Source organism: Pseudophryne corroboree, chromosome 10, assembly GCF_028390025.1.
Source record: "Pseudophryne corroboree isolate aPseCor3 chromosome 10, aPseCor3.hap2, whole genome shotgun sequence".
NCBI classification, from domain to species: domain Eukaryota; kingdom Metazoa; phylum Chordata; class Amphibia; order Anura; family Myobatrachidae; genus Pseudophryne; species Pseudophryne corroboree.
This window is the reverse complement of record NC_086453.1, coordinates 246189310-246315051: the sequence shown is the minus strand read 5'-3', so window position 1 is coordinate 246315051 and position 125742 is coordinate 246189310. Positions and strand designations below refer to the sequence as shown.

At 41.1% G+C, this 125742-nt stretch overlaps 1 long non-coding RNA gene across 2 annotated transcripts; it reads left to right on the top strand.

The window, feature by feature from the left end:
* The first annotated feature begins 15748 nt into the window (after positions 1-15748).
* LOC134965470 (uncharacterized) lies at positions 15749-48555 on the top strand. 2 transcript variants are annotated; one of them, XR_010188384.1, is made up of 4 exons: positions 15749-15836; positions 17149-17294; positions 47815-47929; positions 48236-48555. It is a non-coding gene; the product is annotated as an uncharacterized LOC134965470 (long non-coding RNA). The 2 variants fall into 2 exon arrangements; XR_010188383.1 differs by having other exon boundaries at positions 47296-47929.
* Positions 48556-125742: the final 77187 nt, after the last annotated feature.

The window sequence follows — 125742 nt, the reverse complement described above, 5'->3', positions numbered from 1 at the left end:
ACCAACTCGTTCCTAGGCAGGCTACGCTTTGTATCACCGCTTTCCAGAATATGCACACAGCTGAAAACCTCTTACGTCAACTGAGGAAGATCATCGCAGAATGGCTTACCCCAATTGGACTCTCCTGGGGATTTGTGGCATCGGACAACGCCAGCAATATTGTGCGTGCATTACATGTGGGCAAATTCCAGCACGTCCCATGTTTTGCACATACCTTGAATTTGGTGGTGCAGAATTATTTAAAAAACGTCAGGGGCGTGCAAGAGATGCTGTCGGTGGCCCGAAGAATTGCGGGCCACTTTCGGCGTGCAGGCACCGCGTACAGAAGACTGGAGCACCACCAAAAAAACCTGAACCTGCCCTGCCATCATCTGAAGCAAGAGGTGGTAACGAGGTGGAATTCAACCCTCTATATGCTTCAGAGGATGGAGGAGCAGCAAAAGGCCATTCAAGCCTATACATCTGCCCACGATATAGGCAAAGGAGGTGGAATGCACCTGTCTCAAGCGCAGTGGAGAATGATTTCAACGTTGTGCAAGGTTCTGCTGCCCTTTGAACTTGCCACACGTGAAGTCAGTTCAGACACTGCCAGCCTGAGTCAGGTCATTCCCCTCATCAGGCTTTTGCAGAAGAAGCTGGAGGCATTGAAGGAGGAGCTAAAACAGAGCGATTCCGCTAGGCATGTGGGACTTGTGGATGGAGCCCTTCATTCGCTTAACCAGGATTCACGTGTGGTCAATCTGTTGAAATCAGAGCACTACATTTTGGCCACCGTGCTCGATCCTAGATTTAAAACCTACGTTGGATCTCTCTTTCCAGCAGACACAAGTCTGCAGGGGTTCAAAGAACTGCTGGTGAGAAAATTGTCAAGTCAAGCGGAACGCGACCTGTCAACATCTCCTCCTTCACATTCTCCCGCAACTGGGGGTGCGAGGAAAAGGCTACGAATTCCGAGCCCACCTGCTGGCGGTGATGCAGGGCAGTCTGGAGCGACTGCTGATGCTGACAACTGGTCCGGACTGAAGGACCTGCCAACGATTACTAACATGTCGTCTACTGTCACTGCATATGATTCTCTCACCATTGAAAGAATGGTGGAGGATAATATGAGTGACCGCATCCAAGTAGGCACGTCAGACAGTCCGTATGTTATGAACCACAGGTAGTGGTTCATTCCTATTTTATGTTTATAAAGTTGTCTTGCATGCCAGGATTTCCCGTTGCTCTGTTTTAGAATACTCTTGTCTGCTGCCGCTGGTGAGTCTGTGTAATTGCAGCTTGTTCCCATGTGTTCAGCCTCACCTGGCTGCTAATTGCATCTTGTCAGTTTAGAGTCATGCAACAGGGCAGCTGCTTGGGATTATTAATTAGGCCTCTCTGTTATATGCTGGCTGACTGCAATTCACAGATGCTGGTGATATTTCATGGTTTTCAGTCTGCTTGAAGTCTGACCTGGTTCCTGCCAGTCCCTGAGCTCCTGTATAGCAGTGTCTGACTAGCTGCTTCCTGTGTTGATTCCTGTGTCAGTCCCTGTGTCGATTCCTGTGTCTGATCCCGTGTCCTGCTGTGAGGCGTTCCTGCCCTGAGGTCCAGTGGCTTTGCCTATCCCTGGTCAAGTTCCTGGTTTCCTGGTGTCCACCGGTCTGTCGTTTGGGATTCTGCCTGTCCTCCAGTTCTGAGAGTGTGTGTCGGCATCATTGAGGGTTCCTGTCCGTTTGCCAGTATTCGTACCGGTTCCGTGAGTAGCGGCTCTGCCGCGTCCGTTGGCCTAGGCCGCTGTATTCCATTATTGTTTCTGTCCATGGTGTTTTGCAGAGGGTTCTGCTTATGCTGTCACCGCCGGTACACAAAGGTATTGTGTCGGCGTGTGATCAGCATTTCCTTTGTTGTTGTTTTCCTTTGGCGGTTTCTCCGCACATACTTTAGGTTTTTAGTTAGCTTGTACCCTCTGGCCTGTTTGCTTAGTTAGAGGGCCTCTTGTTATCATCCTGTCTCAGATTTCCCTTTGTCTCTCACTAAGACCGGGGGGCATCGGAGTTGGGCGGACATAATCCGCCCTTCAATCGCGGCTGCCAAGGGCTCAAGAAACCATAGTCTCGCAAGGGATTTCTGACAGCACGGGTGAGACAACAGAGTTAGGGCGCCAGGGGCTATTCCCTTTCCATTCCCCTTTCCCAGCGTTACGTCCTGGTGCTCTGGACTCACTTCATGAACATCTCCCTTGTTCTGAGCACCAGGAACCTAACATTATCACCAGCCATACCACAAAAAAGAAATAAAACTTTTTTTTTCTTTTTTGGCCCAGTCCAGAGTCTAGTCTAGAATCCAGTCCTGTCTAGAATTCAGTGTGCAGAATCCAATCCGGTGTTTATAATCCAGTCCTGTCTAGAATTCAGTGTTTAGAATCCAGTCCGGTGTTTAGAATCCAGTCCGGTGTTTAGAATCCAGTCCGGTGTTAGAATCCAGTCCGGTGTTTAGAATCCAGTCCGGTGTTTAGAATCCAGTCCGGTGTTTAAAAAAAAAAAAAAAAAAGTCTTGTTTTGTTTAGCAAAATTTAGTCCTGCCTTGTCTAGTCCTGCCTTGTCTTGTCCTGCCTTGTCTAGTCCAGCCTTGTCTAGTCCTGCCTTGTCTTGTCTAGTATTAAATCCTCCTATGTCTACTATGCAAGCCCTGCAGGCATCTCTCGCAGCCCTGAACTCTGTTTTCAGTGCTTTGAGACCAGAGCGACTAGAAGTTTTGCAGCAATCCCTAAAGCAACTGCAAAACCTTCTGACTAAAATCTTGCTCATCTTGCCAGAAGTCGTTGAGAGTACATCTATCTCTAAAGAGACTCTTGTTCACAGTATGGTGACAAGAGAATCCTCTGGTTTAATTGAAGAGAAAAGGTTTAAAAGTTTTCTGCGGCCCAGGCTCTCAGAAGAGGAGCGTCTGCATCGCAGAAACTTAAACTTATGCCTATATTGTGGGGGTTTAGGCCACTATCTGCAGACCTGTGAGTTGCGCAAGCCAAAGTGTGGTGACGAGTCTTGCCCTCTGGCCAAGTTGAGTCAGGATACAAGACCTACTCCTGTCTCTACTGTGGCAGAGGTACTTGTCACACAACCCACACTAAAAAACTCTCTGTCCTATAATTGGGGTCCTTGGGCAAGGGAGCCCCATTATAGATTTAGGAATCAAAAGAGAATGTTTCTCTCCTCTCTTGAGGTTCCTGTTGAAGCAGAGTTGCAAGCACCTGGAGTGGTGCCCGTTGCCCAGGTCCCTGGAGTGGTGCCCGTTGCCCAGGTTCCTGGAGTGGTGCCCGTTGCCCAGGTTCCTGGAGTGGTGCCCGTTGCCCAGGTTCCTGGAGTGGTGCCCGTTGCCCAGGTTCCTGGAGTGGTGCCCGATGCCCAGGTTCCTGGAGTGGTGCCCGATGCCCAGGGTCCTGGAGTGGTGCCAGTAGCCCAGGGTCCTGGAGTGGTGCCCGTAGCCCAGGGTCCTGGAGTGGTGCCCGTAGCCCAGGGTCCTGGAGTGGTGCCCGTAGCCCAGGGTCCTGGAGTGGTGCCCGTAGCTCAGGATCTTGGTGCGGTACCCGATGCCCAGAGTGCTGGTGCGGTACCCAATGCCCAGATTGCTGGTGCGGTACCCGATGCCCAGAGTGCTGGTGCGGTACCCGATGCCCAAGCTTATAGAGGGACATCAAATATTGTAGTTCAGGTGTCCATACCAGAAGGGGTCTCAGAAGCTGTTACCCCAGGTAGGGACTTGAAGAGCGCAACCCTAGAAAGGGTCTCTAAAACCATAGTTCTTGAAGGGAACTCGAGAAGCAAAACCCCAGAAGGGATCTTTGAAGTAATATCCCCAAGTTTGGTCTCGAGAGACGCAGCCCCAAAGAAGGGTCTAGAAGTCGCTTCCCCAGGAAAGAACTTAAGAAGCATAGCATTAGTGGAGGATCTGAACGTTATTGCTTCAGCAAAAGTCCCGGAAGTCATAGTCCCGGGAGAACTTTCGATAATTATTGACTCAGAGAGGGAGGCCGATGGCCCGATCCCAGTCAGGGAGGCCAACGGCCCGGTCCCAGTAAAAGAATCCGAGGTGCTGACCCCAGCGGGGTTCCCGGAGGCCACTGCCCCAGCGGGGTTCCCGGAGTCCACTGCCCCAGCGGGGTTCCCGGAGTCCACTGCCCCAGCGGGGTTCCCGGAGGCCACTGCCCCAGCAAGGTTCCCGGAGGCCACTGCCCCAGCGGGGTTCCCGGAGGCCACTGCCCCGGGTGGGGTTCAGAAAGTCACTGCCCCGGGTGGGGTTCAGAAAGTCACTGCCCCGGGTGGGGTTCAGAAAGTCTCAGCCCCAGGTGGGGATCAGAAAGCAACTGCCCCGGGTGGGGTTCAGAGAGTCTCAGCCTCGAGTAAGGTCAATAGTGACCAGGTCCTAGCAAAGCACTCCAGTCAGTCAGATGAGAAGGAAACAGATCCTGACTCTGATATCTCAACATCCATAACCTTTGATGGGGACTTAGCCCAATTTCTGGCGCTTTTCAAACACTATTACACTATTATGTTGTCTAGACCATTTCTGGGCATCACTTCAGAAAACCTTGGGCTCTATCTGATTTATTCTTTTAGAGGAGAGCCTTTTGAGTGGGCGACCAGCCTAATGAAAGCTGAAGATCCCATTCTCCAGGATCCCCTAGCATTCTGTGATGCAATTATTAAAAGATATGGTTCCAAAGAAATTGGTTCAGGTTCCTCTAAGTCACCCGTCTTGTCTGCTGAGAGTCCACCAAATACTGTAAACTCGGCACAAGAGTCCCAGCTCGTTGTTTTGACTGCAGGATGTGCTATTTTGACTTCTTCTTCTAAAAATAGTACTTTACCAGAAAGTTCAGCTCCCAAGGGTAAGAGACCTGTCTCTGATTTGAACGCAGCCTTGCTGGGTGGTACCATCAGTTCAGACAATGTTTGGGGAATTACCTTGGTCAGACCTAAAGAGCTTTGTAAAAAGAAGAAGAAGAAGAAAAATAAATAATTTTTGACTCTTGCCTTGATTAAAAAAAAAAGATTTTTTTTCCCCCTTGTCTTGTGTCCAGTGGCCACCATCAAGGGGAGGGCACTGTTACAAGTTGTTGCTACAGCTTGTTTTTTGTTTTTTTTTTTGTCTGTTAGACCAGTGTGTCAGGTTTTTTTTTTTTGTATCCCTTGTTCTGGATAGTCTGAATTTTGGGGTCTTTTGACCCCTCCTCAAGGGGGGGGTAATGTTATGAGCCACGGCTGTGGCTCATTCCTGTTTTGCATTTTTGTATTGTATTTTATGTTATACTTCTGTTTATGTTCCCCGTGGGTGTCATGGGGTGCTCGGAGCTCACCCTTAAGGAGGGGATACTGTTATGAACCACAGGTAGTGGTTCATTCCTATTTTATGTTTATAAAGTTGTCTTGCATGCCAGGATTTCCCGTTGCTCTGTTTTAGAATACTCTTGTCTGCTGCCGCTGGTGAGTCTGTGTAATTGCAGCTTGTTCCCATGTGTTCAGCCTCACCTGGCTGCTAATTGCATCTTGTCAGTTTAGAGTCATGCAACAGGGCAGCTGCATGGGATTATTAATTAGGCCTCTCTGTTATATGCTGGCTGACTGCAATTCACAGATGCTGGTGATATTTCTTGGTTTTCAGTCTGCTTGAAGTCTGACCTGGTTCCTGCCAGTCCCTGAGCTCCTGTATAGCAGTGTCTGACTAGCTGCTTCCTGTGTTGATTCCTGTGTCAGTCCCTGTGTCGATTCCTGTGTCTGATCCCGTGTCCAGCTGTGAGGCGTTCCTGCCCTGAGGTCCAGTGGCTTTGCCTATCCCTGGTCAAGTTCCTGGTTTCCTGGTGTCCACCGGTCTGTCGTTTGGGATTCTGCCTGTCCTCCAGTTCTGAGAGTGTGTGTCGGCATCATTGAGGGTTCCTGTCCGTTTGCCAGTATTCGTACCGGTTCCGTGAGTAGCGGCTCTGCCGCGTCCGTTGGCCTAGGCCGCTGTATTCCATTATTGTTTCTGTCCCTGGTGTTTTGCAGAGGGTTCTGCTTATGCTGTCACCGCCGGTACACAAAGGTATTGTGTCGGCGTGTGATCAGCATTTCCTTTGTTGTTGTTTTCCTTTGGCGGTTTCTCCGCACATACTTTAGGTTTTTAGTTAGCTTGTAGCCCCTGGCCTGTTTGCTTAGTTAGAGGGCCTCTTGTTATCATTCTGTCTCGGATTTCCCTTTGTCTCTCACTAAGACCGGGGGGCATCGGAGTTGGGCAGACATAATCCGCCCTTCAATCGCGGCTGCCAAGGGCTCAAGAAACCATAGTCTCGCAAGGGATTTCTGACAGCACGGGTGAGACAACAGAGTTAGGGCGCCAGGGGCTATTCCCTTTCAATTCCCCTTTCCCAGCGTTACGTCCTGGTGCTCTGGACTCACTTCATGAACATCTCCCTTGTTCTGAGCACCAGGAACCTAACACCGTACGTATACTGGCAGGGAAAAGAGGCAATTTGGAGGCCCTTGCACAAACTGGCTTTATTCTACCTAAGTTGCCCTCCCTCCAGTGTGTACTCCGAAAGAGTGTTTAGTGCCGCCGCTCACCTTGTCAGCAATCGGCGTACGAGGTTACTTCCAGAAAATGTGGAGAAGATGATGTTCATTAAAATGAATTATAATCAATTCCTCCATGGAGACATTCACCAGCAGCAATTGCCTCCAGAAAGTACACGGGGATGTGAGATGATGGATTCCAGTGGGGACGAATTAATAATCTGTGAGCAGGGGGATGTACACAGTGAAAGGGGTGATGAATCGGACGATGATGATGAGGTGGACATCTTGCCTCTGTAGAGCCAGTTTGTGCAAGGAGAGATTGCTTCTTTTTTGGTGGGGGTCCAAACCAACCAGTCATTTCAGTCACAGTCGTGTGGCAGACCCTGTCGCTGAAATGATGGGTTGGTTAAAGTGTGCATGTCCTGTTTATACAACATAAGGGTGGGTGGGAGGGCCCAAGGACAATTCCATCTTGCACATCTTTTTTCTTTCATTTTTCTTTGCGTCATGTGCTGTTTGGGGAGTATTTTTTGGAAGGGCCATCCTGCCTGACACTGCAGTGCCACTCCTAGATGGGCCAGGTGTTTGTGTCGGCCACTAGGGTCGCTTAGCTTACTCACACAGCTACCTCATTGCGCCTCTATTTTTTTCTTCTTTGCGTCATGTGCTGTTTGGGGAGTATTTTTTGGAAGGGCCATCCTGCCTGACACTGCAGTGCCACTCCTAGATGGGCCAGGTGTTTGTGTCGGCCACTAGGGTCGCTTAGCTTACTCACACAGCTACCTCATTGCGCCTTTTTTTTTCTTCTTTGCGTCATGTGCTGTTTGGGGAGTATTTTTTGGAAGGGCCATCCTGCCTGACACTGCAGTGCCACTCCTAGATGGGCCAGGTGTTTGTGTCGGCCACTAGGGTCGCTTAGCTTACTCACACAGCTACCTCATTGCGCCTCTTTTTTTTCTTCTTTGCGACATGTGCTGTTTGGGGAGTATTTTTTGGAAGTGCCATCCTGCGTGACACTGCAGTGCCACTCCTAGATGGGCCAGGTGTTTGTGTCGGCCACTAGGGTCGCTTAGCTTACTCACACAGCTACCTCATTGCGCCTCTTTTTTTTCTTCTTTGCGTCATGTGCTGTTTGGGGAGTATTTTTTGGAAGGGCCATCCTGCCTGACACTGCAGTGCCACTCCTAGATGGGCCAGGTGTTTGTGTCGGCCACTTGGGTCGCTTAGCTTAGCCATCCAGCGACCTCTGTGCAAATTTTAGGACTAAAAATAATATTGTGAGGTGTGAGGTGTTCAGAATAGAATGAAAATGAGTGTAAATTATGGTTATTGAGGTTAATAATACTATGGGATCAAAATGACCCCCAAATTCAATGATTTAAGCTGTTTTTTAGGGTTTTTTGAAAAAAACAGCCGAATCCAAAACACACCCGAATCCGACAAAAAAAATTCGGTGAGGTTTTGCCAAAACGCGTTCGAACCCAAAACACAGCCGCGGAACCGAACCCAAAACCAAAACACAAAACCCGAAAAATTTCCGGTGCACATCACTAATATATATATATATATATAGATATATATATATATATATATACACACATATACATGTGTGTGTTATACATGTGTGTGTATATGTATGTGTATATATATATATATATATATATATATATATACACATGCACACATACATATGCATACGTACACACCCATGGAAACTAGAGATGTGCGGCTGGCACTTTTCGTGTTTTGGTTTTGGTTCTAATTCCATTTTCGTGTTTTGGTTTTGGCTTGGTTTTGCCAAAACCACCCTTTCGTGTTTTGGTTTTGGTTTTGGTTCTGGATGATTTTTGGAAAAAAACATAAAAACAGCTAAAATCACAGAATTTGGGGGTAATTTTGCTCCTACGGTATTATTAACCTCAATAACATTCATTTCCACTCATTTCCAGTCTATTCTGAACACCTCACACCTCACAATATTGTTTTTAGGCCTAAAAGTTGCACAGAGGTGTCTGTATGACTAAGCTAAGCGACACAAGTGTGCGGCACAAACACCTGGCCCATCTAGGAGTGGCACTGCAGTTGCAGACAAGATGGCACTATTCAAAAACTAGTCCCCAAACAGCACATGATGCAAAGAAGAAAAAGCGACGCAATGAGGTAGCTGTATGACTATTCTAAGCGACACAAGTGTGCGGCACAAACACTTGGGCCATCTAGGAGTGGCACTGCAGTGGCAGACAGGATGGTAGATTTAAAAAATAGGCACCAAACAGCACATGATGCAAAGAAGAAAAAGAGGTGCAATGAGGTAGCTGGATGGCCAAGCTAAGCGACACAAGTGGCCGACACAAACACCTGGCCCATCTAGGAGTGGCACTGCAGTTACAGACAGAATGGCACTTAAAATAACTAGTCCCCAAACAGCACATGATGCAAAGAAGAAAAAGAGGTGCAAGATAGACTTGTCCTTGGGCCCTCCCACCCGCCCTTATATTGTTTAAACAGGACATACACACTTTAACAAACCCATAATTTCAGCTACATTGTCTGCCATACAACTGTGGCTGAAATGACTGGTTTGTTTTGGACCCCACCAAAAAAGAAGCAATCAATCTCTCCTTGCACAAACTGGCTCTACAGATGCAAGATGTCCACCTCATCATCATCCTCCGATTCCTCACCCCTTTCACAGTGTAAATCCTCCTCACTGAGTATTAATTTGTCCCCACTTGCAGGGGTTGTGCAAATGGTGGAAGGAGCCACCTCTTACCGTCCAGTGTTGGGAAGGTCAGGCATCGCAACCTCTGACACACTTGGACGCTCCTTGGGGATTTGTGATACCATCTCAGAGCACACAGTTCTTTTCTGTGCTCTTTCCAGCTTAACTATTTTCATTTTTCTAGCGGGAGGATGAGGGCTTCCATAGTCATGTGAAGTTGAACCACTAGCCATGAACATAGGCCAGGGCCTCAGCCGTTCCTTGCCACTCCGTGTGGTAAATGGCATATTGGCAAGTTTATGCTTCTCCTCCGACGATTTTAATTTTGATTTTTGAGCAATTTTTTTACTGATCTTTTGTGTTTTGGATTTTACATGCTCTGTACTATGACATTGGGCATCGGCCTTGGCAGACGACGTTGATGGCATTTCATCGTCTCGGCCATGACTAGTGGCAGCAGATTCAGCACGAGGTGGAAGTGGATCTTGATCTTTCCCTATTTTTTAAACCTCAACATTTTTGTTCTCCATATTTTAATGCGCACAACTAAAAGGCACCTCAGGTATACAATGGAGATGGATGAATAGTATACTTATGGATGACGAGTGACTGACGACACAGAGGTAGCTACAGCCGTGGACTACCGTACTGCGTCTGCTAGTATAGAGATGATAATTAATGATATAAAAATATATATATATAACTACTGTAGGTATATATAATATAATGACGGACCTGGTGGACACTGTCAGCAGACTGCTAAACTACTAGTATGAAGAAGATAGAAAAAAAAACCCCACCACAGGTAGGTATACAATTATGGACGAGCACTGACGACACAGAGGTAGCTACAGCCGTGGACTACCGTACTGCGTCTGCTAGTATAGAGATGATAATGCTTTAAAAAATATGTATATATCACTACTGCAGGTATATATAATATAATGACGGACCTACTGGACACTGTCAGCAGACTCCTAAACTACTAGTATGAAGAAGATAGAAAAAAAAACCCCACCACAGGTAGGTATACAATTATGGACGAGCACTGACGACACAGAGGTAGCTACAGCCGTGGACTACCGTACTGCGTCTGCTAGTATAGAGATGATAATGATATAAAAAATATATATATATCACTACTGCAGGTATATATAATATAATGACGGACCTGCTGGACACTGTCAGCAGACTCCTAAACTACTAGTATGAAGAAGATAGAAAAAAAAACCCCACCACAGGTAGGTATACAATTATGGACGAGCACTGACGACACAGAGGTAGCCACAGCCGTGGACTACCGTACTGCATCTGCTAATATAGAGATGATAGAGATGAACAAAAAAAATATAACACTACTGCAGGTAAATATTTATATAATATAATGAATGACGGACCTGCTGGACACTGTCAGCAGAATGCGTTTATAGAATAAAAAAAAAAAACACCACAGGAGTGTTTAACTTTTTCAGGCAGACAATATACTGGTGGTCACTGGTCAGTCACACTGGCAGCAAAAGTGTGCACTGTACTCCTGCTATAACTGCACCCCAGTCTCCCCCACAATTCAGCTGTGTGAGCAGTGAGCACTCAGCACAGTCAGATATACATAGATGATATTATCATGCAGCACACTGAGGCTGAGCACAGATATGGTATGTGACTGTGTATCGTTTTTTTTCAGGCAGAGAACGGATTATAAATAAAACTGGTGGTCACTGGTCACTATCAGCAAAACTCTGCACTGTACTGAGTACTCCTAATGCTCCCCAAGTAGTAAATCAAGTGTCTCTCTAATCTATTCTACACGGAGAGGACGCCAGCCACGTCCTCTCCCTATCAATCTCAATGCACGTGTGAAAATGGCGGCGACGCGCGGCTCCTTATATAGAATCCGAGTCTCGCGATAGAATCCGAGCCTCGCGAGAATTCGACAGCGGGATGATGACGTTCGGGCGCGCTCGGGTTAACCGAGCAAGGTGGGAAGATCCGAGTCTGCCTCGGACCCGTGTAAAAAGGCTGAAGTTCGGGGGGGTTCGGATTCCGAGGAACCGAACCCGCTCATCTCTAATGGAAACCCCCCTCACTAAATCCTGCGTTTGCCCCTGAGTCACCACTTTGCCTGGACAACATTGTTGTATTTATTTTTTACACTGTCAATAGCACTAAACAATACACACAAACATCCAACCGTTATTGTACTTCAGTAACCAACTTTATTCTGCAAAATGAAACAGCCAAACTGACCTTACCCACCTTTGAACATGACCTTGCACCTGCTCATAAACGACAGCTGATTGGTCCCCAGAGCGACGATTCCGATTGGCTTACTACAATCCGCTGTCTGACTGAAAGTAGCATAACTTTCCTTGTAATGCAAATATTTGACCTCTGTTTATTATGTTGAATTCAACATTAAATTTCCTTTCATTTGATATATGAATCATTGCAATGTGCAAAATGAAACAGTTTTTATAAGCATTCAAAATTGAAAAACAATCAAATTTCAAAGTGTCCGCAATTTTATCCACCTCTTGTAGTTTTTATTTGCTTTATATATTATATGTAATAATGAAATGTTTCATTCACAGTATACTTAAAAACGTTTATTGCTGAGTTTACACTATTGTTTTAATTGGGCAAAGAGCTATCTTTCCTATACGTCTATTTGGTTTTTTTTTGTTTTTTTTTGAAAATATGTTTTATTGGTTTTTATAATGAGAAAAACAGTTGCGTAAACAGTAAGCATAACATATGGATCGGTACAGAAAGCAAATAACACTGAGACATCAGCAAGTTATAATAACAGCCTGGTTCCTAGTGATCCGAGTCATAAGATAACGATAAAAAGAAATATAACGACAATATAGTTATCCTATACGTCTATTTGTATGTCAGGTTTATACTGAAGTTGACGCATGACCTATATAGAACCAAAAGACATCTGTCTATTTGTCAGTTGGTTTTCCTGTAACTTTTTGCACATATATTTATGAAAAATACAAGTATGTTGCAGAGGAGAAGGTTTTACAAGTAGTTTACAAGTAGTGGTTTACCAAACCAGCACATAATAAATATATTTATAAATTATATATTTACCACTGAAAAAAATGCAATGACAAAGTACTGTATAGCAGGCAGTTTATATTACGTATACAAAAAATGAAAAACATTTAAGGCACTACGAATCACCAAAAATATATCAACTGACAAATGCAAACTTCCATCAGGTCAATAAATATAGGGGGTGATTCAGATCGGATAGACTGCACATACGCATGCACCGTAATGCGCACGCGTGTCAGCAAACATCAACAGGCATCGCCTAACAGCGTCAGGCTGGCGTGAAAATTTCGATCGCACAGCCATTTGCAAGGTGATTGACAGGAAGAGCCCGTTTCTGGGTGGTAACTGGTCGTTTTCTGTGAGTGTCAGGGAAAATGCAGGCTTGCCCAATCACTTTCAGGGAGGGTGTGTGGTGTCAGCTTCTGCCCTGATCAGCCTCTTCTCATCGCACTGGTGGAGTAAGTCCTGGGCTGCGTACAGACTGCACACACTGGATTGTTTTCAGCTCAGCATCCACATGCGATCGCACACTTGCACAACGAATATACACTCCCCTTGGGCGGCGACTATCTGAATGCAGCACAACAAATTCAGCAGCGACCAGGTCTGAATCACCCTCTAAATCCTCTCAAATTGTTCCCTTTGTCTTTACCAAAAGTTATTCATTATACTGAAAACCATTGTTTTTCTGGAATCAATAGTCACAAATTTTACCCCCAAAAGAAGGAAAGTCTATATATAGTTTAGCAAGTCCAAAAATAATAACATTTTTAATTAATTTTACTTTTTAATTCATAAAAATTTGTCACACGAATTGGACTAATAAATATATTTAAATAATGTAATATTCAAAACTAGGATTATATAGTGTAAATGGAACCGCATCATGATGGCTTCTTAAACAGGTGTAAAGAAGCAAGTTCTTTTGGGAGGCTCCAGAATCTTCTCCTTCACCTCAAAGCCAAATGCAGGAGCTGTCACTGCTCCTAAAATGTAAGTAAAATAAACAGTGTTGATAATGAAACTTTTGGTCTACAATTTTTTAGAAACCACATATAGGTTTATTATAGACAGTTGCTAAAGAATTGACAAAACAATAATTTTGTTATATATTTTTTTTGTGTAGTTGTTAAGCGCCATTGAGGTTGTCTCTCTCTCTCTCTCTCTCTCTCTCTCTCTCTCTCTCTCTTTATGGTTAAGTGCTGCAATGTCTACATATATCTAAAACAATAACGGTACATTCTCTATTCTTTAAAGACCCCTGTATACTGTACAGTACTTCAGTGCAACAATACCACAATGTAATATGTTGAAAACATCATCTAACAAGTTTCAATGATTCTTTCTGGTCTGCAAATTTGTCTTTTGTGTCTCTCAAACACAGCCTGTGTTTTATCAGCCATGTTGGACCTTTAATGAGACATATATACTTTATGTTTGAGGAACACTCAGCTTTTGATAGTATTGTGTGTCAGATCAATTGTGGATCTATAGTGTTACACCAATGTGTGTGTGTGTGTGTGTGTGTGTGTGTGTGTGTGTGTGTGTATATATATATATACATATATATATATATATATATATATGTGTTAGAGATTGGGTTTAATTTAAAAATTAAAACGTTACTTAGTATTTCAAAAGATAAAAGACTGGTAAGTAGTGAGAATTATCAACTGACACAATGTATTTCTATTCTGATCCTCCATGCACTCATGTCTAGCACCGGTTATCGCACTGTGTGTGGTGTCTCATGCCACTGTGTTCTTCTGGGTTGCGGTTACATCACCATGCGGCAGTCAGACAGGCAGCATGAATTTTGTGTCCTTGATTGTCTGTCAAGTGTTCTTTCTGTGCTTTGTGGACCTAACAATTGTTGAAATTGTGTATACTAATTTTGCTTATGTGACATTGTTGCATTATATGTTCGAATAGAACTGCATTGTGTCAGTTGATATTTCTCATTACTTACAGTACTTGTTTTTTATCTTTAAAAATACCAAGTAAAAGTTTTAATTTTTAAATTAAACCCAATCTCTAACATTGTATACATTGCTGTAACACTATAGATCCACTATTGATCTGACACACAATACTGTCAAAAGCTGAGGGCTTTTCAAACCTAAAGTATATCTGTTTATACTGAATAGGAATGGTCAAGTATTTCCTGTTATAGCTGCTCTCACCACTGACCTAACTAAACATACTACTCAGTGCGCAGATAGGGTACTCCAAATAGTACCACATAGTTACTACTGTCATGAGACATGGTTTGTTCACTGATATCAAGATTATCCTACACATCAGATGAAAGATATTCTTCAGTTATGTTTTCTCCAAGATGATTAGGTTGAGGTCTTCATTTTTTCTGTTCAACACATGTAGTATAAGATTTTTGTGCTACTTGTGCTTACACAAATGCTTTTCTCATGGTCGCAGAGGAGGACTTGGTCTTCTTTCATGGAACAATTTTTTGTTTGTATGTCATCTTCTTGACATTCCTTACTCAGTCAGACTAATGTTGCATCATATGTTTTAAGCAGTTCATCATGGTTTGGAAGATTGCCTACTGTTTACCCCATCCTCGTCACCCTTGTCTGTGTGGCCCTCCCCTTTTAGAATGTAAGTTCTCATGAGTAAGGCCCTCTCCCGTCATGTGCATTTCCTTCTCTTATTTAAACTATAATCTTGTACTTGTCCAGCATTGTTTTGCACTGTAAATCACTGTTTTCTTGCCCTGTTCACTTGTTTATGTACTCTGTTAGGTGCTGCGGAACCATATAAATAAAGGATAATAATAATTATACTCCGTCCCATCAACATTTGTGTTGGAGAAAGTAGTGGGGCACTGCAGTATTATAAAAGAATTTTGTAGAAATCTTCTTTACCATCATGAGGCTCCTTTCACTAATCCATTTGACCGTGGAAAATTGCTATTTCACATAGTACGAACAAATTCCCAATCATCAGTGAATATGTAATAGCCTCCGAGTTCCGGTGATATGGGAATTGTGTGTGAGTCTGCCTGTTTTTTAAAGCAGTCGAGGCAATATAAAAGATCAATTGAGTATCGCCCTGCGATCACCCATCACATTACACAGGAGATCGCCATGTAAAGCAGCTAAACATGACCAAAGTGCTGGGCGCGATTGTGAAAAGTGCCATTTAGGCGCCCAAATGGGTCACTTTTGCGCATTTAAGCTTGCCACCCCCAGGTGGGTGAGCTAAAATGCAGATGCCGGCAGACATAGTGCCCAAACTGAGCTACAATTTTATAGCTCTGTTTAGGCCATCTAGTGGCTGCCAGAATATAACATTTGAATTCGGACCAATATAGTTGTCCACTACTAATCTAAGAGGAGATTGATGTTCTGAAAGTTGAAAATAAACTTTTCTAAGTAATTATACCTAGTAAATTTCTGACATCATATTTGTTGTTAGGACATTCCATAATAACTATGGCTGATAGTTTCCTTGGCTCAAGCTTCACACCTTGATCTGAGAACACAAGGCCCATAAAGGTTAGTGTTTTTATGCCAAATTTGTATGTCCTTTATAGAACCCCAGAAAAAATATAATCTATTATTGTTTTGTTTTTACACCCAGAATATGTTAAAAAATCATGTTTATTCTTTTGTGGCATCTTTCTGGAGCAGACAATAATCTGTATCTACCTTCTTGTATATTAAATGTACATGCCATAGGACACAGCTATGAGGTGGCTTCATCTATCCTCATTTGCAGGAATCCTGAAAATGTGTACAATTAACTGAACCATTTTGCACCCACATATTGTGACATGATTTCATCTCTGGTTGGTAGTTTGAAATGTTCCCTTTTAATGGCTTTGCTCATCAACTTTCATTTATCACACTCACGGCTTTTTGATTTTTTTCTCTTAATGCAAATGGCACTTTTGTACAGGGTGTATCATCTGTAGAACTTGTGTGTTTATGTTTATCTTATGCTTACAAGGCAGACAACCTTACCTTCAAGCACATCACTGTATTCTGTAAACTTTGATTTACACTCATCTTTTACTTCTGATGTCACCATAAAAACTTTCTTTATCAAGTTAAGCTTCTCACAGGAACTTGATCCTAAAATTGGTTACATGTCACTAGGCAAATACCATTCACTGGAATATTCTCTTCAGTATAGCCGGCAACTTTCACATTGGCAGGATGAATTTTAGGTTTTACACTAAAAGTCTGATAGCATTGAAAATATATTAATTTTACCAGCAGGGGTGTTTTAAGAGAGTGGGGGATCCGCATGCAGCTTCCGTCGCGGGCCCTCTCCTCTCCGGCAGCTATCAGACTCTGGCTTAAAGACACAGGTCTCCAGGAACATGGTGCCCAGTATACTTAGGTATACCTACCAACCCCATGACGGGATTCTAAGCATTGGGATGCCACAGTTGGTCTTCTGAGTGCTGGAATCATGACCACCGGCATTTGCTACTCAAAGTGATCAAACTGATTTCCTTCCTTCTGCTCACAAGTGAAAAGGATATCTTCCATATGTCACATTCTTTCTTGGTACAAAATACTCTCATTATCTGCACCACTTGCAGTAAAGTATGTGTTTAACCTTTGTTTAAATCTTTTGCAGCTTTCAGGTAGAGTAAGTTACCAGATATTTGCATGCCTGTTGCAGGAGACAGTTTATCCATGGTTGCTCGCAGTTTAATGTGACAAAAGCACTTGTTAGAGTTTTCACTCTGGGTATCACAGCTTTTCAGAATGTTGCAAGATCCCTGCAAACAGAGCAGTAGCAGTCCATGTAAACTTCTTCTGACACCATGTTTTTCTTGTTTATCTGTTCATACAGACTCTGAAGCATGGGAAACAACTTCAGTGCCTTTTCATTCAGCTATTACAAACTACACACACACACTGTAAACTAGACTACACCCACTTCCCAGCATTTCCCATGGTTCTATGGACAGCCATTGAAGATTTAGGCTTTCAGATCAAGTAAGTGAGAATCTACAAATATCTAATGTAATAACATCACAGAAAGCATTCCTTCTTTCCTAGCCTCTATGTTGAAAGCAGCATGTTAAGGTTTGCAGGGTACTGTATATGTTTGATCATGTTTTCTACAGAAATAGTTACTGCTTGATTTAGCTTTCTGTTCCTATGTAGCGTATCTGCTGACAACCTCAATTCTTTGTGCCCTTGACCACTGCTATATTATCAATATAATTTTTCAATTATTTCCAAACTGATGGCTTTTAGCAGTAGAATCTGACCTTTTGCACAATATGTGGCTTTCATTCATTAATGTGAAAATTCCCAGCACTTGTTTTTAAGGATGTTTTTGATGATGAACCCATGGTCATGGCGCTGTCTTATTTTAGCAATGTCACTTAACCTTTCTTATATTTTACATTTCTCAGCTGTGTAATTTGTGCTTCTAAAATTCCATTGGTGAGGGGAAAGCCGTTTTTGTAGACACCTGTCATATGTATATCTCCTGAATCTGGATCTAGTTGTGTTGCTGTTTCCTCTTCAGCATTACAGCTTGGTACACCTTTGCAACATGTTTCAGAAAACCTGTGCATTTTGCTATTTCATTTCAGAATATGTCAACAGAATCTGCAAAACTGAACATTTACAAAACACACAAAATGTTGCCCCAGGCTGAAAGAATGCCACAGATATCTAAATGATCCAAATGAGGAGTAGCTGAGGCTCATAAAAAGAAACAGGAGGTACTGTACAGATGTAGCCATGCTCATCCAGGCTGCGGCTCAGCTGCACAGCCACACGCACCATGCCGAGGTGTAGGTGCAACTTAGTATGCCGAGCTGTGGCTTAGTGTGCTGTCCATGTATTCCTATGGGTGCGCGTACTTAGATGCATCCTAGTCATGAGCACACTTACTGCACCTGGTGTGCGTGAAAATGGCAAACTGCAGGCTGGATGACATCTGTACCTTCAGCAGCATGAACAAGCAACATCTCTGTACCAACTCAGGAAAAAAGCATTGACCTTCCACTACAGCAATGTTTAGAATGCTAAAAAAAATTACTACGAAGTAGGGAGGAACAGCATCTGTCACAGCTGAGTAAAATGACATTGACAGTAAACATATTGGCAGTACCCATAACAGAAGTACATGAGAGGACCTTCCAGAGCATAATGGAGAAATTTATCAAAAACTGTAAGTAGAGAGGTTGCCCATAGCATAAAATCAGATTCTAGCTATATGTTATCTAGTGCAGCCTATAAAATGCTAACTATAATCTGATTGCATGGGCAACATCTTCACAACTATCTGACATAAAAAACAGTATAATAAATTAGGTCAGTGGTTACATCTCAGGGGGAGATGTACTAAAGCCTTGGAGAGTGATAAAGTGGAGTGAGATGAAGTACCATCCAATCAGCTCCTAACTGCCATGTTACAGGCAATGTTTGAAAAATGACAGTTATAAACTGATTGGTTGGTAGTTTATCTCTCTCCACTTTATCGCTTTCCAAGGCTTAGTACATCTGCCCCTCAGTCTTCAAGGTACCCTAACAGTTTAGGTTTTAAATATATCTATGCTAAAGCACAGGTGAAATAGTACCTCAGTCAGTTTGATTATATAATCTATGCACAAGTACAGGTATCCTTAAAATCTGGACTGCTAGGATCAGAGGCGTAGCTAGGGTTTTCGGAGCCCAGGGCAAGATGGAAAATGGTGCCCACCACCCCAAAAAAAAAACACACCAAAAGAAGCATGTGCGCGCGCCTAAGGTGTGCACGATGGAAAAATGGGCGTGACCACACACCAGAAGGGGTGTGGCCACTGAAAATGGCCCACAGTGCCAGTTACACTGCCCCACAGTGCCAGATACAATGCCCCACAGTGCCGGCTACATGCCCCACAGTGCCGGCTACATGCCCCACAGTGCCAGATACATGCCCCACAGTGCCAGTTACATTGCCCCACAGTGCCAGGTACATTGCCCCACAGTGCCAGATACATTGCCCCACAGTGCCAGTTACATGCCCCACAGTGCCAGTTACATGTCCCACAGTGCCAGATACATGCCCCACAGTGCCAGATACATGCCCCACAGTGCCAGATACATTGCCCCACAGTGCCAGATATATGCCCCACTGTGCAAGATACATGCCCTACTGTGCCAGTTACATGCCCCACTGTGCCAGATACATTGCCCCACTGTGCCAGATACATTGCCCCACAGTGCCAGTTACATGCCCCACAGTGCCAGTTATATGCCCCACAGTGCCAGATACATGCCCCACAGTGCCAGTTACATTTGCCCACAGTGCCAGATACATTGCCCCACAGTGTCAGTTACATTGCCCCACAGTGTCAGTTACATTGCCCCACAGTGCCAGTTACATGCCCCACAGTGCCAGATACATGCCCCACAGTGCCAGATACATGCCCCACAGTGCCAGTTACATTGCCCCACAGTGCCAGATACATGCCCCACTGTGCCAGATACATGCCCCACTGCGCCAGTTACATGCCCCACTGTGCCAGATACATGCCCCACTGTGCCAGATACATGTCCCACTGTGCCAGTTACATACCCCACTGTGCCAGATACATGTCCCACTGTGCTCCCCGGTCACTCACCGCTTGTGTTGATATGTGAGGGGAGGAGAGCGCAGCGCAGCGCCTCTCCTTCCCCTCACCTCTCCAGGTCTCCGGCGGCTGTGTGGCGCCGGTTCGCTAGCCAATCAGAGCTCGCGGACCGGCAGCCAATCAGGAGCCGGTCTGCAAGCTCTGATTGGCTAACGCTAGTGCTGGCAGCGGTCGTGAGGGGAGGGAGAAACGCTGCGCTCTCCTCCCCTCACATTTTGGCATGACGGGGGCGAGTGGGGCATGATGCCCTGGCCGCCGGCGGCACCCCCCTCTCCTGGGCCTGCCAAGGCGCCCAGGGCACGTGCCCCACTCACCCTACCCTAGTTACGCCTCTGGCTAGGATGCATAGTGGACCAAATTTGTGAAAACCTTGAATTAGGTGAATGAATTGTAAAAATGCTAATTTCTATTGAAATGTCATTACTGTAGTATATCTTAATAGTGGAGGCTATTTTTAGGCGTTGAAAACATATCTTAAAACAGTTGTCACAGAATTAGGGATTTTGAGAAAGTGCATGATGTGAACTAATTTTTTCACTGAGTTTATCTTGGGTTTTTAACAGTCCGTAAAAGTGCTATAAGGGTTAATAAACTAACTCTCCAGCTGTGGATGTAATATTGAAGTACTGAAAATCCATTCATTTGATGAAAACATCATAAGCTTCCAGCTTTTGAAGATTGATTGATTAAAATTATTTTATAGTGAATACATATTTTGCAATGTAAAAAACCATATCTATTCACATAAGTGAAGCTTATAATCTATATTCCCTACCACATGAACACTCACCGGGGTTCCCTGTTCAGGAGCCAATTAACCCACCAGTATTTTTTGGGGTATTGTGAGAGGAAACCTACCCAGTACAAGGAGATACACAAACTACACACAGGGTTTTGGTGTGAACTGAACCCAAGACCCAGGCCTGGCGCTACCCACTCAGCAAAGGGATGCAAAGCAGGTAGGCACCGGGTAGGAGAGGCGCTCTCCCTGCTCTGCATCTCTGTGCTGCGCCTGGCCTCCCTGCTGCTGCGACCAGCTACTGTGCCTGTCACACTAACAGGCAGTGATGCCGGCAGCATGATTAAGCCTCCTCCTTCCACTGACAGTGCCATGTCACAGCCCACGGCCCAACCTGAAAAAGGGGTGGGGCTACATGGCACCAAGGGGTGCAGCTACACGGGACCAGGCTGCAGAAGAGGACAGAAAGAAACTGCTACAAAGCCTGCCTGCCAGATGGTAAGTTGGGGGAGTGTGAGTGAGAAAGTGTATATATCTGTGTGTATGTGTATATCTGTGTGTGAGTATGTGTGTGTGTATCTGTGTGTATGTGTGTGTCTCTATATGTATGTGTGTGTATCTATGTGTATGTATGTGTGTGTATCTACAGTATGTGTGCGTGTATCTATGTGTATGTGTGTTTGTGTATCTATGTGTGTGTGTGTCTCTATGTGTATGTATGTGTGTGTATCTATGTGTATGTATGTGTGTGTATCTATGTATATGTATGTGTGTATGTATGTGTGTGTGTATCTATGTCTATGTCAGAGGCAGAACTTCCGCCGGTGCACCCGCTACATAGTACAGAGGCCCATAGCAATTAAGAGACCTGAAGCCGGCACCATTATTATGAGTCATCATTATAAGCTGCCGTTGCTGCATCACACTTCCTGTCTGTCTCGGTCTTAGTATAGATTGAGTCTGCTGCTGTGGAAAGATGAGGTCCACAGTCTGGCCAGACAGGAGAGGCGCCAATCCCCTCTCTTTCCCACTCCTCCCCTTTCCTCCCGAACCAGTCCGGCTCTTCCTATCTGAGGCTTGCTGTCACAAGGGAGGAAGGAGCCCTAAGAGTGGAGCGGGCGCTGAGGCCTTTGGAGGTAAGGAGTGACAGAGCCGGGAAGAGGTGGAGCAGGCACCTGCTGCAGCGAGCCCAGCGCCTGTCAGGCTTCTGGAGCAGTGGCTTCTCTGTGAGTAGCAGAAGCCGAAAGAGCAGTTGAAGCTGCCTCCACCCCCACCCCCCTTACCTACCACCGAGAGCATCCAGCCACATATAGAGCCAATGCAGAGAACAGGGTCAGGCTGGGACAGTAAAGTTTTCTCTAACCACCAATGACATCGCCGGAGGGTGGAGCCATAGAGGACAACTGTCGAGCTGGTTGCTGAAGCCATCACAGGTGTGTAGTTTACCGGTCACCCTCTCCCTGTCTCCCATTGCCTATAACTGTCACCAACTACCATGTACGGTACCTGTGACCCACTGCCTATACCTGTCACCCTCTCCCTGTCTCCCATTGCCTGTAACTGTCACCAACTACCATGTACTGTACCTGTCACCCATTGCCTACACCTGTCACCCTCTCCCTGGTTCCCATTGTCTATACCGGTCACCCTCTTCCTGTCACCCATTGTGTATACCTGTCACCCTCTCCCTGTCTACCATTGTCTATACCTGTAACCATAGCCCTGTCACCCGCACCCTCTCCCTGTTTCCTACTGCCTATGTCACTCTCTCCATCATCCACTGCCTCTCCCTGTCACCCTCTTTCTCACATTGGGTACGGCTGACCGGCGGCTGGGATCTCAACGGTCAGCATACCGATGTCGGGATCCTGGCCACCTGAATGGCGGCAGGGGGCGAGCATAACGAAGCCCTTTGTGGGCTCGGTGGCTCTATTCCCACTCTGTGGGTGTCATGGACACTCACGAGTAGGAATAGCCCTCTGCCCCCTGTCAGCATTCTGGTGGTCAGGATCCTGGCATCGGTATGCTGACTGCCAGGATCCTGACCGCCAGGATGGTAAACTACATCCCTCTTCCTCTTACCTTCTACCTGTCACCCACTGCTTGTCACCCACTGCCTATACCTGTCATTCCCTCCCCATCATCCTCTGCCTATCCCTGTCACCCGCTGCCAGTCCTTGTCACCCTCTCCCTATTTCCTACTGCCTATGTCACTCTTTCCATCAGCCACTGTCGTTCCTTGTCACCCACTCCCTATATCTGTGACCGCCTCCCCATAATTTTCTGCCTGTCCCTGTCACCTTATCCTCCTTTCCGTCACCAACTGCCTCTCCTGTCACAGATAGCCATGTGGCATATTGTGAACTTGGGATAGGATGGAAGAGGAGGGCTCAAAGTAAATTTTTGCACCTGGGCCCACCATTCACAAGTTCCACCACTGGTGTGTGTGTGTGTGTGTGTGTGTGTGTGTGTGTGTGTGTGTGTATATATATCTGTGTGTGTATCTATGTGTATGTATGTGTGTATATGGGGCATAATGTGTATAAGTGGCACTTCTGTGGGCATTATATGTAACCAGCACTACTACTTGGGACATTATGTGTATAAGCGGTGCTACTACAAGGGGTATTATGTGTATAAGCGGCACCACTACCGGAAACATTATGTGTATAAACAGCACTACTCTGCGTGGGGTAGAGAGAATAAGATTGTGCTACTATGTGGTGTAATTTGACATGGCTGTACTACTGTGCAGCCACGCCCCTTACTTGTGAGACCACAGCACTTTTTGACACACGCTGTCCCTTTGTAAAATATGGGAGGGCACAAATTAATAGTTTGCAGGGTGGTGCCGAACACCCTAGCACCGGCCTTGCCAAGACCTCAGTGCTCAGACCTAAAACTTTCATTTCCCATCTTTTTTTATTCCAAAAGTAGATATGCCTAATGTATTCTAATAATAAATTATTGTTTTTTTTCGTGAATTTGCTGGATCAATTATCTTAAGAATTCATCTGTGCCACTATGACATTTGATTCACAAATTACAAGCTTTAATTACTATGCCATGGCATTTGTCTGCTCTAGGGGGGTAATTCAGAGTTGATCGCAGCAGCAAATTTGGTAGCAGTTGGACAAAACCACATACACTGCAGGGGGGCAGATATAACATTTGCAGGGAGCTTTAGATTAGGGTAGGTTATTTTGTTTCTATGCAGGGTAAATACTGGCTGCTTTATTTTTACACTGCAATTTAGATTTCAGTTTGAACACACCGCACCTAAATCTAACTCTCTCTGCACATGTTATATCTGCCCCCCCCTGCAGTGCACATGGGTGGTCATTCCAAGTTAATCGTTCAGTGAAAAAAATGGCTAATCTGCGCATGCACCACAATGCGCACGCACGTCGTATGGGTACGAAGTCCATTGTGTTTTGCACTGGTTCTAGCGACGATTCCAATCGCACAGCCGAACGCAAGGAGATTGACAGAAAGAGGGCATTTATGGGTGTCAACTGACCGTTTTCTGGGAGTGGTAGGGAAAACACAGGCATGGCTGGGCGTTTGCTGGGTGGGTATCTGACGTAATTACCATGTTACTCATTGCAGCTATCATCGCACAGGATAAGTAACTACAGGGGTAGTCTTGTTTTGCACAAAATGTGTTTGCAGGCGCTCTGCTGCACAGGCGTTCGTACTCCTGCAAAGTGAAAATACACTCCCCCGTGGGCCGTGACTATGCATTTGCACGGCTGCTAAAAACTGCTAGTGAGCGATCAACTCGGAATGACCCCCATGGTTTTGCCCAACTGCTAACAAATTTGCTGCTGCGATCAACTCTGAATTAGGCCCTAAATCTGCTTTCAAAAATTATAATTGATTTTCTCTTTAGTCAAATGTGTATTTTTTAAAATGTGTTTATTGTGATTACATTTTATATTTTCATTAGTACATTGTTGAATGCTTATTCTAGCTTCACTAGAGCTGTGATTTAATTGTTGTGCTTTTTTACATTTTCATTGGAGCAATAACAAAACCTCCTTCATAGACGCAGTGAGTCATCAATACTCAGCACCAGTTGTCCGTCTGTTTTCCATTATTTATTTTCTGTTTCCTCTGTCAATACATTGGAATTTATTTGCATGTTTTAGGCAGTGAATTTGTAGATACCAGGCCATTAGATGATGTTAATACCCAATTGAAAAGAGTGAAGAGTCAGAGAGAGATATTTAGAGAATATATTAAAAGTAATAATAAGACATTAAAAGTAGAAATGAGACACTTGTTGTATTAAGTTAACTTGCAAAAATAATTGATAAAAAAAAATTGTCCCTAAGACTTTTTATGACATTTCCTTTTAGAGACAGTGAAGAAATGTTATCTTATTGGAATTGTACACCTGACAGTTGCACCATGTCACTCATGCTCATTACAGAGAACAACATCACTCTTCTAGAAGAAATATCAAGTTTTAACTCAAATTTATATAATTTGGAAAAACTCAAATCTTTCACTAAAATATATATTTCTAAATAAAAAAGTGATACTGATGACCATTTAGTCCATGACAGATCCATTAAGAGACTAAAAGTAGGACCCTCTTCCTCTAGTGGCTAAACTCATAAAATAAATATTTGTAAACACCCAAAACTGTTAAATCTAAAAATAAAAAAAGACTTGATTTTTCTGGACCATGAATCCAAATATTCAAGGAAAATCCTGTTACAATTTCTAGTTCAGACAAAAGTCTGCACAGATGGGAAGATTTTAAAACCCAAATTGACCATTAAAAAACATATTGCAGGATGTAATGAAGTCCGAGTTTGGCAGCCATGTGGGATGATGGATGAACTCAGATTGTTTTTTAAAGGTGCACTCATGTACAAGGCATGGTTTAGACTTGTACATGATTGCCCCTTTAAAAAAAAACAGGGCCAAAACTAGGATTTCTGCCACCCGGGGCAAGGCAGTAATTTGGCGCCCCCCACCCCACCAATAAAAAATAAAAATAAAAACATAAATAAATAAAATAATAAATAAAAATATGGAGTGCAGCTGACTATGTATTGCTATATATATATATATATATATATATATATATATATATATAGTCCTTGGTGTCCGGCACCCCTAAACAATGGTAGCAATGGCCCACGTGCCCTCTGTACTAAATAGTATATTGTGAGGTGTCACATCATATAAGCCAATATTACGAGGCTCGTAGCCCAAAGGGGCAAAGGAGAGGCTTTGGGCCCCGGAACATTGCTTGTTTGATGTGACACCTGACAATATACTTCTAACACTTCAAAAGCCCTGCCTGAGTGCCGATATATTTATATATCTATATGTGTATAATATATATTTAGAGGCGGCACTCAGAGACTTTTCAATATTAAACGTGAACAAGTTTAATGGTGCATCTACATTTCGGAGCCGTAGCCCCGTCCTCTCCGAAACGTAGATGCACCATTAAACTTGTTCACGTTTAGTATTGAAGTCTCTGAGTGCCGCCTCCATCCGCTTGCTACAATGCGGGCTATTGTGTCCATGAGGAAGGCACCGTGAGCACATCAGCATTTGCAGCCGAGGGCCTGCTGGAGTGCCGGATCATTCTGTATGTGTATATATATATATATATATATAGACATTATATATATATATATATATATATATAGACATTATATATATATATGCATATACATATATACACATACAGTATAATATATATACATATAGATACACATACTGTATATATAATATAAAATATATTTTATATATATATATATGTATATATATATAATATATTCAAATATATATATATATTAATCTGGGATACTGGTTTAAAAAAAATGTCACATGCCAGTGAGCCAGTCAGTGTATATTTATTAAGTCCCCCCTCAGTGCTGTGTACTCTGCAGCCAGCAGTGGTCCACAGCGTAGAGGTAGCTGCCCGCAGCACGCACCTACTTTTTTTGTGCACATGCAGCCAGGGTTTGATAGTTTAGCCGCGTCCGCCGGCGCCAGAGACTCCCGCCTCCAGCTCCGTGCTCTCTCTAGCCGGGTGCCTGCGCCCGCATGCCGGAAGCACAGCGAGCCGCGTCTAGTGCTGCTGGCTCCCTACAGCAGGTCAGTTGCTGTCGGGGAGCTAGCGGAAGCTATTCATACAGACGAACTGGGCTCATTAGTGCCCCCTACAGCCCAGCACCCGGGGCACGTGACCCCCTAGCCCCCCCTAGTTTTGGCCATGTACAGGCAGCCAGTGAAGAGAGTAAAGTATGGGTGTTATGTGGCTAGAACGGGGCTGGTTGGTTAACAGCCTGGCAGCTGTGTTTTGCACCAGCTGTAAGCGGTGCAATTCTTTTGCTGGGAGACCAAGGTAGAGGGCATTACAGTAGTCTAATCGAGATGATACAAATGCATGTATGACTTTTGGCATGTCATCTGAGGGAATTAAGTGCTTGATTCTGGCTATGTTCCTCAGGTGAAAGAATGAGGATTTGATTGTGGCTGATATCTGATGTTTAAGTTTCAAGCCACCATCCAGGACAATGCCAAGATTCCGCACACGATCACTGGTCTGTAATTCTGAATCCCCGAGTGTAATTCCAGTTGGTTGGCTATGCTGCAGTCCTGTCCTTTGATGTTGCTGTCGTATCATAAAGACCTCTGTTTTATCCGGGTTCAGTCGCAGCCAACTGGCGCTCATCCACTCCTGTAGCTCAGCTAGACAGCCATTTAGGGTTGCTATTGGGTTATCAGTGCCCGGAGCAAAGGACAAGTACAGTTGTGTATCATCTGCATAGCAGTGGTAGACAAGGCCATGGCGCCTGATTTTTTCACCCAATGGGAGCATGTATACTGCAAAAAGCATGGAGGATAGTATAGAACCTTGTGGGACACCACATGGCAATAGCAATGGTGGTGATGAGTATAATCCAGACGATACTCTGTGACCTGCCTGTGAGAAATTATTTGAACCATTTTAGGACTGTGCCATCCAGACCACAGAATTGTATCAGTCGCTCAATCAGAAGCCCATGGTCCACGGTATCAAATGCTGCCGAGAGATCCAGAAGGATTAATATTGAACAGTCACCTCTGTCTCTTGCCATCAGAAGATCATTTAACACACACACCAGGGCTGTTTCAGTGCTATGTCTTCTCCTGAATCCTGATTGGAATGGATCATAAATATCATGGGTTGTCAGGCCCCACATATACAACCTTCTCATGTCTTTGTGTAGCCTTGGTTTCCAAAATGTTTTGTAAATTGTGTTAAACTGTGTGCATGCTATTGCTGAGTGCTTGTCTTCACATATGTGGAGGCTTGTGCCAGGTATTTTGTGGGGTTGGGTATGGGATACCGGCTGTCAGGATTCCATGGTCAGAATACCAACACCGGCATCCCAACTGCCTGAAATCCCGATAGGAGTGCTTATGTAAACCTAACCCTAACCCTCCCAGTTGCAACCTAATCCTAATCCCTACAGTACCTGCAGCCTAACCCTAATCCCCCCCCAACTCTCCCATACTGCCAGGATCCAAACTACTGAGTGGCTCCTCAGATATCCCAGCATCACTTACTATGCAGCATTGCCATGTGTTGTATATGTATGTATGTTAGAGATGAGAAGGGTTCGGTTCTCTGAGAACCAAACCCCCCAAACTCCACTACCCGAGCTTGGATCTGAGTCCGGCTAGGGTTTTACCACCTGACTCAGCAACCAGAATGAGGCAAAATGTCATCATCCCGCTGTCAGATTCTCGTGGGTTTGGGATTTCATATAAGGAGCTGCGCATCACCGCTATTTTCACTCTGGCATTGGAGAGTGTAGCGAGAGGATGTATCTCCTTCCTCAGTGTCTGTGCAGGAGGGAAAAAGGGGTGATTCCAGTGCTGTCTTGTGCTGCTCAGTCCAGTATAGTGTCTTATGCTGCATCAGTCCAGTAACAGTGGTGGTGTCCTCTGCTGCCATATGTCCAGTGCTGCTGTATAAGTCTAGTCCAGTGGTGCTGTGTTGTGCTGCATCAGTCAAGTGGTGTTGTCTTGTGCTGCATCAGTCCAGTCACAGTGGTGGTGTCCTCTCCTGCTATATGTTCAGTGCTGCTGTATATGTCCAGTCCATTGCAGTGGTACTGTGTTGTCCTGCATCAGTACAGTAGTGGCGTCCCTATGCTGCTGTATAAGTCCAGTGGTAGTGCTGTATTTCCAGTGATACTGCCGAATATGTCCAGTGATACTGGTGTATAAGTCCAGTGATACAGTCATATAAATCAAGTGGTACTGGCGTATAAATCCAGTCCAGTGATACTGCCGATAAACTAAAGCTGTGCGCTCAGTGAATGTAGGTGTATGTGATTTTCAGCAGCGACTTGGAAATGGAATGCCAGTCCCTAACAGACACTAAGAAAAATAAAGAACCAAGTTGCGCTCAACAATCAAAATAAACAAACATTTATTATAAAAATGAATGCAACAATACTCCTGGGAGTGCCATTCAATTAAATCAATATAGCATAAAATTTAAAAGCTATATAAAAAATCTACAGCATCTAATCCCAAAAATGTTGTTGTAAATGAGGTACCAACAATAATTATGAACTGTTAATATAGACTGATAGGTCTATGTACCAATAAATGACCCACTTTGTCCATGAAAGTCCCAAAATATCCTTATTCCATATAGACCCGTAACAGTTCCGATGTTCCTGGTATAAATAGAGTCTTTAGAATATATTATACTCCTCAAATGGATACAATAATAACGGAAGAACTGTGTGTTAAAAGGCCAGAAAAGTGAAATGATGCTGACAGGGAGAGCCCAGAGTGATGTAGATGTTGCCAGCCGCTCCCTCCCACGCCAGCGAGGTGGAGCAGTGCCCGCACTCGCCGCCAGGCTGAGGTGGAATGCAGCCGTGCACCGGCTGTGAGACATCTGTGAATCCCAGGCGGCTGGATGTAACCTGTGCGGCACGATGTGACTACGCTCTTACCAGGAACGGCTGGACTGTCCTCTCACGGGCAGCTCAGAGGAGCCTCCCTGTGGAATACTTGGTGTTTAGAAGTGATAATGGTGGAGCCACAGGTGTGTTAAGCTGGCTATGTGCGGGGGCCAGCTGCGCTGTGTTCGGCAGAATGGAAGCTGGCCACGAACACAGAACTCCGACTTGGCCTCGCCGCAATTGGCCACCAGTGGGATCAGGCATCACCGGAGCCTCAGCACCTGGGATGTAAGCTGGGCAAAAGATGACTGTAATAGCAGCGGCCGTGATAAACCTGATCTCCTGTGTTGGCTCCACTGGGTCTGGCTTTTGATGGTTAGAACAAGGGTAATTCTAGAAAGGTGAACCTGTGTCCTTAACGCGTTTCAATGCCAGCAGGGCATCTTTTTCCAAAAGGCAGGTATAACAGGAAGTAGGTGTATCTGATACACAGATGAGACTAATTATAGCTCATTAGGTCAGAACAGTCTCAGTGGTTACATGTATTCATGGAACCGACATTTTTGCTATGCAGCAGGTATCATAATTAAAACACATACAGTGCAAAAAATAGATATAGCACATAGATACCTGTGCCCATACATAAGTATATGTATATATAAACATATACACGTACAAATAGATTATATCAGTATAAATAAATATTACTTAATACATCATATAATGATATCTATGAAATTAGCGATAGAACATGAGACTGGGAATGCAAATTTCCAAAAAAATGTAAGTTACTGTGATATACTGCTAGTATAAATATTAAGTATATACCTAATATGAGGAATTAACTATACTAATTTGCTATTTTATTTCCACTATAAATTGGCATCAGATCAATCAGAGTAGTAAAATATTTTCCCTACAGAAAGGGAATAAGTCTAAGGCTGTGTGATTTTCAAAAAAAGATAATTAGAGGATGCTATCTATATCAACATCCAATAATTCTAAAAAGCAAAAATGAAATAAGAAAAAAAAAAAGGTTGTAAAGAAATATATATGATAATATGTATACATAAATATACACATACATAATATAATGGTTCAACCTGTACCAAAAGTAGCCCCATAAAATAATAATAAGCAATTTCAACAGATACTAAGCATAAGGAGCCCTAATTTAAATATACATACAACATACCCTACAGGTGTGTATTTAATAATGATAACTGATCTAAATGAACTCCAAATCTATCGTTTCATTCAGACCCTGAGGATTAAGTGATTGTAACTTGAGGATCCAGGCCGCTTCTTGTCTACACAGGATTCTGAAGCGGTCATCTCTCCTGCTGGTAACTGAGACATGTTCCAGTCCTACAAGCTGGAGCCCCGCTGGATCCCCCCCATGCATTTCCAAAAAGTGACGTTGGACTCTGTGATTAGTGCATTTATTGAGAATATTCCTTCTATGTTCCATAAAATGGATTTTTAAAGGGCGAATTGTTCTGCCTACATAATATAGTTGGCACGGGCAGATTAGCAAATAGATAACATATTGTGTACTGCAATTAATAAACAAATCAATGGTATAGACTTTCTTGGATACCGTTGCACATAAATTTTTTATTTTATTCATAACAAATGAGCAAGTGATGCACCTAGCATGGTTGCACCTATAGAACCCCCGGACCTCTGGTCCAATCAATGTCCTTTGTATGCACTTAGAGACCTGTTTATTGGAGTGCCCTCCAAAAAAACTGGGGGCCAAGATATTTTTCAAATTCCTCGCTTTTTTGAAAACTAACAAAGGTGTCACAGTAAGATGTTCTTTAAGAATAGGGTCAGTGAATAATAGTCTATAATTTTTCTTAACGATGTTCCTGATTTTATTTGCAGCTACATTAAACTTGGATTTGAACACTAAGCCATATTTGTTATTTTTTGAATTATCATTGTTTATCATATCTCCATTATTGCTAATTCTTTTCCTGCCATTACTATACCCATAATTAATGCTCTTGGATGAATTAGTTTGTGTGGTATTTATATTAGCGGTAATACTCACAGTATCATCACACCCATAACTTTGTGTCTCCATCCTTACAGAAGGTACATCTCTATTGGAAATAAAGGTGTCTTTTCTGACTAACTTTGAGGCATATTCCAAAGTTTCATCAAGTACTATTTGGGGATATTTACAATTTTTGAATGTTTCTACCAGATTAGTTATCTGTTCTTGATATTTTACATCAGATGTACAGTTTCTCCTAATTCTATGTACTTGGCTCTTAGGGACATTATTAAGCCAACTCTTATTGTTATTACTGGAATATGGTATATAATTACATACATCAACTTCTTTCTTAAATGGAGACACCGTGACAATTTCCTCTACCACCTCCACCGTAACATCCAAAAAATTAATTTGTGAAGGATGGTGAGTGCAAGTGAAGGTTAAACCATGTGTATTATTATTAATATAATTTACAAAATCAGTGACAGAATCAGAATCCCCCTTCCAAACAAAAAATAGGTCGTCGATATAGCGACCATAGGGGACCAGGTTCGCGGCGTGGGCACCTCCCCAGATGTAGATGTTTTCAAAGTCGCCCATATAGATATATCCCAGTGATACTGCCGTATAAGTACAGTGATACTGCTGTATATGTCCAGTGGTACTGCCATATAATTCCAGTGATACTGCCGTATAAATCCAGTGGTACTGGCATATAAATCCAATGCAGTGAAACTGCCGTATATGTCCAGTGATACTGTCGTATAATTCCAGTGGTTCTGCCATATAAATCCACTGATACTGCCATATATGTCCAGTGATACTGCCGTATAAATCCAGTGGTTCTGCCATATAAATCCACTGATACTGCCATATATGTCCAGTTGTACTGCCATATAAATCCAGTGGTACTGGCATATAAATCCAGTCCAGTGAAACTGCTGTATAAGTCCAGTGATACTGCCATATCTGTCCAGTGGTACTGCCATATAATTCCAGTGATATTGCCGTATATGTCCAGTGGTACTGCCATATAATTCCAGTGGTACTGGCATATAAATTCAGTCCAGTGATACTGCTGTATAAGTACAGTGATACTGCCGTATATGTCCAGTGATACTGCCATATAATTCCAGTGATACTGCCATATATGTCCAATGGTATTGCCGTATAAATCCAGTGGTACTGGCGCATAAATCCAATGCAGTGATACTGCTGTATATGTCAAGTTGTACTGCCGTATAAATCCAGTGGTACTGGCACATAAATCCAGTCTAGTGAATCTGCTGTATAAGTCCAGTGATGCTGCCATATATGTCCAGTGGTACTGCCATATAAATCCAGTGATACTGCCATATCTGTGCAGTGGTACTGCCATATAATTCCAGTGACACTGCCGTATATGTCCAGTGGTACTGCCATATAAATCCAGTGGTACTGGCATATAAATCCAGTCCATTGATACTGCCACATATGTCTAGTGATACTGCTGAATATGTCCAGTGGTACTTCCATATAAATCCGGTGGTACTGGCATATAAATCCAGTCCAGTGATACTACCGTATAAATACAGTGATACTGCCATATATGTCCAGTGGTACTGGCATATAAGTCCAGTGAGACTGCCGTATAGATCCAGTCCAGTGTTACTGCCGTATAAATCCAATGATACTGCCATATAATTCCAGTGGTACTGGTGTATAAATTCAGTGATACTGCAGTAAAAATCCAGTCCAGTGGTACTGCCGTATAATTCCAGTGATACTGCCGTATATGTCCAGTGATACTGCCATATAATTCCAGCTGAACTGCCATATAAGTCCAGTGATACTGACGTATAATTTCAGTTGTACTGCCGTATAAGTCCAGTGATACTGTTGCATAATTCCAGTGGTACTGCTGTATAAATCCAATGATACTGCCATATAATTCCAGTGGTACTGCCGTATAAATCCAGTCCAGTTGTACTGCCATATAAGTACAGTCCAGTGGTGCTGCCATATAAGTTCAGTGGCACTGTCCTGTGCTGTATATTATTTCTCTGACGTCCTAGTGGATGCTGGGTACTCCGTAAGGACCATGGGGTATAGACGGGCTCCGCAGGAGACTGGGCACTCTTAGAAGAAAGATTAGGTACTATATCTGGTGTGCACTGGCTCCTCCCTCTATGCCCCTCCTCCAGACCTCAGTTAGTATCTGTGCCCGGCCAGAGCTGGATGCACCCTAGGGGCTCTCCTGAGCTTCCTAGAAAAGAAAGTATTTGTTAGGTTTTTTATTTTCAGTGAGATCAGCTGGCAACAGACTCACTGCTACGTGGGACTGAGGGGAGAGAAGCGAACCTACCTGCTTGCAGCTAGCTTGGGCTTCTAAGGCTACTGGACACCATTAGCTCCAGAGGGATCGAACACAGGCCCAGTCCTCGGTCGTCCGGTCCCGGAGCCGCTCCGCCGTCCCCCTTGCAGAGCCAGAAGAACGAAGAGAAGTTGAAAATCGGCGGCTGAAGACTCTGGTCTTCATTAAGGTAGCGCACAGCACTGCAGCTGTGCGCCATTGCTCCCTTAGCACACCACACACTCCGGTCACTGATGGGTGCAGGGCGCTGGGGGGGAAGGGGCCCTGGGCAGCAATTAGATTACCTTACTTGGCGAAAAGCACATAATACAGTCTGATAAACTGTATATGTGCATTAACCCCCGCCATTAAAGTACATAAAAGGACAGAAGCCCGCCGCTGAGGGGGCCGGGCCTTCTTCCTCAGCACACCGGCGCCATTTTCTCTTCACAGCTCAGCTGGAAGGAAGCTCCCCAGGCTCTCCCCTGCAGTATCCTGGTACACAAAGGGTAAAAAAGAGAGGGGGGGCACATAAATTTAGGCGCAAAACTGTGTATATAAGCTGCTATAGGGGAAAAATCACTCAGTATAGTGTACATCCCTGTATTATATAGCGCTGTGGTGTGTGCTGGCATACTCTCTCTCTGTCTCTCCAAAGGGCCTAGTGGGGGAACTGTCTTCAAATAGAGCATCCCCTGTGTGTGTGGTGTGTCGGTACGCGTGTGTCGACATGTCTGAGGTAAAAGGCTCCTCTAAGGAGGTGATAGAGCGGATATGTGTGTGGGAGGGTGTCTCCGTCGACAACGCCGACACCTGTTTGGATATGTGTAAGTGCTGAGGTAAAGTTATTGCACAAAAGGTTAGGGAACAGAAATGAAATCTACCCTGGTCTGTCCCTATGTCACAGAGTCCTTCAGAGTCTCTCTATGTTCACTATCCAAAATAACAAAGTATCGACACGGAGTTTAACTCCACTGTCGACTACGATAATGCAAAGTTACAGCCAAGAAGGCTAAAAGATATTCAATATATGATTATTGGAATAAAAGATGATTTGCATATCACTGATGACTCATCTGTCCCTGACACGAGAGTACACATGTTAAGGGGAAGAATGCTGAGGTAAATTTCCCTCCTCTCATGAGGAAAAAGAGCGGGAATCTCCAGACAAGAGATGGCAGCTTCCCACAAAAGAATTCTCAGGCTGTATCCTTTCCCCACTAGGGCCAGGATGTGTTGAGAATCTTCCCCTTGGGTGTCCTGTTTGCACTAGCTATTCTCAGGGATCCTGCAGATAGTGTGCACATTCTAGTATACTACCCAGACCGGCGATTGTGTCGGCATGGGTTTATAGCACTGTGGCAGCGTGGACAGATACCTTATCAGCAGAGATTGAGACCCTAGTATGCATATAAATATTTTAAGATGCTGTCTTAAGTGATAGATATATAATTATAAAGCATGCCCAAAGGGACATGAGTATACTGGGTCCTAGAGACAAAAGCTATGTCGATTTCTGCTTGACGTGTCCTGTAGAATATACATTGGACAGATGATGCCGACTTAAGAGGCATATGGAAGGCTGAGGATTGTGTGGAGAAAGGTTCTCGGGCCTGGTCTCCACAGCTATAGCTGGTAATTCTGATATTTTGCCTTATATTCCTGCACAGCCTAGGAAAGCACAACATTATTAAATGCAGCTTTTCGAATAAAGAAACAAGAAAGTCTGAGGTGCGTCCTTTCTTGTCAGAGCCGGGGGCAGAGGAAAGAAGCTGTACAACACAGCTAGTCCCCAGGAACAGAAGTCCTCCCCGGCCTCTACAAAAATCCACCGCATGTCGCTGGGGCTCCACAGGCGGAGCTAGGCCCGGTGGGGACACGCCTTCGTAAGTTCAGCCACAAGTGGGTTCACTCCCTGTTAGATCCCTGGGCAATAGAAATTGTATCGCAGGGATACAGGCTGGACTGTGAGAAGATGCCCCCTCACCGAGGACCCGGCGGGCTTCCCCCCAAGAGAGGGAGCTAGTGTTAACTGCAATTCATAAATTGTATCTTCAACAGGTGGTGGTCAAGGGTCCCCTCCTTCAACAAGAGGGTGTTATTATTTGACAAGAAATACAAAAGGGATTTTTCCCACACACTCTGCTGGCTGTTAGTAAGAAGAACTATATACTATGTAATAATAGGAAATTTAGAGCTCTTCGTTACATATGTTTTGCAAAAGATATGATAAGCCTCCAGGCCACTTCACGGCTGCTCTATTACTGGAGGTCCCTAACTAAGCATAGGTCCAGGGCTTGGACCCCACAAAGTCGGCTCAGGCCCGACCACCCCAGGGCAGCACACCATTGAAATACTAAAGTGTTAATATGTGTTAAGAAAGAAGCAGAAGCTATGGGTTAGAAAGTGCTACAAAAATAAGGGTGTTAATAAAATACTCAAAAGAGTAATATTAGTGAAAAAATAGGAGTGTTACATAAGTGCTAAATAAATAATATGGCATGCTACCCCAAGGTGGCCCAGCCCCACCAGACCCGGGGGGTACCACTCCCCAAACCCATACACAGCATAATAATAAAAACATCCACTATGGGTCATACAATTGCTTAATGTATGGCCACATGATAATGGCACATACAGAACATATCCAGATTGAGAGCTAGTTTACCTGGAGGCACCCCTGTATCCTCCAAATGGCACCACAGGACCCAGCATGCCCTCCTAATGCTGGCTCCATCTATGCCTCTCTGAACTGCAATAAATAGTGGAAAACTGCTCTAATCAAGCTGGTAACAATCCCCAGGTGCTGCGGGAGGGGGTTACTCTAGACAAGAAATACAAAAGGGATTTTTCCCACGCACTCTGCTGGCTGTTAGTAAGAAGAACTATATACTATGTAATAATAGGAAATTTAGAGCTCTTCGTTACATATGTTTTGCAAAAGATATGATAAGCATCCAGGCCACTTCACGGCTGCTCTATTACTGGAGGTCCCTAACTAAGCATAGGTCCAGGGCTTGGACCCCACAAAGTCGGCTCAGGCCCGACCACCCCAGGGCAGCACACCATTGAAATACTAAAGTGTTAATATGTGTTAAGAAAGAAGCAGAAGCTATGGGTTAGAAAGTGCTACAAAAATAAGGGTGTTAATAAAATTCTCAAAAGAGTAATATTAGTGAAAAAATAGGAGTGTTACATAAGTGCTAAAAAAATAATATGGCATGCTACCCCAAGGTGGCCCAGCCCCACCAGACCCGGGGGGTACCACTCCCCAAACCCATACACAGCATAATAATAAAAACATCCACTATGGGTCATACAATTGCTTAATGTATGGCCACATGATAATGGCACATACAGAACATATCCAGATTGAGAGCTAGTTTACCTGGAGGCACCCCTGTATCCTCCAAATGGCACCACAGGACCCAGCATGCCCTCCTAATGCTGGCTCCATCTATGCCTCTCTGAACTGCAATAAATAGTGGAAAACTGCTCTAATCAAGCTGGTAACAATCCCCAGGTGCTGCGGGAGGGGGTTACTCTAGACAAGAAATACAAAAGGGATTTTTCCCACGCACTCTGCTGGCTGTTAGTAAGAAGAACTATATACTATGTAATAATAGGAAATTTAGAGCTCTTCGTTACATATGTTTTGCAAAAGATATGATAAGCCTCCAGGCCACTTCACGGCTGCTCTATTACTGGAGGTCCCTAACTAAGCATAGGTCCAGGGCTTGGACCCCACAAAGTCGGCTCAGGCCCGACCACCCCAGGGCAGCACACCATTGAAATACTAAAGTGTTAATATGTGTTAAGAAAGAAGCAGAAGCTAAGGGTTAGAAAGTGCTACAAAAATAAGGGTGTTAATAAAATACTCAAAAGAGTAATATTAGTGAAAAAATAGGAGTGTTACATAAGTGCTAAATAAATAATATGGCATGCTACCCCAAGGTGGCCCAGCCCCACCAGACCCGGGGGGTTATTATTTGACCATGTTATAATCCCGAAACCAGACGGTTCGGTTAGACCCATATTGTATTAAAATCCCTGAACATATACCTGAAAAGGTTCAGGTTCAAGATGGAATCGCTAAGAGCGGTCATTGCAAGCCTGAAATGAATCGGGACATAAGGGATGCATACCTTCGTGTCCCCATTTATCCACCTCATCAGGCGTACCTCAGAATTGCGGTACGGGATTGTCATTACCAATTTCACCAAGGTAATGGCGGATATGATGGTGCTCCTGCGGAAGCAAGGTGTCACTATTATCACATACTTGGATGATCTCCTCATAAAAGCGAGATCAAGAGAGCAGTTGCTGGACATCGTATCACCTTCTCTGGAAGTGAAACGGCAACACGACTGGATTCTATATATTCCGAAGTCGCAGTTGGTTCCTACAGCTCATCTGCCTCGCCTAGGCATGATCCTAGACACAGACCAGAAGAGGGTTTATCTCCCGATAGAGAGAGCTCAGGAGCTCATGACACTGGTCAGGATTCCATTGAAAACCAAAACAGGTGTCAGTGCATCACTGCACTCGAGTCCTGGGAAGGATGATGGCATCATACGAGGCCATCCCCTTCGGCTGGTTCCATGCAAGGACAATGGAACTTCCTGGTCAAGTGGTCCGGATCACATCTTCAGATGCATTGGTTAATCACCCTATCCCCCAGGGCCAGGGTGTCTCTCCTGTGGTGGCTGCGGAGTGCTCACCTTCTCGAGGGCCGCAGATACGGCATTCAGGACTGGGTCCTGGTGACCACGGATGCAAGCCTCCTCGGGTGGGGGGCAGTTACACAGGGAAGAAAATTCCAAGGTTTGTGGTCAAGCCAACAGACTTGCCTTTACATCAATATCCTGGAATTATGGGCCATATACAACGCCCTAAGTCAAGCGGAGTTCCTGCTTCGCAACCAACCGGTTCTGATCCAGTCAGACCGCAGGGGCTCATGTAAACTGCCAGGGCGGCACAAGGAGCAGGGTGGCGAGGGTAGAAGCCACCAGAATTCTTCGCTGGGCGGAGAATCAAGTAAGCGCACTGTCAGCAGTGTTCATTCCGGGAGTGGACACGACCTCCACCCGGGAAAGTGGTGACTTCATCAGGAAGTCTTCACGCAGTTTTGCAAATTGATGGAAACTGCCTCAGGTGGACTACATGGCGTCCCACCTCAATAAAAGGATAAAAAAGGTTTTACGCTGGGTCAAGGGACTCTCAGGCGATAGCTGTGGTCGCACTAGTAACACCGTGGGTGTTCCAGTCGGTCTATATATTCCCTCCTCTTCCTCTCAGACCCAAGGGCTGAGAATTGTAATAAACGGAGGAGTGTGAACAATATTCTTTGCTCCGGATTGGCCAAGAAGGACTCGGTACCCGGAACTGCAATAAATGCTCTCAGAGGACCCATGGCCTCTGCCTCTCAGTCAGGACATGTTGCAACAGGGACCCTGTCTGATCCAAGACTTACCGCGGCTGCGTTGGACGGCATGGCGGTTGAACGCCGGATCCTAGCGGAAAAGGGCATTCCGGATGCAGTTATTCCTACGCTGATAAAGGCTAGGAAAGACGTGACAGCAAGACTTTTTCACTGTATATGGCGAAAATAGGTTGCTTGGTGTGTGGCCAGGAAGGCCCTACAGAGGAATTCCAGGGGGGTCGATTCCTGCACTTCCTACAGTCAGGAGTGACTATGGGCCTAAAATTAGGATCCATAAAGGCCAAGATTTCGTCCCTATCCCTTTTTCTCTCAAAGAGAACTGGCTTCACTGCCTGAAGTTCGGACGTTGTTACAGGGGTGCTGCATATTCAGCCCCTTTTGTGCCTCCAGTGGCACCTTGGGATCTTAACGTGTGTTGGATTCCTAAAATCCCACTGGTTTGAGCCACTTAAGACCGTGGAGCTAAAATATCTCACGTGGAAAGTGGTCATGCTTTTGGCCTTAGCTTGGACTAGGCGTGTGTCAGAATTGGCGGCTTTGTCATGTAAAAGCCCATATCTGATCTTCCATATGGAAAGGGCAGAATGGAGGACTCGTCCCCAATTTCTCCCTAAGGTGGTATCATCGTTTCAATTGAACCAACCTATTGTGGTGCCTGCGGCTACTAGGGACTTGGAGGATTCCAAGTTGCTGGACGTAGTCCGGGCCCTGAAACTTTATGTTTCCAGGACGGCTAGAGTCAGAAAAACTGACTCGCTATTTATCCTGCATGCACCCAACAAGCTGGGTGCTCCGGCTTCAAAGCAGACTATTGCTCGCTGGATCTGTAGCACGATTCAGCTTGCACATTCTGTGGCTGGACTGCCGCATCCTAAATTAGTAAAAGCCCATTCCACAAGGAAGGGGGCTCTTCTTGGGCGGCTGCCCGAGGGGTCTCGGCTTTACAACTTTGCCGAGCTGCTACTTGGTCGGGTTCAAACACTTTTGCAAAATTCTACAAGTTTGATACCCTGGCTGAGCAGGACCTTGAGTTTGCTCATTCGGTGCTGCAGAGTCATCCGCACTCTCCCGCCCGTTTGGGAGCTTTGGTATAATCCCCATGGTCCTTACGGAGTACCCAGCATCCACTAGGACGTCAGAGAAAATAAGAATTTACTCACCGGTAATTCTATTTCTCGTAGTCCGTAGTGGATGCTGGGCGCCCGTCCCAAGTGCGGACTCTCTGCAATACATGTATATAGTTATTGCTTAACTAAAGGGCTATTGTATGAGCCATCTGTTGAGAGAGGCTCAGTTATTGTTCATACTGTTAACTGGGTATAGTTATCACGAGTTGTACGGTGTGATTGGTGTGGCTGGTATGAGTCTTACCCTGGATTCCAAATCCTTTCCTAGTAATGTCAGCTCTTCCGGGCACAGTTTCCCTAACTGAGGTCTGGAGGAGGGGCATAGAGGGAGGAGCCAGTGCACACCAGATATAGTACCTAATCTTTCTTTTAAGAGTGCCCAGTCTCCTGCGGAGCCCGTCTATACCCCATGGTCCTTACGGAGTACCCAGCATCCACTACGGACTACGAGAAATAGAATTACCGGTGAGTAAATTCTTATTTTACTCCAAATAAAGGGGTTATTAATATTTAATCAAAATTATTTTTACAGGGTTTGCCCTGCGTGGTGTAGCGGTACACTCTCCTTTGCTGCATTTTGTTATTTAACTCCAGAAAATTAGAAGAGATCAAAAATTTGGAGGATAAAATAGAGAACGATCAAGAACCACTTCCTCCTACTGCTGCTGCTGCTGTTGTTGCTGCTGGGAGTCTATCGTCATTCCAGAGGGAAAGTCGGAAGATTACTTGTACTACTTCAACTAAGCAAATGATTGTCCAACAGTCCTTTGCGAGAGAGATTAAATATGACAGCATTCATCCTGTTGCAAAGCGAATATCTGAGGCCTTGATAGCTATGTTGGTGTTAGACATGCATCCAGTATCCACCATTAGTTCAGTGGGACTGCAGTGCCAACCCTAGATGGGATAGGTGTTTGTGCTGCTCACTTGTGTCACTTAGCGTAGTCATACAGCTACCTCATTGCACCTCTTTTCTTCTTTGCATGATGTGCTGTTTGGGGACTATTTTTTTTAAAGTGCCATCCTGTCTTCCACTGCAGTGCCACTCCTAGATGGGCCAGGTGTTTGTGCCGCACACTTGTGTCTCTTAGCTTAGTCATACAGCTACCTCATTGCACCTCTTTTACTTCTTTGCCTGTTGTGCTATTTGGGGACTATTTTTTTTTAAGTGCCATCCTGTCTGCCACTGCAGTGCGACTCCTAGATGGGCCAGGTGTTTGTGCCGTACACTTGTGTCGCTTAGCTTAGTCATACAGCCACCTTGGTGCAACCTTTTGGCCTAAAAACAATATTGTGAGGAGTTCAGAATAGACTGTAAATGAGTGAAAATGAATGTTATATAGGGTAATAATACCGGAGAATCAAAATTACCCCTAGATTCTGTGATTTTAGCTGTTTTTATGTTTTTTTTTTAAATCATCCAGATCCAAAATCAAAACCAAAACACGAAAGGGTGGTTTTGGCAAAACCAATCCAGATCCAAAACACAAGCATGGAACCAGAACCAAAACCAAAACACAAAACACGAAAAGTGCCCGCCTCACATCTCTAATGTATGTATATGTATATATAGTAATAGTACCCCATCTGAATAATTCAATTGTTATACATTCTTTATGCTTTGCTAATTGTATTGAGTCCATTAACATGCAGAGCTATCCATTTATCTGCATGACATAGGGAGCTGCGGTTGAACCGACCTAATTAGTTCCTCGCATTATGAAGACCTAACGCACTTCTTTAAAGGTAGCATCAGAATCACACAAAAGTCCATTTCATTTAGGTGGAATTGAAAATATGCAGATGTTCCCTGAAGGTTAGCATTAGCTGATCCACATGTTAGTGTTGGCTGTGACCAATAAATGATACCTGTGTTATTCTGCGAGCTTTATATGTGACATTCACTCTGTGCTAGCAGTGTAACTCAACTCACGCTTTCAGTCTAGGAAAGGTCTTTCAAAAAGATGCGACGCAGAATCAGGCCCTTTGAGGAGGGATCCCGCTCCTTAATAAACACCACACCCTCAACAGAGCTCGCCTACATTAGGGCTGCTTCCAGAAATTTCCCAGGCTGGTTTTCCATCCCAATCCGCTCCTGTATCTGCCCTACCTGCAGTGCACATGGTTTTGCCCAACTGCTAACAAATTTGCTGCTGCAATCAACTTTGAATAATCCCCAATGCGCAGAGCTATCACGTGATTTGTTTATTAAGAGACCTCTACACAAAACACGCGAACACCCACTAAGGCTTGAGGAGAAGATATTTTGTACTCGGTGCAGGAAGGTATTCTTCACTGTAAGGGCGATACGAATGTGGAATTCACTGCCAGAGAATGTTGTATTGTCGGACTCAGTCAATGCATTTAAAGATGGGTTAGATACATTTCCAACTGAAAAAGAGATCCAAGAATATAGCCTTTAACCAGTATTGAAAAGGGAATATAATATAATTCAGGTTGAACTCGATGGCCTACTGGTCTTTTTTCAACCTCACCAACTATGTTACTATGTTACTGCGCATGTACAACCAACCCCTCCACTTACACGTTGCTAATACGGATGATGTCGCAAGTACCCAATATTGTTCCTGCTACAAGAGGGCATGTTGTGGGCTTGTCCTAGGCATGTCTAAGATACAGTCTACGCTACTTAAACAACACAGGGCATGTCATGGGCATTACCATAGCAAAACCCGCTTACTCCTACCAAACAATCGCACACATTTGTGATATTTCTATAGTGCCTCCTTAGATGCGCAGACCAAGATACTAATGATGACTGCCCTACAAACCTGAGCACCATCGGTCATGATTGCAAACACACAAGCGCCTGTGTTAGTCTAAGTTCTTAATTAGATGATTTGGCCATTCCACTCTAGCACCTTCAAACATAAAAGGATGTTTAGAAGGTAATATCAGCAAACTTCCACTTAGCGGTGTGATGTGAGAAATATTTTAACTTTTTAAGCTTTCACATGGAAATTTCCATTTACAAACACACATTCAAATACAAGTTGAACACATTTTTCATTTGACCAGAACACATCCATGTTACTTACTTATCGTTCAAGTATTTTTAATTGTAAAATTTAGACACAATACATAGGGTTACATACGCAATCCTGGCAGATGCCAGGATCCTGACAGCTGGCATTGTATCTGCATCCCAATATACATATAATATTTGTAATGTATTATACAGTGTGTGCAAGCATTTTTTTTAAAAACATACAGCCATAGCCATACTCATCTTACTTCGATGCGGCATGTTGCATCACAGCATGCTGTATGGCATGCAAGGCTGTGTCTATTTGCATCCGGTGATTGCATCATTAATTACTTTAGGAATTCCTTTAGGAATTAATGGTGTGATCTTCGGTTATGAATAGTCGCAACCTGGCATGCCATGCAGCCAGCCATGTTACAGCATGCTGCATCGCAGCAAAGATAAGCAGGGCTACATCTGTATATACCTCAAAAGTAATTATATCTTTAACACACCATAACACATATACACTCTGCACCATAATTGTGTATCTGAGATGTCTTATCCAAAATAGCAAATAACAATCTGCAACACACACATTTTAAAACCAAATAATATATAAAAAAAATCTATTAGCCAGGTTTCCATTAACAACATTACTGACGTCCACAAATATGGGATAGGTGTTTTTTATAAAAAAATAATAATAATAAAATATGCCAGATGCATTTAGCACTTATGAGTATACTTTGCTGCAGATTCAGTAGATTTAGCTGCTGAATATTTGCTTCTTCTGCAAGTGTCCTGTCTATGACTAATGTCAGCATTTGTTGGGCTGTGGGCAAGCCGATTGGAGGTGATGACCAGGGTATTAGGTTGTGTTGGTGTAGTGGTCACAGTTCCCCTCAAACTTTTGAAGACAAAAGCTAATATTTGCCGCATTCAATGATAGTGGTCTAGTGACAATGGATGGCATTGACTTCCACCTGGAGCTGACTGCTATTCTCCTGTGAGTGAGTGATGGCAGCAAGTGAGTTTTTTATCTAAGTAAAAGATTCTGCAAGGTGCATTGACTCTGAATGAAACTCACACAATATCTCATCACTGATGGGTTGGGGAGGTATGATAGGCTGATTTTGTGTTAAAGTTTTTGCAGCATAATCATCCACATCCTCGGAGATTCCTAGGCAAGATCATTATGGTGCACAACTTTAATGGACATTTACATTTCATATTTTTGGTTGCAAAAACATTTTTTTAATCTTTATTACCAAAAACATTAACTCACGTGCTGCGGCAGTGGCGTTCATGGGATGAAGGAATTTTTTTTTTAGAATTCATAATGGCCACTCCTACAACCTCCTGCTCTTCAATACAGGACAAGGCTATTTCATCATAGGGGAATATTCTCTCATTTTTTGCTTCAGCCTGCATCTAAAGTCTCTCCACCTGGATATACAAATTATGTTTATAAATAACTAGAGGAAAATGTGTTCTATACCTAAGGGCCTAATTGTTAATTTTCTTTGTAAAAATATCAAAATATAAATAAACCAATGGCTTGAGGAAGTCTTATTATTTAAAAAATTTCAGACATTAGCATCTGCGGATATCACTCATTGTTCGGCATAAATGCTAAATGCTGAAATAGCAAAGCCTCTGTATCTGATTTTCACTGAGTCACTTAGATCAGGCATGGTTCCAAAGATTGGCATATAGCGGATGTAGTCCCAATATTTAAAAAGGGTATTAAACTTCATACTGGTAACTATAGACCAGTTAGTCTGACATCAATAGTGGGAAAATTATTGGAGAGTATACTAAGTATACAGGACTACTTGGAGAACTCCAATGCTATTAATAAGAATCAGCATGGTGTGTTAGAAATAGGTCATGTCAAACTAATTTGATTAACTTCTATGAGATAGTAAGCAAAAATATTGACCAGGGTAATGGAATAGATGTAGTTTATCTGGATTTTGCACAGTACCTCACAGGAGGCTGATTTTCAAATTAAGGGAGCTCGGAATAGGAGACACTATTTGTACATGGGTGAGTAATTGGCTTGATAACAGGGAACAGCAAATGGTGCTTAATTGGATGTTTTCCACCTTGGTTAAAGTAATCAGTGGAATAGCACAGGGTTCTGTGCTGGAGCCACTATTGTTTAATATATTTATTAATGGTTTAGGAGAAGGTCTAGAAAGCACAGTGTAAATTTTTGCAGATGATACTTAAATATGTAGGGTAATCAAGTCAGGTGTGGATGTGGAGTCTCTTCAGAACAATTTATTTAAACTGGACGTTTGGGCAATGAAATGGGGTATGAGGTTTAATGTGGAAAAATTTAAAGTTATGCACTTTGGGACTAAGAATAAACATGCAACCTAACAATAAAATGGGGAAAAATTTGAGGAAACTGTATTAGAAAAGGATTTGAGGGTGTTCATTGATAGTAGATTTAGTGGCGATACACAATGTAAAAGTGCAGAAACAAAGGCAAAAAAGGTGTTAGCATGCATTAAAAGGGGAATTGAGAAAAGGGATGAGAGCGTAATCCTACCACTGTGCAAATCATTGGTATGGCCGCATCTTGAGTATTGTGTACAATTCTGGGCACCACTCTATAAAAGAGACATATTTGAACTTGAAAAGGTTCAGAGCCGAGCTACCAAATTGATTAAGGGGTTGGAGATACTGGACTATGAGGAGAGGCTTTCTAGATTAGATATGTTTACACTAGAAATGAGACGACCAAAAGGAGATCTGATTAATATTTACAAATATATAAAGAGGCAATATGCAGAGCTATCATGTGAGTTGTGTACTAAAAGACCTCTACACAAAATGTATTGACACCCGCCAAGGCTTGAGTAGAGGAAATTTTGTACTCAGCGCAGGAAGGAATTCTTCACTGTAGGGGCAATACAAATATGGAATACACTGCCAGAGAAGGTTGTAATGACGGACTTAGTCAATGCATTTAAAAGTGGGTTAGACAAATTTCTAATGAAAAAATATATATGAGGATATAGCCTTTAACCTAAATAGAATAGGGAATGCAATACAATTCAGGTTGAACTCGATGGACTACTAGTCTTTTTTCAACCTCACCGACTATGTTACTATATTTGCATTTGACAGCAATTTTTGATGCTTTGGCATGCTACCGCATATGCATGACATCATTGTTTAACACACCTTTAAAAGCCATACACAGTTACTGTTCTTGTTTATTAACTATTTCTGGTTTATAACCTGCAGAGAGCTTTAAAATTTCCTGTTTTTAAAAAATATTTCTCCTTTAAGGTAAGTAATATGTTTGTGTTGCTCACCTTGAAAACACTTTCAGCTTCCTTGGTGTGTTGCAAAATGTGTGTTTGTTTTCATTTGCAGCAGTAGCTTAATATTTATTTTGCAAATTTCAGCCTGTGACTGGCACTTATTTCCCCTAGAAGGTAAACAATGTGTGTGTTGCTCCCCTTGAAAACACGTTCAGCTTCAATGGTGTGTTGCAAAAAGTGTCTGTTTGTTCACACCTGTACTGCATTTTAAACAAATCTGCATTAATGTATTGACATAATTAAATCATTATTTTAATTTCCCTCAACACTCCTATGTGGCAGCTTCAACATAATGGAAGTCTTTCTGACAGTAATTTTTTTTGGCCCTGTAAGCATGGTTGATGTTAGGACATGTTTACTTGTGTTTTTATGAAATTGACTCATGTGTCTACAAACTGCTTTACTCTAATCAAAACATATTTACTAATTTATTTTTTATTACAGAATGCCTGGTCACATTTCCACCAGTCAAGAAGCCAAGATCTTTCTACAATACTCCTTTTCTGTACCCATGTGTCCCTTTTAGGATTGCCAGATGATGAGGTGTTGCAGCACTTCAGACTGCCACCTCATCTCATCTTAGAAATCATACGGACATTCCTACAGTAATTCCACCACTCACACAGTTCTTGGCTGTGTTACAGTTTGTACTTCAGGGTCCTTTCAAATCCCTGCTAAAGTTGAGGCTGGTATTTCTCAGCCGTCCTTTAGTAAGATCCTGAAGCACTTTACAATTGCTTTCTTGACCCACCTCAGTCAATTTATATGCATGTCTTTGGATGAGGAGGCCCAAGCTGTGGAGAAGCAGCAATTTCAGGCAATTGCTGGCTTCCCGCACATTGTAGGGGATGTGAATGGCACCCATATTCAATTATTACCACCAAAACATAATCAACATATTTATATAAATTGCAAAAGGTATTATTCATTAATGTAATGGTGGTATGTGGTGCATCCCCGCAGATTCTGGCCATGAATGCCAAACTCCCTGGATTGTCACATGATTCTTACATTGTCCGGGACTCAGGGATCTAGAAGAAATTAGCATCGATTCAAGGTGGAGAAGCATAGCTGTTGGGTAAATATTATTTAAAAAATAAACACAAAACCTTTCATATTTTACATCAATTAATGTTTTTTAAACCTAGAGGAGATAATACGTATCCCTGTCATCCATGGCTCCTGATGCCATACTTGTCCCCAATGCCAGACACACAATCTGAGTATACTCAGATTACAGACATAATGCCACCAGATAGGTTATTGTATACATTGTCTTATTAAAATCTTGACTCCTTTGTTTAGGCAGTTCTGTTGATGCACTTCTGTCTGCATGGCAAATGGTGGCTCAGATTACTGCACTATTTTGTTTTTCACAACATAGCAATAAGGACACATGTACCATGGGATGGCCCATATGATGCACCTGAGGATGAGGATTTAGTGGAAGGATGCCAGGACTCAGAAAGTGGGGGAGATTTCCGCCAATATGTTGTGGATCGATAATTCCAGTTAGTATAATGTTTAATATTGGTACATAACTGATATTTTTTTCATTTTGTCATTAAACCTACCTTTTTTTGTTTTCTTTAACAAAATATAACATAAATGAATTTTTACTTTTATTTGGAAAATGTGTAGAATTGTGGTTCTCTCTTGACCAAAATCTGTTGTTAAAATAATGGCCACAACATATCTAATGTGTAATACATTAATTTTGTTCTATTTCCCTAAACAAATAAGATGATTTAACCTTTACCAGGATTTGTTGGTTTATGTTTATAAAATATGTTCGTAAAAACTATAAAAAAAACTCTAAGTTTGAACATTTATTAAAAATATTTGTTTTCTATTATCTGTAACTTTATGTTCTAAATATTATAACCAAAAAAATAAATGTATATGCTATTACTAATCTAACATCATATTGGTGTCAAAATTAACGGAATTGAGATCTTTGTCAGAAGCATAATGAGAACTTTTATTAACAAATCTCAAACAACTAGACAAATACTAATGTTAAAGGGAAAGGGGAGAGGGGAAAACCCGAGCACACATATGTACAGTAAAAATATGATGGTTTTCAGTAGGTGTCAAATATTCCACAGTATGCAAGTTTAGTGTGGTACTCTCCTAAGAGGTACCACTCTCAAATATCTCAGGTAGAGGTGCACCCCTAAGAGTGTGGGTATATATATGGAGAGGCAGAGTAAAGACACTCTCTTTTTTGGGGGACACTCATCTATTTAAAGCTTAAAAATTAACATTTATTAGCATTCATTAAAAACTGGGCAATTACTACATACACAGATAGACAAAAAGAAAAACATTTTTTGTATACAGACTGAACCAGTCTTAATGTAGTAAAGAAAAATGTAGGCTCCAATAAGCTGAGTTACTGATTGCACTGCTCTGGAGTTAACAAAAATCTGGGTGGTGTCATATTACATAAATCGTAATGGAAACAAAATGTTCCTTTTGTAACTTGGCACCATCCCCAACAGTCCTGATACTGTATAACCAACCAGTGCAATACAGGTTATAACAAGGTTACAACTTCTTATATCACACTAGGATAATCATATAATCACATAGACTTATTGTTTCAGTGTTCATAAAATATATACATTCGTAAGAAAATCCCATCATAGCTAAAATTATTTATGGGGATTAATACATCATCACAGGGCAGGTGCTGTGTGTTTTTGTGAGCCTCTTGTAGATACACCTAACACACACACATAAATACAAAAAAATTTGCAGGTGTGGTGAATAATTCATAATATTAATCCCTGAGGTGTAATTATCAGTGGATAATGTTCAGGTGTGTGGACAGATCAGAAACTCCTTGCATGGATAGGTATTAGGTTTAGTAACCCTATCAATGACACTTACTACAGCAGCTGCTGCTCACTGTGTGCAAAGCATTTATACAGTGAGTGAGCGTGCTGTGTAGTGTCACAGGGTTAGGGAAAAAGGGACAGATGGTGCTTCTACTGTTGCAGTGTAAAAATCTGGGTGCCCTGTTATAAATCAGCGCAGGGAGCCTGTCAGATACTCATCTACAATGAGAGAGCTCCGATATCGAGTATATATAAGCAGAGATGCAAGTAACAAGACACACAAATTGCAAGTGTATTCTGCTTCCCTGCACATATTAGGTGTATTGGTGCAGAGTGAGTGATACACTGTCCCCAGGGTGTGTGTGAAGAAATTAAGCAAGGGGTTTAGCAGTGTACAAGGGGGGGGGGTAATTCCAAGTTGATCGCAGCAGGACATTTTTTAGTAGTTGGGCAAAACCATGTGCACTGCAGGGGGGGGCAGATATAACATTTGCAGAGAGAGTTAGATTTGGGTGGGTTATTTTGTTTCTGTGCAGGGTAAATACTGGCTGCTTTATTTTTACACTGCAATTTAGATTGCAGATTGAACTCACCACACCCAAATCTGTCTCTCTCTGCACATGTTATATCTGCCTCCCCTGCAGTGCACATGGTTTTGCCCAACTGCTAAAAAATTTCCTGCTGCGATCAACTTGGAATTACCCCCAGTGTTCTGGTAACACTGTGTCTTTTCTCTGCCTCTTCATACAAATACTAATGATGCCAGATAATTTGAGCAATTATGTTTGCTATATCAGTCTGGCCCTGATGAGAAACCAAAATGGCCTCAGCAACTTGAAGCACATCAGATTCAAGTTTGACAGGGTGAAAGATTGTTAATGTTTCTGTATGGGTTGGATGTGAGATACAGAAAAAATAATTATATGTAGTAATTAATATATGTTTAGACATTTGAAAAAACATTAAATATAATAACCATGGTCACTGATGAATGGAGGGTCATCTGATGGTGGTGGTGGCAAGCTGCCATCAGAAGATGCAACATTCAGGGATTGCCTGTAAGAGTGTTTCAAGGAGGGAGGGACTTGGTGGTGTGGGAAAATTACCAGGTGATGATGCAGTGTTTGAGAATGGTAAATGTTGGGGGGGTGTTGTCTGATATCCCACTTGCCCTAACACAACATCCTCCTGGGAGGCCAGGCTTTGTTCGTTCCCAGCAACATCATGGTGCTCCTCTGCTGGATCCTCTTTGTTTCCTCTTCCTCATACAAATGTGTCCCCTTTTTTGCAGATTGCAAGTGCCTATGAGGGACACAAGGGAGGCGTGAGGGACACAAGGGAGGCGTGCAACAAACAATGAAAACATTAGATTATATAATAAAATTTTAAATAAAAATTGACAACTTAACCTATAAACAGATTTAGTGTCAACTGCATAATTCAATATACCCAGGAACACTTAGCTCAAACCAGGTAGAAGAAAATCCAGCACTCACATACATTTGTGACTCCCACCTCATCCCATTAAAACTATTAGGGGTTTATTCATGAATCTGTAAAAATAGTGGAGAAGTGGATCAATGGAGAAGTTTCCCATAGCAAACTATCAGCATTGAAGTAACATTTGTCAAGTGCATTCTATAAAATTATACTGAGCACCTGTTTGGTTGCCATGAGCAACTTCTCCACTGGCAAACTTCTCCACTCTTTTCAATGCTTCATGAATAGACCCCTTACACATCAAAATTACGTATATATTGTTTAAAAACCTAAATATTTTGTGTCTTTTTTATAGAATATCTTTACTGTTACACATTGCATACTTTGGCAAAAACAGAAAAAACTTACTTGCTGTCATTCAGCTATTATATGACAAAGCTTGGATAATAGCTCAGGCTGTTTCCTGCAGACATCTCTCCAATTGAACCACACTCCACTTTGTGCCTACCTACTGGCAGATGCGCACTTTCACACACCAGTAGGCTACTATTTTTACCCTATTACTGTAAATGAAAAATTATGGACAAGTCTGTCATCCATTATCAGGGTGAGTATGAGCAGCTTCCTGTGCGTGAAACTGGCAGCCCTCATGTTTGCAATAGTATTGAAATCAATATGTATGCTGCAGTTTTACACAGCTTTATGACCAAATATCTGTAAGTACAGTTAGACAACTTCAAAAAAATGGCTGACAATAACTGGCAATTAATGTAAAAACACCTGTCCTGGGAGTGATAACAGACACATAATGAGGGACATACAAGTATTTCCATTGTTAGAAGCAGGGCTAAAGTACGCACATGGGCCCTCATTCCGAGTCGTTCGCTCGGTATTTTTCATCGCATCGCAGTGAAATTCCGCTTAGTGCGCATGCGCAATATTCGCACTGCGACTGCGCCAAGTATCTTTGCTATGAAGATAGTATTTTTACTCACGGCTTTTTCATCGCTCCGGCGATCGTAATGTGATTGACAGGAAATGGGTGTTACTGGGCGGAAACAGGCCGTTTTATGGGAGTGTGGCTGAAAACGCTACCGTTTCCGGAAAAAACGCAGGAGTGGCCGGAGAAACGGGGGAGTGGTTGGGCGAACGCTGGGTGTGTTTGTGACGTCAAACCAGGAACGACAAGCACTGAACTGATCGCACAGGCAGAGTAAGTCTGGAGCTACTCAGAAACTGCTAAGTAGTTTGTGAGCGCAATATTGCGAATACATCGGTCGCAATTTTAAGATGCTAAGATACACTCCCAGTAGGCGGCGGCTTAGCGTGTGTAACTCTGCTAAATTCGCCTTGCGACCGATCAACTCGGAATGAGGGCCATGATTTCTCATATGTTTAACAAAAAACTTTATTACAAAACAAAGTGACAAACGTGCAATTAAATATACATCTGCATATAAAATTATAAAAAGCGATTAATATGTCATATTCATGCTATGTATTATTATTATGGTCAAACGTATATATTTATCTTACGCTCTGTATGCAAATACACTTTATTAATCCATTAATCCACACTTAGACATAATGTAAATATTACACACATATCTAATTTATCATTATGTTTTTACCAAAACATATATTACTGTTCGTAATGGGCATGGAACTAAATGGAGAGTAAAAAAAAATGACACTTTTAATTTGAATTAACAAGGTAATTATACTTGATTTTCATGTGTTAAGTCATTAGTAATTGATTATTTGGATAGCTAATATGTATCCTAGCACAAAAATCCAACTTAATACTAAAATATGTCCATACTTTACATTCCTTGTGCATCAACATAGTAACATAGTATTTGAGGTTGAATAAAGGCAAATTGCCCATCATGTTCAACCTGTTTTAAGTTGTGATGATTCTACATACTTGCTAAATAATGTTTTATGACTAGTTAGCTACTATAACTCATGTTACCCCCGGATTAACCACGTTGATATTTTAAGTATTATAACCTTGGATTGCTTTTTCATTCAGAAATATATCCATTCCTTTTTTAAATCCAATTACAGAGTCCGCCATTACCACCTTCCCTGGCAGGGAATTCCACATCCTGATTGCCCTAACAGTGAAGAACCCTTTCCTCTGTTGCGTTCGGAACTTTCTCTCCTCCAGTCGCAGCGAGTGCCAACGTGTCCTAAACTGTGTTCTTTTAATAAATAATTCCTCTGATAATTCTTTGTGATGTCCCTTACATATTTGAAGATATTAATAATGTCTTAGACGCCTCTTTTCTAGTGTATACATATTCAGCCTAGTAAGTCTTTCCTTATAGTCCAGTCCTTCTAGGCTTTTAATCAATTTAGTAGCTCGCCTTTGAACACTTTCGAGTTCACTGATGTCTTTTTTATACAATAGTGCCCAAAACTGAACACAATATTCTAGGTGCGGACGTACCAATGCCTTATACAGCGGCATGATTACATCCGAGTCCCTTTTCTCAATTCCCCTTTTTATGCACGCTAGCACCTTACTTGTCTTCTTTACTGCGTTTTGACATTGTGTATGGTTATTAAGCCTATTATCAATGAATACCCCCAAATCATTTTCCAACTATGTTTCCCCTAGGTGTTCCCCATTTAATATGTAGGATGCAAGTTTGTTTTTAGCCCCAAAATGCATAACCTTGCATTTGTTTGTATTGAACCTCATTTTCCATTTAGACGCCCAGAGTTCAAGTTTAAATAGATCATTCTGCAAGGACTCCACATCCAATTCTGAATTAATTACCTTACACAGTTTAGTATCATCTGCAAAGATTGACACTGTGCTTTCCAGGCCTATTTCTAGGTCATTGATAAATATGTTGAACAGTAGTGGTCCGAGTGCGGACCCTTGTGGTATTCCGCTGACTACTGGGGACCAGGTTGAGGACTTCCCATTGACCACTACTCGCTGTACCCTGCTATTCAACCAGCTGCTTATCCATGTGCAAATAGTTTTTCCTAGGCCAATCTCCTCTAATTTGATCATCAGTCTCCTCTGAGGAACTGTATCGAAGGCTTTTGCAAAATCTAGGAAGACCACATCCACTGCTTTTCCTTGATCAAGATTATTGCTCACTTCCTCGTAGAAGCTAATTAAGTTAGTCTGACATGACCTGTCCCTCACAAACCCATGCTGGTTCTTGCTAATAATCCTAGCGGATTTTAGATACTCCTCTATGACGTCCCTTAGAATTCCTTCCAATATTTTCCCCACTATAGATGTTAAACTAACTGGTCTGTACTTTCCCGGAAGATTTTTGATCTTTTTTAAATAATGGCACTACCTCAGCTATACGTCAATCCTTTGGTACCATGCCTGATCTAATTGAACTATTGAAAATCAGTTATAGGGGTTGTGCTAGTTGTGAACTAAGCTCCATAAGAACCCTCGGCTGAAGTCCATCAGGACCAGGTGATTTATTAATCCTAATTTTGCTTAGTCTCTCCCTGACTACTTCACTTAAACAAATATCTAACCATGAATCATTACTGTCACAATTGTTTTGCTCTACTCCCACCATCAGTTCTTCACTGGTGAACACTGATGAAAAGAATTTGTTCAGTATTTCCACTTTTATTTCATCATCATTTATCAATTCTCCTAATTCATCTTTTAATGGACCTATATTCTCCTTTTTTAACCTTTTACCATTTATGTATTTAAAAACGTTTTAGGATTGGTTTTACGCTCTGTAGCGATTTGCTTTTCATTTTCCATTCTAGCTGCTCTTATTGCTTTTTTGCATTTCTTATTACACTCCTTGTAATACTTGAAAGACTTCTCCTTTCCATTAGATTTAAATGCTTTGAAAGCCCGCTTTTTTTATCCATTTCTGCCTTAACCTTCTTGTTAAGCCACATCGGTTTGAGTTTAATACACCTACATTTACTGCCCATGGGAATAAAGTTATGAATATTGCTATCCAGCAACCCTTTTAAAACGTCCCACATTTCCGAAGTGTTCTTGTTATTAAACAGAACCTCCCACTCTATGTCGTTAAGTGCACATCTAAGCATACTGAAATTAGCCTTCCTAAAGTTAAAAGTTTTGGTGGAACCCCTGTAGCTATGTTTCTTGAAACTGATGTCGAATGTGATTATATAGTGATCACTGTTACCCAAAGTCTCCCCAACTTTAGTGTTTGATATAATGTCCACATTATTAGTAATTACTAGATACAGGGTAGTTTTACCCCTAGTTGGGTCCTCGACTAATTGAGACAAGTAGTGATCCCTAAACATATTTAAGAACCTGCTGCCCCTCACTTTAGCACATGAATCATTATTACAATTTATATCCAGGTAATTAAAGTCCCCAATGACAAGGATGTCCCCCAATCCCGCAGCCGTTTTGATTTGCTGCAATAGTTGTTCTTCCTCATGTATGCTAATATCCAGCTGTTTGTAGCACATGCTTATGACTAGTTTTTTTGCATCAATTCCCCCACTTGAGATTTCTACCCATAGTGACTCCACATTATCACCAGTCTCCTCATAGATAACCTCCTTTAGGTATGGTTTAAGTGATAATTTAACATAAAGACATACACCTCCTCTTTCGTTAGCCCTGTCCCTCCTAAAAATAAAATACCCCTCCAAGTTAGCAACCCAGTCATGAGAGTCGTCCCACCATGTTTCCGTAATACCTATAATGTCATACTCAGCCTTTGATGCTAACATTTCCAATTCCCCCATTTTACCTGCTAGACTTCTTTCGTTTGCAAGCATACATTTTAGTTTATCAGTTCCTTTATTTGTTTGTTTTCCTAAAGATTTCCCATCCTGGTTAACTAGTGCATCCATAGAGTTACTGATACAGACTGTCCTTCTCGCTCCCGTTCTAACCCCACCGTACTTAGTATTGCCCACCTTACTTTTATCTTTGGTCAACCCAATGTTCCCATCAAAAATCACCGCCCTGACATAAGTATTTTCCCGTAAGTCCCGTACAACATTTTCTATAGTCTGTAATGATGACACATCATTGTTATTTAATGCTTTAGCAATACCTTTCTTAACACCCTTAATAGAACCCATGTAAATACCCTTACCGGCTGCACTTTCCCTCCCCCTTCTCCACCCCCATTTATCTCACTACCACCATCCCTACTATACTCGCTACATGACTCATAGTTTCTAGCTAAACCCTCCCCCCAGGCTCCTAGTTTAAAAGTTCCTCCAACCTACTAACCATCCTACCCCCCAGCACTGCAGCCCCTTCCTCATTCAGGTGCAATCCATCATGAGAAAAAAGATGGCGCCTGACTGAGAAGTCCACCCAGTGTTCCAAGAACACAAACCCCTCTTTCCTACACCAGTCTCTGAGTCACACATTTACCTCCCTAATCTCCTTCTGTCTCCCTGGGCTAGCTTGTGACACTGGTAATATTTCAGAGAAAATTACCTAAGATGTCCTTTTTTTTAGTTTCTGGCCTATGTCCCTATAATCTTACTTAAGGACATCCCTAGTACTTTGCACATGTAATTGGTTTATTCAATACAATACAATATATGTAGCTTCTGTGTTTTATGGGTGTGGCGTCTTTTCAGAGATTTTTCTGAGTGTTTGCATTAACTTTGGGCGGGCTAACCTTATGTGTTGTAAGTTAATGCACTTGCACTCGCAAGTATTATTCAAAAGATTGCAACAGCAACCGCACCTGAATGACCACCATTATTTGAATCAATATATTGTTGTATTCAACTCACCCATGATAGATGTGATTATGCATTGGAGAAATGTCCTAATTCAGAGTTGATCGCAGCAGCAGATTTGTTAGAAGTTGGGCAAAACCATGTTCACTGCAGGGGGGGCAGATATAACATGTGCAGAGAGAGTTAGATTTGGGTGAGGTGTGTTCAGATTGACATCTAAATTGCAGTGTAAAAATAAAGCAGCCAGTATTTACCCTGCACAGAAACAAAATAACCCAAATCTAACTCTCTCTGCAAATGTTATATCTGCTCCACCTGCAGTGCACATGGTTTTGCCCAACTTCTAACAAATTTGCTGCTGCGATCAACTCTGAATTACCCCTAAAGTCATTGGGGGCCATTCTGAGTTGATCGCAGCCAGCAACTTTTTGCTGCTGCTGCAATCAACTAATCCCCGCCTATGGGGGAGTGTATTTTAGCATAGCAGGGCTGCGATCGCTTGTGCAGCCCTGCTATGCTTAAAAAGTTTCCTGCAAAACAAGACCAGCCCTCCAGCTACTTACCCTGTGCGATGGATCCAGCGATGAAGGTCCCAGTCCTGAAGTCAGACATCCATCCTCCATTCGCCTGGACATACCTGCGTTCTTCTTACCACTCCCCAAAAACAGCCTCCAACGGTAACTATTCGCCCCAGAACTCCTCTCCGCTGTCAATCTTCTTCCGTCCAGCTCTGAGTCTTTTTTTTTTTTGCTGGGCGCTCTGTTGCGTGGTGACATCCATCACCGTGCAAAGACGCACGTGCAGTTCCGACCTGTTTGCACTGCAGCGAAGAACCGCTGCATGCGAATGGGTCAGAATAACCCCCATTGTCCACAAGTGGTTGTAATGAAGAGATGCTGCTTTGATTCTGCCTCTGATTTTTGAACCTCAAATTCTCAAATGTAAAGGGAAGCATTATATATTATATACACTCCACATTTTTGATGAAAAAAAAATGACCCTTGAAAAATCAGCCATCTATAAAACAGTTAGTACAATTTACCCAATAGTCTCAAATTACCCAATAGTCTCAAATCAAGAGTGAACAAATGTGACACTTGGAAAAAAAAACATAGGGACAGGTAACAGAGCAGAAATCTCCATATAAACTATGACATGATGGCCTTCCCCAACCTATGAACACTCAGAGGAAATAAGTCTGATGCTTACTGATGGTCAGGGATACTGGAATGTGCCACTCCTCCAGGAGTTTGGAACCTGCATCCAGGGGGAAAAAACATGCACTGAGGTCATGTGTTCGATTCCCACCATGGCCCTAAGTGTGGAGTTTGTATATTCTCCCCGTGCTGGCATGGGTTTCCTCCGGGTACTCAGGTTTCCTCCCAAATTCCAAAAATATACTGGTAGGTTAATTGGATCCCAACAAAAGTAACCCTAGCATGAAAGTATGTGAGTGTACATGTGGTATGGCATCTAGATTGTAAGCTCCACTGGGCCAGGAACTGATGTGAATGGTCAAATATTCTCTGTATGCCGCCATCATAAGATGGTTAAAGCGATGTTTGTTAATCATAGACAATGAGAAATTGGGGAAGAGTTGGAGAGGGACAATGACATCAGACTTCTTATTGTCCCTGTCAGCCTACTTTACATGGAAGAAATTATTCCATAGCAGTGTACTGTATCTCTTGGTAATGAAGCCGTACAATTACAAAGCTTCAGAAGATGGTGGAACTAATCTATGAGAATAAACTTGTCATCCAGAGAGGGAATACATTTCTAAAAGAACAGAAAGCACATAATCCTGGAAATAAAAGTTAGATACTGAGTCTGAGATCCCTCTCATTTTTATGCTTTTGTGGCTGGAGTAATCCTCCATATCAGCCAGTTTGTCATTGAGACCTCTGTCAAGGTAGATTCCTGAGCTATATGGAGATCATTATGAGAAGAAACAGTATGATCTTCCAGGCTAGTGAGGTTCCTCTTAACATCCTGTATTGAGAAGTACACATAGGTTTTAAATATGCCAAAAGTACTTGAAGTATATTCTGCATCACCTGAGAAGTGAGAGAGACATCCAAGCCCGCTATATCTTCTGAGGGTAGAGGCAAAGTATGGACAGCAGGGGAAAATTTACTGTAGTGGGATATATATAGTACTTCAGGTTTATGGATCATGGTTGCTGAAAGAGATTTCCCAATAACTGAGGGGCCCTATCACTTGAAGTGGATTGGAGGGGTCAAAGAAGCAAGTTTGGTATGCATATTTAGGGATATACAGATGTGTCCACTATTACCTTTCTGAAAAAAGTATCATGGCCTGCCGTTCATGGCACGAGATAAGATTTCCTCTTAAGATATACACGGCAAGCCATGTGTATCTCCTCTGAAATATAGTGCAGTACCACTTTTCAGACAGCAGGTGGCATTTTCAAAAACTGAGCAAGCAGAAAGTCTGATAAAGAGATTCTAGAGGGAGTAGTTCAGACCTGATTCTAGCAGCATTTTATTTGCAAATGGGCAAAACCATGGGGGTCATTCCGAAATGATCGCACGCTAGGTTGTTTTGCAGCGGTGCGATCAGGTCGAAACTGCACATGCGTATGCACCTCAATGCGCATGTGCGTCGTACGGGTACAAAGCGGATCATTGCTGAGCAATGGATTTAACGAAGAATCGATTCGCACAGCAGATAGCAAGGAGATTGACAGGAAGAGGGCATTTGTGGGTGGCAACTGAACGCTTTCTGGGAGTGTTTGGAAAAACGCAGGCGTGTCCAAGCGTTTGCAGGGCAGGTGTCTGACGTCAATTCCGGACACGAACAGGCTAAAGTGTTTGCCCCGAATTTACATCAGACACCCACCCTGCAAACGCATTGACACACCTGCGTTTTTCCAAACACTCCCAGAAAACGGTCAGTTGACATCCACAAATGTTTTCTTCCAGTCAGTCTCCTTGCGATTGTCTGTGTGAATGGATTCTTCATTAAATCCATTGCTCAGCAACGATCCACTTTGTACCTGTGCGACGCGCCTGCGTATTGCGGTGCACACACATGCGCAGTTATGACCTGATCGCAGCGCAACGAAACAACCTAGCGTGCAATCAGGCCTGCATGACCCCCATGGTTTTGCCCATCTGCTAACAAAATTGCAGCGATGGGGGGGTCATTCCGAGTTGATCGTAGTCCTGCAAAATTTTGCAGGGCTACGATCAGGAACAGAGACATGCGGGGGATGCCCAGCACAGGGCCAGTCCGCCCCGCAGGTCAGTTACGCCCCCCCCCCCTGCAGAAGTGCAGAAGTATTGCACAGCGGCGATGCTTTTGTACTTCAGGAGTAGCTCCCGGCCAGCGCAGCTTTAGCGTGCTGGCCGGGAGCTACTCATTACTACACGGCCCGCAGCGGCTGGTCAGCAGCAGCGATCGGGTCAGAATGACCCCCATGAGCCGTGTGTGCAGGCCAATTTATCCATCATGCACACGGGAATATCAGCTGCAGCCGCTAATTGTGAAGTATTAATATTTTTCCAATACATCTCTCATACTAACTTCCAACATGTACCTGGCTCAATGTTGCCTACATGTTTAAAAAAATCTTTTTCCTTGTGATTGATAATGTGCTGATGAAGAGTTCATACAAACTCCACACAGAGATTCAATATAGAAATTATGATACTAACTAAAAGGCACTATTGATACTTGTCATTTTTTGCAATTGTTTGGTGGTTAAGGTGTGAGTAGAGAGAATTTTTGGTATTTCAATACCACATATATTTCACTGGGATCCGGTCTGAAGATCGACAGTGTCTGCCATACAAGTGGGTGCTGCGTCTGTCTGACACAAATCGGTCCAGCGCTGAGGCTGTGTTGCTATAATAAGTCACTGGGTGCTCTGTCTGCCATACAAGTGGGTGCTGTGCCTGTCTGCCACAAATCAGTCCAGTGCTTGGGCTGTGCTCCATAATAAGTCACTGGGTGCTCTGTGTGCCATACAAGTGGGTGCTGTGCCTGTCTGCCACAAATCAGTCCTGTGCTTGGGCTGTGCTGCATTAATAAGTCACTGGGTGCTCTGTCTGCCATACAAGTGGGTGCTGTGCCTGTCTGCCACAAATCAGTCCTGTGCTTGGGCTGTGCTCCATAAGTCAGTGGGTGCTCTGCCTGCCATACAAGTGGGTGAAGAAACATGAGACCCAGGGCCTGATCAGCCATAAGGCTGCAGCCTGGATAGCTGAGTCCTGGGGGGGCGCAGCACCGGCACAATAGATGCTTAGGCTCTACCTACTACTGGAAGCTGCAGATTCCATGCAGATCGCATTGGAAGACGGCCCTTATAGGAGGCAGATGCCAGGGGTATTACTAGACCATTACCCAGCGCTACCCAGAATGAGCATGTAACCCCCTGGCTCTAAGCATATAACCCCTATGGCAAAAAGCATATGTAACCCCTGGCAACGAGCATGTAACCCCTGGCCACGAGTATGTGACCGGGTCAGACTTCCGGTCAGCAGAATCAAGGATGCCGGTGGCTTCTCCTCCCACCTCTAGCCACCAACAGCACCGTGGGCAGCAACATGGACATCCATATGTGCAGGGCAATTTATCCATCAGGCACACGGGAATATCAGCAGCGGCAGCTAATTGTGAAGTATTAATATATCTCCAATACATGTGGGAGTGCCAGCAGTGTCCTCGGTGCAGAGGTGTAGGTGGTGTAATCAGTGCAGGAGGGCTGGCAGTATCCCCGGTGCAGGAGTATCAGTAGTGCGGGAGATGTGCTCCTTGTACTTGGTTGATGGTACCGTGGACACTTCTGGCACTCCCGCACTGCTAGCACCCCACTGCCCTCTTTTTTGGAGGCACAAGTATTATTTATATATTTTTAAAAAGATTATTATTATATATATATATATTTTTTTAATGGGATGGGAAAAACCCCCCCAAAAATTGCGTGGGGTCCCCCCTCCAAAGCATAACCAGCCTCGGCTCTTCGAGCCGGTCCTGGTTCTAAAAATCCGGGGGGGAAATGGACGGGCATCCCCTGTATTTTTAAAACCAGCACCGGGCTCTGTGCCTGGTGCTGGTGCAAAAATTACGGGGGACAAAAAGAGTAGGGGTCCCCCGTATTTTTTACACCAGCATCGGGCTCCACTAGCTGGACAGATAATGCCACAGCCGGGGGTCACTTTTATACAGTGCCCTGCGGCCATGGCATTAAATATCCAACTAGTCACCCCTGGCCAGGGTACCCTGGGGGAGTGGGGACCCCTTCAATCAAGGGGTCCACCCCCCAGCCACCCAAGGGCCAGGGGTGAAGCCCGAGGCTGTCCCCCCATCCAAAGGCTGCGGATGGGGGGCTGATAGCCTTGAGAAAATTGAAAGAATATTGTTTTTTCCAGTAGTACTACAAGTCCCAGCAAGCCTCCTCCGCAAGCTGGTACTTGGAGAACCACAAGTACCAGCATGCGGGAGAAAAACGTGCCCGCTGGTACCTGTAGTTCTAATGGAAAAAAAATACCCAAATAAAAACAGGAGACACACACCGTGACAGTAAAACTTTATTTCACACATGTCGACACACACATACTTACCTATGTTGACTGTTTTCTGCCCAGCGATATCGGTGATCACACGGGCTCAGCAAGATCACTCAGCACACAGAGCTGCACCAGCGATGTGTGCTGAGCGATCTGTCACTGCCCGTGTTTGCAATAGAGAAAACATGGGTGATGACTAGATCTTTCAAGCATGCAGGGACACACATCACTATCGCTATACACACATAGCGATTTGTGCTGTATTTCTAAGTGACTCAGCAAATCAATTAGAAAAGCAGCCCAAATCGCTATGTGTGTGTGATCGTATTCAGGTCATTCTGATGTACAGTATTGCCAGCTTTAGAGTCCAGTTCTTAATTGTGTAGGTGTGAAAATCTCAGTGTGAGAGGCCTTTGAAGTAGATTCCTTGGGGAATAGAGTTACAGCACAGTAACGTGTATTCTGGGTGGGGGAAGGGCTGCTGTCCTGGAATTTGAAATAAACAGTGAACTTTTAGCAATTCAGAGCCTCAGTTTATTAATGAAAAAATTGGGGTTATTTGTTACTCAGAGCACAGAGGTGAATGAAGTCTAAAGTGACATTAAAGAATAAGTTAATTAAAACCTAATAGTGCTACAAGGTAACGGAACATATTATAAGACTATGCAATGATAAAATAATTCCAACTAAATAGTATAAATATACTGTAAGTTAGACAAAACTGAATGCAATCACTTGGATGCTTTGTACAATCCATACACAATTACAGAATACAGTGTTGCAGAGGTGACTACTTCTTTTTTTTTTTAAACAATTTTCAAGATTGCATAACAAATGTAATACTAGGGTGTAGTACATGTTACAGATAAAATATAACAAGTTAATTAATTTAAGCAAGTAGTCTAATTTTGATATTTCAAGCATTTGCAGAAAGGATGAGTACGATAGGTAAAGGGCCCTTTATGCAAATTCTATGCATTATTCGTTTGCGTACTGTCTTTTTTGATGTGTCGACATATGGCCTGTCGACCAATATTGGTCGACCTAATGACTGTTGACCTTCTTTTTGTCGACAATATGATCCATTCCAATTACATGCAGCTGGCTTGTCCATTTCTTTCTATAATCACTGGCAGCACAGAAAATAAATGGTCTACATAATTATTACAGGTCTCCAATGTAAGTACGTTTTTCCAAAATGTATTGATGCCATCAATCAGTTGCTCTTTTGTCCTTGGCTTACATTGAGAACGAATATAACTTTTCATTTGAGACCACACTAGCTCGATAGGATTCATGTCCGGTGATCTGTGAAAAGTCAATAAAGGGAGAGAATTTAAAAATGGAATATTTGGCATTTCATGCTTTACAGGAAGCATCAGTCTACAGGGCAAAACTGTACTTACTCTGGTGGTGTGCGTTGCCAAATGATGCCTTTTTCCTCTATGAATTTGGCCGAAGCACTATGTTTTGGATCATTGTCCTGGAACATTCGATGTCCAGATGACCAATACTTTCTTACATACGGCACTAAAGTATCATTAATGATCATGGACTGGAAGAATGTTTTATCCATGATACCTGACGTAGAACAATAAAAAAAACAGGATTTTATATACCTACCAGTAAATCCTTTTCACGTAGTCCATAGACTTACAGTAGTCACTGGACAGTAGTTCTAAATAGAAAATATTGAAAAACAACATAGTAATGTACATTACTACTGTACTTTATATGTACCTTCAAAAATTAAAATTGGTCCTGGGCCTCTGCGGGAAATACCACCCCACACATGTACTTTTAATGGGTGCTTTGGAGATGGCTTAAATGATAAATGGCCACGTTTGCGGAAGGACCTCCTTGCAAACCTCTCAAGTGCTACAGAAGTTTCATCTGTAAATATGACATTGTCAAAATTTTCTCCAATAGCAATCCATTGACGAGCCTGTTGAACTCTCTTTTCCTTGTTAACATCTCTAATCATGTGAGTCATCCTGTGAAAGGAATGTAAAATGGGATACATTTTACAGTGGAAATAGGATAATTGAGCGTCCAAACTAAGATAATGTTAAAGAAAAATCAGATGCTGATTTCAGAGATGTAATTAGTTTACCGCACTGTATACAAACTGTATAGAAATTGTATTATAATTGTAATTGAAATTTCAATTTACTGTACAGTACCTAGCACCGGCATAAGTCCAACCAAGTTGCCTCCGCATTCTTTTTATGCTACTACAGGAGATGTCAAGGCCATACTCAGCTTGCAGAATACGACGGAGTTCTATGGCAGTAAGCTCATCATTATCAGCAGTCAGCTCATCTACTATTTTCTTGACTCTCCTAAAGTACAGTCGATGAAAAATTAGAGATTATAATCAAAATGTAAAGTACTATCTATAGTATATCTATGCCATATCAGCAAGAATACAGTATTGTCAAAGAGTTTAAATAATAACAAATGACAAGGGTGTATCGTACTGTATGTGTATCGGCAGAGCCGGATTAAGACCATGGGGGGCCTGTGGCTCTTAATACTGTGGAGCCTCTAATAAAAAGAAGGCAGCTGAATATATATATATATATATATATATATATATATGCAGCAGCTTAATGTGCTCCCCAAGCAGCACACGGCGGACCTGCTGACCTGCCCTGCACTACCGCACTGCAGCAGTGGCCACACAGACAGGACAGCTGAGCTGAGCGACGGCTCAGCTGTCCAATAATGTATGAATGCAGTAGCCAGTCATTGGATGGGCACGCAGGCTGCAGGGACTGGCTGCTTCATTCATATATTATTGGACAGCTGAGCTGTCGCTCAGCTCAGCTGTCCTACCTGTGCGGCCGCCTATGCAGTGAGGACGTGAGCCGGGAGCCCAGCACCGCAGATTGGATCGGAAGAGAGATCCGATCTGTGGTGTGGCAGGGGGCCCTTTGGAAAGGGGGGCCCGGGGTACGTACTCCCTCCCCCCCCCCTTTAATCCAGCTCTGTGTATCGGTGCTCTCTCCTCCAGCGATTTTGAGCTGAAAGCAGCTCCCTTTTGGTTGTTTGAGCTGCTTTCAGCTCAAAACCGCCCAGTGTGTATGCCCTGGCGATGAACGGTGAGCGCCGAAGTGTGTTTCCGTTTCATCGCCGGCGGCAGCCGTTCATCTGCTGGTATTACCAGCAAATGAATGGTGGGGTGGACGGCTTTCCATAGCGTCCTGCTATGGAAAGCCATTCACCCCCGCTGACATCGCTGGGCAGGGGGGAAATCACTCAGTGTGTATGCACTGAGCAATTTTTAGCCCGGTGATGTCAGCGATCACACGCGCCTCCTGCTCTCTTAAAGAGACCCTGCTTTCATCTATTGTTTGCCTCAACACAAAGGGGGAATGAGAAATGAATTTGGAGACAATTGGTAAGATGTACTAAGCCTTAAAAAGTGATAAAGTGGAGAGTGATAAACCACCAACCAATCAGCTCCTAACTGTCATATTTCAAACACAGCCTGTGACCGGGTAGTAAGGAGCTGATTGGCTGGTACTTTATCACTCAGCATTTTATCACTTTTTAAGCTTCATACATGAGGCCCAGTGCACTGTCCCCAGACAGACAACTAATTAGGTCTCCATTTGCCCTCCCCCCTGCCTTTTGTTAATGCTAATTGATGTTGTATTGAGACTTTTGTACAGTCTCATTCTCATAAAGTAGCACATGCACTGTCTCCAAATTTCTTGTTCCTTCTTTCTGTGTTTTGAGGCAAACAGTGGATGAAAGTCACACAATCACTGTCAGTAATTTAATTACATTATACTGCATCAGTGTATGAAATACTATTTGGTACCATATTTTTAAGCACTAATATGTACTGTATGTCTACATTAAAGTGCAGTCATTTAACTAGAATGTGATTTCCTGGCTTCATAATATTAAATATAGTGATATATTTTGAAACTGTAAAGTAAACAATTGAAACAACATATATTGAAAATGACTATACGTACCATGTGCATTTTGTAGGTGTGTTGATTCTTAGTAAAGTCCTCTCAAAGGCATGATAACGAACCGTGGGTAAACTGACCTCAATACCACTGTATTGCAGCCACTGTTTTATCTCACTTATTTTCTTATTCTCCTTCTTCATATTAGCAATGATTTGGCTCACACTCTTTGAAATTGTGCGTGTCATCTTGTAGTGTGTACAAACATACTGTTTACAGTAGGTATAATTTTATGTACTGCAGAAAAGTAGAGGAGGTTATAAGAGCAGACCAGTACATACAGTACAGGTTTGAATGTGGGATGTCTCATAAAGCTGTCCAATCATTTCAAGGACAACCTTTGGGAACTTGAGACAGGATTGTATACAAATTAGTTCACAGTTTAAATAGTGGTCTGTTACCTATTGGACTTCACAGTACTGCGCTTTCTGTGAACAAAGACCAGCAGAATGAAGAAGAATTCTTTCTATAACAAATCTCCAAATAGAAGTGTTTCCAAGAAGCTTGCCAGTATGGTACCGAAGACCACTAAACCGCAGAAAGTGGGGAAAGAAAATGTACCAAATGCAAGGAAAAAAACTGCAAAGGCAAAGTGTGCAGTTCTTTCTCGAAACTGGGAAGCCAACATCGATGTGGAGCAAGCAGTGAACTTCCAGAAGGACCCAGCTACACCTAATTTTATGCCATTAATGGATGATATTGGTATAATGGAGCAAGACAACGTTTTACCAGAGAACAGTACAGTCACACCAGTGTTACCATGTAGCAGATCCCCGCTTGGACTCCGTAGGAAACTTGAGTACATGGGAGTCAGTGATGGTGTCTGTACAAGCACCTGTGCTGAGTTGGTGAGTCAGCTGATGGGTGAGGTAAAAGAATTGAGAGCTGAGATGAGGACACAGCTCAGGGCTGAAGTGGACATTATGAGTGTTGCTTTGGTGGAAACTGTTAGAAATGTTGTTCAGGACACTGTCCATGAGTCTGTTCGAGAGGCTGCTGTTGAGTGGAAGAATGCTATTACTGAGCAAAGTACTACAATGAAAGAGACAAAATCTCAAAATCCCAAACAATTCTTAAATGATTTTGACAATGTCTGCATGGAAGATGACTTACTTTTCACTAACGATGCCACTGCACCGATAACACCAGTACAGCAACCAACAGTAAGAAGGACTGGGGATAGTGATACAGGAGTGCCACACAGGTTCAGCACACCTGAGCAACTTACACAAAGTGATTTTTCAGCGATAGCAGGAAGACCTGTGGAAAACATACCACTCAGAAACATCTCACCTGAAACAGATTTATTGCTGTTCACCCTGAGCAAGGGACATCTTCATCGATATGCCCAAGCCATATTCCAGGAGCATGTTCCACACCAACTGTACCTGGCTTGGGTTAATAATGTGAACTTTGATGGTAACAAGATAAAAAGGGCGCTACCAGTAAATCTAAAGGAGGATATCCTGAAGCGATGTGGGGAGAAATTCCAACTAATAAACAGTGATATTACAAAGATTAAGAGTACTTTGAATTCATTGCTAAGGATGCGCAGAGTACAGCCCTGGGATAATGATGTCCAACGTGGAACTCTGCTAATTTCAGCCCAAAGCCATGTATTGAACCACAGCCTCTGCCTAACCTAATACTGTCCATTGTTAGATACTGTATATCCTGCAACAGTCATTGCTAGATGCTGTATTTCCTGCAGCAGCTATTGTACTGTATATTTCATGTACTGTACACTATATATAAAAAATACGATTTGAATGCCGAGTTATTGTCACAAGTTTTCTCAGCTTCTAACTTTAGTGTATGCAGCTACAATATTAAAAGTTTTTTTTATACATTTCTTGTTCCTTGCAATAAAAAAATATGTTATGTATTTAAAAATATAATTGCTTCAGCTTCACTCATTACTGGTCAAACAGTGTAGTCCTCGGTGCAGGGATGCCATCAGTGTGGGAGGTATCCTCAGTGCAGGAGTTCAGGGGTGCTGGCAGTGTCGGCAATGTGGGTGTACCGGAAGTGTCCTCGGTGCAGGGGTCCCATCAGTGTCGGCAGTACGGGAGATGTCCTCAGTCCATGAAAGCTAACAATAGGTGTGCCGGCAGGGTAGCGGTGTCGGCAGTGTGGGAGGTGTCCTCAGTGTAGAAGTGCTGGCAATAGGTGTGCCGGCAGAACGGGGGTGTCGGCAGTGTCAACAGTGTGGGAGGTGTCCTCATTGCAGGAGTTCAGGGGTGCCAGCAGTGTGGGGTTGCCGGAAGTGTCCTCGGTGTAGAAGTGCCAGCAGTGCGGGAGGTGTCCTCAGTCCATGAGTGCTAGCAATAGGTGTGCCGGCAGGGCAGGGGTGTCGGCAGTGCAAAAGGTGTCCTCATTGCAGGAGTGCCGGCAGTGAGGGCGGTGTCCTCATTGCAGGAGTTCAGGGGTGCCGGCAGTGTGGGAGTGCCGGAAGTGTCCTCAGTGCAGGGGTGACGGCAGTGTCGGCAGTGCAGGAGGTGTCCTTAGTGTAGGAATTCTGACAGTATCCCCAGTGCAGGAGTGTCAGCAGTGCAGGCAGTGCCAGTGGTGTCCTCAGTGCAGGGGTGTCGGCAGTGTCAGCAGTGTGGGAGTACTGGAGGTGTCCTTAGTGCAGGAGTTCAGGGGTGTCGGTAGTTTGGGAGTGCCAGAAGTGTCCTTGGTGCAGGGGTTCCAGCAGTGTTGGCAGTGTGGGAGGTGTCCTCAGTGCAAGAGTTCAAGGGTGCTGGCAGTGTCGGCAGTGTGGGAGTGTCTGAAGTGTCCTCGGTGCAGGGGTGCCAGCAGTGCGGGAGGTGTCCTCAGTCTAGGAGTTCTGGCAGTATCCCCAGTGCAGGTGTGCCGGCAGTGTCGACAGTGCGGGAGGTGTCCTTAGTGCAGGAATTCTGACAGTATCCCCAGTGCAGGAGTTTCAGCAGTGCAGGCAGTGCCGGTGGTGTCCTCAGTGCAGGGGTGTCGGCAGTGTCGGCAGTGCGGGAGTACTGGAGGTGTCCTTAGTGCAAGAGTTCAGGGGTGTCGGCAGTTTGGGAGTGCCAGAAGTGTCCTCGGTGCAGGGGTTCCAGCAGTGTTGGCAGTGTGGGAGGTGTCCCCAGTGCAGGAGTTCAGGGGTGCTGGCAGTGTCGGCAGTGTGGGAGTGTCGGAAGTGTCCTCGGTGCAGGGGTGCCAGCAGTGCGGGAGGTGTCCTCAGTCTAGGAGTGCTGGCAGTATCCCCAGTGCAGGTGTGCCGGCAGTGTCGACAGTGCGGGAGGTGTCCTCATTGCAGGAATTCAGGGGTGCCGGCAGTGTGGGGTTGCCGTAAGTGTCCTCGGTGTAGAAGTGCCGGCAGTGCGGGAGGTGTCCTCAGTCCATGAGTGCTAGCAATAGGTGTGCCGGCAGGGCAGGGGTGTCGGCAGTGCAAAAGGTGTGCTCATTGCAGGAGTGCTGGCAGTGAGGGCGGTGTCCTCATTGCAGGAGTTCAGGGGTGCCAGCAGTGTGGGAGTGCCAGAAGTGTTCTCTGTGCAGGGGTGCCGGCAGTGTCGGCAGTGGAGGAGGTGTCCTCAGTGCAGGAATGCTGGCAGTATACCCAGTGCAGGAGTGTCGGCAGTGCGGGAAGTGCCGGCGGTGTCCTCAGTGCAGGGGTACCGGCAGTGTCGGCAGTGCGGGAGTACTGGAGGTGTCCTTAGTGCAGGAGTTCAAGGGTGTCGGCAGTGTGGGAGTGCCAGAAGTGTCCTTGGTGCGAGAGGTGTCTTCAGTGCAGGAGTGCTGGCAGTATCCCCAGCGCAGGGGTGCCAGAAGTGTCAGCAGTCAGGGGTGCAGGCAGTGTGGGAGTGCTGGAAGTGTCCTCGGTGCAAAAGTGCCGGCAGTGTCGGCAGTGCAGGAGGTGTCCTCAGCGCAGGAGTGCTGGCAGCATCCCCAGTGCAGGGGTGCCGGCAGTGTGGGCAGTGCCGGCGGTGTCCTCAGTGCAGGGGTGCCGGTGACTTACTTACCTGCTGCAACGTTTTCAGCCTGTTCGGTCTTGGCACTGACGTCAAACACCCGTCCTGGACACGCCTGCATTTCTCTCACTACACCCGCGTTTTCTTACCCCCCCCCCCCCGAAAACGGCTGCAAACGGTGAGTTGATGCCCAGGTACCCCCTCCGCCTGTCAATCTTCGTGCAATCATTGCAGCGATCGCTTTTTTCGGTTCCAGCGTCGTTTCCCGTCGATGGCCGTGCGTGCGCATAGCGGCCGTCGCACATGTGCAGTAGGGACCCGATTGCAACTGTGCGAATGACAACACGCTGCGATTGGGTCATAATGACCCCCTAAGTCCAGAACTACTTAGAAACTGCACAACATTTTTTACCATAACAGGCCTGCACAAGTGATCAAAGCCTTGGTATGGGAAAAAAAAACAACCCCCATAGGCGGAGGTTAGTTTGTCGCACAGGCTGAAAAAAGCATCTTCGTCTGATCAACTCGTAATGAGGCCCTTTATTTGGAAATATTTTATCATTGCAAAATCTTATAATATGTTCTTTTACTCTATAGCACTAATGTTTTTATTAACTTATTATTTAATTTCACTTTAGATTTCATTCACCTCTGTGCTTTGAGCAACATACTGTATAGTAAGCAGGGACGTGCCCACCGCACATCACTGATAGTAACATCCCCCAGCCAGGATAAAATCTGTAACCCCCAAGGAGTCTACTTCAAAGGCCTCTCACACTGAGATTTTCACACCTACACAATTAGCAATTAGACTTTAAAGCTGGCCCTACTGATTACAGTGTCTATTTAACAGCAATGTTAGTGCAAAGCTATGTTACGTGGTGCACTGGCCACCCAGTGGTGAAACTATCAATTGTCACGAACTGTCACGGCACAATATGATGGCACCAGAGTACAAGGAATACATGTCATGCCAAATTTACTACCATAGCTCTGTTTTCAGAAAGGTAATAGTGGACACATCTGTAGGAGCACTGTGATGCAGGTCATCAATAATATTGACAGTAGTCACAAAGTAGGGAAGTGAATTTTTTCAGCACAAAGGTCTACATAAAGGAATGTGGTATGGGTAGGATGAAGAGCATCACACAGCTGGCATTAGCATAGTTAGTAGGGCATCAAATAGGTAAGTAGGACAAGTCACAGAGTCTGGGGACAGCAGATCAACTAATGAAGCAACAAAATAGGGACAACAGCAATAAGGAGTGAAGCATCAGGTTTTAGGAGGGCAATCACACTACCAACAGGAAGTTCAATAACTGAAAGAGAGGTCAATGTTCTGAATGTCAATTCACCATGGCCTGACGAGCACACTGCAGCACATCAGACCCCAGGGGACCAACCACCATAGGTAGAATAAGTTTGTTCAGCACAGCTAGGAGCCACTGCTGTGTTATCTATCTTACTGCAGCAAGATGGAGGATTGCTGAGACTGGCAGGTGTTCCACAGATCATAGATGAATTCCATAGTGGAGTCAAGCACAAGGCAGCCAGGGGGGAAAACAGCACTAGCTTAGAAGGAAGCATGTCAAGCCAAAAACCATGGTGCTTAGGATGCTGACATGCCAGAGGGAGATAGATATGCAGGGTCCTTGAGTTAGTCCAAAGCAACAAAAGATGCACCCAGCCAAGGGCAGGGATTATCTACAATGTCCCCAGCAGGGAATGGGTGCCAAGGGATTTAGTAGAGATAATGCATGGTATGGCTATGGAGCTTCAGAGAAACATGTCCAAGCTGCATTGCCCAGAAGCCATGCCCTTTAACAGTAGAGGTTTTAAGGTTATACTTTACATGCATGAGCATGTAGTTAAATCAAGCTGACTGCAGTACTGATTAAGTCATCTGTTCTTAAGCATGGATATTCTAAAAACCTCTACTGTTAAGGTACCTCAAGGACTGAGTTTGGGAAATACCATCTTCGAGAATGCATTCTATTATGTTTTATGTGTTTTGCAACTCAAATATAACTGCCTGTTTTTGTGAACTCTAAAAACAAAATAACATGTAAAGAATGTGTCATAAAGGCACTGTAAAAAAAAGTGAACTGTTCGTCTTCTGATAGTGTCTATGTAGAATTGATTAGATTTAATAATTATGTCAATAAAATTGAATAGATTAGTTGAGTCACACCCATGAGACTCATTAAATTGTAATTCAACTGAGCTAGAATAATAAAACCTTTGCCATGCCATTTCAAAGTACTAGGATATAAAGAGGAGACAAATCTCCAGTGGTATGCCAGTCCCACTCTCCCGGCGCTTATATATATGAAATAATTATTTTATGTATAAATACAACCAGTATAGGCAAACAGCAGCGTATGTTTTGAGACTTGGTTAGAGTCTCTAGCATAAACTAAAGGAAAAAGGATCTATAAAACATCGCGCTTTAAAAAGTATAAGTATAAATTATCAATGTAACAATAAAAATTATTTTGAAAAAATGGCTGTGAAGTGGTAAGAAATGAGGTTGGGAGACTGTTTATGAATAATAAGAAAAATATATTTTATTTTATACCAAATGATCCACCATGTGGAAAATAAAATAAACATATGTATAGTTTTAAGAAAGCATCAATTTAGTTAATATATTCCAAAATACATAGTTGGCTGTTATACCGACTCTAATTTAAAAGCTGTGTTGTAATTAGATGAATACTAAAATGTCCTCTTAGGAAACAATGTATATCAGTAATTGTACTTCTTTGCACGATCCACACAATTAAGGCTGATAGCTTTAGGTGCCGGCGTCCCGGCCACAGTTTTCGATTCAGAGTTGACTGAAGACCGCTGCCTATAGCTCTCACAAATGTGGATAGGTCGCCCCTCCTTTCCCGGTGGTGAGGCTATCACCGCCCTGGGCGTGATGTATCGTATGTCCGTGTAACGGATAGGATCAAGGGACTCACCCGTCTCTCTGCTGTGATGTTCACTGCCGTCTCCCCTCTCCCGGTGGTGAGGCCGTCACCGCCCCGGGTGATGTGGTTATTACCCGCAGGGATCCCGCCGTCTGCACTATGCAGCGTGATGATATTAGCTGACAGGTTTACAGGCGGGTTAATACCAACGGTATTGCAGGAAGGAGCCTTTTGATGATGATATGCAGCGGAGCCTCTGCAAGCTAATTTCCAAAGCCAAATAAGTTCTGACGTGGTGGACCAGTGCACTGCTGATTATTCAATGGTGTCAACGCATTTCGTCCCACGATACCTTGGTACTTCCTCAGGAATACCATTTAGTTAGAGTGTTCCTCTTTTATAGCTAGCAGTAATCTCTAATCAATTACAGCTGTTCACAGCAGATTGGTTTTCTCTCACAAGTCTCTAGACTCCTATATAATTTAATTTGAGATACCTTTATTGTACCTTTAATAGATATACATATATAAATGAATAAACTAAAATAAAGTAACATAAAATATATAAAATAACATAAGTTACATTTAGCAAAAAGGTCTCCCAACCTTAGAACTCTATTTCATAGGATTTATAAGGATCACTTGTAACTTTGATATATATCTCAGCTGAACTCAGTTCGATTAATCAGGTGTAAGAACCTGATAGAGACAGACAAAGTTCTCTTTTATATAAAGGATAAATATCAGAAAGGAAAAAAGGAAAAGTAAAAAAAGTAAAAAAAATAAATAAAATTAAAGTAGGAATAACAAATATATATATATATATATATATATATATAAAATAAAAAGTACACACATACACATACATAAGTATATATATGTACATACACACATGTATACACACAATTTTCTGTCATAATCATATAAAATATATGAGGAATCAAACCGACTTATCTATAGTAATTTTTCTTTTTCTTTTTCTTTCTCTTTTAACTTCCGTCTATACTTGCACAGATAAGTTAGTGAAATGAAAAGGTTTACTAGAGAGGAATGATTTATTATTCTCAATATTATTATTGTTATTGTTGTTGTCGCACCAAAAGGGGGGAGTGAGGGAGAAGATGAGAAGGATGAAGAAAATGAAAAGGATGAAAAAGAAGAAAAAGATGAGGGGGCCATATAAAAGAAGGGGGCATTGTGTATATAGCCCTATATAATTTACTTTAACTCATTAACCTCTAATTAGGATTATCAATTTACCCCGAGTGTGTTAATATATATGTATATATATATATAAACCCTCATATGTAAGGGTCAGAATCAGATATCTTTCATTTTCTTTCAGATAGGTTATCTAGTCCGTATCTAAGCCAGACTCTGCATGCTGTATATACTTAATCATCTAGACACGTATAGTCAAGTGCCTCATTTAGACCTTTAGGTACAAGGGTTTCTAATTTAAATATCCAAGAGGACTCACCAATACACAATTGTCTAAAGCTATTTCCACCTCTTTTAGTATTGGTAAATCTTTCTACTGCTGTGATAGACAAGCCCATAGGATTTCCTCCATGATGTTTTGCAAAATGACGAGAGACACTGTGTGTCATTTTTCTATTCATAATATTACATCTGTGTTCCCTGAATCTGCTCTTTATACTTCTAGTCGTTCTTCCTACGTACTGTAGGGAACATGGACATTGAAGGACATACACACAATAGGTAGATTCGCAGTTAATATATTGTTTTATATCGAAAGTGTCCCCATTGGAACTTGAAGTTATGCTGGTGGTTTTATTAAGCATAAATTTACACGTTAAACAAATGGTTTTGTTGCATCTATAGGAGCCCACCATTTTGGTTTTAAGCTAGTTTTTTGGTGTTTCTGTGTCTTCTAAGGTTTTTAACATGCTTGGGGCTAATAAATTCCCCAGGTTGGTGTTCTTTTTAAATATTAATGCTGGTTTTTTTCCGATTACGTTTCTCAAAATGGGATCCTGTTCTAGTAACACAAAGTTATTACGAATGATCTTCTTAATTTCCCTTGATTTGTTATTGAATTTTGATAGGAAGATGATGTTTTCACACTCAACTTCCTTATGGCTAGAGGTTTCCATTTCTTCTAAATTTGTTAAGGGTATTTCCCTTCCCAGACTAGGTTGTATTCCTAGTGTGGTTTTATTGGGAATTTGTTTGCTCAGTAAATCTTCTCTACATAGTTTCTTCGCATATTTTCTAGCATTATCTAGGAGTTTATCTGGGTAACCTCTTCTCCTAAAGTGTCCCAACATGATTTCCATTTGAGAATGGAAATCTTAATCTCCTGCACAGTTTCTTCTGAGGCGCATTATCTGATTTTTTGGAATATTTTTAATCCATGGTCTATGATGGCTACTCATGTAGTGCAAGTAATTAGATGCACCCACCGGTTTCATGTAATTAGATGGAATAATAATGTTGTCCCTAGCAGAGAGCGCAATGTCCAGAAAGACTGTATTTTCAAAACTAAAAGTGTGAGTGAAATTTAAATTAAAATCATTTTTATTTAAGTGCTCAACAAATTCAAGTGCTCGGTGATAACCCCCTTTCCAAATAATAAATAAATCATCTATAAAACGGCCATAGAGGACCAGATCATCTCTATATGGTCCGCACCAAATGAGGCACTCTTCAAGGCGGCCCATATAGAGATTCGCAAAACTCAGTGCGAATCTGGTCCCCATGGCCGTCCCCAGTGTCTGTAAATAATAAGTGTCATTAAACAAAAAATAATTATGTGTCAAAATAAATAATATAGCTTCAGTTACAAAATCACGTCTTTCTTGTGTCATACTGAGATCTTCCTTTAAATAATAATTTATTGTTTCTATCCCTGCTTTATGCGGGATATTTGTGTATAAGGCTTGGACGTCAAGGGTCATGAATACCCATCCCTCCGTCCAGCAAATCTCTGAAATTTTCTGTAAAAAATGTTTCGTATCCTTAATGTGTGAATTCAAGTTACTGACATGACCCTGTAAGTGGGCATCAACAAATCATGATAAATTAGAAGTGAGGGACCCAATACCCGAAATAATAGGACGACCAGGAGGTGTAGTAAGTGATTTGTGAATTTTAGGTAAGTGATAAAAAATGGGAGTGATGGGATGGGGACAGACTAAAACTTGTGTTCGTCCTCTGTAATTGCACCCTCTGCTCGGGCTTTTGACAATATATCCCCATACTCTATCTGATAAGAGGGGGTGGGATCACCAGGCAAACATCTATAGTGTGCTTCATCGCATAACTGTCTCTCTGCTTCCAGTATATAATCTGAGCGGTCTTGTATAATGATCCCACCCCCCTTATCTGCTGGTTTTATAACCACGGAGTTGATATCTTTCAGTTCTTTCAATGCCTTTCTCTCCTGTTTAGTTAAATTATTCTTAAAAGACAAAGGGTAGTATCTCTTTTTATTTTTATTTTTGTTTATATTACTACTCTTAATACCATTACCTTTATTTTTCTCTACGCTTTCACAAATTGTTTTTAAATCAATTAGTGTTTTGTTATAGAATAATGTAATTGCTGTACTTTTCTGATTGAGTGGGAAAAATTGTGACTTTTTCCTAAATTTGGACTTAGTGATTCTAATTTTAGTGGTGGTTTGATCATAAAGTAAAACTTCATCTGTATTTTTCTTTAATAATTGTTCTAGTGTTAAGATCCCTTCCTGATCTGTTTCATCTAGTATGCTAGGAGCACATTCTTCATTTTGTTTTTCTAAACACTTGGAGACAAAATACCTCTTTCTACAGAGGTCCCTGTTTATTTTATTTAGCTCCAAAAATAGTTCAAACAAATTTGGTTCTTTACTAGGGGCAAAATTGAGACCCTTTTGTAGGAGTTTTGTCTGTTTGTTAGTTAATATATGCGAGGATAAATTATGTATACCTATGTTCATTTGTGTCTGGTCCATCTTGGTACTTTTGCCTCTCCCCCTCCTTCCTCTCCTTCCCTTGGTCTCTTTGGGGTATGATTGGTGAGTGTTTCGTATGGATTTGGGTGAAAATACTTCTCCTTCGGGGGAAAATCCTTATTGGAATCCCTTCTTATTCTCCCTTCCTGTTTTCTAGGGGATGGTGATTTAGGTGTTACATCTGATCTATTTACAGGTGTCCTATTGGATTCATAGTGTCTATAGCGATTAGGCTCATTTCTAGGATGGAACTGTCTAGGGTATTGGTACCTCCCACCTCTTTGAAATTGTTTGGGGGTATTGTATTCCAGATCCCTAGTTCTCTGACTATGATCTCTCCTAGGTTGTTTGTTGTAGGTTCTGATCAGATTATTTTTATAATCATCCTGATCTCTTGAGAGTTTCTTTTTTTTTGTTTGATACTAGTTCACGCTCAAACCTCTCTACCCTCACATTAATTTGTTCATCCCTCTCTTTGAATGCAATCGTATCCTTAAATTTGAGTAATCTATCTTTTACTTCATCAATTTTATCAGTGGTAATCCTCACTCTCTCCTCCCTGTATTTAATCAATAATTTAATCAATGAAAAGGAGCAATCATCCAATATATTCTCCCATTCTTTCTGCAATATAGGATTCTCATTAATAGAGAGGTGCTTAAATATCCTTAGGCCTCTTGGTATTATCCTCTCATCGAGGTATTTTTGCAGAGAGATGCCGTCCCACCAGTTCCTCATCTCTTCTTTTAGTAAATCCTCTTATTCATAAAATAATTTATTCATATCTGGGGAGCTAGTGCATGTCTGCTCCTTTTGTGTATGTTCATTCATTGAGGATACATATTGATCTCTCCTCTTTTTCCTTTCATCATAGCTCTTAAATTCAGTAATTTCTGATAAATTCACAGCCAAAGATTATGTATATAAAAAGAAAGTGCTATATTAGTTTAATTTATCACTCTAATTTATCAGCTGCCTGGGAGTTCACCAAGTTAGTACTAGGATATAAAGAGGAGACAAATCTCCAGTGGTATGCCAGTCCCACTCTCCCGGCGCTTATATATATGAAATAATTATTTTATGTATAAATACAACCAGTATAGGCAAACAGCAGCGTATGTTTTGAGACTTGGTTAGAGTCTCTAGCATAAACAAAACGAAAAAGGATCTATAAAACATCGCGCTTTAAAAAGTATAAGTATAAATTATCAATGTAACAATAAAAAATATTTTGAAAAAATGACTGTGAAGTGGTCCGAAATGAAGTTGGGAGACTGTTTATGAATAATAAGAAAAATATATTTTATTTTATACCAAATGATCCACCATGTGGAAAATAAAATAAACATATGTATAGTTTTAAGAAAGCATCAATTTAGTTAATATATTCCAAAATACATAGTTGGCTGTTATACCGACTCTAATTTAAAAGCTGTGTTGTAATTAGATGAATACTAAGATTATTATTATTCATAAACAGTCTCCCATGCCATTTCAAAGTGACATAAAAGGTAAACATCCGGAAAGTGCAATATCACTCAGGTTTCATAACTATTATAGACAATATTTCTTGAGACTTTGAGACAGGAGGTAAAATGTCACAGTACAGTTTGTACCTGCAATGGTTAAGTTTATTTTTTGTTTTTTTGTCTGCCCAAAGTTCTTTTAGAAGAGATGCTGAAACAAGTGAGAGACACTGACAGCAATATTATTCAATTATTTAATTTGTTTCTTTCAGGGATGTGAAATGTTACATATATTTTTTATATTTACTGTTTACTTTGTTTTTCTTAATACAGTAGACAGTAAAAGTCAAATGAGGGAAATTATGAAAACCTTTGATTTCTCCAGTTGAATAAATTTGCAGGCATAAGTCTCTTTCAATCCCTCCAGAAGAACAAACATTACGATAATCACAAAATAACACCAAACAAAAATATAATTTTACCAGCAAGTATAACTCATATAGTATTTAGCAAAAATTACACCTGAGGAATGTCCATTTTCTATAAAATGTTGTGAGTTTCATTTGTTTAATCTTTTGCTTGTAACTAGAAATTAATACATGCTTTCATAAAACTGTTAAGGCATGCTGCTAAATTATACCATTACTATAACATTTATGAGTCATACTATATAATATTTCAAAACAAATAGGTTAGCAGAACAATACATAGAAAATTGTTCTCTTCTAGGACTAAGCAGAATATCATTGTATGCCCTTTACATTACCTATTACATTTGCAGAAAACTTTTTAATACATAAAATATTTTTTTCTAACGTATACACTGCTCAGTGTGCTAGAAAATATATGTCTATAGGAAGTTAACTGAGTTCAGGTTCAGTGGTAGACTTAATAAGATTGAGAGAAAACCATATTTTTTTTTAAATTTCACAAGAGAAATTTAAATTGGACTCTCTGAACCGTGCATGGATTACACTAGTATAGGCTCTCCTTGTAGGATAAAACTTGTTATGCAGTGCATACATAAAAATGCTGTAACATTTTATGTTTTTCAAATATAAATGCAGAATCAAAAAAGCGACCTATGACCTATAGGATATGGGTTTCTTCAATGACAAAGTAGTTGTGCAGAAATTAAACACATAATTTTCTAGCATAACAAATTAGAATGATCACATATCATGAAAAACTTAACACAGCTCATTTTCAGAAATGTAACATCAAAAGTTTCCACTTAAAACAGTCAAGGATTAAGAATCGGCCATTGTGATCTTCAGTAGAGATGAGTGGTCCAGATTTGCTGAAAACCAAACACACTTGAAATTTTTTGGTTGCAAGTTGTACCAAGTCCCACTCAAATCACTTTGGGTTTCAAGTAGAATTTAGTCCTGACTCAGGTCTTCCAACCGAGGGGCTACATTTACTAAAAGTCGATTTTAGTTTTCAATCGATTTTGTGTGACAGGTATTTACTAAAGTCAAAATAGACTCAAAATCAACTCAAAATTGGCTTAAACAGAACTTTATGCTTAACTACAATAAAAGCTACAATAATTTAGTAATAAATCGACTACAAATCACCATTTTTAATGGAACCATCAGAAGCAGCTCTTTTTGATTTTAAATCAAGTGGCATTGTCTGAAACCTCAATATGTTGTAAAAAAATAAGAATAGTTTGTGTGGCACTCTGGATGCATAAATGATGGCATTTAAAGGCATAGCAATGATTAAAAAATCATAGATATGCAAATAAGCACAGAAATGAAGGTGTTTGTGGAAAATACAGTGCATGTGACAGTGCATGTGGCCAATAGGAATGCTTTTGTAGAATTTTGTCTATTTTGTGTCAATTTTGGGATGATTTTTATAAAACTTTATATTGATTTGTGGTAACTAGAACACATAGAACTTCAACTAGAACCCACATCACCTAGTTATTTTAAAATGGAACTCAAAATTGATTTAAAGTAAATGAGCAATTTGGAATAGAAACACTGTAGTTAATTTTGTGGGGATGTTTGTTTTATTCTGGTCGATTTTAAATACTGTAAACCATAAATTTACTTTTAGTAAATATACCCCAAGTTTGGATCTCAGATCTCAAAAATGGATCTTGCGTGTTTTGGATTGCATGTTAGTCCCTTTTTTGTGATTTCAAGTGACATTTCACATAGGAGAGTGCATGGATGAGATATGGGCTGTAGTTCATCCTGCAACACTACATACTGGCATTGAAGCTACATTTTAGCTGTTTTTATACATTGATGAAAAAAATATCCAAAAAATTATAATAAAAAGACAAATTTTCCAATTGTGGAAGAACTAGTGGGCATGTGATTATTCAATGAGGGAGAACAAATTTAATAAGTCAGTGTAGTTATAAAAGGACAACTGAGGGACATGAAAGGAATTATTTATGAAGCAGTTTCAGTGTAAGATGACATTACAGTGACAATATTGTCATAAATGCTCTTACAATTAAGTGCAGGTATCTGGAGTATTAATTTATAATATGTCAACAAACAAAAATAGAATTTAACATATTTGCTAAACTACACACAGAAATAAGTGCAATAAATTAATTCAAGCAATGTTTTTTAAGCCATTCCTTTAGATTAATTTTTTTTTATATATAATATAAAAAATTAATTAACATTTTCTGGTAAAAGAAGGGGGAAGAAGAAGAAGTAATAAGAAAGAAAGAAGTAGAAGGAAATATAGAGAAGAAGAATAAGAATCTGGAATTGCTTCGCATACAACAACCAGAACATGAACTAATACCTATTTTACATGTGAATTAAGATTAAACATAATTTTTTCATATTTTTAAGCACCCATTGGTCCTCACAAAAAAAACTAAACACACACACTCACTGCCACCCCCAGGGAAAACAAAATATCATGGTTTCACACAGGAAATAAAAACACACATTGGTCCACATAGGGAAAAAACACACATTGTCCATCCAGGAAAAATAATATGGTTCTCCATAGAAAAAAAAATACACATTGACTCCAACAGGTTAAAAGCAACACACATTGTGCCCCCACAGGAAAAAAAATAAAGGAATGGTGGCTAAAGCTATTTGGTGGGTTTGTAGCCCTGCAGGTGGTTACTACTGCTAATGACAGTACCACCTTTGGTGATGAGCTGGGAGTGATGATGATGATGATGATGATGATGATGATGATGATGATGCTGATGATTATATTTTATTTATAGGGCGCTACAAGTGATTCACAATACCGTACAAAGGACAGTACATGGAGACAAAACTTAGCATTACAGTAAATAAATAACAAAAATAGAGTACAGGTAACAAAGAGCACCACAATTTTCAAAACATAATACAGCTTAGATGTAAGTATCGAGGGAGTAATCATTTTACTACTTGGGGCTGGTGGCCATAGAAATAGATGAGCCTTAACCAGTAGTAGAAAAAGCAGTTAAAGATGGTCACTGAGTAGGAGAGATCTGCAAGTGAAATGTATCAAGAAGAGGGCTTTGACAATAAGAGGAAAGAGGGCCCTGTTCTGAAGAGCTAACAATCTAGTGGGGAGGGGCGACAGACAGATGACATGAGGTGCAAGCAATCGGGAGGAAGCCTGATGGTAGTATGCAAGCAAAGCAGAGATGTTCAAGGCATGGGGCAGGGGGATGGAGGAGCAGCCTAAGGACTAGGTTATGCATTGGAGGGGAATGCTTTGATAAATAGGTGGGTTTTCAGTGCCCTTTTGAAGCTTTGCAAGGTCAGGGAGAGTCTAATGGAGCCGGGGAGTGCGTTCCACTGAAGGGGTGCAGCACTGGCAAGATCTTGAACTTGTGTATGGGAAGCAGTGACCAGGGCAGAGGAGAGTCGATGGTCATCGGCTGACCATAGTGGGTGGGAAGAAGTATGAAGGGAGAGGAGGTTGGAGATGTAGGGAACAGTGGAATTAGAGATGGCCTTATATGTGAGGGTAAGGAGTTTGAAGAGGATTCTGTAGGGGAATGGGAGCCAGTGTAGATTTTGTCAAAGGGGAGTGGCAGATGTGGAGCTGCAGGAGAGGAAGATAAGCCTAGCTGTGGAGTTGAGGACAGATTGGAGGGAGCGAGATGGGAGCAAGTGAGGCCAGTGAGGAGAACATTGCAGTAGTCAAGTCGTGAGAGGACCAGTGAGTGTATGATAAGTTTAGTTGCACTATGGGAGAGAAATGGCCTGATGCAAGCAATGTTGCATAGCGGGAACCAACAGGATTGAGCCAGAGCTTGGATGTAGGGTGCAAAGGAGAGGGAGGAGTCTAGAGTAATGCCCAGGCAGCGTCGGGGGAGATGATTGTGTTGTCAATGATGATGGGAGAACTCACATTGCTGCTGATGGTGTGATAATAACCTCCTCAGCCCCCTTACAGAAGACCTCTATGAAAACCAGCAACAGAGCAGGTAGAAAAACAGCTCAGTGGATGGTCAGTTTTTAGTGGCAGAAGGTACCTCAAACCTTTGCCAATTACTGGACCATCCCGAGCCACTTCACTTTGGCCCAACTTTGGCCACTCCAGAGCAGTCTGCAGAGCACGGGCAGTACAGGATCAACATGGAAGGTGAAGATCTACAAACAGCTCTTGCAGAAAAGCAGTAGGGACAGTGGTAACTGGTCACTGTCAGCGGTGCTGTCCTGAAGGGGAGCAGTGAGCAGGGAAAGGCAGCTGCTGGCAGTGGTGCCAGATGGTCTCTTGGGACTGCAGGCACATGGGAGAAATGGAACTGTATTGCAATGATGCTTTTTTGTATGCTCTGCTCTGGCCTGCAGTGAAATACTGCATTACCCCGAAGGCACTGTGCACTCTATGCGGTGGCACCCATGTTCAGCTGCTCCACTAAAACTGCCCTCAAGCTGACCCTGGTTCTCATAAAGTCTTTTTTCTTTTCTCTGATTAAAATTATTTTAAAGTTGAAAGTTTGTGAATGTTAAATTCTTTATGAGATAAATTATTCAGCAGGCCAGAATAAGAATATGGCTTTAGTTGGCAAGATGGGACCAAAAACAATTTAAACCCCATTCCACGAATCAAACCCATCTTTCTCTGATAGGACAAAATTAACCAATAACTGTAGAGACTAACACTGATAATTCTACCTAATCACATGATACCATTACTAGCCAATAGCAAAAAAAATTCTTATACTTGAGCTTAGGCAGCTTTTGTCTACTCTAAGGCACCCATAACTTTTATGTAATTATCCATAATAAAATCCCTTTAAACTATAGCTATTAAATAATAACACAGACAAAACTACTGTACAGTACTTGGATTAATAGAGGCTAGCATTAATTAATTGGTGATCAAATTATAATTTCTAAAGGAGTAGCCAAACAGACATTATAAAACACTTAGCTCTATCCAATTACAGTTGCACAAATGAGGGATGTCTAGCACGCTTCTTTAGATGCAACCTGTCTTGTAAAGGAATCACTTCCCTTTACTTGAGCACAGGCTGTTCTGGAAGAATAATAGTACATGATGAAGTCTCCTTAAGATTTCTTATGCATATCCGTACTGTATATAGCAAGCAAAGTCAGATTTGCAACGTGATGTCATATATACAGTATACAGTCTCATATACCAGATTTGTCTAAAACATTTGGCAATCAAAAAATTAAAGATTAATAGCTAATAGACATTTTCCAAACTCATGATTGTGACCACAATATCTAAAATAATGTATAGGTGCTAACTTCATTATTTTTTCTTAAACTTTGCAGCTGAAAATGATCTTAAACACTGGTGAATCACTAACAGCTGATGTTTTTTCCCAAATTAATTTATACAAGACAGTAAAAAATAAAACATTTCTGCTGACTTTAGGAGTCTGTGTTAAAGCTACATTTGCCATTATATTTTTGTCTTGATCATTCAGCTTCCATTTTGTGTTCACTTCTCCATATTATTCCTTTCTTTGATGATTCTAAAAACCATCCTGTTACACAAATAAAAAAGGTTATTTTCTGAACTGCTAAGGAGGTTTGGGATAACATATAACAAAGGAAGGGGTAAATTCACACAGACTAGATTCAAAGCTGATACTCACTGCATCAGATGGGGTTTCCCTAAATTTAATTTGAACACTTGGTGTGAATAAGAGATAAACAAAATAACTAATTGATTATTGTTTAACATGTTCAACATTACTCCCTCCATCATTTCCAGCATCTAGGGTCTCATACAGAGTTTCATCAGTCAGATTTTCATTTGTTTTCAGCAACTTGCTTTACAAAACTTGTTTCCTTTTCTATAATTAAGAATTTTTTTTCTTTGCCTTTAACCTCCTAAATTCCTTAATATATTGTACAAAAAGTATTGGTCCACACTTGGAGCATATGAATACTATCCCTAAATAGTATTATCAAATCTAATATATTGTATTATTCCAAAGAAAAGTCTAGTAAAACTTGTATCTACCCACCTGCTTTTCTCCAGCACCTATCTTCCTCGAGTCGTTCTATAATTCCTCAGCCTTTTTCAAATATCCAACAATTTCTGATTATTATCAGCTATATAAATATAACATTCTTGACCTACTACAGCACATATATGACATTCAGCTGCTAAGAATTGTACCTGAGCCAGTCAATGCTGTAAAGTCACTTTCTGAATTTGGCCAACTTCTTCTACTGTTTGATTAATAGAAACAACCAATTCTCCTGCCATATGATCCATTAGAGTAAAAATTCCTGACTCACCTTTTCTACCATGAAAATAGTTGATAATGGAAAAAGTACTCCAGCAGTATGCTCACCATCTGAGAAGTAAAGGATATTTATTTGACTTACCTCTTGCTATTGTGTTTCAGGTATTTCATATCAGTAGGTACTGTATTAAATCATGTTCTAAAGGTAAGTTTATTGGGTATTGATCTAAGTGGTCAGTAACTCTAACAAAGGGAACTACTTAGAAGAGAATACATTGTATACCTGTTTCCAAGGGAATCCACGAATAGGTGCATTTTTCACAAATCCAATACATACCCCTAGGAAGGGGCATGACCACTACTCTAATATTAATGATTAGAGATGAGCGGGTTCGGTTTCTCTGAATCCGAACCCGCACAAACTTCATGTTTTTTTTCACGGGTCCGAGCGACTCGGATCTTCCCGCCTTGCTCGGTTAACCCGAGCGCGCCCGAACGTCATCATGACGCTGTCGGATTCTCGCGAGACTCGGATTCTATATAAGGAGCCGCGCGTCGCCGCCATTTTCACACGTGCATTGAGATTGATAGGGAGAGGACGTGGCTGGCGTCCTCTCCATTTAGATTAGGAGAGAGAGAGAGAGATTGACCTGAGGCTGATACTGTAGAAGAGAGTGCAGAGTTTAGTGACTGACCACAGTGACCACCAGCAGTGCAGTTGTTTTATTTAATATATCCGTTCTCTGCCTGAAAAAAACGGTACACACAGTGACTCAGTCACATACCATATCTGTGTGCACTGCTCAGCCCAGTGTGCTGCATGCCTGCATCATCTATGTATATATTATATATCTGACTGTGCTCAGCTCACACAGCTTATAATTGTGGGGGAGACTGGGGAGCACTGCAGTGCCAGTTATAGGTTATAGCAGGAGCCAGGAGTACAAGACAGTCACATACCATATCTGTGTGCACTGCTCAGCCCAGTGTGCTGCATCATCTATGTATATATTATATATCTGACTGTGCTCAGCTCACACAGCTTATAATTGTGGGGGAGACTGGGGAGCACTGCAGTGCCAGTTATAGGTTATAGCAGGAGCCAGGAGTACATATTATATTAAAATTAAATAGTGCACACTTTTGCTGCAGGAGTGCCACTGCCAGTGTGACTGACCAGTGACCTGACCACACTGACCACCAGTATAGTTAGTAGTATACTATATTGTGATTGCCTGAAAAAGTTAAACACTCGTCGTGTGACTTCACTTGTGTGGTGTTTTTTTTTTTATTCTATAAAAAACTCATTCTGCTGACAGACAGTGTCCAGCAGGTCCGTCATTATATAATATATATACCTGTCCGGCTGCAGTAGTGATATATATATATTTTTTATATCATTATTTATCATCCAGTCGCAGCAGACACAGTACGGTAGTTCACGGCTGTAGCTGCCTCTGTGTCGGCACTCGGCAGTCCATCCATAATTGTATACCACCTACCCGTGGTTTTTTTTTCTTTCTTCTTTATACATACATTCTACTACATCTCTTTATCAACCAGTCTATATTAGCAGCAGACACAGTACAGTATGGTAGTTCACGGCTGTGGCTACCTCTGTGTCGGCACTCGGCAGTCCGTCCATAATTGTATACCACCTAACCGTGGTTTTTTTTTCTTTATTCTTTATACATACATACTACGACATCTCTTTATCAACCAGTCTATATTAGCAGCAGACACAGTACAGTACGGTAGTTCACGGCTGTGGCTACCTCTGTGTCGGCACTCGGCAGTCCGTCCATAATTGTATACCACCTAACCGTGTTTTTTTTTTCTTTCTTCTTCATACATACATACTACGACATCTCTTTATCAACCAGTCTATATTAGCAGCAGACACAGTACAGTACGGTAGTTCACGGCTGTGGCTACCTCTGTGTCGGCACTCGGCAGTCCGTCCATAATTGTATACCACCTAACCGTGGTTTTTTTTCTTTCTTCTTCATACATACATACTACGACATCTCTTTATCAACCAGTCTATATTAGCAGCAGACACAGTACAGTACGGTAGTTCACGGCTGTGGCTACCTCTGTGTCGGCACTCGGCAGTCCGTCCATAATTGTATACCACCTACCCATGTTTTTTTTTTCTTTCTTCTTTATACATACATACTACTACATCTCTTTATCAACCAGTCTATATTAGCAGCAGACACAGTACAGTACGGTAGTTCACGGCTGTGGCTACCTCTGTGTCGGCACTCGGCAGTCCGTCCATAATTGTATACCACCTACCCGTGGTTTTTTTTTCTTTCTTCTTCATACATACATACTACGACATCTCTTTATCAACCAGTCTATATTAGCAGCAGACACAGTACAGTACGGTAGTTCACGGCTGTGGCTACCTCTGTGTCGGCACTCGGCAGTCCGTCCATAATTGTATACCACCTAACCGTGGTTTTTTTTTCTTTCTTCTTCATACATACATACTACGACATCTCTTTATCAACCAGTCTATATTAGCAGCAGACACAGTACGGTAGTTCACGGCTGTAGCTACCTCTGTGTCGGCACTCGGCAGTCCGTCCATAATTGTATACTAGTATCCATCCATCTCCATTGTTTACCTGAGGTGCCTTTTAGTTGTGCCTATTAAAATATGGAGAACAAAAATGTTGAGGTTCCAAAATTAGGGAAAGATCAAGATCCACTTCCACCTCGTGCTGAAGCTGCTGCCACTAGTCATGGCCGAGACGATGAAATGCCAGCAACGTCGTCTGCCAAGGCCGATGCCCAATGTCATAGTACAGAGCATGTCAAATCCAAAACACCAAATATCAGTAAAAAAAGGACTCCAAAACCTAAAATAAAATTGTCGGAGGAGAAGCGTAAACTTGCCAATATGCCATTTACCACACGGAGTGGCAAGGAACGGCTGAGGCCCTGGCCTATGTTCATGGCTAGTGGTTCAGCTTCACATGAGGATGGAGGCACTCAGCCTCTCGCTAGAAAAATGAAAAGACTCAAGCTGGCAAAAGCAGTAGCACCGCAAAGAACTGTGCGTTCTTCGAAATCCCAAATCCACAAGGAGAGTCCAATTGTGTCGGTTGCGATGCCTGACCTTCCCAACACTGGACGTGAAGAGCATGCGCCTTCCACCATTTGCACGCCCCCTGCAAGTGCTGGAAGGAGCACCCGCAGTCCAGTTCCTGATAGTCAGATTGAAGATGTCAGTGTTGAAGTACACCAGGATGAGGAGGATATGGGTGTTGCTGGCGCTGGGGAGGAAATTGACCAGGAGGATTCTGATGGTGAGGTGGTTTGTTTAAGTCAGGCACCCGGGGAGACACCTGTTGTCATTGGGAGGAATATGGCCGTTGACATGCCTGGTGAAAATACCAAAAAAATCAGCTCTTCGGTGTGGAACTATTTCAACAGAAATGCGGACAACAGGTGTCAAGCCGTGTGTTCCCTTTGTCAAGCTGTAATAAGTAGGGGTAAGGACGTTAACCACCTCGGAACATCCTCCCTTATACGTCACCTGCAGCGCATTCATAATAAGTCAGTGACAAGTTCAAAAACTTTGGGTGACAGCGGAAGCAGTCCACTGACCAGTAAATCCCTTCCTCTTGTAACCAAGCTCACGCAAACCACCCCACCAACTCCCTCAGTGTCAATTTCCTCCTTCCCCAGGAATGCCAATAGTCCTGCAGGCAATGTCACTGGCAATTCTGACGAGTCCTCTCCTGCCTGGGATTCCTCCGATGCATCCTTGCGTGTAACGCCTACTGCTGCTGGCGCTGCTGTTGTTGCTGCTGGGAGTCGATGGTCATCCCAGAGGGGAAGTCGTAAGCCCACTTGTACTACTTCCAGTAAGCAATTGACTGTTCAACAGTCCTTTGCGAGGAAGATGAAATATCACAGCAGTCATCCTGCTGCAATGCGGATAACTGAGGCCTTGACAACTATGTTGGTGTTAGACGTGCGTCCGGTATCCGCCGTTAGTTCACAGGGAACTAGACAATTTATTGAGGCAGTGTGCCCCCATTACCAAATACCATCTAGGTTCCACTTCTCTAGGCAGGCGATACCGAGAATGTACACGGACGTCAGAAAAAGACTCACCAGTGTCCTAAAAAATGCAGTTGTACCCAATGTCCACTTAACCACGGACATGTGGAGCAGGGCAGGGTCAGGACTATATGACTGTGACAGCCCACTGGGTAGATGTATGGACTCCCGCCGCAAGAACAGCAGCGGCGGCACCAGTATCAGCATCTCGCAAACGCCAACTCTTTCCTAGGCAGGCTACGCTTTGTATCACCGGTTTCCAGAATACGCACACAGCTGAAAACCTCTTACGGCAACTGAGGAAGATCATCGCGGAATGGCTTACCCCAATTGGACTCTCCTGTTGATTTGTGGCATCGGACAACGCCAGCAATATTGTGTGTGCATTAAATATGGGCAAATTCCAGCACGTCCCATGTTTTGCACATACCTTGAATTTGGTGGTGCAGAATTATTTAAAAAACGACAGGGGCGTGCAAGAGATGCTGTCGGTGGCCAGAAAAATTGCGGGACACTTTCGGCGTACAGGCACCACGTACAGAAGACTGGAGCACCACCAAAAACTACTGAACCTGCCCTGCCATCATCTGAAGCAAGAAGTGGTAACGAGGTGGAATTCAACCCTCTATATGCTTCAGAGGTTGGAGGAGCAGCAAAAGGCCATTCAAGCCTATACAATTGAGCACGATATAGGAGGTGGAATGCACCTGTCTCAAGCGCAGTGGAGAATGATTTCAACGTTGTGCAAGGTTCTGATGCCCTTTGAACTTGCCACACGTGAAGTCAGTTCAGACACTGCCAGCCTGAGTCAGGTCATTCCCCTCATCAGGCTTTTGCAGAAGAAGCTGGAGACATTGAAGGAGGAGCTAACACGGAGCGATTCCGCTAGGCATGTGGGACTTGTGGATGGAGCCCTTAATTCGCTTAACAAGGATTCACGGGTGGTCAATCTGTTGAAATCAGAGCACTACATTTTGGCCACCGTGCTCGATCCTAGATTTAAAGCCTACCTTGGATCTCTCTTTCCGGCAGACACAAGTCTGCTGGGATTGAAAGACCTGCTAGTGAGAAAATTGTCAAGTCAAGCGGAACGCGACCTGTCAACATCTCCTCCACATTCTCCCGCAACTGGGGGTGCGAGGAAAAGGCTCAGAATTCCGAGCCCACCCGCTGGCGGTGATGCAGGGCAGTCTGGAGCGACTGCTGATGCTGACATCTGGTCCGGACTGAAGGACCTGACAACGATTACGGACATGTCGTCTACTGTCACTGCATATGATTCTCTCACCATTGAAAGAATGGTGGAGGATTATATGAGTGACCGCATCCAAGTAGGCACGTCACACAGTCCATACTTATACTGGCAGGAAAAAGAGGCAATTTGGAGGCCATTGCACAAACTGGCTTTATTCTACCTAAGTTGCCCTCCCACAAGTGTGTACTCCGAAAGAGTGTTTAGTGCCGCCGCTCACCTTGTCAGCAATCGGCATACGAGGTTACATCCAGAAAATGTGGAGAAGATGATGTTCATTAAAATGAATTATAATCAATTCCTCCGCGGAGACATTGACCAGCAGCAATTGCCTCCACAAAGTACACAGGGAGCTGAGATGGTGGATTCCAGTGGGGACGAATTGATAATCTGTGAGGAGGGGGATGTACACAGTGATATATCGGAGGGTGATGATGAGGTGGACATCTTGCCTCTGTAGAGCCAGTTTGTGCAAGGAGAGATTAATTGCTTCTTTTTTGGGGGGGGTCCAAACCAACCCGTCATATCAGTCACAGTCGTGTGGCAGACCCTGTCACTGAAATGATGGGTTGGTTAAAGTGTGCATGTCCTGTTTTGTTTATACAACATAAGGGTGGGTGGGAGGGCCCAAGGACAATTCCATCTTGCACCTCTTTTTTCTTTTATTTTTCTTTGCGTCATGTGCTGTTTGGGGAGGGTTTTTTGGAAGGGACATCCTGCGTGACACTGCAGTGCCACTCCTAAATGGGCCCGGTGTTTGTGTCGGCCACTAGGGTCGCTAATCTTACTCACACAGTCAGCTACCTCATTACGCCTCTTTTTTTCTTTGCGTCATGTGCTGATTGGGGAGGGTTTTTTGGAAGGGACATCCTGCGTGACACTGCAGTGCCACTCCTAAATGGGCCCGGTGTTTGTGTCGGCCACTAGGGTCGCTAATCTTACTCACACAGTCAGCTACCTCATTGCGCCTCTTTTTTTCTTTGCGTCATGTGCTGATTGGGGAGGGTTTTTTGGAAGGGACATCCTGCGTGACACTGCAGTGCCACTCCTAAATGGGCCCGGTGTTTGTGTCGGCCACTAGGGTCGCTAATCTTACTCACACAGTCAGCTACCTCATTGCGCCTCTTTTTTTCTTTGCGTCATGTGCTGATTGGGGAGGGTTTTTTGGATGGGACATCCTGCGTGACACTGCAGTGCCACTCCTAAATGGGCCCGGTGTTTGTGTCGGCCACTAGGGTCGCTAATCTTACTCACACAGTCAGCTACCTCATTGCGCCTCTTTTTTTCTTTGCGTCATGTGCTGATTGGGGAGGGTTTTTTGGAAGGGACATCCTGCGTGACACTGCAGTGCCACTCCTAAATGGGCCCGGTGTTTGTGTCGGCCACTAGGGTCGCTAATCTTACTCACACAGTCAGCTACCTCATTGCGCCTCTTTTTTTCTTTGCGTCATGTGCTGATTGGGGAGGATTTTTTGGAAGGGACATCCTGCGTGACACTGCAGTGCCACTCCTAAATGGGCCCGGTGTTTGTGTCGGCCACTAGGGTCGCTTATCTTACTCACACAGTCAGCTACCTCATTGCGCCTCTTTTTTTCTTTGCGTCATGTGCTGATTGGGGAGGGTTTTTTGGAAGGGACATCCTGCGTGACACTGCAATGCCACTCCTAGATGGGCCAGGTGTTTGTGTCGGCCACTAGTGTCGCTTAGCTTAGTCATCCAGCGACCTTGGTGCAAATTTTAGGACTAAAAATAATATTGTGAGGTGTGAGGTATTCAGAATAGACTGAAAATGAGTGGAAATTATGGTTTTTGAGGTTAATAATAATATGGGATCAAAATGACCCCCAAATTCTATGATTTAAGCTGTTTTTTAGTGTTTTTTTAAAAAAACACCCGAATCCAAAACACACCCGAATCCGACAAAAAAAATTCGGTGAGGTTTTGCCAAAACGCGGTCGAACCCAAAACACGGCCGCGGAACCGAACCCAAAACCAAAACACAAAACCCGAAAAATTTCAGGCGCTCATCTCTATTAATGATTCCCATATTTGCATTAAAGAAAGCTTTATTTTTCCCACTACATCTGTACAAGTTGCATTTTCAAAAGTACAGCTATACTTTTGTAGTTGAAACAAGGTATTATTCAATACCAAAGACCTCTCATTATCTGTTAAATACAAATAGGACCTTAGATTAGTCAGTGATACAGGTACTAGGCATCTTAATAAAAAAGTTGCTGCTGTACACTTAGTATAACCAAGGTTGTGTTTTTTAACATGTAATGTGCTAACTGATCCTTCATTATCCGTATAATTCATTTTCTGTTCTATTAGTTGTTTATAATCTATATTCATGCAAAACAGGTCTCCCTGTAGCAATTGCCATTTGCAAGACAGGGTCATAAATGAAGCTAGCCATTGATACATTAAGATAGTGACAATCCACTACAAAACTGTATTTTAGGTGCATTGTTAAAACAGATGGGATTCCCATTTGCTTGCTTATGGGAAGACTATTCTATATATAATTTCTGATGTGTTAAAGAAGTAAGCTTATATATATATATATATATATACATTGCAGACAGCGGCGGCACAGCGGCGGCACTCGTCATCCTGACGAAGGGGCTGCGTACCCCGAAACGTAGATGTTTGAGAATAAACACTTTATGCACTTTAATTGAAGTCTCCGAGTGCCGCCGCTGTCTGCAATGTATGTGTGAGGGACGCGCTGTCTCTCAAGGAGGAGGGCACAGGAGCAAGATTGTGGAATCCGTGGGGACGGAGGGAGTGCCGGATCACTTTGGACATTATATATATATATATATATAAAATAAATTGCTGTACACATTTTAAATTCCAGGTTCAATGAGGGCATGGCACATAATCATGTTAATAGTTCAAAAACAGCAAGCACACCATTTATATTAAATAGTCCAAAAGGTCAGTTTACTTAATACTTAGCAGCCAAGCTGGTCTAATTGAATTCCAGTTGCTAGGGGTATCAACATGCTGGAAAAATGACAAATCTGCGGTCCGACGGCCTGTTTCGGCGTGCTCCTCAAACCTTCATCATGGACCTTATTATGTAGTTAAGTACAAATCCAACATTAACTTTTGTAAGTGTCTTTGCAAGCCTACTATACATTTCTATACATTAATTACATTTCCTGTTAAATCTTCTTTATGATCTGCCCTTCATAAGTCTTCTTCCTAGATCACCAATACCATAAAACTGATATTTGTCATATGTATCATTGGTCATAATATCCATAATCATTGAAATATTTAAACTTTTAATCAGATTAAAAGTCATGACAATCAGATTACCCTTTCCAAAAATTAAATCCTTATGTCTAAAATCAGACCTTAGGCCCAACAAAGTATTTCTGGCCATGATGATCTTCACAGTTCTCTTTAGAGTTATGTATCTCTTCTGAATGACTGCATTGGCAAGTGACACACATTTTATTATGACTGAATTACTCATTTGATGTATTATTGGTGAAGTGAAGAAGCTGTATCTTATAGAATGTTCTCAGATTGAGCTGTCTCAGGAGATGTATATCTTTTACAATCTAAATGTGAATCCATGTAAACTTCTCCTTAACTTTAGCAGCAGTTGGAGTTGTCAGCAAGAATTGACAAGGTGCTTCACATCACCTAACAAACCACAGGTGGTCTACAGAAAAAATAGGTCTTTAAAGACTATATTGGCTCCCAGCTACTTCAAAACCCCAACAATAGAGAAGAATAAAAATGGCTCAAATTGGTTGACTAAGAAACTTTTAGGCTTCCACAGATGCGGTAAAAGTAGATGTACAATGTGTCAGCATATGGAACGCAAAACCACTTTTATTTCTATCCCATCTTCTAACGAAAAATACCATTTGAGATCCTTTTTAAATTGTGACTCTAAATTCGTGATATATTTGTTGACATGTGGATGTGGTCTACATTATGTGGGACGAACTACAAGATCGTTACACACACGATTTATGGAACATCGACGGAACATAATACGCAAATACATGGCTCATAGTGTATCACAACATTATTATAATGAACATAATAATAATCCTGCCTGTCTCTCAATAATGTGTCTTGAATATATTGCCCCTACGGATAGGGGAGGAGATAGATTCAATAAGCTTTGTCGGAGAGAAGTCTTCTGGATGTTAAAGTTTAATTCTTTACACCCAGATGGACTGAATGAAGCAATTGAACTAAATTTGGTCCTCTAGTTGGGGATCTATGCCTCCGTTCCTGTTCTATTAATGGGGTTCTCCATCCTTTATATACATTATCAGAAGATCTAGGTTGTTTAAATATCTCAATAGAAAAACTCAGCCTCCCATACATTAGCTTGATAAAATATTTGAGGTTAAATTCCATTATCGAGGTGAATATCACCACAAGAAATGATGATTTATGTCCATGCACATATCAATGACAATGTTTTTATTTGGAAATTATATACATATGTGTGTGCATTCATTAATATCAAACATCCTGCTAATGTGTGTTATAAAGTATTATATGCTTATTAAATAATAACTGAATATATTTTCATATGAAATTATTGGTTAATTTATGTGTGTACATGCATATATATGTATGTATATACGTACATGTGTATGTATTTATACGTATGAGTGCAAGTATGAATTAAATTTATTTATATTTATATACGTATATGCTCTCCTTTATCTTTGTGTACATTTCTGTTTTTCATGATCCATAATAACATGTAAAGATATATGAGGATCCTGTTTGTATGTATTAATGGGTATTTGTAAATGTGATCATTATACGTACTGGACTGGGGTAACTCTAGGAAAGACCTCATCAATAATTTAGGTTAGGTCCAATACATCTTTATATATAATGTTTCTCTTTCAATGATTGTGGTCACATCATCGGGGGGGTTTGCGAGATAGACAGGGAAGGTATAAGCATAAAGAACAGCGAGTACCCTTTGTGAAGGAGATTTTTCCTCCGATGACGTCACCCATATCATATGACTAATTAGAACCAATGATAGGAAGGTCACATGACTGGAGACTCGGGGTCACGTGTACTCAAAAGGTCCTTCTAAGCTCAGAAACAACATTAGTACCTCCCGAGAAGGGGACGATCGAGCCTCCGATCATGTGACTTAGATCACATGTTTCAATGGGACCAATAGGATTGTACAGAATCCGGATCACGTGTTCTATAATGTCACGTGACCGGCTTCACTCTAATTTAGTTTTATGTGTATATTAAGTACTAATACTCGTTTTAAGGGGTTATTTATCCTGAATATAACAGGAGAATTTTGTGAAACTAATTACATATTTATAGTTTTATTTTGAGACGGTTTGCTGTGTTTTTTAATTAAGCACCGAACAGGTGCTGGCTGTTAATTCATTAAGCAGGGTATAAATAGAGACCCAATATACATTGAATTTATGCTCCTGAGGAAGCTGGATCACTCTGTTGCCAGCGAAACGCGTTGAGCCCGTTTACCCACCTGGACATCACTCTCAGATATTCATTGGGACTTTGACATCTTCGGCACCAATTGGACACTGCTCCTATTACTGGAAAGTTTTTTCCAAACAAAGACAAAAGACCTGATCCACACACACAGCTAGCAATGGACTCGTCCTAAAGCTGATGCCATCATACATATCCATTGTGGAACTGGTAACTATCTTTTGCTACAGTGAATGCCATTTGGAGACTGTCCTAGCCATAACGACATATGTCCCAGAGGAGAGTGGATACAAAAGTGATTATACCCAGGGGGAATTTATGATCTAAAGTGTTATTAAGAATAACAACAGGAATTTATTCCTGGTTTTTTAATGGTTTAATAAACTGTTATTTTATTCAGCAAACCGTCTTTTTATAATCCTTACAGCCAGCGCTGGTACTCTGTGTTTTTGGCTTCACATCAGTGAGCCTGATCTCAGGAAATTCCAGACTATCACTTAGTCATCAGGTAGTAGTAGATCATGGTAAACACCTACCACAGGGATTGGCTGTGTACCAAGCATGGCAGCATGTATCTTCTTCAGCTGGTTGCTTAGTGAGATGAGATAATTCAAAGTTAAGTAATTTATCTTACTGAGTTCAAATTCTGATGCAATAACAACATTGAGAAGCTTACAAACAGTCTCATATGGGGAAATATTTAGTTTTCCTCTGTGGTTTAATCTGATTGAATGCAGTACTAAAGAAAAGCTTCTGGTTACGGCAAGGTAGTTTTCTGCATATTTTAGAAAAGTTTGTTGTTACTTGTTCCATTGTAATGTTTGACTTTGCCATTCCGTTAAATTGTGGATGATATACTGTATGTAGCACTTGTTTTATTCCAAGAAATTTAAACATATTTTTTTAAAACTAGTACAATAAAATGTGTGCCTTGGTCAGATGATATTACATAAGGTATACCATACCTGAAGACAAATTTCTGTGTAAGTTTCTAAGCAGTAATTGATGTTATTGCACTAACTATAGCATACCCTTTGACCCATCACAAAAACAAATCTACATATACCAAAACATACCAAAGCATTCCAGCCTTTGGAAGCTGAATTAATCTGTTTTATTTGGATAGGACCTGATGTTTTGGGAAGATGTGAAGCTTTTGTTTTAACTGGCCTTCCTGCATTTTTCTGCAAGCAGATAATACAGGAAACACAGTATCTGGCTGCTACAGCTGCAAAGCTGGAGCATACCAGTAAGTCTAAATAGCCATCATACCTACATAGGTCAGTCCATGAGACATCTGTGGCAATGCTGGCAAGAGTGATTTTAAGGTTATAAGCTTACCTTTAGAGGTTTGCTACAAGCCTTCATTATGTTGTACACAATATTCATTTACTCACTTAGCCATTTTTTGTAAATCATAAGCTTTTTGCATTTTGATTAATATTTGTTCACTTGGTATACATATTTCATTAGTAAACATGCCAACACTTTCTTTTACAATTTTATTAGCTCTCTAATACCATACTGTGTATTGAAAAAATACTAAAGGATAAAATACATTATTAATCTGTTTGTGTGTTGTTTTTGTTTTTTTGCATTTGTTTTTCTTTTCTTTTATATATATTTATCAGAGAGTATTCATAATTTCTTAAATTAGCTTGCCATCATATACTGTGATTAGTTCAAATAATATGCTAAGCAACCAGTGTAAATAGTTGAGATAACTGAGCCAGGAATATGTGATATGCTTGGTAAAGTAATTATTTATCCTGGGATGTCCAAATGATTTACATTGAGTTACCCATTAAGTTTAAAGTATTATCCCAATCAACTTATAAGTCCACTGATAAAATACATAACACATGTAAAAGCTGATTGCTGATTGGTCAGTATTGATAATGTGACCACAGCAAACAAGAGGCTTGGAACACGGTAATGTGATTACATGCGCTCCACAAGCAGGAAGCTCATAATGCATATGTGGTCATGTGACAGCTATTCTAAGAACTTATATGTTTATAAAATTTAATATTTTCGAATAAAATGTTTGTATTTTGTAGCATTTTGCCTCCACTATATATTATATTAATTATGACTGAATGTGATAGAGTTATTCACAAAATTTTTATTGATTGATTTATATCCAGCTTTACTAAATCAGGCAATTAGCACAAGCTTTCTAAGGACTATTTGGCACACCTTGAAAAAGCTGCACATGCACAGTAAATCTCGTTGGTTGAAAATCTTGGCACTAAACAACAATTGGGAGACAAGCATGAGCTGTGGGTCCAAAATCGGGAATGACTGCACCACAAGAACCAAACTGCAGCTAAAGACCGTGGCTTTTAATAGGGCTTTTATATCTGTCCATTTAATGAGCCATTTGGAGGGTCAGAATGCAGTACCAGTAATTAAATATGCAGGTGGATAAAAACATTTCCCTGGACCGTGACTTGTCTTGCCTTAAAAACGTCCACAGTATAAAAGTCCTAAGCTACATCTAATAAGCTTTGCTAATAGTGCCTTCTATTAATTTACATTGTTGCAACAGATAATTGGTATTATATATTTTTAATGTACAGTATCTCAGTATGTTTACAATTGTAATAGTTTAGCATATGATTAAATACATTGTTTCTCCTTTTTTATCTCATTCAGTCCAAGCACTGTTTTCTTATTCTGTATTTACATTGTCTTTCATAGGGATTACGGTAACTATCCTTATAGAACAGCTGCTAGCAGTGATCAAGCTCATAAGAGCACCGGATTTGTTGTACTTATTTATTATAAGTATTTTTTCTTTTACAAATTCTCTCTGCCTTTGCAGCAATATATACTTTATGTATTCCATTAGTGATCTCATATAGGCTTGGCTTTTAATGATCACAGTCTGGAAAGGTAGTTGTATAGCATCCAGCCACTCCTTTGCTGCTTCTGCATGTGCAATTTGGTTGACCTTTGCTGTCATAAAGTATCTTACTATAATTCACCAAAGTCATGCATGACACCAAAGGCATATTTGCTACCTGTGTCTACATTTACACTTTTTCCTTCTGCCAATTAGCATGATCTTGTTAGTGCCTTTAGTTCTGCTAATTAAGCGAGGTGATAAAAAAGGAGTGGAAATAAACAGTTTTTTGTCATCTATTACAGTATACCCTGACTGTGTTGTTCCAGTTTCTGTCTGCATATGGCAACTACCCTCAACCAAATATGCAGATCAATGTCTTAATATATTATGTTGATGGCATATCTACCCTTGGATTGAATTGTTCATCTATATATTTTAAGCAATCATGAGCGGTTTTGCTCTCTCCAAATCCTCTCTCTGAAACTCATCAGTTTCATTAACCAGTAGTAAAGTAGCTGGATTCAAAATATTATATTTGACAAGGGTAATATTTGTAGGCATAATGAGGGTCAGTTGCCTTTTTGCTAAACATGTACCAGGGACTTGTCAAGTATTCTAACAAGATAGTAGACGTACTACTCCTTGCAGGATGTGCAATTTTTGATAGCAACCCAAAAAAGTTTGCAGATTTGCCTACAAGTAATGCATCTGTTGCTCTATCTCTATGAAAAATGGCAATCCATAGGCTGCTGGTGTAAACTGGGCAATTAAATACTTTGTCAGTCTCTGTTTACCTTTATGTAACTGTATAAGCACTCCTGCTGGACATGCTAGGTATTCATGACAAAATAAAGAAAAATCCTTTGTCTAATTAGGTATCCCTAAAGCTTGGGCAATTTAAATTGTTCAGTATGTACCAAAGGTACTGGCACTGAAGCTTTAGTCAAGTCATGCACAGGTGCAGTTAGTTGAGAATAAGTAGGTATCTAGTTTCTACAGTAACCTAAATTTCCCAGAAAAACCCTTTATTTTCTTTTGTTAATTGGTAATAATATTTCTTGAATAGCTGCAATTGTATCTGGAGATAATGTGTCAGGCCTTCTGATAAACAATGGCATACTGATGTGTCCTCAAACATTGTGGCTCATAGCGTATGATTTAGGCTTCTGAGTTGCAAGTTGTAAATAATGTTATGGCATGGGTTATGACCCACACCATGTAATACGCAGTTTAACTGCTGGCTGGTGACTGCTCCACGTTAAGCTTACAGTGCTGAATACAATGCTGTGGCAGTAGACAGTGATCAATGACAGGCTATCCAATCACGTTCTTACCTTTATAAAAAAAATTCCCCTTCTACAAACGCCCTGTTCACACTATTCATTTTCTCATTACATTGCGTACTAAGTTTAGGATTTTATTAGCATAAACAGCTTTATTACCTCAAAAAGCATTCCACGTTTAGTTGCTATCAAATGGATAGAAACATGAAATCCACTGTGCCATTGGGTTCCTATCTCATTAATGTGACTTCCAGATGGTCTCCATTGCTGTGATACCATTCACAATACGCTGCATACTGTAGCACACAGGACCTGGAAGAAACTGCACTCCACACATAGGTCACATTACATATACACCAGAGATGCTTACTCTTATCATAGTGGCTGTGGCCTAATGAATACTGTCACTGCCTGCAATGCATGCACCCTCGCTTTCAATTCCAAGCAGAGTGTGCATTTGTTATTACTACTTTTTTTATGTATTCATTTATTATTTTTTTATTCAATAAAGTTATTTGGTTTGTCACTTTCCTTTAAATGTGAAAAAAGTATCTTCTATAGTATTCTATGCCATGGTATGCTGAGGTGCTATTTACACTGTATTGTTCATGGTCTAGGCAGCTTCCTACACTACAGTATGCAACTCAATGCAGGCTTCTGCCCCTCCCCCATTGATCACACATTAGTTTTCATTCCCACTGCTGCCGCCCGTTCACACTATTGATTTTGTTATTGCATTTTTTACTGAGTCCTGGTATATATTGATTTTGTCGTTACATTGTGTACTAAGTTCTGTATTTTATTAGCATAAACAGCTTTATTATCTCAGAAAGCATTCCCAGTTTTGTTGCTATCAAATATGACAAAGGACAAAGGAAAACCTTCTCTCCCAAATTCTGATATAGTAGGTGCATTTGCATTATGAGAAAGTAAAAAAAATGGAAAGCCAACTTAGCCTGTGCTCCTTCTGTAGTCTTAGATCAGTCAATTCCCATGAATTTTGTTCAATTTCCAGCTGCTCCAGTGTGCACATATCGATTTTCTTACCTGTATATTTATTGTATTGTCTTTGCCCTTAAAGAAGATCTCATTGTGCTGCACAATGCTTAGGATCAGAGAAAATAGGAAATCGACATTTGACTATGTTTTTAGGGAGGATGGTGAATCAGTAACGCTAGTAGATGAAAGCCTAGAAAGTGCCATGAAAAAACTAGAAAAAGTTCTCTTAAAAGAGAACAAAATTTTGTGGGAGATGGTGACACTAGAAAAGTACCTCTCCCACAAAATTATCCCTAAAGGTTTATTAATACAAAAAGTGTCTTCCTTTTCTACACCTAATGAGGCATTCAAATTAGAATGGAACAAAATCTTAGAGATATGTTCCTTGGAGCTTATAAACCTTATTATCATGGATTGGAAGCAGGAGCTAATACAATTGGAGTCAGAAATTACCAATTACAGGACATTGATTAATCCTTTCCTAGATCTACCTGAATTTAAGGAACTAGAAAAAAGAGTGGAAGCAAACCTCAAAAAGAATGAGAAGACTATTATAAAATGTAAAGTTAGAAAGTTTAACAGGGATAGAAAAAGAGAATTAAGTATATATAGACAAAATTATAATGATGTAGGAGAGGAAGACGGAATGTGTAGTGACATGGAATGTTCATCACCTTGTTATGATATGTCCCCTGTTAGAGAAAAATGGGTGTCAACACAGGTACATAACAGGAAAAAACCCTGGTAACAGAAGTAATAGGACCAGAATATACATTCCATGAGATAATAGATATACCGATCCTTTACTCAGACTCTTAAGAATGGAGGGGGCCTTGAGATACAATAGGACGAATACAAGAGATTTGAGAAAGAGGGATATGTCCAGTGTACTGAGGTGGAGAACTAAGTTCAGAAAAACCACCAATGATGAGGGGCAGACAGATAGGAGATATCATTCCACTAAAAGAATGGATTCATCCAATAGATTTAGACATTTGGAAAATTCTACAGACCATACTCCAACCTCTTTTTTTCCCAGGGAACAAAGACAGGACTACATAAGATAAAGAGGAGAGGAACAAGAGGGTGGAAAGGAAACAAGAATAAAACTAAAAGACGAACTAAGAGCAAAAGGAAAAAGAACAAACGAGAGCCTAATGTGAAAACCAATAGGATAGGGGAGAATTCTAATGAGGGAAAAATTAAAATCTTTAATCTCAGTAACTCAATACTAGTAAAATAAGAGATTATCTTATTGGAGAAAGGACTTAAGTTTGTGCCTTCCCTTCCTCTCAATACATTTAACACCTATGTAGACTTAAATAAATTTGTGAGAAAGTTGAGCATAAAAAAGTTATTTTTAAGTCATCTAACAGTTGAAACCTACTGTAAATTGAGAACATATCCCACTACTAATATAGTGGGGAAACTTGAAGCACTTTTGAATAAGTACAATAAATTGGGGATACTAGAAGATAGGGAAGTAACATTTTTATCTATTAAAGAACCAGTTATACCAGTATGCTATGTATTGCCGAAGGTGCATAAAGATTTGGTCAAACCTCTGGGAAGACAGATTGTATTGGGCATTAGGTCTGTTACATCAAATCTGTCTGAACTCATAGATTTCTATCTGCAGCCTTTGGTGGCAAAATATCCCTCACATTTGAAAGACACAACCAAATTCCGGAAAGCTATGGAGGAGTTACAATGGGAAGATGGATATATAATGGAAGCAGCAGACGTCTGGTCTCTTTATACCATTATAGATCATAAAGATGGTATAGGAGCTCTTTCAACCACCCTACAAAACAGCCATTTGGAACAAAAATGACAGGAGTAACTTATTAAAGAGAATAATTATTTCTCATATGACAACTCATTCTATTTACAAAAAATCGGGACAGCCATGGACACCAGGTTCGCCCCAAGCTACGCGAACCTCTTGATGGAACAGTGGGAAGAAGAAACAATTTGGAACCACTGTCCCTTCGGGGCAAACCTGGTGTCCTGGAAAAGAGACATCGATTATGTATTTTTTTATTTTTTTATTTGGAGGGGCGGTGAGGATCTTTTAGAAGACTTTATTAAGTATCTTAACACAAATACTAAGAATATTGTTTTTACATTTGAAAGTAGTAAACACTTTTTAGATGTTATGGTTTTTATATTGAACAGCTCCTTATTTCTGAAAAGCTATACGAAACCTACTGACTCAGGAGCATATATAAAGTCTACCAGTTGCCATCACCCAAATTTGCTTGAGTTTATTCCTGAAGGCCAATTCAGGCGATTGAGATGTAACTGCACTAAAAAAGATAGTTACAATGAATAAATTTGAAGCCTCAGGCTATAGTAGGGGCAATGTAAATGATTCAAAAATGAGGATAGCACAACTGGATAGAATGGAACTTTTGAAATAAAAGAAGAAAGATATATCAGCGTACTGCAGAACAAATAAGACGCATTCTTCATTCAGAATATAATCTGGACATCTCCTGTTCTAGTATCAAACGGATGTGGAGAGAAATGGGATGGAGTTTTGGTCAGACAAAGTACTGTAAAATACTGTACAGCAACCCAAATTTATTCAGTAATACAGTAAGTTTTTAACAATACACTGAGTGACTGCATTGTTCACATTTTTCTTTACACAGGATAAATCGCATGATAAGAGTTGTTAATAAGGAAATGCAAGTTGAACAAGCACAATGGAGGATTGACGGTGGGGAAAAATGTAATGATGTAATTTTCACAGATGAAACTTCTGTTTCTATGGAGAGGTTCTCAAGAATGTCCTTCCGCAAATGTAACTTTATCTCATTAAAACCACGTGCAACGTTTCCATTAAAGGTCCATGTATGGGGAGGTATATTTTGCATGGGTGCTGGGTGCTGGTCCTATGTGCGTTTTTGAAGGTACTGTACAGTGTTAGTTCTAAACAATGCAGAACAAATAATAATTTTTCATTCCTGTATTGTAAATTACAGTATACAGTACAATACTGAAAAGTGTACTTATTAATGACCAAAATGTCTTATCTCTTTAGGGATTATGGATAAGATCTACATCCAAGAAAAAATAGTAGATAAGTGTTTGGTGCCATTTATCAGACAATACTATCCATCTGGACACAGAGTATTCCAAGATAATGACCCTAAACATTCTGCTTCTGCAAAATTTATGGAAGAGAGAGGAATAAATTGGCAATGCACACCACCAGAGTGAGTATTATTCTAATGTACAGTAACATTATCCACTAATTATTGTAAAATATGCATTTATTATAGTTTACTTTGTATTGATTGAATCACTATTTTTATGTACTATACTGTAGGTCACTGGACATGAATCCTATTGAAATGGTCTGGGCACAGTTGAAGAGGTTCATCAGGTGTGATGTGAAACCAAAAAATAAACAAGAACTTTTTTCTGGGATAAAGAAGTTTTGGGAAGAAGTACTGACACCTGCCCAGTGTAATAATTACATAAACCATCTGTACAGAGTCTTCCCAGTCGTCATTGAATGAAATGGTCATGCCACTGCTATGTAGCTTCACCAGTGCCTCCAATACCTCTCACTCGACTCAATGTCCCCTTCACTGTCCATCTCACAATACATCTCCCTCCCTTCAGTGTTGACATCAAATAAATTCCCCCCTACAGTACCTTAAATATCCATCTCTCAGCACTTCGTATAGCACAGTACTTCACTGAGAAAGATCTGAGAAGAAGGTAGAACTGCATCAAAGAATGTAAGCTTGTGATATTTCTATATACAGTACAACAGTCTTTGGTATCTCTCTCCCTGACATTGTCTCTCCCCATGAAACTGTACCTCTCTCCCACCCACCCTCTCTCTTTCTCTTCCCCTCTCATCTTTCTCCATGACACCACCTCTCTCACTCCTGCCTCTTTTTATACATGAAACCCTCTCTCTTTCTCCCTGCCACTTCTCTGTCTTGTTCCTCTATCCTGCTCCTGTATGGGATTTGGTATTGACACCAGAAGTGTGGGCTTTCAGAGTTTTGCTATGGGGCCCTCAAAGTTCTAGATTTACCCCTGCCTAACAGTACTCAATTTCATAGAGCTATAGTATACTGTACTGTACTGTAGACTGTTTCTTAAATGTGAGATTTCGAGAAACAATTTGTTAAGCATTGTTGTGACATGTTGTGAACATACTAATACTAGTACTAATAATATTTATTTTACCTTCTTCCTACCATGCACTGAACTACATTGAGCAAAATGTAGTTTGTTGGGTCTGAGAAGAAGGAAGAAGAACTGTGTTGAAGAAAGTAAGCGTGTGATACTTACTGTATACAGTACAACAGTCTTTGGTATCTCTCTCCCTGACATAATCTATCCCCATGAAACTATATCTTTTCCCCAAAAACTGTATCTCTCTCCCACCCTCTCTCTATCTCTTTCCCCTGAAACTGTATCTCTCTCCCACCCCTCTCTCTCCCCATGATACTCTTTCTCTCTCAGCCTCTTATCTTTCTCCATGACACCATCTCCTTCGCTCCTGCCTCTTTTATTACATGAAACCCTCTCTCTCTCCCTGCCCCTTCTCTTTCTTGTTCCTCTCTCTCCTGCTTCTGTATGGGATTTGTTATTGACAACAGTAGGGTGGACTTTCAAGATTTTGCTATATGGCCCTCAAAGTTCTAGTTTCACCCCTGCGTAAAAGAATTCAACTTCATACAGTAGATCTACAGTATACTGTACTTTATGCTGTTACTTAAACGTGAGATTTAGAGAAACACATTGTTAAGCATTGTTGTGACATGTTTTGAACATACAGTACAGTACTGTACAAATAATAATTATTTTTTCTTCTTCCCACCATGCACTGAACTACTGTACATTAAGCAAAATGCTAAATTCATGAAAGAGAGAGGAATAAATTGGTAATGCACACCGCCAAATACATTGGCAACACACACCGCCAGAGTATTATTCTAATCTATTCACTAATTATTGTACAATATGCATTTATTATACTGTAGTTGACTTTGTATTGATTGAATTAATGTATTGTATAGTATGCTATTTTTTTTTACTGCACTGTCGGTCACTGGACATGAATCCTATTTAATTGGTCTGGGCACATTTAAAGAGATTCATCAGGTGTCATGTGAAACCAAACAATAAAATATTGTATAAAAAATTCAATTTCTACTAAATACAATGCAACGTTGCTGCCCTGTTCACACTATTCATTTTGTCTTTACATTGTGTACTAAGTTCTGGATTTTATTAGCATAAACAGCTTTATAATCTCAGAAAGCATTCCAGGTTTCCTTGCTATCAAATATGACAAAGGGCACCAGGTGTACATGTGATGTGACCTGTGTGTGGAGTGCGGTTTCTTCCATGGCCTGTGTACTTGAAAAAAAGTCGGATTGAATCCAACAAGCATGGGCACAGCAATGGAGACCATCTGGAAGTCATTTTTATGAGATAGGAACCTAGTGGTAGAGTGGATTACATGTTTTTATCCATTTGATAGCAACAAAAGCGTGAATGCTTTCTGAGATAATAAAGATGTTTATGCCAATAAAATTTAGAACTTAGTACACAATGTAACGACAAAATAAATAGTATAAACAGGGCGGCATTGTGGCATTGTATTTTCTAGAAGGGGATTTTTTTATATAAAGGGAAGTTGCAACACACCAAATAACTTTATTGAATAAAAAAATAATAAATAAATATATTTTTTACAAAAATTTTAATAATTGTGTGCCCTGCTGGGGATCGAACCTGAGGGTGCCCACATTGCAGTCTGTGAACGTATTAGTTAGGCCACAGCAACCTGTGATAAGAGTAAGCACCCCTGGTGTACATGTGATGTGACCTGTGTGTGGAATGCGGTTTCTTCCAGGGCCTGTGTACTACAGTATACAGTTTAATGTGAATGGTGGCACAGCAACGGAAACTATCTAGGAGTCACATTAATGAGATAATGTAGGAAGGAGTGGTACAGTGGATTACATGTTTCTGTCAATTTGATAGCAAGGAAACCTGGAATACTTTCTGAGATAATAAAGCTATTTATGCTAATAAAATCCTGAACTTATTACACAATGTAAGGATGAAATGAATAGTGTGAACAGGGTGGCATTGTATTTTCTAGAAGGGGATTTTTTTAGATAAGACGTGATACACCAAATAACTTTATTGAATGAAAAAAAATATATAAAAAAATTATAATAATTTTGCGCCACGCTTGGGGTCGAACCAGAGGGTGAATGCATTGCAGGCGGTGACAGTATTCATTAAGACACAGGCACTGTGATAAGAGTAAGCACCCCTGGTGTATATGTGATGTGACCTGTGTGTGGAGTGCGGTTTCTTCCAGAGCCTGTGTACTACAGAATGCAGCGTTATGTGAATGGTGGCACAACAATGGAGACCATATGGAAGTCACATTAATGAGATAGGTAGTACAGTGGATTTCATGTTTCTATCCATTTGATAGCATCTAAACCTGGAATGGTTTCTGAGTTAATAAAGCTGCTTATGCTAATAAAATCCCGAACTTAGTACACAATGTAACAACAAATGAATACAGTGAACGGATGGGAGCGTGGCATTGTATTTTGTAGAAAGGGGATTTCTTTTATATTAAGGGGAGTGATTAATGGTCCTTTATTGTCAAAATAAATGTCAGCCAATCAGCAGGCGGTGCTAGGAAGGGTCCATTGGCTATTTAGGCATGCGCTGTACAGTTTAGCAAAAGCGACATCTGGTGGACAGAAAGTAGTATTGCACATTACAATTATAACGTGACCGTACATTTATAATGCAACTTATAATGGGACTTATAATGCACAGAGCTGGTGCGAGTTGCATGGTGCCCACTACATGGTATGCTGCAATGATATTTGAGGACACATCTGTATGTAATAAAACATATACTGAAAGTTTTTTATTTGCTTTGCATACATTGTGTCCATGTTGTGAAAGAATTTCAATCATTTTGCTGCATCGAAAACTGATGTTTCAAAAGTTGGGGAGCATAGTCGCAACTCATCCATAGAGCCACCTGGAAAAACAGTGGCTTGTAAGTTTTCAGCTAAGGTTTGACTTAAAATTGTGGAATAATTTAGAATGCTCTGTGGAATTCTAGTGCAGATGTATTGTGCACCCCGAGTTATGAATGCAAAAAGATATTAACTATTTGGATATTTTGTAATAAAAAATAATACAGAATACAAGTCATTCCCTGATAAATGTGTACTGTCTGATGGAATTTGCATTAAACTAGTGGCAGGATGCAGGGGCTCAACAGTTCATTTATTTGCCTTAGGTCTTGAACTAGCTATAAACTACTCCTGTTGCTCTTGCATACTGGAAATATGTGTAGATTTTCTGGACTTTGCTTTTTAACCATTACTCCTTGATGTAGTAATTCATGAATTACTGGAAACATGCACTTTTCAGCTCCAGGTTTCAGGGAACATTGTGGTCTACTTTGAATTACTGCCCCTTTTTTAGTTTCACACTAACTATTATAGTATGTACTGTAGAATCACTCCAACATAAGTTTTTTCTGTGACAAAATTTTTGTGCACATTTTACATCTGCCTCACCTGCAGTGTAACATGGTTTGCCCATTGCTAACTTTTTTGGTTTGAAAGCAACTCTGAATAATCCCCATTGTGTCATAAATGTGGGAGTACTTTAAGACTATTATAAGTACATGTCCATTCATTATCATCTCTATCCTTGCCATTCACTAAAAAGTAATGAGATTTGTGATGTATTGTAAAAAAACATTTTCATGTGTCTGATATGTGTCATACAATTATGTTTTACGATTAAATAATAATTGTTTTTTTTCTACCATATCTTCACTAGGTGCACTTGGTTTCATATTATTAGCTAATGCCTATATTGCTGGAAGAATAGATTCCAATGAGTATGGTCTCTCTGGGTCCATTGTTTTAACAGGCATTGTCTGTGCTACATAGGCTGGAGAGGGAAATTAACTAGATGATTCTAGCTATAATGTACATTATTTACCTTCCATTTTTCAGGCTTTTTGCCTAATTTCTCTCTTACTCCTTACCATTTATCTATATAAAAAGATCCTATCAGTGGCATATCAGTTTATTTTGAATGCCAACTCCTGATAAATTTTATAGTCACACTTTCATACTTATATATCATACTTGCTGGACTACTATGTGGGATCTCTAACATTAGAGTATCATTTACTAACTAATGTATTTAAATGTCCAATTGTAAAGGCTTATGTATTTTTTTTATAATCCATCCTCCAATATCTAATACAATCATAACAGTGTATTTGTCTTATTAAAAGAATATTACCCCCCCCCCCCTTTGGGTAGTCTTTTTACCTCATCAGGTTAAACTGTCCTTTAAACACACATGTTTCATGCTCTACAGAAGCTTGGCATTATAGTGCATAAGGTATTTTGTCACAATAAGAAATCTCCCTGATACTATCCAGTATATTGGAGTTTAACTGTAACCTCTACCTTACCCGTCAAGGCCTGGCCAATCACACGCAAGCTCTTACAGTAAACACTCTCAATTTAGCAAGATATTGCAGACAGATTATCACAAAAAAAGTAAACCTTAAAATTGAAAAACATTTCGATTCTATAATATCAATAACAGAATGTACTGTAAGTTAAATTGTTTCCATACTTACAATCTTTAATAAGACTAACAATAACAAGCTAACAATAACACACAAAGGCACAGAGAAAGAGTACATTAAATGGAGTAAAGATAGAAAATTAGTTCTTACCTTGTAGCCACAGTTGATCCAAGAACTCTGACTCTAATGCCTCTTTCCTTCACAGTTGATCCAAGATCCATGGCTCTAATTGCCCCTTCCTTCTTTGTGTGTTAATGGTGGGTTGATCTTGGCAGTGACCTCCATATAAATGTTATGGAAGAATATTGGTACATTAGCAAGTTTCCTTAAGATTTACTATGCACATCCATACAGAGCACGCAAGCAAGCAAATTCAACTTTAAAAGCTGATGTCAAACAGGTCATACAGTCTTATATACTAGATTTTATTAAAACATGCCACTCATAGATTTAAAATATACAACCCTAATTGACATATTCCAAACTCATAATTATGATAACAATACTTAAATAAAATCTTATAGACATTTTTCAAACTCATGTTTATGACTTTAATAGCTAAAATCATATACAGCATAAGTCCTAACTTCTTTATTTTTTCATAATCTTCCCAACCGCAAACTATCATATGCCAGTGAATCACCAATAGCTGGTATTTGTTTCCAAATATATCTATAAAATAAAATCAAGTATAAAACATTTCTGCAGACTTTAGGATTTGGTGTTAAATCTACATTTACCATTACATTATTTTTTTAAAGAGTCAGCTTTAATTTTGTATAGAATTCAACGTCAGATAAGAACCCATCTAGTCTGCTTACTTTTTAACCTTATTGTTACCTCAAACCCTTTTTGATCCTTATTTTAGTACACTCATACTTGAGTATACTTATGTCTATCCCCTGCATGTTAAATTGCTTTACTGACTTAGCCTCTACCACATCTGATTGGAGGCTATTACTCATGTCCACTACCCTTTCTGTGAAGTAATTTTCCTAATTTAATCTAAACCTGTCTTCCTCCAGTTTCAGTACATGTCTAGTGTTCTAATACTTTTCTTCCTTTGAAGAATGTCTAACTCCTGTACTTTGTTAAAACCCTCAATATATTTTAAAGTTTCTTTCATGTCCCAGCTTTACCTCCTCTGCTCCAAACATATACATTTTAAGATTTTTTAGTCTTTCCAGCTAAGTTTTATAATGTAGACTGTTCACCATTTTAGTTACCCTTCATTGTACAGTCTCTAATCTATATATATAAATGTGAAAGCCCTCACACTGACAGATTGACTGACTGATCACTAATTATCTTACTTCCCAATATGTTAGGATGCTAAAATTTAACATAGGTATTCTTCAGGTGGGAATTAGGAAAACTACATTATTAGAATTTTAATAAACTTCCCCTAAGGGGATGAAAATGGGGTTGACATGACATCATTACCAATGGGTGGATTGCAGTGCATGAATGATAATGTCCAAATGGACAATCAGATAAAAATTTGGATTGCGCCTCCAGTGTGTAGAATTTAATAAACTACAAAAATGTGGGGGCGTGGCCTGACTGGGAAAGGGAATAGCTGTGCTTTCAGTGAGCTCCTGAACAGCTACCCTCCTTATAGCCACTTTTCCCCTTTTTTCCCCTCTGAAAGCACCCTCTACCAGCCGTCTTCATCACCTGCTACCGCCGTGATTCAGTGCGGGGCGAGCGGCGACGCCGGGAGACGCTATTAAGGGTCTCTCCGGATTGCGGCCTTCCCCGCCGGAAAAGCCGGGGACTCAAGTACCCGCTCCGGCCCGCCGGCTGGGCTCCACGACGAGAATCGCGGGAGAACGGAGCCGCGGACACCAGCTCCGGTTAGACCTTCACTTATACTCTGCCTCCCCTCTCTCCTGGCCTGACGACCTCCATAGCCAGCAGCTTTACATCACCCTGCTGGCACAACACAGGAGGTGAGAAACAAAAACAAACTCTGCTGCACTTAGGCTGTGCACAGCTGCGGCGGCCATTTTCTCCCCAGCACTTTGCAATACAGCCTAATCTGGGAACACTTTTGCTGGACTGTTACCTATATTTTATTATTTATTCCTGCTGGAGCCTCTCCCTAACCTCTTGTTTTGCTACCTACATTATTGGGGCTTATTTCAACATATTGCTGGAGGTCATAAGTTATCCCTCAGTGTAATACCTGGGTGCACCCTTTGCTATTCCCTAAAACTCCCGGTCTGCAGCTACATGTGAAGCTTGTCACCTTTCACATTAACCCCCCTGGTTCCTGTGATTTGCATTACCATATTTTTTGCATTACCCGCACTTGGCCTCAGAAGCTTTCTGCTCTGGATGAAGACCTTAGCAGCGCTGCTGGTCAGGCTGTTACTGTGTCCTTTTGCATTGTTCGTATACCTACATGTACTTCTGAAGGCCCTCTCACAGGAATATCTACTCAAGTACTCTGCAATGTGATTTTATCTACGCAATGAGCTGATAGCCTCTCTCACCGGCCTCATCTTACTTACTTCAGTAGAGACATTTCCATTTGTCACTGTTACTGCCTGTCAGGGTCTTATCTGAATATAATATTACCCTAGCGGCCGCTTATATGGAAAAATACCTTACGCCTCCTGCCTCAGCACAACCTCTTCAACCACGCTAGGAAAAGAGGAGGGCAGACCCCAACATGTCTTCAGATTCTGCTATTGCTGCCTTATCTCCTGCCGCAAAAAAATCGGTAGCCCCTCAGGACTCTTATGTTACATATAATTTATTGTCTACATATCTCCCCCTAATCTTCCAGCTAATGTGGTATGATTGTTTTTGTTGAGAATTTCATTGTCTATGCAAGCCACTGGCTTATTTGTACTTGTTTATTCCTTCTTGGTACTGTAAATGATTATCTCTATTTCCATTGGAAAACCAATAAAATATATTTACAAAAAAAAAAAAAAACTACAAAAATGCAAAAGCCCTCACTCACTCACTCATCACTGAATCGCTTTCTTCCCGATATGTTAGAAGATGAAATTTAACATACTGTAGGTATTCTGCAGGTGGGAAATAGGAAAATTATGTAATTAGAATTATAATAAACCTCCCCTAAGGGGAGCAAAAGGGGGTTGACATAATGACATAATAACCGATGCGTGGCTTGCATTGCAAGAACGATAATGCCTAAAATGGAACAAAATTTGGATTGCACCTCCAGTGTGTAGAATTTAATAAACTACAAAAGTGGTCCTGTCACTTTTTACCATATCTGTTATGGATGCTCCTCAGGTAAAGCCAAGAACCATGGATTCATATTTACTTACATTAAGACATCTCAGATTTACAGCTCTATAGAATTTCCCAAATGTTTAACTCTCATATATATTTACAACCGTGAAAATCAGAAACTCCGGTGCGAAGAACGGGTAAAATATCTGGTGCATTAATATCCTTCTAAAGATATGTCCTCCAGAATTGAACACATACTCTCAATGAGGCTGTGCTAATGACTTATATAATGACGTTATACTTTCTACTTCTGATTCCTATTATTATTATTATTATTATTATTATTATTAATTAACAGTTGATTATATAGCTCAACAAATTTAGTTCTGCTATACAAATGAAAACAACAATAAAAAAAACAAAACTGGGTAGTAACAAACAATCATAAAGGTAGGAAGGCCCTGCTTGTAAGCTTACAATCTATGCTACCAAGCATCTGTCTTGCTTTCTGCATTGCTTTTTTACACTGCTTACCTGCCTTTATGTCACCTGAAATAGTAATATCCCTTTCCTCCTCAGTAGTTTCCATTATAGTACTGTTAATACTCTATCTAGCCTTTTGGTCTGTGAGATCCAAGTGCATGATTTTTAATTTTTTTGCATTAAACTATAGTTTCCATGCTCGTGACCATTTCTTAAATTTACCTAAATCAACAATCATTTGTTTTACCCTTCACAGTCTGTCTACCCTGTTACATCTCTCCTCATTTTGGCAAGTGACTCAAATTATGACAATAGTAATGGTATATAATACAATTACTAGGGCTGCCACCACATCATGCAGTTTAAGGTTCAGAGCAGAGCTGCTGCACATGCCAAGTGGTAACAGATTCTTCTACCAAGTTTACTGTGTGTGTTAATCTGAGTACTCATTCAGTTCACTAGACCCAGAGGCATCAATGACAGTAGTACCAAGCAGAGCGAGGGAAAGGGAAGGGGGATGCAGTGTGTGCAGCAGAACAGTGCACCGGTGAAAAGGAGTCATAGACTCATGGGCAGGGGACATGACCTCGCAGGCAGGGGGCATTGCCTTACATCCTAAACCCCAGTTTCATCACTACAGGGACCATGGAGATGCGGGCTGCACACGTGGACCAACGTTTGTTGTGGTGGATCCTACACAGTGACAGGAGCTGGCTGCTGCATGTAATGTCAGAGTGCAGCACCCTGCTCCTGTTACTTAATATGAGTTGGCCCTTTAGTGTCACCCCTCGGTGGGTGACACCCAGGTGCAGGCCACACTCCTCACACCCCTGTTGTGACACCACTGACTGGCCCAGAGAGTAGCTACCAGGAAGAAAAAAGGTAGAAGGAGCCTTACCATGAGATTGGTATAATATGTGCTTAGAAAGTACAGTACTGGTTCTATTATGTTTGTGTATTTTATTATGATATGTTTAACCTTTACCTGACCACTTCTTTATATTATTTGTTTGATACAGTCTATACTATAGACCATCCATGGTGTTAAATATTAATACTGTGTACCATACAGTATCCACTGTATAAAAAGACCAATGTTTACATTAATGTTCAGGGTCATTATTAGGTTCTTCTTCAACTTCTACCCCAGACCTTTGATCTAATGTTCCACAGATTTGGAGATTATGTACTGCATTTGGAAGCCCATCTCTAGAATTTCTGCTGCTGCTACTGATCATAGCTAATTATATTTTGTTAGAAAGTCTTAGACTGCCTATAGAGAGAAAACTCTGCCTTTAAATTCAATGTTATGAAATGATTGTCAGGTCCATGGTTCGTTGCTATTCCAAATAAGATTATTGCATGGACAAACTCAGATGTTTAGCAGATTTATTTTTGGAGGTCACACTAATCAACTGTCCTCTAATTAAAGCCTTGTGTGTCTTCCACAGAATCACTCAGATTATCATTAAACTGGAAAAATTCAGTTAAAATATTTTGGAAATGTTTCCTTACCCTAACGTTATGAAGTACTGATTCATTTATCCTCCATCTGGGAGTAAAAGATCACAACATATTTCTTCAGTTTAATAATGTCAGCTATTAACATTTATCAAATAATTATTAATGCTCTAATTTTATCCATGTTCAAAATTAAAATTGTTATTTTGTATACAGTACTGCTTTCAATATTTATGTTAAGATATTGAATTCCTTTACTTGTATTTATTACACAATCCACATAAAGAGAATTTTTTATTGAAAACTGACCACTATATTACACATTGCAAGTTTTTCACAGTATGCTGGTGCAATATAAGTACAAAATAAATAAAATAAAATACATATTATATACAGTATTTGGGATTAATTGATTACCAATTATCTATAACTGGTGCAGGGTCTGCTCACACGGAACACCCTGCACCCATGTATAATACTCACCTGTCTGAAGACTCGTGTCAGTAGAGGATATAATTACAGATGGAGCCATGCTAAACGTGGCTCTGTCTGTGACTAGGTGAGCCCTGCCGGGCACACTACTGGGAACGAATGGGACACACGTGCATCGTAGATGCGCACATGCCCCAGTCACTTTGAATGGGAGCATTTGTGTATGCTTGGTGGTGGCCTGATGCAGAGGTGCGCCTAGGCGTGACTAGGCACGCCGCTCTCCCCCACCTGTGATATAGCCACGCTCAATGAGTGTGGCTACATCTGTATGTGACCGATGGTCAGGAGACCAATGGTCACAATAACTCGCTCATAATCCCCACCCCTCACAATACCGACAGTCGGCATGCCCACTCGTGGGTGTCCATGACATCCATAGAGTGGGAATAGAAACTGTGACAAGCACAGCTCACCAACGAGCCCGCAACATGATGACCGCATTGAGCTCACAAGGGGCTTCTTTGCGTTTGCCCTCCAGCATTCTGTGGCCGGGATCCCGGCTTCGGGATGCTGACCGCCGGGATCCCGGCTGCCAGTAACTCTACCCCAACCCATCAGCAGTAATGGCACTCTTGCAATGGCCATTTTCCAGGAGATTTGTTAATGAGCAGTAAAAACAACACAGGAAACAAAGTGCATGTCCAGTAGATTTTGGTACAGTGCTAAAGTCTACTCATTTGTGCTTCCCTGTAGAGAAGAAGGGGCACACAAGGGGACTGCACACGGCTCCCTCTTCTCTTAGTATGCCCCTGAAAGGCTAGAAACCCAATCATACTGATGTATAATTCCCAAAGTAAGTTTATGATTCCGTTTAGAATAAAAAATCATTAGTATTTTCTTTTTACACAGTTCCAAGGTTTGGCAGAAGCCTATGGAGTTTATTTACTAAACAGGGTTTTGTCATAGCTACCAATGATCATTAGCTTTGATCGATGTACAGTACTCAAAGTGGCAACAGAAATAAATACTAAACTAGGTTCATTCAGAATTTCTGTTATTTTAAATTCTGCTGTCAAAGTCACCAATCATCAGTGGCTTTGATAAACTGCAATCTAGAAAATTACCCCTATGAGGCAAATGTAATTGATTGCAAGTTTCCAGCCAAATTAATCTCACTTGAACCCGTATCTAGGGGGTCATTCCGAGTTGTTCACTCGCTAGCTGTTTTTAGCAGCCGTGCAAACGCTATGCCGCCTCCCACTGGGAGTGGATTTTAGCTTAGCAGAAGTGCAAACGAAAGGATTGCACAGCAGCTACAAAATAATTTTGTGCAGTTTCAGAGTAGCTTCAGACCTACTCAGCGCTTGCGATCACTTCAGACTGTTCAGTTCCTGTTTTGATGTCACGAACACGCCCTGCGTTTGCCCAGCCACACCTGCGTTTTTCCTGGCACGCCTGCGTTTTTTTAATCACTCCCTGAAAACGGTCAGTTGACACCCAGAAATGCCCATTTCATGTCAATCACTTTGCGGCCAGAAGTGTGACGGAAAAGCTTCGCTAGACCTTGTGTTAAACTACATCGGCCGTTGTAATAGTTTGTCGCGTGTGCGCATTGTGCCGCATACCGATGTGCAGAAGTGCTGTTTTTTTGCATCATCGCTGCGCAGTGAACAATTTCAGCTAGCGATCAACTCGGAATTACCCCCCTAGAATCTTGTGAGTTTGCATAGCAACTCACAGGATGTAGTAAGTGGTTAGTTAGTAGGTGCCTAAATAACTCGCCAGCAACACAATTCCAGTCGGTGACTGCTGTAACCCTCCAAAATCCATTGGCAAGTTTCAGAGCATACAGCGTGTTTGGATTAAAACCACTATAGAGTGGACTGTAATTGCGTGAGTGAATCAGGATGTGAGAAATTTTGTGAGAGTTTCCTGTTTTTTTAAATTATTTACATGGCAAAATCAACCTGGTTTTGTCATGTAAAAGATTGCCACTTAAAAAAAATCAGGAAAACTCTCACAAAATCTCTGACATCCTGATTCACACACCCTATGACATTCCCCCCATAGTGTTATGAACTCCCCTGGGTTACTGAGAAACCAATATTGACAGTCGATTGCAGTGAACACAAAATTATGTTTATTGTAGGTAACACAGGAAACATGGATGTGCAGATAAACCAATGACGCTTGACAAAGTGGAATACATACTATATACTGGCGGACAGGATGCTGGCAGTCAAGATCCCAATATCGACATACAGTACCATCCAACAAAATGCTGGCAGCGGGGTGAGTCCTAGGAGTCCCCTTGTGGGCTCGGTGGCTTGCTACACTCAACACAGGATCTATTCCTACTCTATGGGTGTTGACATCCATGAGTAGGAATAGCCATGGTGGGTAGGGGTTCCGGCTGTTGAGATTTCAGCATTGGTATCCTGAATGGCGGGATCCTGACAGCTGGCATTTTAACTGCAAACTGACAAAGCAGATGATCATGGGAGCAGAAATACTTGAAATTAATATAATGTATACAAATAATTGATAAAGTAAGAGACTGGTATGAACCGAAGTCCAGAATCACAGCAGAAATAAAACAAAATTGAATATGCAGGGATGTCAAATGCTGATGAACATGAGTCTTGAAGTGAATAATAAGTAAACAAATACTGTATACAGAACAATTAATAGAAGGATAACCTGAACAGATGCAGAAGTTTCTTAAGGATTGCAGACTTGTAGCAGATACTGGAGTCCAAAATAGATTAAGAAATACAGGAGCCAATCTGAAAGCATAAAAATGGTATACACAGGACCAACACAGGAATACAGATCTAAGTCAGGAAACATTTATGACCCACCACAAATAGGCCAGGAATCAGGTGTTTTGTATGCAGGTAAATGGATCAAGACACCTGACCACAATTCCAAGACAGAAATGTAGTGTCATGAGCAGAACCCAGAACTGCAGCACACAAATAAGCTCCCTAGTGACTCCTAATGGTTGGAAAACATACTGCTAGGAAGCATAACATAATATAACTAACAGAAATACAGTACTGTAGCATTTAGTATTAGTTGTCCAATGTCACGTGAGCTTGACATCACTAGCTCTATATATGTATATATTTTGAATCATTTTCTTTGGTAAGTTTTGGAAGTAGCTAGGCGTATTAGAAAGCATACTGTTGTGGTTGGAGTTTGGTGTGTGCTAACAATGATTTCTGCTTGATTTGTCTTTGTGGCTTAGTGTGCATAATTTATATTTGTCTTAAAGTTTGTCTGTGTATTTTGTATCTGTTTGTGTGTCTTGCCTTATTTGTGTGTTATTGATTAGTGGTAGTGTTTGTTTTAACTTTAAGTTTTCAGTGGAAAGTGTTTCTTTGGTTTAGTGATGATGTTGAGTAGTAGGTCTCATGGACAGGTTAATGAGAATGTTGCAGTGATACTCCTTGAGTTAGTGGAGAAGGGTGGAGATGAAGAAGAGAAGGATGAGGCAGAGGAATGTGCCCCTGGAAAGGTGAAAACTTGCCATAAATGTAAAGTTTGCAAGAGAATTGTGCACTGGTGCATACTATTAAGCCAACGTACACTTGTTAACTGGACACAAAGACACAACACACATCACTGACCTGTAAGAAGCAACTCTGGTAGGCTGTTTGTGATGCAGTGTAGTAGTGGTTTGTAGTAAGAGAAGGGTTGACAATTAAGGTAAGCTTTTCTCCATTATTAAAAGATAAACTAGAAAACAGTGTTACTTGTAATAATAAAAAGTACATATATATGTTGTAGCATTAGCCAACAATCAACCTAGATTGTGAGGATTTGTATTTGTTTATAATCAAAAATAATGTAAGATGACAATATTCCTAAAAATATAGACAGTGTAGTTTGGAGTAGCTAATGTTTTGTTCTGTTTGCACTTCGGAGTACACACAAAGGTAACATTAAGGACCAGGCTTTTATTTTAATGATTCTTTGCACTTTTCATGTGTCATACACACGCATTTCTGTTGCAATAACCCATGGCTGCTTATAATCACACCCGCAATCTCTTGATGCACTGCAATGGGATGCAAGTGTACATTCGTGGACATGTTTACTGCACTCACATTACCACTATGCATATGCAATGCATGTAAGCTGATAAAGGATACAACTATAGCTGGGGAGTAGTCCTAAACTGTAAAGTTAAAAATATTTGATATCAGCCATGTTAACAACTCAGCACAAAAAATATTTTAAACCATTTCTATCATAATTAAAATAAAGTGAAAGAAAGTATCCAGCCAATATATAAAAACTAACAAGGAAACTAACATGTAAAAATGTCAAAGAAACTCCAGTGAATTAATAGTTTTGGTGATTTATATACCATACATTATAGAACATTAGGGACAGAACTCCAGGAGACAATGATGTCAGTTGCCACCAGGCTCTAGCCCTGAAAGGGGTACTTCCTCCATTGTCCTCCATTCTTCTATTGTCCCTCACATCCTTCATGCAATGAGGAGCTGAGCAGCCGTGCAGACGGCAGTGTGCATACCATAATAAGCCCCCCATGACCTGGTTTCACTTCTCTGGTTGCAAATGTCACGTGACATGCGACCAGTGACATAGGCGAGTGGGCATGATGCGTAACTGAGGAGCCGGTAACTGGAAGACACTGTATACTGTATATTGAGGAGTTAGAGAATTACAAGACAATGAAAGCAAACATATTGCATAGAGCAAGTAAAATTAATTTTAAAAAGAAAGGTTCCCGAACAATTCATGAAAATTACTAAACACATACAGGCCTGTAATTTAAATGCAGATGCATGTCACAATGTTGATGTGTTTGATTTCTACATAGACAAATTTAATTTGATCAATGAATAGAAAAATAATGTTTACATTTCATATCACTACTTTCCTTACATCAAATAACTGAACTTAAATCAGCTTCAAAGATTAATGAGAGGAGAGAGAGAGAGAGAGAGAGAGAGAGAGAGAGAGAGAGAGAGAGAGAGAGAGAAATTATGGTATAGAATTTGACAGGCAAAAACAGTTGATTTTCTAAAACCTGTTTCTTATTATGATCATTTTGCCTTTGTAGTGACATTTGAGGAATTATACAGTATAGTATTGAGGACAGAGCCGGCCCTAACCAATATGATGCCCTAGGCAAGATTTTGGCTGGTGCCCCCTAGCACCACCGCTGGTTCCGCCTCTGTCCTTGCACCTCTTTCCCAGCACCATCACCCCTCACCCATAGCAGTCCTTATTTTGGTGTTTGTACCCCCTATATTTTAAATAAGAACAGTTCGCACATTTGGCACACAGCCCAAAAAGGGGTGTGTTTTTGCTGGCAAGGGTCACGGCGACACAATAGTAACCCCAATTCCAATTACACCACACAGTACTGCAACTTTATTCACATTTTATCATGCAAAAGTGTCCATAATTCATATTACATCTCACAGAAGTATCACTTTACCTTATAAATGTTACTCCTCACAGTAGAGCCCCTTATTCACATTACATCACACTAAATTGCTCCTTATTCACATTACACCACACCCTATTGCTCTTTATTCACATTAGATGACACAGTAGTGCCCTTTCTATACACAATGCCAAATAGTAGAGCACCTTATACACATAATGCCACACATTAGTAATGCATTTATACACATAATTCCACACAGTAATGTCCCTTACACATGTGAGACACATTATTAATGTCCTTATAAACATAATGTGCCTTACACATTATGAAAACCTTTATTAATGCCCTTTTACACATAATGTCCCTTACACATATGTCGCACATTATTAATGCCCTTATACACATAATGACACACACAGTGCCCCCTACACATTTGCGCACATTATTAGTCCCCTATACACATAATGACACACATACAGTAGTTCCTTGTTACACATATGCCGCACATTATTAATGCCCTTATACACATAATGACACACATAGTGCCCCTTTACACATATGTTGCACATTATTAATGCATTTTTACATGACACACATAATGCTCATTACAGATATTCCAAACACTACTGCACTACCAACCCACTCACATGCACACAGCACTCACACTGCCACTAACACTGTGACCTCTGTCTCTGCTTGGATACAGATGTGTCCTCATAAATCTTGCCTCAATGCTAATGTCGGGCACCTTTTTTTATGAAAATGCATCTTATTTGCATTGCTATGTGGCTAGGATGCACAAGCAGCTTCTGCTGATTAAAATGATATGCCCTAGATACTGTGTGCGACTGTGGCTGTATCAGCATATGAAATGCTACACACAGAATATAGGCATGCTGCATATCATTTTAATCAGCAGAAGCTGCTGATGCCCCTAGGCATATCAAATATTTTGCCTATGCCTATGGCCGGCTCTGATTGAGGTTATTACAGATGATCATTCTAAGTGAAAAGCTTTTGTCATTAAATTAAAATAATCAGAGCCTTTTACTATTGCCTAAGCAAGATAAAATATACCAGATGCAATTATTTTTTATTGACAGTGATAGTTCATAGTTTATGCACAAAGGAGAAACTTAGTTTTCATCACTAACAAATATGTTAAACATTGCAAACTTATGTATAAGGCTTATACCAAGCTAACATAGGTACTTGGCATTGTGAAGGGCAGAAAATTTAATTGTTACATATATAATGAAACAAAGATAAATACTGATCTAGGATACAAGGCCAGCTGGAAAATTTAAATGGTTTGAAGCAAGTTGTGGTTGATACCTTCTTGATATGTTCTCTTATGTATTTGACTAACAGATTTCAACAGTACCATCATCAAGAGAGTATCACACCATCATCAAAATAGTTTGCCTAGAAAACCAATAGTTACAATTGCAGTTGTAAAACAGGAATTTCTGCAACTATGAATGTTGATAAATGAGCTATTGTTGTGATAATTCATACATATTGTTAATTGATTTAAAACTAATAATTAAATACACTCCAATAACAACACATACTGTAACATATACTCCAGGTGCCATTAAAATAATGTAAAACATTTGTATGAGTTAAATCTTCTTTATTTAACTATGAAAGGTGTTGCCAATTTATATTTGCTTTACCACTTAAAAATTAGCAATCTACATTTACAACCCATCCCAAGTGAATATCATCATGCCATATTTTATTTTCTCAATAGTTTTCAAAAGTACAATATTCAAATCAGAAAGTTGATTTCAATAAGTTGGTAGAAATTTGTTATAGAAGAAAACATTGGACTATCTTCTCTGAACTTTTTGTTTGGTCGTGAAAAGAAGTAGTCGAACACACTATTTTTTTTTAAAACTGTTTGTATTGAGCAGTGGTTGTTGTTAACCCAGGAAAAAAGACAGCTAGTAGGAAAGAGTTCAAGCTAATTCTTCACTACTTGTACCAACATTCCGTGTAGCTTTTTTTTCACTTTCTGAGACTAACAATTTTTTTGACAATTCATAAAAGAGTTTGCTGACAAAGCCAAACCTTTTTATGATCTATTAAGTGATTTGATGAATGTCTCCGATAAGAGCAGAACAATCCTTTGACATACTACAAATATACCGACAAATGGCTTGGAAATTGTTGGTTTCAACAAGATTAATTTACAAACTCCCTAATCCTCTTTTAAAAATCTAACTGAGAGAAGTATCCCAGGGATATCATATCAGGTATCTCATTGGTTGCAGGCATGGTCATCTTAAGTGTTCTGTAGTTCATATACAGGGATGGGTATGGAAGTTTAACAAAGTGATGACAATTAGCACAGGTACAGTGTGAGTTCAAATTCTTAATGATGACCTTTTAATAATGTTATTTAAATCATTATAACAATGTTGGTGTTACTAATCAAAACATGATGCTTTACCATCATGTTTGAAGTTGTAAAATCAACACTATTAAAATGCTTTTAATTGCACTATTAAGAGGTCAGCATTTTGGGTTAAAACTCATGCGGCTCCAGTCTGAGTGTCAAAATTTTGATTGTTCTAATATGTAAAATAAAATGTTGTATGTTTCTTGATCAGTCATGACCATACCTTTGAATCATTTAATTTGACTTGACAATTGGCATTAGAGTAGTTTAGAGACTGGGTTAGAGCATATGATATGTGTTTTCTCATAGCTTCTACTCGCATTCCCATTTTTTAGGAACATACCAACTCCAATGTGCATGTTTGGTTCAGAACCTGCCATAAAGAGAATATAATAGGAAGATCTGCAGTGCAGTTAGGTTGTATCAGAGAGATACTAAGTTCAAGAAAATAATATATACAAAACAGATGCACAGTTTTCATTCAATGTGCTGCACAGCATTAAGTAAGTCTGAAATATTTTATCAAAGAACTTCATAATGGAGAAGCTGCATATAGTAAAATCCACAATGTTTGCAGCATCTTCTGTGATATCAGTACTTCATAGTGTATATATACAGTATGTGGAATGTACATGCAACAGAGTAGGATTAACAACATAGAAGCAGTTTCCCTGGGGACCTCCACACACTTGGAGTGGGGCACCACACATCCACATATGGCCACAGCATTAGAATTCTTGAGTTGTATTATGTGAAATGGCCGAACTACACTGTCTTTAACACATTTGTGGTGCTCTGAGTATTTACATATTATAGTTTTAATAAAATTGGCAGCATATTTTATTGACATTTTTATTGGCAGGTACAATTGTGTGATACCATAGATGTAAATGTATATCCCTATTTAAACATTCTTGAAACAACATGCCAAAATCTATTTGGTATACACACATGTGTATTTAGTCTTCCTTCCACCAATAAATACACTCTTGCCGTGCAATGCTTACTCAAAGCACACTTCACATTCAGCATTGTATATTGTTCTGTACAATTCTGTTTCCCTCTACATCTTTGACAGGTCTCTTGTGAATTCAACAAGACTGCAAAAAAATAAGCAATATATAATTTTTTTTATTAAAAGGATTTTTAAATTTAACACAGGCAATTTTAATACCTTATAATTGCAAAAAATGAAATAAAATTCACAAATTTTTCAACAACTATAGAAATGACATCATGCCAAATTCAAGCTTGCAATTAGCATTGAAGATAAATGTCCAGAGATTTTCTAGAGTTACATTTGGCTTGTTGTACTGTCCTGAGCCTTTGCTGGTCTGTCAATGTATTTCTGGAAGATGCTGGAATCTTCACTAGCCACTTATGCCTTTTGTTTTAGACACTCTTTCTCAAGTGTAGTGCTGTCTAGCTGGAATTTAAACACCAGGTGGGAAATGTAATAAGGTCCGAGTTTGCAGAGGATCAGGAATTGACCCGAGATTGTCCATATTTCTAATGTGCCAATTATTTACAAGGCAAAAACATGTTGGTTGTGTCATGTAAATGATTGCCACTTTAAAAATATAGGCAATCTTTGCTGAAATCCCAGACCTCAGTAAACTCAGACTCTATTACATTTCCCCATCTGTTTCATTCACTACCTTGTATTACAATTGTATTCACTCAAACAGTGATATACACTTATATAGCATAAACTGCTTTAATACATGAACTATGAGTGTGCTTATTTTATCATCTGCCAGTAGGGTAATTATATAAAGGCATCAACCTCAATTTTCCATGAAACTGGAAGTGACATGGCTGTACCTGAAGCCACAAATCCATTGTTGGAAGCAACTTCCATGTTTATCCATGTGCCAAATGCATGTGTATGGTACTTAGTCAATATTTGTATACTGTAAATACTTACACTTATCTTGCTATACATAATGTTACAGTTCAAAGGGAATATAAAAGTGCTGCTTTCCAACATTTTGTTGGTTAAAGTGGTTATGCATAAAAATATGTATTAAGCCTCTATAGAAACATTGAACAATAATGGATTACTATAAATTGCTACTTGCCAAGATCTTGTCCGCTAAAATGTTTATGCATAAATGTATGTATAAGTTGTCTATAAAATATTAATATAACAATGTGTTGAAAAAATGATTAAAAGGCATTTGTAATCCTCCTGAATTAATAAGCATATAAATAAATCATTACAAAATTACACATTATAATCCCTCTTTATGAAATATAGTTTAAAAACTAAAGTAATTAAAATAATATTTCTGTATTTCTTTTTCTCCAGTTTACCTTAACATTTTCTGAGACAGTAAAATAATTTAGTTCAGCAGCCCTGTATGCTTCTCAACAGTCTATATTTATTATTGGGTAATTTTCTGTAGATATAAGTGGGGCAATGGGGAGTAGA